Raw genomic sequence first — 121808 nt, forward strand, 5'->3', positions numbered from 1 at the left:
AGTAAGTTTCATGTGGCCTTGTAGTTAGTGGGTGAATTCAACAGGATGTTGTCTGAAGACTCAACTGTGTTAATTCACAACAACAGTGTCCTCCTTGCCATGATTGGTCAGCAGCCAGCAAACCAGGAGGCAGAAGTTAAAGATCCTACAGCTAGTTAGCATCATCAGCTGGTTGACCAGTCAGCTCAGCTTTATCCATCAGCACTAAAGCGTGAAGAGCAATACTGAAGATCTGGATGGAGGTGATGTGGAGCAGGTGTAAAATAGGCGTTGGTGTAATGGATACCAAACTTGTGACCTTAGTGATGCTGAGTGAATGAACCCTTAGATGATGGTTCTATGAATGTCATTTACAATCTCCACAGGTTGTCCGGTAAGAACATGAATATGATGACGATGTATCAATTAGTCCAGGTCACACACACACTCTCTTTGAGATACCACTCATTTATTGATTGAAGATGGTTTTTAAATCCTTTTGTGAATAGTGTGGATAGTGAGGATAGTGGTTATTTCTCATGGACGCACAGGAAAAGACCATATCAATAATAAATAGAAAAGAGTCCAGAAAGGTGCAACACTGATACTGAGCTGAGTTGGAGGAAAATGAGGCTTGCGATCTGCGCAGAAGGTGATTGGAATAACAGCACTCTCTGATCATGTGAAGACCATGCGCCAAGCCACAGGCTATTGGTCCGTGCATGTGATCAATGCATGGGCTGGTGAGGGGATGCTTTTGGTTAAACTGCTGCACCTTCTGAACAGCCGCCCCCAACTTTGTGGAGAAAAGTTGAATCAGTTGAAGGTCAGCGAGGAATGTCTTTTGGCAGTGCTGGGAGTCTGATAAGTCGAGCAACAGGTCGTGTGTATGTCTTGTCTTTGACTTGGATCTGGGCAGTCCGCACTCTGCCATCAGCACCAGGAAGGACTGCTGTAACCTTTCCGACTGGCCATAGTGCACGCGGAAGTTGCTGGTCAATGACAAGGGCGATTGTACCGACAGTTAGATCATCCTTTTCTTGTTGATTTGGAGCGAGTCTGGAGAGATGGCAGATAGTTCCGGATGAAGTGGATCCAGAATTGATCGATCAGGGCTTGACACTGCCTCCATCTACGACGGCTGAGGAGCTCTGTGTCTGGGTAAACGACCTGTGGTGTTGATGGATCAGGCCGCCCCATCAGCAGCATATTAGGAGTGATTGGATCTGGGTCTGCGACATCTGATGAGGTGTAGCCAAGGGGCTTGGAGTTGACAATACCCTCGACTTCGATGAGAATTGTTCTCAAGACCTCCTCCGTGACCGTCTGAGATCCCAGGGTGGTGTGTAGAGCGGATTTAATGGAGCGGATCTCACGCTCCCAGGAACCACCAAAATGTGGTGCATATGGGGGGTTGAACTGGAAGTGAATCTGCTGACTGGCGAGTTGTGACTGTAGAGATGGGGTAAGTGATTCGAAAGCCTCTTTGAGTTCAGAGCTACCGCCTTTGAAGTTTGTGCCTTGGTCAGATAGCAGCTCGAAGGGTTTTCCTCGTCTGGCAATGAAGCGACGGAGTGCCATCAGAAAGGAGTCCGTATCCATACTGGCTAGCAGATCAATGTGCACGGCATGGGTTGTTAGGCACTTGAATACTATGCCCCATCGTTTCTCTGTGCGCCGTCCAATCTTGATGAGGTAAGGTCCAAAACAGTCCATGCCCGTTGAATAGAATGCTGGGCAGTGGAGCCGTAAGCTGGAGGGTGGAAGGTCGGCCATTTTGGGGATGACTGGCTTACTGCGCCATTTCCGGCATTCAGGACAGTTGTACTGGTGTTTGCGGACTGCCTCTCTCCCACGAAGGATCCAGAATCGTCTGCGTAGTTCAGCAAAGACTCTCTCAGATCCTGGGTGGGCAAGCCGGTTGTCAAAGTCCTGGATGATGAGTTTGGTGATGTGATGATGAGGGTCCAGTACAACTGGATGCAGAGTATCTTGGCAGAGGTCATCACATCTACGGAGCCGCCCCCCCACGCGGATCAACAGGGTATCTTGATCATATTCAGGATCCAAGGTGAGTAGTCTGCTGCTTGATGGTACTGATTTCTGGGATGACAGGAGGGTGACTTCTTCTGGAAAAGAGTCTCTCTGTACCTGTCTGAAGAGGGCCAGTTCAGCTTTCTTGTAGTCATCGGCCGTTGGGTTTGAGGCCGTGGCCGCCCCATGACATGCTTGGACCGAAGCTTCAAGCAATTCACTGAAGCTGTTGAAGGTACTGGCGTCCACCGCACATGGATCAGGCGTCACAGAGAGATGGCCACAGAAGTTGGCTTTACGCAGTTCAACTGGATCATCAGGTGAGGAGATGTCTGGAGATGCAGGCCAGGATGATTCATTTTCCCACAAGAATGGAGGTCCGTGGCTCCAGCGGTTGTGGCCAAGGAGCTGCGACAGAGTCAGACCTCGGGTTATGTCATCAGCGGGATTGTCTCTTGTGTTAACATACTGCCAGGGACTACCCTCCGTCAGCTCCTGGATGTCCGCAACTCTGGTGCCAACAAATACCTTATAGCGGCAAGATTGTGATTGCAGCCAATTTAGGACTGTGGTGGAGTCAGTCCAATAGATGATGCTGGAGATGTTCAGGGTAAGCTCCTTTTGCAGGACAGTAGCAAGCTGGGCACCAATGTGTGCAGCGCAGAGTTCCAGCCTTGGGATGGATTGCTGACGGACTGGGGCAACTCGGGATCTTGCTGCTAGGAATGCCACTTGGATTTCACCTGTATGGTCCACTGTCCGAAGGTAGGCTACGGCCCCGTATGCTTTCTCTGATGCATCTGAAAAGATGTGTATGCTTTGGGTGCAGGCGGAGAAGTCTGTCTCTGGATGAGTGTAACATCTGGGAAGAGAGATGGTAGGGAGCTGATGAAGTTCACTCTCCCAGGCATGCCACAGCTGGAGTAGGTCATCCGGCAGCTGTGGGTCATCCCAATCTCTTCTCTTACTCCAGAGACGCTGCACCAGCATTTTAGCTCGGGTGGTGTAGGGAATGAGCAGGCCAAGGGGGTCGTACTGTCTGGCTAGGACCCGATAGATGCTGCGCATAGTCGGTTCAGGGTGCTCAGTGTGGCGAAGCTGGTAGGTGATGGTGTCTGACGTACAGTGCCACAGCAGCCCCAGAGTCCGCTCTGGTGGATCAGTCCCATCTGTTGATAGCCAGAGTTCACTACTCTCCGATAGTGATCCTGGCGGCATGTGACTGACGATGTCTGGAGCATTGGTAGCCCACTGGCGTAGTTCGAACCCACCTGAGAGTAGGAGCTGCTGTAGCTTGTTGACAAGTTGCTTGGCTTCTGGTACTGAGGGGAAGCTCTGAAGGAGGTTGTCAACGTAGAAGCAGTGCTCCATTGAGTGGCGGATATCTTCACCTGGGCTACTGTGATCCAGGACATGTCTCTGGAGAGCAAAGGTGGCACAACAGGGACTGCACGTTGTTCCAAATGGCAGCACCTGCCATTCATAGATGTCGGGTGATGTGCTTGAATCCATGTCTCTCCAGAGGAATCGGAGGAAGGGTTTGTCCTCAGGCAAGAGGTGGACCTGGTGAAACATCCCCTTTATATCGCTGCTCACTGCGATGGGATACTCCCTGAAGCGGAGCAGCACGCCGAGTAGAGTTGATCCCAAAGTGGGTCCTGGAAGGAGATGTTCATTGAGGCTGGCACCATGACGTGTGTATGAACAATTAAACACAATGCGATCTTTACCATTATGTTGGACCATAAGGTGAGGTAGGTACCAGGAGTTGGTGCTGGCTTGTGTTTCAGCAGGAGTGATTTTTCTGACGTAGCCCGCATCCAACAGCTTCTTAATCTCACGGTTGTAGATATCTGCTCTAGCAGAGTCCTTAGATAGGCGTTTTTCAGTCCCACGTAGGTGACCCAGCACTGACTCTTTTGGCGAATGGAGAGGAGGGACGTCTTCCTTCCATAGTAGGGGGGTAGCATACCTTTCAACGCCATCCACTTCCACTCTGATGGTCTTCTCTTCTAGCATCCTGACCGCTGCCGTGTCTTGTTTTGACCGTGTGATGAGCTTCTCATTCCGGTAAGGTAGAACATCCATCTGCCAGAGTTTAGTCACATGACCGAGAAGTTCGGCAGATGGACTCTGGGTGTTGGTGAGCAGGCACTGAGGAGTAGAGGACTGGTGCAGAAGGACTTTGGCAGGGCCTTGAAGTGTCCAACCAAGTCGTGTCTTGAGTGCAGCTGGTCCACCTGGAGGCCCTAAGTGCACGGGCTCGACTGGAATGACGAGATGAGGATAGTCTGAACCAATGAGCAGCAGCGGTTGTGCCTGACTGAATGAGTGGAGAGGCAGGCCTCTGAGGTGACGGTAAGTCTTCTGCAGGGCATCGATGGGATGAGAATGCTTGAAGAGACCGAGTTCTGTTGCAGTGAATGCTCTGTGGACACGGAACCGTTTCTGGGGGTTAACTGCGGAGGACACAGAGAAGGAGACTGACTTTCCTGACACAGTCCTGATGTCTTGACGGATGGTTCTGAGTGCCAGGTCCTCACGCTGTCCCTGAAGTCCCAGCTCTTGGGCAGCACTGTGGAGCAGGATTGTGCGCTCAGACCCGTCGTCAAGGATGGCATATGTCTCGATCCTCCTTTTGCCATTGTAGAGGAATACCTTAACCATCTTCAGAAGCACGCAGCTACTTCGCCAAGCGGGATCTAGGTAGTACGTCACTGGCTGAATCGTTTCTGGGGCTGGCATCTCTGGTCTTACAGATGTTGATGAGTTAACATCATGTAGTACTTCCAGGTGAGTCTGATTGCACTGCTGACATTTGGCCTTGAGGTAGCACTGAGCTGCTAGGTGATCCCTTCCACATCTCCAACACCGTTTACCGGATTTGATCCAGGCTATCTTCTGTTCCTTTGTGAGCTTCTTGACTTCTGAGCACTGGTTGAAGTAATGCTGAATGTTGTCACAGAAAGGGCAATACTTCTTGGGCTTCTCTGGTTTGTTAACCTGAGACCGTACTTGTGTAGGAGGCTCTGATTCCTTTTTAGGGGGTTCATATCCAAGCAGGACGGTCGTGGAGCGTGCTGCTGGCTTCTGCTTAGCCATAACACCTCTCTGACGATCTGGTCGTCCCTGTTGTGGAGGCCGTGATTGTTGGTTCTGTACGTCATCATCTTGAATACGGACTTCGTACTCTAGCCACTCAGCAAAGTCCAGCAAAGTTGGGATGGGTGTGCGAAGGGGATTGATGTAGCGCTTGAATTGTGCTCTCAGGTCATGTGGCAGCTTTGACAGCAAACGTGCGATGTGCGACCCGCACTCCAATTCTGATCTCCCTTCTTTTCCCAGCTGGTCAAGCATTCCAACTAAGGCCCTCACCTTCAGTGCAAACAGGCGAAATCCTCTGCTGTCACCGCTTTTGACTGCAGGCTCATCTAGGACCTCAGTGATGCGCTGCAGAGCCAATTTGTGAGGCTGGCCATACAGCTCTATCAGAGAGGCCATAGTCTTACTGTAGGGTTCCCTGCTGTTACTGTAGGAGTCGGCGATCAGAAGGGCGTCTTCCAGCTTAAGATGGTCGACGAGGATCTGGAATTTGAAGCGTTCCGTAGCATCGTCAGGCAGAATATTGTCAAGTGCTATCTTCAAGCGGGCGAACTGACGAGGATCATCATCAGTGAAGTATGGAATGTGAGGCATTGGTCCACGATACGTTTTCTCCTGACGAGGTGGAGATTGTGGCTGATTGTAGCTTCTCCATTCCCTTGAATCAGCAGGTGGCAAGTGAGGAGAGTCACCTGACAGATAATGAGAGCGAGCAGGTGGTCCGCGAGGAAGAGTGTATGGTTCTGCATATTCTGGTGTGGGTTCTCTGAGCGAGTGTGACCCTGCGGCGTAGTCCGGCTTAATAGTCATATTCCGGAGATGATCGTTCAGCTCAGTAACAAACTGAGGTCGAGGATGCAGTTGAGGGTGCATCCTCAGGAGTGAATCCTGAGCTGTTTCGCTGACTGGGGGTAGGTATAACGCTGGCGGTGGTGGCGGAGGGAATGACTCCCCAACTTGATGTACATACAGTGGCAGAGGTGACTCAGGCCACGGCAGATCTCGCAGGTCATCCTCTGGTTGGTTGAAAGGCTGTCTAGTAGGCTGCAGCGGGGTAGATGCATAGCCTGGAGCAGGGGTCTGTGTGACAGAGATGCCGATGTCCTCGAACTTGGGGAGATGCCTTTGACTGGGAACCTCATAGAATGAAGTGGGAGGTTGAGGGGGAGCTAATGGTCGCGGCGTGAGAACGCTGAGGAGGGATTGCATCTCTCGCCTGAGCTGGTTGTTGTCCTCCCTCATGTCTCTCAGTTCTGACAAGACCACTTCTGGAACGAGGTTCTGGGGAGTCCGTCCATCAGAAGTGACTTTAGTTGCATCGTGGTATCTGCTATCTCCCTCGGCGGAGTGGTCATAGAGTGTGTGTGACTGAGGTAGCCGTCGTCTTGGAAGACTCACCAGGAAGTCGTCGAGATATCGTGGTGGACGAACATCACGGCGAGGACGAGCGTTACCATCGGGGAATGCCATAATGCTGTGGAAACTGTAAATCCGGCTCGAAGGACCATGTAAAATAGGCGTTGGTGTAATGGATACCAAACTTGTGACCTTAGTGATGCTGAGTGAATGAACCCTTAGATGATGGTTCTATGAATGTCATTTACAATCTCCACAGGTTGTCCGGTAAGAACATGAATATGATGACGATGTATCAATTAGTCCAGGTCACACACACACTCTCTTTGAGATACCACTCATTTATTGATTGAAGATGGTTTTTAAATCCTTTTGTGAATAGTGTGGATAGTGAGGATAGTGGTTATTTCTCATGGACGCACAGGAAAAGACCATATCAATAATAAATAGAAAAGAGTCCAGAAAGGTGCAACACTGATACTGAGCTGAGTTGGAGGAAAATGAGGCTTGCGATCTGCGCAGAAGGTGATTGGAATAACAGCACTCTCTGATCATGTGAAGACCATGCGCCAAGCCACAGGCTATTGGTCCGTGCATGTGATCAATGCATGGGCTGGTGAGGGGATGCTTTTGGTTAAACTGCTGCACCTTCTGAACAGCAGGACTTCTGCTAAGAAGAACGGACAGACCAAAAAAATGGAGTTCTCTGACACGCTTGTGAAACTGCGGTAACGTGAGCCGCAGAGTGCAAAACCGTGGTACCACCAGCCGCTGTCTGACTTCTGTTGCTCCTAAAGTAGTGTTATTATGGTGTTATTATTATTATGATAGGCGTTACCATGGTTTTGCACTTGGCGGCTTGCGTTAACGCAGTCTTGCAATCTGCAACCACACCACTAGATGTTGCCAAATCCTACACACTGTACCTTTAAGTGACATTTTCAATGCAAGACTTCAGTAAGTATTTCATTGGTAGCCTTCCCCATTTGAACAAATATTCAGTAATATTGGTACAGAAAGTGTGACAGGAAATGTGCTTCACACCTTCTGATAATTTATACTTTTACATTCCAGACATCTCTCAGTCTGTCAGAAGTGGCGGTTTGGTGTCAGTTAGTCGTCTGTCTTTGTGAGCAGACAAAGCACCGCAGCAGGAGAGACGTAATGACACGTGCAAGACAGCTGAGAATGAGACTTTCAACACAGATTGGTATGTTCCACCCTGGTAGCAAAACAATGCTCTCAAGGTTAGAGCGGCACTCTAAAAATGAGGCGTGGAGCTGTGAGAGGACAAGATGGCATATAGGTCGACATACTTTCTCCAGTCACATAAGACCACGTTATTATCACCTCACGGAGAGACGGGGCACTCTCGCTGAAGCACCTGACAGCTCTCTTAACCTTTACGTGCTAATACTAAATTCAAGACCTGCAGCGCTGAACTCAGCACCTTGTTATTTACATCACGACTGCTTGTTACAATTCCGAAGCCAGCTTGAAATATCTTGTGCGATTTGAATGAATGAGTAAATTTTTTTTTGTAGCCGTGCTACTAGGGTGGCTCTAGGATGCCAGACTGAAACATCTCAACAACTATTGGATGGATTGCCGTGACATTTTGTACAGAGGGCTATGATTTTGCCGAGTATTAGGGCCACATTGAGGGGAAAAAAATCAGAAATTTCGAGAATATAGTCATAGTATTAGGAAAATAAAGTCATAACTTTACGAGAAAAAAAGTAATTTCCTACTCCACAAAATAGGCAATTTCCCCATCAGGTCTGTGTGGTTCTTTCTTCAGAATAAATGCAGTTTCTTGCACAATCTTTTCAAGGTCCTGATACTGATGATAATGTGGCGCAGATGTGCCAAAAGATGAAGTATTTTGTTATTTGTGAAACCTAAACTAAAGTATAACTTCACAAAATGCTCCACGTTTCTCAGTTTCACACAGACAGTACGCTGCTCTATTTCTCCTCTAAAATAACACGTAAAATCACTACTTTATAATATTATGACTTTATTCTCATAATATTACGACTTTTTTCACGTAAACGTCTGATTTTATTCTCATAATATTATGACTTTTTTTCTTGTAATATTAGGACTTTATTTCTCGAAATCTCAGATTTTTTTTTTTTTTCCTCAAATGTGGCCCTAATACTGTGGATAAAATCTGTAAACATCACACCAACTAAATCTCCATTGCCAGGTTCAGCTGCAAACATTACATTTCCTGACTCCTTTTAGAATAGAAATAACATTTTAAACATATTTACCCACACGGAAAACAACAAACGCCCAGCAGGACCACAGGTCAGGTCACTTCCTGTTTTACTCCAAGGCCTATGGAAAGGAGGCTGGGTCAACGCGTCATATCTTTGGGGTTACAACACATGCGCAGTAAAATCTGGCCTGCACTCGCCGAAATTGAGCCAATCGCAACGCATGACCGCAACTTCAGTTACACTGCACATGTGTTATACCCCATACCCCAAGACCCATGTCCTCCCGTGACCCAGCCTCCTTTCCATAGGCCTTGTTTTACTCTTCACATCCCGTTTACTTCCTCTGGAGCACCACTCAATTTGGGGATACTCCAAAAAGCACAGTGCCAATATGTAAATATCATATTTTCCACCAGGCTACCTTAGCATATTCACTCGCTTAACGAAGATGGTGAACATTGTATTATACCTGCTAAACACCTGTTTACCTCCAACCTTCATCCTCATCAACTCTACTGGTTTCCCCTCCCATGATGCACCTCTCTTTAATCCACTATTTTCAGGAACCCATGGGGGGACAGAGAGGAACAATAAATGCCCCTGCAGACTCCAGCTTGGAGCTCCCAGCTGTCCAACATCACCCTCTCTACTTCCAGTTTCAACCAATCAACATGTATCGCTCTTCAGGTTGTCTAATAAATCATTTAATCAATCACACAAGGTGTGTTTTTTTGTTGCTGAAAGGTTGCTAGATGAACACATCAGATGGCTGAGACAAAGTACGACAGGAGAACAAGACGATGCCAGAGGCCAATTCTTCATACAACAGCTGAGAATGTGACTGCAGACAGGAAGAGCTATAGTGTGTGAAGGCTAATTAGACTCCTCAGGGTTAAAGGGCCTGAGGTGTGTACATCAAGTGTTGAAAGAGTCTTGTCATGCTATGCAAAGGTCTTGGAGGAGTAGATGTCACCTCCAGTTATGTCTGAGACAGATTTTCACCTTGTAGACAGCTTTACACTTCGCATGGTGCAGAAATAGACGGTTTGACACTTCCGAATTCAAAAACTTTCCAAGTTGATCTTATAAACGGTGCTATAAAAGTCTTTCTGCTCCTTAATTGCTGGATAATTAAATTAACTTCAAAGATAATTGAACTTGTTCTGGGGGCACATGATGTTAGTTTAATTTGTCAAAAGAGGGCAGTAGATTAAGTTTAGATGAGTGTCTCGGTTCTTGTTTAAAATCCCAATTTAACAGCAGCTATAACTCAAGACAGCTGACGTTTGAGCTGTTGATAGAGATCAGCTTGAAAAGAAAAGAAAAACAATTTGGGAGGGACAAACTCAGTAAAAGGTCAGTAGAAGGAATCCCAAAACAATTTCACAGGGTTATCTTTGTCCTCAAGGATAATAGAAGGAAACAATGCCGGGCCAGCAAGAAGGAGTGTGGAGTTACAGTATGAAGTAACAATTAGTGCCAATATATACTGTAGGGTGGTGAACAACAGCTGTGACCGTCACGATGTTCAAAGAGGAAACAGCACTGCCCACCACTAAAGAAGTGTCCCAGTGTAGGATGTATATCTATTGAAGATGCAGTGCTGTTTTATAATACAGTATAGGGGGTGTGTGAGCGTGAGACAGAGCCAGTAAGTATGAGGGTGTCTAATAATGTGTCACTATGCCTTTGCGATCCATGTCAGTGTGCCAAAGACATTTAGCGGCGGCTTTGTGAATGTCACGTGGTTATCTCTGAGCTCAAGGACAAAAGGAAAGAAACAATGTGCCATTAATATCTTTCAGTCCACTGTGGGTTGTTTTCAAGACAATGAGTTGGAAACCTTTGGACTCTGGACTTTTAGGAGGACTTGGGGAGTCTGAAATCAAAGAAGAAAATATTCAGCAATTTAGTATTGCCCTTCCATAAAGTCTGGGGACTTGTGAGAGACAGATTTGATAAATGATGTTCGAAATCAATGTGGCAGAGGCTGAGATAGTATCACTTGTTGTCCCTAGTAACTCTTACACTTAAAAGGTTGTGTTCAACTCAATGGCTTCTTACCTTAAAAGACAAGAAAAGAAAATAATTGTTAGACTTTTGACAAATACACTTATTGTCCTTCTGCCAGAGAGTTAGATGATTGCTCCGGTGCAATGCTCTTGGTGGGATCTCTTGTTGGGTCTCTAAACTATAGAGTACGGTCTAAGACCTGCTCTATATTTAAAGCGTCTCGAGATAACTTCTGTTATGATTTGACGCCATATAAAAATAAATTGAATTTTATTGAATTGAATAATGACTGACTGATTGACATGAAGCTACAGACAGTTAGCTTAGCTTAGCATAATGACTGGAATCAGGGGGAAACAGCTAGCCTGGCTCTGTCCAAAGATGAGAAAATCACCTACCAACACCTCTGAAACTAATTAATTAATTAATTAATTAATTAATTAATCTATACAAGCTGTTTTGTAGATCCATAGTGTAGACCTACAGACCATGGATGTATAAAGAGAACTGGAGACACGATCGAGGCGGGCTCCGTTCATTCCTATGAAAGTTGCTCAGTGGCGTTTGAAGCAAAAAAAAAGTTTGACTTTCGAGTATAAAAGTACCCGGATCATCCGGTGATCCTCCGCAGCCATTGGGCCCATAGAGCAAGTGCACTAGCGTTTCCTTTAACCCCGCCTCCCAGCCCTCGGTCCAGCCTCGGTCTGGGTCTCATTCACATGAACGGAGGAAGGAAAATAACTCTGGATTCAGCTATTAGTGCATTTTACAACTTTTAGGACCTAGTGAGGTCCTAAAAAAATAAGGGCTTCTTAAGTGTTCGTACTGGGACGTTAATTTACTTGAAAAAATGATCCGCTGATTTACAGACATCTCTTTCCCAATGTAAGTCTATGGGAAAAAAGTACGTGATGGACCCGGAAATTGTAATTCCACCGTTTGGCCACTATATAAAATTTGTTTCAAAGCCTGGCGCTCTTCCTGGGGGCTTGGTACAGACATGAGAGTGGTATTGATCTTCCCGTCTATCTTAACTTGAAAGCAACTAAACGAAGTTCCCAAAATGTTGACCGTTTAAACTCATACACTCCGTTAAACACAGGGGCTTTTCAGTCCAATCTCGGAACCCATCGGCTCTCTGTCTGACGACGGTTTAGCCTCTGGGGGCGACGGCAAATATTTTTGGGGTTCCGGTGTAGCCAGTGGAAATCTGCATGGGCCAAGACTTCCTCTTCCTTCCTCCCGTTGTTTTACAGTCCAATTTGTAACTTCAGACGCAAGATAATGGAGTTGGAGTTGAGAGGCAATGTGAACGACCGGATTGTTTCACAAGTAGCCAGTTTGACAATCTAATTTTAAACCAATAAAAATGAAATCATAGTCATGTGATAGCTGATGGGTTCTGTGATTACATTTCGGCCGATGCGTTCCACCTCTTTTGCTCTCCACAAGGACCTGCATTCAACCAAAGCCCAGTCAAACGGGATTGGTCAATACTACTCGGACTACAAATGGAAACCAGAAGACTTCCGATACCAAAATCTTGTCCCGTTGCCTACTGTCACTCTCACCAAATTCTTAAGAATATTGACCCCTAATTTAATAAAGACAATTGACGTACAAAACAACACAAAAAAACCCATATAACTATGACCCAGAATATGTCTGTTAACCATCTGCCACCGGTCTAAGTAGGCCTACCAACTTGAACAGTAGACCAGGGCCTCTGGTGCTGCATATACGTAAGAAGGCTCTGGAAGCTCCATCATAAGTATTGACAGCAGAAGGACACAAAGACAGCTGGGAATGAGCCTCTGTGTTGCCCCTTGATGTGCTGAGGAATGCTACGCCGGGTGCAGACAACCAACTGTCGAGACCTACACGGTCCGAAGTTGAAAGTGTGAAGTTGTTAAAGTCAAAAGGGCTCGTGTGCTTCTTGAGGAGGTCTTCAGGTGGTCCACTAAAGTAAACGCGTGATTTAAGGATCTCCTCCCGTTAACACGAGTTATTACAAGCATTGGCCTGTTGTCGTTGATAATGACTACATGGGGAACTTGATAAGTGTTCTGTATGACCCCATGTACTTATTTACAGTATGGACGCTGAAACCTTTAAAAGCAGGCAGCTGTCATACTCAATCTTTTATTATAGATAGAGGAGAGTCAGCTGAGGTCCTCTGGGAGGAAAACAATAAGGACCAGGAGAAGGAAAAATTCACAAGTTTATCTTTGTCCTCCAGGACAATACTATAGTCTGTAGACACCCAGACAGTGCTTAATATAGTAGTGACAGATCAACGTGTGCAATGGTCTTTATTTAAAAAAAAAAATGTATATAAAAAAATGTTTAAAAAGTTTAATGAAGCTGAGACTTTTATGTAACTAATTTTACCACAAAAAACATATTTTTCCCTAGAGGAACAGACAGGAATAAGATCCACATACACATCTCTTCGCCAGAAATTAATATAATAATGGTTTAATATAATAAAAATCAACCTAATATGTTGGCTAAAATTTGTACGCCTTTTATAATTAATAGGCTTTTCAGTCACTTGAAGGACAAGACAAAAATAGATGCTGCTCATGATTTCAATTCACTGGCCAATGATGGTCACATGAGAGTTATTGTTGTCCACACCTTTATCTCCAAATACAGATCTTACTTTTTTTTTTGATTAGGGTCCTTTATTTTCTCGCTCTTCCCTTATAGGTTGGCTGAGTGTCAGAGCTCTGCCTCCTGGATGAATATAAAGAGGGGTTCAGAACAAGGAGTAAGGACAGGAACACAGCATCTGCAGGTAAGTTTATACAGACATTTTACACATGACTGATGTCGCATATTGAAAATACAATGATGCTTTTTTGTTGTTGCTTTCTAGAGACACACCACACCAAATCTATCAAGAGGAAGAGGAAAAGGAAACAGGTAAATAGCTGCCTGCAGTGTGTTTTTTTCAAAATAAAATAAATACATGAAATGAATAGACTTGAAATAACATTACTTTGTGTGCTGCTAGTTTTTGAATAGTATCCGAATTATGTGGAAATGCCTTTCATCAAGCTGACTTTAAATAAATAAATAAATAAACACAGCCGATATTCTTGATTATCATAGTTCAGGTAACTGCAATTACTGTCATTTAAGTTGTTTTTTAAATTTATTTCAAAAGCTTTTTACAAAAATACCTGTAATATTCTGTACAATTTATATATATCAGTGTATAGAAATGCATTCACTCAACAAATCACCTTATAAGTTGTACAGGTGCTACTTCAGGGACAATGTAATCGAAATGCTTTCAAACCATGTTCTCGGTTTACAGCTCTCAAGATGTCAGGCGACGCCCTGATGGCGGAGTTTGGGTCCGCCGCTTCCTTCCTGAGAAAGTCAGATAAGGAGCGTCTGGCGGCCCAGACTCGAATCTTTGATATAAAGAAGGAGTGTTTCGTGCCCGACCCCGAGGTAGAGTACGTTAAAGCCAGAGTCACCAGCAGAGACGGCAGCAAAGTCACCGTTGAAACTGAGTTTGGAAAAGTAAGTATATGTCAGATATCTACACTGACTAATGGAAGAGGGAAAGTGGTTGTGACACTGTGAACTTAATTTAAATTGAGATATTCCCTGTGGTAAATCATTCAGACTACGACCCATAAGGAGGAAGACATCCACCCTCAGAACCCGCCAAAGTTCGATAAAATTGAAGACATGGCGATGTTCACCTTCCTCCATGAACCTGCGGTGCTGTTTAACCTCAAAGAGCGTTATGCAGCATGGATGATCTACGTGAGTAATGACTACAGATATACTGATCTTTCCACTGTATGAAATCTTCAGTACAATAAAAAACAACTTGTTTTATGTGTCCTTGTCCACAGACCTACTCAGGGCTGTTCTGTGTGACTGTCAACCCCTACAAGATGCTGCCAGTGTACGACCAGGCGGTGGTCAACGCCTACAGAGGAAAGAAGAGGACTGAAGCTCCTCCTCACATCTACTCCATCTCTGACAACGCCTACCAGTACATGCTGACAGGTATGTACATCCCATCTCTGATGCAGCGCTTTGTGATCTCTGACACCATCCAAACATTTAAAGATAACTGAACATTTGTCTTAAATCTTGCAGACAGAGAAAACCAGTCTATCCTTATCACGTAAGTCATTCACAAAGGTCACATCTGATTCTGATATGAAGAGCAGAGTTTATGTTTTGTCTTCAAAACATGTTCGACTCACGTTTGTTTTCATTCGCAGTGGAGAATCCGGTGCAGGAAAGACTGTGAACACCAAGAGAGTCATCCAGTACTTTGCCAGCATTGCAGCTGTTACTGGCAAGAAGGATGCTGCTCAAGAGAAAAAGGTTGGTTCGATTTGACATGTTACGATAATAAGCATAATCAATGAAGTTTTCTGGCCTAAACTTTGCATCTATCAAATCCACAGGGCACCCTGGAGGATCAAATCATCCAGGCCAACCCTGCTCTGGAGGCCTTCGGAAACGCCAAGACCATCAGAAACGACAACTCTTCCAGATTTGTGAGTTGTCTTAATACTCGTTTTATTAAACAGGCACTCCCTGATTTAGCTAATGTGCCATACAGCGCCCCAAACCCAAATTTCCTCTCAAGCCACTGATGATGCGTCAGTCTCAGCTCAAGTTTTCGGGGCACTCAAGGGCACTAAAACAAAATCTTGGGCCTTATCTTTAAGTAACATTTTTTAATGGTTCAATATAATTGTCATTTTCTTGCTTCTCACAGGGTAAATTCATTCGAATCCACTTTGCTGCCAGTGGAAAGTTGGCTTCTGCTGACATTGAGACATGTAAGCAGAGTGTGACATGAACATCTCCATTGTGCAATACAATACCCTGGGAGAATGTGGACTACATAACAAATCATCTCATTGTCATTTTTTGTCAGATCTGCTGGAGAAATCCCGTGTCACCTATCAGCTCAAGGCTGAAAGAGACTACCACATCTTCTACCAGATTCTGTCCCAAAAGAAACCCGAGCTGCTTGGTGAGCGCTGGATGAAACATAGAATATATTTTGAACCGGGAAGAAACGCCACAGACTGAAACTTTGTTTCTTTGACAGATATGCTGCTAATCACCAACAACCCCTATGACTACGCCTTCATCTCCCAAGGAGAGACGACTGTAGCCTCCATTGATGATTCAGACGAGCTGATGGCTACTGATGTAAGCGAAACTTAGAGAGTGCTTGTTCCATGCATGAAGTTCCACAACTAACTCAAATGTAATTTCTGCTCTTTAAGGAAGCTTTTGATGTCCTGGGCTTCACCCAAGAGGAGAAGAACGGCATCTACAAGCTGACTGGTTCCGTCATGCATTACGGAAACATGAAGTTCAAACAGAAGCAGAGGGAAGAGCAAGCAGAGTCTGACGGCACAGAGGGTAAAGGATCATCAGGACATTTACTCTCTTAAAAGTAGAGTAGAACTACCACCGATTCATGCCCTTTTGACACAGAACAATGTAGTAAATGCTTCTCCTACACAAAATCTATTACAGATACAGACAAAGTTGCATATCTGATGGGTTTGAACTCCGCTGACCTCATCAAGGGCCTGTGCCACCCAAGAGTGAAAGTAGGCAACGAGTGGGTCACCAAAGGTCAAAATGTGCAGCAAGTAAGTTGAAAATGCACCGAAATCCATCAGGGGTTTGAAGAATAAAGTTTAAAATTTTACCGGCATTGATTTTATGCAATTATCTAGGTGAGCTACTCTATCGGTGCACTGGCCAAGTCGGTGTACGAGAAAATGTTCTTGTGGATGGTGGTGAGAATCAACCAATCTCTGGATACCAAGCAAGCTCGCCAGTACTTCATCGGTGTGCTGGACATTGCTGGATTTGAGATCTTTGATGTGAGTATGAAAGATTTTATGGAGACGTGAGTAAAAAATATACTTTCTCGGATTATATGGAAAACCTCCCCTCGTAACCAAATTGATTGTGTCTCTGTCTAGTCTTTCTGTATTGGGGATGTGTTTGACCACATGGTCCTTAAAGGTCACATGTGCTCATTTTCAGGATCATGCTTCCGTTTTGTGTTTCTGCTGGAACATGTTTACATGTTGTAATGCCTGAACAACCCTTTTTTTTCCTCGTTTTTGAGTACGTCTGATACTTTCACAGTATTTGTGTGGCACTCAAACCTGCTTTATAATAGAGGGACATGGAGATCTTACGTTTTACAAAATGGGACCTTTGGAGTGGCAATCCTTAAGACTTCAGTCCTGGTAAATTTCCGTTTTGATGAAGGCAACAGAGTTGCGCTAAGAATTTGGCAGTCTGAGGTCTTTTTGTTGACACAAGCTTCAAGTTTTTAGAATTGTGCGCATAGTTTTGTTTTATAAAGGAGAAAAAATGTAGTGCAGCATTCTTTTTCTGGGAATGCTGCCACAGACGCCCAGTTTGTAATGGTGCAGATGTGTGGCCTCAGTCACCATTGTGTTGCCTTATTTGGCTGTGGATAGTGACTTAACAGTCATCATTTGGATGAAAATCTTCAAGATTGGCGCTTCATATATATATATGTTTAATATTATATATCATTTCAGTTGTATGATTTTATTTTTGCTTTATTTGTTTTCAGTCCAGTCGACGGTTTAAATTGTGTAGTGTAACACAAACCAATTAGTAACTATTTATGAATTCTTCATGGGCTGGAAGAGTCAATAGCATTTCCATTCAGTGTTGTTTTTCCCATCCATCCAAAGATGCACTTTATGGTTTCCTCCATAGATCAGCATTGAATAAAATATCTTGTAACAAGCTTAGTAATAGTGTTTCAATTCAAACCTGATTTCTTTTTAGTTTTAGAGAGTATGATTTAAATTTAAATTTTAGATTTAAATCCTCCTCGTTGTCAGTGTTTTGGTTCATTTTGTAAAAAGAAATCTGTGGCGGTACTGAGTTCCCCAGACTTTAGTTGTTCAGTCAGAAGACTGAAAAACAGTTCCCATCCACATAATAATATAAAATAAAATGCCTTCTTAATAATAATAATGAACAAATGCCTCTATATTAACAAACAATTAAGGAAACTGAAATATTGGTTTGTGTTTTTCCTTTTACCCTCCTTTAAAGTTTTCCCAAATAAAATACACTAAAAGAAATGGGTATAAAGGGTTTCATTGAAAATCAACAAATGAATAGAATACAAAAATACAGCCTGCAGGCGTTAGGCTATTGTAAGGCAAGCCAGATCGTTGCACAAATAGTACCTAAACGTCCCAGTGCAGGTAACCCAATTGGTTGGCACTTAACTTGTTTCCCCAACTAGGAGAGTCAACACTCTCAACAAACAAAACACAAAGATCACAGAATCCCAAAAGGGCCCAAAACAAACCAGAGTTTCTGATAAAGCTGATAACACATGTTGCATTGAGTGAAGGAGAGATCAGAATGACCCTGGGTGTGCAGTTTCCCTCCTCTTTTAAGCCCTACAGAAAGGGCGTCGTTACACCCTGATTGGCCAAGAGGGGAATGCACCAAGCTGCTCTCAACTATCATTTAAGAGCCAGTCCCCACACCCTGCGCAACAGGTGAACTGAATAACCCTCTAATCACTCAGCAACTCAACCAAAAAAACACCAGGGAAAAGGGAAACAACAGCAAGCACCAGAGAATTGGCAGCTGCCACACTCCCTCCCCCATATAATAAACACCGCCTCCAAGGTGTGAAAAATGAAATTTTAAGTAAAGAGGTAAAAATTAAACACCAAAGTATGGTTTACATTTTGTAGTACCTTGTCATTTGCAATTGCCTTCATCATTTCAAGTGTTAATTGTAAAAAGAAATGTAATGTTTTACATATATTTATTCTCCTGAATGCTCTTCCTAGTACAACACCTTTGAGCAACTGTGCATCAACTATACTAATGAGAAGCTGCAGCAGTTCTTCAACCACCACATGTTTGTGCTGGAACAAGAAGAGTACAAGAAAGAGGGCATTGTGTGGGAGTTCATTGACTTTGGTATGGACTTAGCAGCCTGCATTGAACTCATTGAGAAGGTTGGTGAAGAGTTTAATTGGATGTCAGAATTCAAGTAACAAACGTAAGCTATTCTTTGTGACAGGTTTACATGCAATTCAATTCTAATCAATTCCTTCCTCCAGCCCATGGGCATCATGTCCATCCTTGAAGAGGAGTGCATGTTCCCCAAAGCCAGCGACGCAACATTTAAAGCCAAACTGTATGACAACCATCTGGGTAAAAGTCCCAACTTCCAGAAACCGAGGGTAATTAAGGGGAAGCCAGAGGCTCATTTCTCCCTGGTTCACTATGCTGGTACTGTTGATTACAATATCACTAACTGGCTGGTGAAAAACAAGGACCCACTGAATGAGACCGTGGTTGGACTGTTTCAGAAGTCCAACCTCAAGTTACTGGCTGTCCTGTTTGCTGGGTATGCTGGTTCAGAATCAGGTAAGAGAGCTTTGACCAAACTGAGTATTCATCCTTGAATTGTCCAGAATATCAACAAGGAAAGAAATGACAATTACACTTATACTGTATATCTGCAACTTCCATACTACCCAAGATGCGGGAAGCAAGGGAAAGGGAGCAAAGAAGAAAGGTTCTTCCTTCCAGACTGTTTCTGCACTTCACAGGGTAAAATATGTCTGAGATTTGGTATACGTATATGTCCTAAATTTGGTATATTGGACCTGATGATATTGATTGTCTTCATTTACAGGAGAACTTGAACAAACTGATGACCAATCTCAGGTCAACTCACCCCCACTTTGTACGCTGCCTCATCCCCAATGAGACCAAGACTCCCGGGGAGATGGAGAATCCTCTGGTCATGCACCAGCTGCGCTGTAACGGTGTGCTGGAAGGTATCAGGATCTGCAGGAAGGGATTCCCCAACAGGATCCAGTATGGAGACTTCAAACAAAGGCAAGAAAAGCAATGTTTATTTATTGCTCTTTCGCAAATTGTATTGCTCTTTCACAAATCTTGCAATGCACTTGGAAACAACATCGGTGATGTAACCTCGGGTGTTTTGGGTCTTTCTATTTCAGATACCGCATCCTAAACCCTAATGCCATCCCTGAGGGACAGTTCATTGACAATAAGAAAGGAGCAGAAAAACTTTTGGGCTCTTTGGATATTGACCATGAGCAGTATAGACTGGGACACACAAAGGTTGGTTCTGTTTATAAAGAGGAGGGTTCAATGTTGGGATAAATAATCATGCTGGTCGGAGGTAAAGTAAAACTTTTGGTCGATTTCAGGTGTTCTTCAAAGCTGGTCTGCTTGGTACTCTTGAGGAGATGAGAGACGATCGCCTCTCTCTCATCATCACAGGAATTCAAGCGAGATCCAGAGGAAAACTCGCCAGACTTGAGTTCGAGAAAATCGTTGAGCGCAGGTTGGTGCTTTACTTTTAACATTTGCTGTAAAAAAAAAAGACAAGGTACAGAAAAATTGATTCAAGCTTGCTAATGTTGTCTACAGGGATTCCTTACTGGTGATCCAGTGGAACGTGCGGGCCTTTATGAGCGTCAAGAATTGGCTCTGGATGAAGTTGTACTTCAAGATCAAACCTCTGCTGAAATCAGCCGAGAATGAGAAGGAGATGGCGAACATGAAGGAGGAGTTTATGAAGCTCAAAGAGGCTTATGCTAAATCTGAGGCCCGCAGGAAAGAGCTGGAGGAAAAAATGGTCACCCTTCTCCAAGAGAAGAACGACCTGCAGCTCAGTGTTCAAACTGTAAGATCAGTCACTCAGTTTACTTAAAGCTTACAGTGATGTACTTACGTAAATGTGATGACTAACAACATTTGTTAAATCTACTGTCTGCAGGAACAAGACAATCTTTCAGATGCTGAGGAGCGCTGTGAGGGTCTGATCAAGAGTAAGATCCAGCTTGAGGCCAAAGCCAAAGAGCTGAATGAGAGACTGGAAGATGAAGAGGAGATGAATGCAGAGCTTACTGCCAAGAAGAGAAAGCTGGAAGACGAGTGTTCAGAACTCAAGAAGGACATCGATGATCTGGAGCTGACTCTGGCTAAAGTGGAAAAGGAAAAGCATGCCACAGAGAACAAGGTAATGAAAGCAGCTATGATTGTAGGTTCGCATTATCAGCTGACTGCAGTTCTCCTCAGCTCTCAATAACGTTTTAGCATCTTTGAGCTCATTGTTTTGGTTTTATAGCCCACAACTGTTTTGATTCACTCTCACTGCACTCATGGCTTCACGTTCGACCACAGCAGGCAACTGTTTTCAGTAGACGGGCAGCTGATTAGAGCTAAGAAGGTCTAAAGCCCCACTATAGGCTATACCTGTCCAGCACTTAACGGCAGACAAATAAAGTTAGCTACTAGCTGGTAAAATTATTGGAGTTTAGCAGTAGCCCACTACTTCTACAGTAGCCCAGAATGAACAAACTAAACGTTGGATCGAGCAAGAGCCTTTCGTGTTCTCCGACACACTTCTGGAACTGTGGTAATGTGAGCTGCAGAGTGCAAAACTATGGTACTGCCAACCGCTGTCTGACTTCTGTTGCTCCTAAAATAGTGTTATTATGTTAAGGATGGCCCCTGAGCAAGGCAAACGGCGTTACCACGGTTTTGCACTCACGTTACCGCAGTCTTGGAAAGGGAGGAGTGTCCAGAGGAGTTCTCAGTTGGTTGCAATATGCAACTACACCGCTAAACGAATCCTGCACACTATCAATGTTGTGTTCAGATCAGTTACATGTATTAATGAAGAATTTTTCTATATTCTTGACTTGACACCAACTGTGATCTGTTTGTTAAGGTTAAAAACATGACTGAAGAGATGGCAGCTTTGGATGAAATCATTGCCAAGTTGACCAAAGAGAAGAAAGCTCTTCAGGAGGCTCACCAGCAAACGCTGGACGACCTGCAGAGTGAGGAAGACAAAGTCAACTCTCTGACCAAGGCCAAAATCAAGCTGGAGCAGCAAGTCGATGATGTGAGTACAATGGCATTAGTGATGAATCCTCAAGTTCTTGAGCCACAATTTATAGAGAAATGTTTGTCTTGTTAGCTTGAAGGATCATTGGAGCAAGAGAAGAAAGTGAGGATGGATCTGGAAAGAGCCAAGAGAAAACTGGAAGGGGACTTAAAGTTAACCCAAGAAAATCTGATGGATCTGGAGAATGACAAGCAGCAGCTGGAGGAAAAACTCAAAAAGTAAAACAAATATTTTACAATTACAAACATGATGCCCATTGTGTGACAACAGCTGATTACTAAAATGAACCATTTTGTCATTAAATGTAGGAAAGACTTTGAAATCAGCCAGCTGCTTAGTAAGATTGAGGATGAACAGGCCATGAGTGTTCAACTCCAGAAGAAACTGAAGGAGCTACAGGTAACTGCACAAGCAGGTTTCATCTGTTGCATTGTCATCTCTTCATTATCTTCATTTTGTGATATAATCATCTGATGGATCTCATCAAGGCTCGCATTGAAGAGCTGGAGGAAGAACTGGAGGCCGAGCGAGCTGCCCGAGCCAAGGTGGAGAAACAGAGGGCCGAATTGGCCAGAGAGCTGGAGGAGATCAGCGAGAGGTTGGAGGAGGCCGGAGGAGCCACCTCCGCCCAGATCGAGATGAACAAGAAGAGGGAGGCCGAGTTTCAGAAGATGCGCAGGGACCTCGAAGAGGCCACTCTGCAGCACGAAGCCACTGCTGCTTCGCTTCGAAAGAAAAACGCAGACAGCGTGGCTGACCTGGGGGAGCAGATCGACAACCTGCAAAGAGTCAAACAGAAGCTGGAGAAAGAAAAGAGCGAGTTCAGACTGGAGCTGGATGATGTGGTGTCCAACATGGAGCAGACTTTAAAAGTTAAAGTAAGACAAAAAAAAGTTGTTATTGAACACATTCTTTCACATTTTGTGAAATATGCTGCCACTCTCATGTCTGGATAGTGGTATCGATCTTCTCATCGAACTCTCACTAGGCTAGTTAGGGTATTTCCCGAAATGTCAAACTATGTCTTTAAGTCATAACATACAGAAAATAATGCTCGGGTCATCTGTTTCTATGACATATTAATATGAATCATTTAACTCAGACCAACCTGGAGAAAACGTGTCGCACTCTGGAGGATCAGATGACCGAATACAAGACGAAATCGGAGGATGGCCAGCGTACCATCAATGACCTGACGATGCAAAAAGCAAAGCTTCAAACAGAAAATGGTAATCGGTTTAACATACACTCACATTTAGGTGGTGTTTTTACTCTTACTGATACCTGCCTTTTAGCAACGCACCCCAGAAGATTAGTGCATGCAGACCCACGTGTTACAGAAAAGAAAGCTACACCAACTGCAGCTTGATATGGGGGTCGTACACACCTTTATTTTACAGGTGAGTTTGCCAGGCAGCTGGAGGAGAAGGACTCTCTGATCTCTCAGCTGACCAGAGGGAAGCAGTCTTACACTCAACAGATTGAGGACCTCAAGAGACAACTAGAGGAGGAAGTCAAGGTCTTTCAGAATTACTGCTTTTAAAATACACAGCCCGATGTCTACTTCCAAAATGACTTGACCTCATGTTTCTTTACCAAAGGCCAAGAATGCATTTGCCCATGCAGTGCAGTCAGCTCGCCACGACTGCGATTTGTTGAGGGAGCAATTTGAGGAGGAGCAGGAGGCCAAAGCTGATCTCCAACGCAGCATGTCCAAAGCAAACTCTGAGGTGGCTCAGTGGAGAACCAAGTACGAAACCGACGCCATCCAGAGAACAGAGGAGCTGGAAGAAGCAAAGTAAGGATTCAGTAGACCCGTCTTGTTTTTAGTTCCTATCCTACCACAATATTCCCATTTTATCTGTGAGGTAATGATTCGATACGTTCATTTTTGTTTTTTGCCATTAGGAAAAAGCTAACTCAACGCTTACAGGATGCAGAAGAAGCTGTTGAAGCTGCCAATGCTAAATGTTCCTCCCTGGAGAAAACCAAACACAGGCTTCAGGGTGAGATTGAGGATCTCATGGTGGATGTGGAGAGATCGAACGCTGCTGCTGCAGCTCTGGACAAGAAACAAAGAAACTTTGACAAGGTAATGACATATATGAAATGACAGTACTGGTCAATTTTGAGATTTTGGGCTATTTTGCTTCCATAATATCTTCTTTCAGACTAGTGGGAAAAAAACATATAAAATACACATTTAGGTGTTTATTTACTACACTTTGTCTATTTGCGTCTGTATATTTCTCCTAAATTCACCAAAAGTTAGCATTAGATAATGCCTCATTTGCATATTTAAACATAAAATTTAAGAAAATTTGTAATACAAAAAATTAAAGTAATTAACTGTGGACGTTTCATGATGATATGTATTAGTTACATTTTTTACCCTATTCTCCTGTCGTGTCAAAATGTATGGAATTTTACAATACATATCTTTAAAGGCCATTTTCTCCACAATTAGGTTATTCCTCAGACTCTGAGCCAGAAATCTCCACTTCAGTAGCGCTTACATACACCAATGTTCCCAGTTTTATTCCTAGTCAGAATTTTTTACTGAGGGGTTTGTTCATATATTATTCATAGCTTGATTTATATCATATTGTAAACATAAAAACATGACAAAAATTTATTTTTTTTATGGCTGTTGGCAGTATTTTCTGATATATGGAGTGATAAAATAAGATATCCAAAATTCCCTCACTAAAAACCTTTGGCTCTAATATGTCAATAAAATGCATATTTAAACCTATATTTTCAGAAAACTTGTAATACAAAAAAAACTAATTAATGTAAGTAATCAACACGGGAAGTTTCATGGTGGTTAATTTTTTTTTTTACCCCATTCACAATTAATTTACAATTGAATTAGATCCTGGCTGAGTGGAAGCAGAAGTATGAGGAGTCCCAGACTGAGCTGGAAGCTTCCCAGAAAGAGGCTCGTTCTCTCAGCACCGAGATCTTCAAACTGAAGAACTCTTATGAAGAATCTCTGGATCATCTGGAGACCATGAAAAGAGAAAACAAGAATCTCCAAGGTAGGAAGATAACATGATTTACCTTTAAACATACACTGATTACAATTGGAGAGGCTGGGACAAATAAATAAATATGCACAAAACAGAGGAAATTTCTGACCTGACTGAGCAACTCGGTGAGGGAGTAAAGAGCATCCACGAGCTGGAGAAGATCCGTAAACAGCTGGAGCAGGAGAAGGCCGAGATACAATCTGCTCTGGAGGAAGTTGAGGTGAACAAATATTACATGTTGTCTCTTATGCCATTTTATCATCGATCAATTTGCTGGAATTACCTTTGTGATGCTTTGAAAGACATACGGTGATTTGCTGTTTTTTTTTTTACAGGGTACCCTTGAGCATGAGGAGAGCAAGATCCTCCGAGTTCAGCTCGAGTTCAACCAGGTGAAGGCCGACATTGAGCGTAAGCTGGCCGAGAAGGACGAGGAGATGGAGCAGGCCAAGCGTAACCACCAGAGAGTGGCGGACACTCTGCAGAGCTCCCTGGAGGCCGAGACTCGCAGCAGAAACGAGGCCCTCAGGGTGAAGAAGAAGATGGAGGGAGATCTCAACGAGATGGAGATCCAGCTGAGCCTGGCCAACAGGCAGGCAGCAGAGGCTCAGAAGCAGCTCAAGGGACTCCATGCTCACCTGAAGGTACTATAGAGGCTACACATGTTGTCTTTCTTCTTCTAATTATTGAAATAAAGAATTTACTATTGAATTGACAACATTGATTCAGCTACTAGGTATCCCTCTCCTCCTCCCTCATTCCATTGCATTCACTTCACAACAAGTGGTTGCCAGTTCGTTGCACAACCTGCACATTTTATGGTTGAGTGGAGTGTCACTCAGACAGAAAAAGCGATTACTTCTTATTTTTCAGTCGGCCACCCACTTCTAAATCCCCTTTGATGCGCATCTTCGTTTTACATTTTTTTTTTTTTCTTTTAGCTTTTTTATGCCTTTATTGATAGAGACGGAGTACCATAGAAAGGGGGAAAGAGAGAGAGGGGGTGACACGCAGCAAAGGGCCACAGGTCGGACCCGAACTTTGGGCCGCTGCGGAAAGGACTCAGCCCCGGTACACGGGGCGCCCGCTCCACCAGGCGAGCCACAGCGGCGCTCCCGTTATACATTGTTTGAGGGAACTACAATGTTAGTTAACTGGACGCAACCGTCACTAATGCTAAGATGCTAACGTAGCTCCTAAGTGATTTAAGCTGTTACTTTTCTCATTTTGACAATGTAACCGGTGTCAACCTAGTTAAGATTGTAAGGACTATGACTGTTGGTAGTTGTTGTTGGTTTTGTTCAAATTGTTTAATTTTATGGATTATTGTTGTTCGGACGATTAAGCTAAGACAGCTCAAATGTGCTAACATCACTGTCACTTGTTGCCACGGTAAATATTTACTTCTCCTGCAGCCTGATGGAGACACCAGTGTCAAACTCAGCCATTTATCCATTTTTTCCACACTAACTGGCTACTTAATCACTGATGACACAGAGATACCATGTGATACCAACATTGTTGCACAATTGGCTCACAAGCCTTGTTAGACGTGGGAACCGAAAGTCAGACATCTTCCACAGTGATAAACAAAACATACATTTTGGACCCGCCAAAATGTTTTATAATCCAAAACAAAGTCTGAAAATAAGTCTGAAAAATGTTGAGAAAAAAAAGTCTAAAAAATATCTAAAAATTATCTGAAAAAAAGTCTGAAAAATGAACAAAAAAAAGGTGAAAAATGTCAGAAAAGAAAAGTATGAAAAATGTCTGGAAACTTCTTTTCAGCACCTTTCCAAAAACTCTGTGGATGTAAAAAAAAATTGTTTACATAAAAATGTTATCAATATAACCTTTAAAGATTTTAAAACATCTTTCTGAACAGGACGCGCAGCTGCAGCTGGACGATGCCCTCCGTGCCAACGATGACCTGAAGGAGAACATTGCCATTGTGGAGAGACGTAATAATCTGGTGCAGACTGAACTGGACGAGCTGAGGTCTGTAGTGGAGCAGACGGAGAGAAGTCGTAAACTGGCTGAGCAGGAGCTGCTGGACGTCAGCGAGAGGGTTCAGCTGCTGCACTCTCAGGTATGTCGAATCATTACGTTGTGGTATTTCAGTATATGCACAGTAATTTGAATTTATATTCTACTAAAAGTGATCATTCTGTGCAGAACACCAGCCTGCTGAACCAGAAGAAGAAGCTCGAGGCCGACACAACTCAGCTCCAGAACGAGGTGGAGGAGGCGGTGCAAGAGTGCAGGAATGCCGAGGAGAAGGCGAAGAAGGCCATCACCGATGCCGCCATGATGGCGGAGGAGCTAAAGAAGGAGCAGGACACCTGCGCTCACCTGGAGCGTATGAAGAAAAACATGGAACAAACCATCAAAGACCTGCAGCACCGTCTGGATGAAGCTGAGCAAATAGCCATGAAAGGTGGCAAGAAGCAGATCCAGAAGCTGGAGGCCAGGGTCAGTATTTCTAACGTCCACTGTGTTGTCACAGTGCCAGTGTACAAAAAAATAAAGCTCCATCCATAACTGTTGTTTTCAAGGTGAGAGAGTTGGAGAATGACGTGGATATGGAGCAAAAGAAAAGCAGCGATGCAGTGAAAGGTATCCGCAAGTACGAGAGACGCATGAAAGAGCTCACTTACCAGGTACACACTAGACTACAGACACAATGACATTCACCAAAAGATGAAAGGTTACGCTTTAACAAGCAATATCCTGTGCTAATTTAACAGACAGAGGAGGACAAAAAGAATCTGAGTCGCCTGCAGGGCCTGGTGGATAAGCTGCAACTGAAAGTCAAATCCTACAAGCGAAATGCAGAGGAGGCTGTAAGCGAAAATACTACACACATGGTCCATTTGCTTATTTGTGAGCCACCTAAATAACAGTTCTCCATACTCTCATCTTGATTTTTTTTTAGGAGGAACAGTCCAATGTAAATCTGGCCAAGTTGCGCAAGATACAGCACGAGCTGGAGGAAGCAGAGGAGAGGGCCGACATCGCAGAGTCTCAGGTCAACAAGCTGAGAGCGAAGAGCCGCGACATCGGTGCTAAGGTCAGTAATCATTAAGAATAATGCAACTTTTAATCAGTTACTACCCTGGAATCATGACTGAGTAACTGTAAAGCTGAAGCCGGTAACTTTGAGTATATTTGATCAAATAAGACTCGGTCAATACCGAGTATATGGCTGGACTGTGTATAGTCAGTCTGTGAATTTGTGGCTAAATTTTTAAACAAATAGTCAGTGGTCTTGTCTATAATGTTAAATCCAGCGGTGCATGTCCACCAGGTCTGGCGAAGACACTAGGGGACGCGCTACTTCTGGCTAGCAAGCATTGCTGTAACCTAATTGTGAATGCACCTGATTGGACTCTGGTTTTCTGTTTGCCGTTTCAAAAAGGAAACAACATGGCGTCATGTTATTACGTCTCAACAATCCACCAAAAAATCTACTTCTGAAAACTTTTTAAGTGAGAAACAGGCTATACCGCTGCTGAATCCCGCTTCATTTTAGAACTAGATTGCCTAGTTTGACAGCTCGGTCCAAGTTTTTGCGAGCCGGATGCGTCGCGCTGCACCAGCTCATTTACATAAACGACTGTTCCCGAATTTTCATTTTGAAAGAGCGACGGCCAATGAAGAAACTCCAACACTCAGCTGACCAATCGAGTAACTTCACTCAGTGACTTGCGTTTGTAGGGCTGGCCCTCTGTGGTCCAGTTATTTTTATAAAACGGTCATTATATCCTGACAGCAGTGCATGAGACAAGGAATCTGTGAAAAACAATCCTGTGCCTCTGTGTCCTCCGGTGTTCCTAATGGCATTTGGAAGATTTCAACGTGCCCGAAGGAAAACAAGTAATCAGAGCCGAGCTGTCTCTACAGCAGCCGTCAATCACTGCTGTGGTAAACTCGCAGACTCCGACCAAACGGTCAAACTAGGCAGCGCTGATCAAATATGAATCAAGATTCTGTTACTGTTATGCCTATTTCTCGCCTCAAATGTTTTCAAAAACATATTCTGGTTGTTTAGCTGTAAAATGAGAAAGTTTGCTCCGGGTCACAAACACTACAGTACAGGAGTTTTGTGAGTTTTGTGAGTTTCATGAGTGTGGTTTGGGTGCAGTAGAATCTTGCAAATGCCATTAGGATAATTATTTGGCAGGAATAAAAAAAATTCTGATTGTCCAACATGTTTTCTTTTTACAGAAAGCACATGACGAAGAGTGAAGCCTTCAACAGGATCTTCACGGATATACAACAGTTTGATTGTAGTATTTTAGTTTCTTTATTCTCCATGCAACATGAGTGGAATAAAGAATACATGAATGCACCACTTTGTTCATGTTGCATGTATTTGAAAAAATATTCAAAGAAATGACTAACGAGTGGATCAAGACACTACAAAGGGAAAAAATGAAAGTAGAAGCCTGCACTGTGAGGCAGAATCTCATGCAGCTCCTCCCAACAACAGCATCCAAACCACAAAAGAGTTGCTTTCATGTTTGGACATGAGAAGAGCGGAAGACTTTGCTTTGTTTTGGCATGAGTTTTTGCAAAGATTCTGACTGACTACAAAGAGTTGTGTACAGTATGACGAGTGTTAACATTTCATCATCAGCATGGCTACAAAAAGATGCATACAGTATTTCACTCTATAATCAAGCTATTGCCGGAATGCTAGGTCACATGACCCAAAGATTAATACTCACATGTGGTGAGTTATTTCAGTTCATATTATTTCTCATAACTACAGTAACTACACTCAGTCACCACTAGAGGGCCAAAGAGCTCCACTCACAATAATTGATTTATCCATAATAATGGAAAGGGAAAAATAATAGAAAGAAGGGATATGTATAAAAATCAAAATCAACAATATATGCAAAAAAATGACAAGAAAATCTATTTCTTTGTATTTTTTGTATCAAAATCCAACCAACTCTTCTTCCTGTAAAAGAAAATGTGACGTATGCTTCCGTACATTGGTCATAACATCCATCCATCAAACAATCTGCAACTTTTAGCGACAAGGATGGAGGCTCCATATCATGCTACATTCTTAAAATTTAAAAACGTAAATTCAGAGGTACAAAATCACTTTTGAAAATATTGTCAGATTTAATTGTTACATCTAAAATAGATTTCTTACTGTGCAACAAATTCAATACTTGAAGGATTTTGTTCAGGGATGTGACCAAGTATTACAGTGTACTTACACAGTACAACAGTGAAATATGGCTGGAGTGAAGTTAACTGTAACATATTAATTTATTACATGTTGAAATTAGAAAATAAATACACAAAAAATCTAATTAAAAAACAAAGAAGTGACCATCTTTTTGCTTTTATCTTATCAAAATAAAATCTTATTACATAATTTCATAACAATATGATAATATTATGTTATGCTAAATCACTGTTCAAAGCAATTATTTTTGTTTGGTAACCTCTTTTGTTTCCCTTTGAACACCTGCATCTGCTTTATGCTCTGCACCGCCTGAACATACACGTACAATCCGCACGCACACTCAAAACAAATACCTCCCCAGGCTGTTGAATGCCACCATGACCGTGCCCAGCGCTGCACCCCTCCATGAGAAAAAAAGGCTGTTTATTGTTAGGTGAAAGCTGATACGCGTGTCATTTGTTTGTAGATTCCCCACTGCAGAGCCGACAGCCCAACAGGTTTATGTAACAAGATGCACTGAAGGAGCCTCAAATCTTACTTTTTCTGATAAAAAAGTGCCTGTTTAAAGCATTTCAAAACAGTATCTTATTAGGCAAAACATTAATTATTGCAAGTCTGCATCATTAATATTTGGGCTGTGGATTTGGTATGCCTTAAATGAAGCTTACCTTGTAGATTTTACACAAGAAAGACATATTTCTGTGGGCTTGTATACAGTACATTCAGTGTACAAGCCAAGTACATCCGGCTACATCCCCAAAGACCAAATGAACAGCCTGTTGCAGCCCTTAAAAACTGCTGCTTATGGTCTTTATCACTGTAGAAATTACAAGAAAAGCTCTTTTTCAGCCTCTCTTATCAGCTTAGTGCCCTTAACAAGCCTTTACTCAGAGAACCCACGGCTCTGGATGAGGCTGCTGACTGGAGGAAGCGTTGCACCGTAACCACCAGTGCTGCACTTTTCCTAGGATGGAAAAACAGACTCAATAATTGCGCTGAAGACTATGACACACGACGTGAAGCAGCCATGCCTTTCCCAGTTGATGTCATAGGTAATAATATGAAGCAGATTGTATTGTGTCAGTGTGAACGTCTCTCTGGTGAAAAAAAACATGCAGCAAAGAGAAATACAAGAACACAAAGTACACCGCCAGTAAACAAACACACGCAGTAACGATTTTACAAGTCAATCCACCCAGTCTAATGAATGTTTTACCTAACATCTCCATAACAGTTTATGTGTTGCCACAGCTATGAACAAAAAGGGAACACCCACTTGAGTAATGTGAAACAGTTGAAGCCCCACCTATAGCAGACACTATTTAAAGTAGATATCATTCAACAAAGCATTGTGCTTTAATATGTTCATTGACAACCTCCCTGCAGACTGGAATGTGGCCTCAGGCTCCAAATCATGTTTGTCATGACAATACTCAGCATACCTTTTCACTTATGATGGCATGTAAACACTGCGATGGGAAACGATGCTGGTTAAGGCTGGATCATTTCACATCAAGCAGCAGCAAGAGTGTAACTTGTTGAGCAAAAACACAAATTTAAAAAGGTATATGTTCCATTTTTCACTGTTGGTGTTTGTAAACAATGCATTCAAGGGTGAATGAAGAGAGGGAGCGGTGTTAGTGAGAACATAGCGATAGAGAAATAAAACCTTATTTTCCGATTGTTTCATGGCGGTTGCATTCTAAAGCAAAACACACCCACACTTACGCACAACCCTGTGCGAAGGAGCCGTGTTGCTGGTTTTTGAATGAATGCGTGGAAGGACAGGCTGTCCTCTCTGCTCGGTGTGCGTGTCTTGGTCAAACTGACACAACGATAGCAGCACACAGCAGAGGAGAGACAGAGGAACAGGAGAAAAACTGAAGCACATAAAAACTCACAGCGATGTAACAAACACATTCTCATCAGAGCTAAAGGGGGACTTGCGCCTCGGTATCAGGAGGCAGCGGTATCTGACGACCTGAATGGGCTGCACACCCTACACGCTGTTATGCGCTGGGGGATACAACCCCACGTGGGGCCCAATGGCTCTTTGCTGACGGCCAGCAGCGTCCCGAGTAAAGCAAAATAATAAGAGAAGAGAAAATACAGGCAGATGGCAGGGTCATAAGTGATGATTGAGAGGGATTACTTTTTTATCAGTCTATACATTGTTTTTTTAGGAACATTTTGCATATTATACCTAACACATACATTAATCCAAAAACACAAGTTATTGTTGGATATATTACATTTATTTATAAAATAGATATATTAAGACTTTAGATTGCCACTGTGCAAATAAGAGCAAGCACTGTATAGAGCATATTATGTTTGACATCAAATGTTAATATACAGTATGATTATATTTCATCTCAGAATTAAAAAAAAAAATGTTTTTCAACAAAACTTTTAAATTTTTTCAATGCAACACTAACAAAATTAATCTGTTATGCTTACAACATTTATCAATTCATTTCAATCTTAAAACAGAAGAAAAACAGGTGATGAAATATCACATGATACCACATTTATCAACATTACCTTATTGTTAACTGGCAGGATGAAATGCAAACCTAAAGATAAAGCCTTATGTCAAAATGTTAACTTTACACAGTAGTTTGATCATTAAAACAACTACACAGATGTACATCCCTCACTGATGCCATGCAACTGTCCAAACTATAAATGTTAAACAACGCAGATTGCAGATATATACAGCATACTGTACATACATTCATTATAATCTTTAAATCTATGCTGATAATATCATGCTTACTCGTTTAATGTTTTTTTGACAGGACAGCAACCACCACTGTTGAAAAGGAAATCATGCAGGCAAAAAACTGTCCCTCCTGACATCACGTCTCCTCTGTGACAATGAGAGAACAGAGGAGGTCACTTTACGTAATAGATGTTAGCCCATCGTCCTTCCCGTAGATAATGAAGTTCAGAATCACATTGACTTGACAGAAGGGAGGATTTAAAGCAATTCTTCTGCTTTCACAACTCTGTCTCTTTTTCTTCGTCTTCATCTGTTTCCAAGTAATATTCATCATCTGTCGTCGTGTCTGAGCAGCTGTCTGTAGACTCCTCAAAGGTGCTAAGGCTGGATACATAACCTCTGGAGGGCAGAAGCCCTCTGGGGGACAGGCTGTCCACTTGCTGTGATGCTCCTGATGAGCTGGGAAAGGTGGGGGAGGAAGGGCTGGGAGGTTTGGACATGCGTCTGGACACTGGTGACAGGGGAGGTGTTGGAGGAGGGGTTGGAGGACCCTCTGTATCCCATGCAAAGTGACAAGTGTTCATGTTAGGGCTCCAAATGCGGGCTTGCTTTGAGGTTGTGGTAGTCACAGGTGGAGAAGCGGAGACTTCTGAGCTCCAATTTGCCAAGCGCCTTGTCAGTGACCGAGGAAGAGACCTCGATCTCATTTTACCAGGGTCACTGGGGAAATATGACATTAGACAGTCCTTACTGGGCTGGCAATCATATTCTGTGGTCCAATCAGGAGAAACAGACCACTGATCTAAGTCCTTGCCACTGCTTCCACATGTCAAGGATGATTCAAAGAGGTCACCCACACTCATGTGCCTGGATCCAATGGAGATGCGACCAGGCCCCGAAGGTCGACTGGACAGTACCGAACTCACAGAAAACGACCTCCCAGGCTCAATGCCATATTTTAAGTCTGCATAAGGGGATGTCAAGCATTCCTTGTCCTGTCCTGGACCTGCACTTGGAGGACCAGTGGATGCCCGGCTTCTTCTTGAGCACCCCAGGCTGATTCCCTCTACCGGCTCACATGGCGAGGAGCATTCTCTGCGACGGTGTAGCTTTGGGCTATAGAAGACACTGTCGTCTGTAACATCCGGTGAGGTAAATAGAGAGACGGGGGAAAGAGAGGAGAAGGGGGAGAAGGGGCTCCTGGGGCTGGATGCAGACTTCCTGAACTGAGTAGGATAATCAGCAGCGGGGTTAGGGCTCCCACCAGGACTGGTATCTCCACAAGAGAGGTACTGGTTTGTTGGTTTATAATCTGTCCTGTTGTCTTTGTAAAAGTCAAATTGTTGGGTTGTTGGGCTGCGGATTGTCAAATGAGGTTGGTTTTGAATTTCCATGTGTTCCACACAAGCATTCTGCTGTCCCCGGTCAGTTTCTGGAGTTGATTTGTCTGACCAAATGTAAAGTTCATCTCCTGCCATTGTGCTCCCAGCAGCTGAGGGTGGTATGAGAGTGTATCTGTTTTGTGTCCATCTAGTCGTATCCTCTGTTCTCTTTTCATTGTCCTTCAGCACCATCCCTTTCTCCTGCTCTTGCTTTTTGATACTCTCAACAGTGATATCACTGACATCACTTGATCCACTAACAGAAGGTGTTTGGGAGGCTCGCCTCCATTTCCATGGAAACGATGTATCATCCTCAGACCGTCTGGTGCTGAATGTTTGTCTCAGTCTGTTAAGAACCTGGTCCATTTTGTTATTAGTCTTGCCAGCCCTCTCGGAGTCTGACCTTGACAAACTGGGGTTTGGTGTGCTGACACTTTTCTTCAATGCAAACCGACTTCTCTTTGGGTTTTGTTCACTGTTGCTCTCCACTGAAAAAAATCTGCTTTTACCCAGTACACCCTCCTTCATTCTTCTGTTAGAGCTTTCACCAGTGCGCTGACTCTCTGTTGAGCTGCTACCACTGGAGCTCTGATCTGAATGACGACATGCTTCTCTTGCAGCTTCCTTACTCTGCACTCTGTGCGACTGTTGATTTAACTTGGTCTCCAGAGAAACCTGTGTGTTTGCAGTATGTTGCAAAGGTTTATGTGTGGTGTTCTTTGGGGCAGCTGTAGCTGTATCTACTTTAGGTTTAATACTGTAAACCAGTGTCTCAGTTACGCATTTTGAGGAGGAGTTCTGTGCCTCATGAAATCTGTTGTCGACAAGTAATACGTGATCATTCTGGCGATCTTGGCTGTTGTTCTTGCTGTGATTATTCTTGACTTGATCCGTTTCTGAAACCCCACACTTTGTACTTCCTTGGGTGGCAGTTTTGTTCTGGAAAGGCAAAGATAGGGGCTGGGGTAGGCTGATGGGTGACAGAGTGGGTTTGGACATGGGCAAGGTCATGGCTGCAACTTGATCAGTACATATGGAAAGATGTGGAGGATAGTTTGACTGAGACTGTTGGAAGAGGGGTGATCTAGGTATTATAGTCTTAGTTTCACCCTGCGTTGACCTGGTAGACATGAGAGTAGAATAAGGTGGGGAGCTATATCGAAGCTTATAACCACTTGAAAAGTCAGGAGGGAGGGAGAGAGGAGCAGAAGAACGGCACTGAACTGTGCCAGACTCCACTGATAGTGTCCTCTCCTGTCTGGGTGTGGTTAAGTCCCGTCTTCCCTGGTTAGAGATCATAGTGTCACTAGGTCTTTGCTTAGACCTCTCTCGCTCTCTGGATGCTAAATCAGCAGAGTCGGATGATAAAGATCGATACTTCCCTCCTTTCTCCACCTGTATGCCGGAGGTCTTAGGGCTAGGGAAGCATAGAGGAGATGTGTTTGTGGTTGGACTGCTTGATCTTAGAAAGGAAAAGATGGATGGAGCTTTGGCGCTCTGTGGGGACCTGGAGCTCGTTGGGACTTGAGATGGCTCTGGCTGCTCGACTGTGTTGGTCTCAGAATGCTTCAGATCCACTGAGTCCTCCCATGTTACTCGTCTCAATCTCTTTCCCTCCACGCGGGGGCGCAGTTTCTTTGGGTCGCTTTCTGGGCTGCTTGAGAATGATTTTCCCTCCTTAGGACTGGAAGTGTCTGAGTAGTTGGGGCTGGTAATGATAGGGGTTGCAGGGGGGGTTAAGATAGAGGAAACAGTGGTGGGAGAAGACGCAATGGCAGGAGCGATGGGAGGAGTAAGGAGGGATGGGCTTGGGGCAGTTGTAGCTGCACGATGGCTGCCAGCGGTAAAAGAATAGCTGGTGGAAGCAGTGGATACAGGACTGCAGTTTGTTTTAGAGGAAGCACTGACTGTGGGAATCAGGCTGGAAACAGTTTTAGGGTGGAAAGGCTTGTGAGCGGAAGCATAGCTTCTTTCAAAGCCAAGAGGTGTGGCATTGGCTGTGTTGGTGAATTTCGGTGTTTGGGAAGAAGAGCCAGTGTATGACGAAGCATGAATATTGGTCTGTGAAGCAACTGAATGAGAGTGGAGGGGGGAACTAATTTTAGTGTTTGGGCTTAGGGGGGACCAGAGGTAGTTTTAGAGGCAAGAGCTTGACTATTGTGAGTGTTGGTGGTAGCAAGAGAAATAGGTGGTTTGGTAAACCTTTGAGAGTCCTTGTTGTGTGAAGATGTGGGGGTGCTGTTGGTTTTGGATGTACAATGATTATTATTGTACTTGCTGCTGCTCTCAGTGGGTGTACTTGAGCTCTTGGGATTTAGCAATGTAGGTGGAAATTCAGTTACATTTGCTGTAAATGAACTATTATTTACATCATACCTGCTGAGATATTTAGGATGAGTCAGTGCTGTTTGCTCTGTAGCTCTGCTAATTTTAGAACTAGTCAAAACATCGGGCAAACTGTGAGGCTTTTGTGGTTCTCTGTTTAAATTGGAGGCATATTGCTGTTTGACAAGCCTGTCTGATTCATGGGCAGGTGAATCCTCAGCTTTTCTTTGTTTGAGGTTGTGAGTTCCTCCCTGTGTCTTCATAATAAGGTTCATATTACCTTTGCGAACTGACTCTGTGTTATTGTTGTCTCTGTTATTGGGGATTTGACTGATAAATCTTCTGTTGTCAGTTGGACTTGGAGAGGGAGAGGCCAAGTCTCTATTATCATTGCAGGGTGGAACTAAGGGTGTGTTTGATTTTTCTTTGATGTTCATTATATCATTGAGCGTTGGAGGGGAACTGCCTTCCTGGGTAACTTGTTTCCACCAGGAAGTGGATGTCAGGCTGGTCCTTCTAGGGAGGGAATCGTTTTTTTAGGAGAGGAAGCCGGTCATATGGGGAAAGTCTTGGAGAAGAGGCAGTGCTCTCTGTACTTTTGTCTGAGCCCCTGGAGTTCTCTTGCCTCTCTAGTGGTCCTCTAATTGGACATGCCTGTGTGGAACATGAAAGACTGGACTGGGTCCTATTCATTGTTTGAGGTTGTTGGGAAAATGGTCCATCTTCCACATCTTTGTTCATGGGTGAAGTTGAAAAGAAGCGTGTTTCAAATGTGTTCCTTTCTCTTAGATTGGAGGGCGATGGGGAAAGGATAGGCCCAGTGTCAGTTGTCCCATAAGAAATGGACGATGGAGAGAGGGGCTTTGACCTGTCTGGCCCATTATTATTGAGAAAGGTTTGAGAAAGGTGTGTTGCGAATAATTTTCCATCTCGATCATTTGGCGAACTGCTCAGGGGCGGAGGATTCATCTCAGAGAGGGTGGAGGCTGCATTAGAGTTCCTGCCATTTGAGTGAAATCTTCTTAAAGACAGAAGCAGACTGCTGGTTGTTGGTTTTGAGCTTAAAGATGACAGTCCTCCTTGATGACCAGTTTCCGGGTTCCTCCTTTGTTCATTTGGGTCAAGGGAGAGGGGAGACACGGGAGATGTGGGTACAGGGCTTACAGCACCTGCATCCATTTTTCTATTGTCCAACCTTCCAGAGTTTACATCCAAAGAGACAGTCTGAATCATTTTCCTTTTAGAGTCATAGTCCAAGCTTACAGGAACACTTTTAGTTGACCAGCCCACTGTATTACTCCTGGTACCCAGAAATGGCACCCTTAATTGGCCTTGCAATCCATCTGTCAATGACCTGTCCACTCTCTCCTGAAAGCGTTCATGCGAACGGTTTGGCGCAGTGTTTGTCACATCTTGTAAATTCCCCTGGGCTTCCGAATTGCCAGTTCCCTCAGGTCTTTTGGTCCGTCTTAGTCGGCCATTCCAGTGTGGGGCAAGAACTGTTACCACAGTGGAAGACAACATGGTTCTAGTAGGGTTGGATCTTTCCACAGGGTCAGTGTGTTTCTCAAGCTTTGTATGGTCTTTTATGTCTTCTTCTAACTCAACTGATCTAGTGCCAGTCCTTGGTTGTGGCCCACATGGAGGTATGTGCAAGCCATTACACACTTTTGATCTGTGAGTTATACTCAAGTCCCTGGTTGTGTCCAGTCTATTGCAAACTGTGATTACCTCTTCTTTCTTCTTGGCTGGAAATGGTATCCTTTCAGATAATGGATAGTCACTGGCTACCTTTATTGAGGTATCTGGTGGTGACGTTTGTCCATTAACCTGTTAAGAGAAAAATAATTACTGCAAGTGACCAGATATTGTACACTAATTTTTCTATTTTTGCCAAACATTTGAAATCTGCTATATAAATGTATGTTTTAAAAATAAATTTTCACATCTAACATTTCATATGCCCACATAATATCCCACACTAGATTGTTGTATTGTAACCACAGATCAGCTATGTCTAGGGGTATCATTAAAGCCTAACTCGTTTCATAAGCCAACTTCATATCATATCAATGCAAATAACTTACATGCTGAAGTAAAATGCATCCTGGCATTTTCAGTAAGTATGCAACAGTGTCCTGTTATGTGAATTGCAAATTGTAGGCTGGCAGAGGCCAGAGCTTTGCCAGGGCTTCTGTTCCCATGGTGTAGCTATTTAAGAGATTCAGGCCTTGACAAACGGGTTATTTTGAAAGACGTGCGATTTCCAAGGACATATGAAAGCAGACACACCCTGTCCCTTCTAACGCCTAAAATAATAATTAATCTGATGTTTTCAATAGCACGCAATGTCACTTGTTATGTTGTGATGTTTTCCCAAACAATAACTTCATGTGGATTTCAAAGGATTTCAGTGACTTTTAACTTGTTGTGTTAGAACTATTGATTGATTGGGAATATTTTGGATTAACAGGGACTGAAAGGTGCAATTTAACATTTGTTTTTAGATGTTATTCTACGATGCAATGATCCCAGCATGAGCCCTAAAACAATTATGAAGATTGTGGCAAGTTCTTACCTGACAGCAGCTGTTCTCAGTCTCAGCTGTCTGCGTTTCCGTTAAACTAGCAGAACAGGAGAGAGAAAAGACATGAAAACCATTACTCATACTAGGATTACATCTGACACTTAACTGTAGACTGGACATAATGTACAGTATGCAAAACATTTTACGGCTACCCTACACATGAACACTGAGTGGCTGTTGGATTCCCTTAAAAACAAATCTTGTGTGGAGATTTTCTGATTACATACTGTATTTGATGCACAAAAAAAGGTTACATGTTTTATTATTATAATCGCTTGACGTGTTATAAACATAAAAAATTAAGGCAGTAAGGAATAAATATGACAAAGCAGTTTATCATGTAGATGACAGGTGCTTTCATTCATCCTGTAAGGTACACGGTTGTATTTGTTTACAGGAAATACTTTCAGTGGTATGTAGTGGATATTTTACGTGTTTGAGACTCATAAATAAGCCTGAGGAAAGAATGCCTGTGTAAAACCTTGGCCTTCCTGTGTTGTAAATTGTGCAATGTTTGATATTCTGATTGGTGAAGTGATCTTGATTTGTTAGGTTAGGTTTCACACGGAAAGACTTCATTGGCATTGGGACCAACCAGCTAAGAACATTATGAACAAGATAATCAAAGTGTGAAAATAAACTGTTTCATAATTTTATTGCTGCTCTAATGAACTGTAAAAGCTAGCTAATAACATGTCTCAGCAATAAAACTTGAATAAATGGTAGGAGTATAATTTCTGCTTTAAAAAGATCACGTCATACGGGCACAGCCAGTCTTCCTGTGCTCTACAGTAATGTTTTTGTGTGAAACGTTTGAGGGATGAGACGTCTCACATTTCTCACAGCAATGCTGATCAACAGGATGGTTGGCATTCCTATCCTCTTTCCCTCTCACTTTACTAAGCAGTTTTCTCACCGTCACACCATGTGCAATAATGTCACGCCTCATAAGCATTTATAAAAGCACTTGCAAGGTATTTTCATGTTTGACATGATAGCACATGGATCATCCATGGGCGTGTTGTGTACAAGCGCAAGATCACACTCAGTGCAAGATGGCTATATAAGGTCATGTTGGATGGTATGAAAAGACTGTAGGTGGCTAGCAGACACTCAAAGGGGTGTGTTCTCTCTTGAACCAATGAAGCCAGTTGGATCAATGACCTCTATGATAAGACTATTGTAATCTCCGGCACACATTGCAGCGCACATAAGCATGCAAATATGCTCAAGGGAAAATGTGCAGCACATCCTTATACAAACCACAATGTCAAAAGCAATTATCAAGTCATATCAGATTATATCTTAAGAAAAAGTTAAATATTTCCCACAGAAACGGATTCAAACCTAAAGTGACCTCCAAATGTCTTGCATTGCCGACTTGAGGAAGTACTGTCTGTCACGCAAGCCACACGTAAATGATTTGCCATGAGGTAGGTCAGGAAGGTAAAGTAGGGCTTCCTGAAAGGGCGGTAAGAGCGACTTATCTTCCCATACCAAATACCAGGGCATGTAGTGTGAAGTTACAATGCAAACACATACGTACATACTGATAACTCAAACTCAGACAACCACACATTAATGCAATCATGTCCGACCTACTTCTGGGGGGTCACATAATATAGTGCACTTCCTTGTATATACAAGGTGCTGGCCCCTCCAGATAGCGTGTCACAATCTCAAGTATGCAGACACGGTTCAGTGACTGTTTGACTAAGTGTTAGAGAGGACTTGTGATTTCAGTGACTGTGAGCACAGACCTCAGAAACAGCTACTGGGACCAGTGGGCAACTCTGGGGTGTGAAAAGTGAAGCTTACTTCTCACTTGATTTATTACCTCTGTAAATATTGTAAACATGAGTTTATGGTCTCAATCGCTAGTTTCAAGTCTTCTTCAAAACAACATGATCATTTAGTAAATTATGGTCCCATTTAGTGTCAAATAGACCGTAAATCAGGGTATGCTTTAGGGCGTGGCTACCTTGTGATTGACAGGTCACTACCACAGCGTTGTCCAGTCCGGGAGTTGCCTGTGTTTTCCTCTTACAACTTTAACCCTGTCACAGTGTGTTTTCAGTTCATGAAAGTTAATTATAAGTAGGGTTGTCAATCAATTAAAATATTTAATCGCGATTAATTGCAAATGAATCACACATTTTGTTATCTGCTCAAAATGTACATTAAAAGGGAGATTTGTCAAGTATTTAATACTCTTATCAACATGGTAGTGGGCAAATATGCTGCTTTATGAAAAAGTAGGTATATATTTATTATTGGAAATCAATTAACAACACAAAACAATGACAACTACCCTCACAGGTACTGCATTTAGCATAAAAAATATGCTCAAATCATAACATGGCAAACTCAAACCAAACAGGCAAGAACAGCTGTCAGTCTGCTGACTTGACTATGACTTGCCCCAGAAAGTGGGCATGTCTGTAAAGGGGAGACTCGTGGGTACCCATAGAACCCATTTTCATTCACATATCTTGAGGTCAGAGGTCAAGGGACCCCTTTGAAAATGGCCATGCCAGTTTTTCCTCTCCAAAATTTAGTGCAAGTTTGGAGCATTATTTAGCCTCCTTCCTTAGGTTTTACTAGTTTCATATGATGTCAGTATCTTCACTCTAGCTTTAAAACTGAGCTCGCTACGACCTAAAAATCGCAAGTTGCGTTAATGCGTTAACTTTGACAGCCCTAATTATAACCTTTTTGGTCGCCTAAAAATGTCTTATTCAGCATTCGGTTGTATTTAGCTCCACCCTCTCTTGTCACTTCTGGTTGCAATGACCAAGATGGCAATGACCAAAACATTGCTCCGCACAGCTTAATATAAACACTCTGTGGTTGGGAAGGTTTAGGGAATGGCAAGACTCATTTAAGATAATAAGCAGCTGAATTTCATTAATACTTATCTCTGGGTAAATCTATTCCTTTACTTGCTTACCTGTGCTGACAGGAGTTTAAATTCTTCTTGAGCTGTGGCTTTTCAAAGCCTGGATTTCTGGAGAGTCTGAATAGGAGAGAGGAGGAGAATCTGGGTCCAATGGGCTTCTGGGTCTGGACCTTTGAATCACCACAATGAGCAGCCTCTTCTTCTCTTAGTCTGTCCGACCTTAATATTAGTGCTGTAAGAGATACAGGATAGGGGATTAGGTTCTGGTCACTGCTGTAAATTCAAAGGCTAAATGGATTACCAAAGTGTACAGACATCTCACTTCTTCCTGTAAGTTAAATGTTACGCATTTGTCACCTTTGTGTGTTTCTTCCTGTCTGACGGCTGATGGGTGACGCTGCTGCTCAGTTGGGGTTTCATCACGATGATGATTCTCCTGCTTGAACCTTTCACCGAATGATTCATCCTGTTCTCTAAAAAAAACAAAAAACACCCACATCAAATTAGTGTCCTTCTAGTCCCAAACAGGGTTGAAATTATCATTTCTATTATGCTGAATATTTTAATCATTAATCATTTTGTATATAACATGTCAGAAAATGGTGAAAAATATATTGCTATAGCCCAAGGTTTCAGAAAATTGAAAGTAATGCTAAAGGTTCATCGAAGGGAAAATCAAATAGCTGAGCTTCCCTCATCTTATCGGCTTTACAGTGCTGGACTGATAAGCAGTAGTTATATAACAATTCCACTCCGCTCACTCCACACTTTCTCTTACAACCAGAGCTAACACTCCCACTCACACAGTCACTAAAACATGCGCATGCACATTTTACTGCTGCAACCCAACGCTGAACCCACGCTACTGTGCCAACTGCTGAGCACGACGATGACACTAGAACAAAGATGAGGCGGAAACCTAAATTAATGTTCATGTCACTGCAACCTTTGTACTTCAAACGCAACAAATTAAATGACAGTAATCTGTCTGTCACAGTACATTCCAGGATCCCTTTCGCTCTCTTTTAAATCAGGGTGGGAAATTAACGCCGGCCACCAGCCAAATGCTGGTAAAATATGCAAGTGCTGTGTAACAGCAAGTGGATTTGCTTCACTTACCAGCCACAGAGGCAGGTTGTCACAAAGGTTAATTTCCAACACTGAATCTTATTCGGCAGTTTACTGCATAAGAGTCTTTATGTAACCTGTGGTGCTTCGCGTGATCACAAAGTGAAGCATTTTGATTCGTCTTTCTTTATGACAAGAACCATCTCCACCTTGCCTTCAGGGGCGACTCATTGGCCTCATTAGAGATTAATCTCTCTGGCTATTGTAAAAGCCTGACATGACATGACATGACATGAAAGAGGAGCAGGGAGAGATGTGAGGAGGGAGGGAGGAGGATCCTCAGTGCCAAAGCCAACATGCCTTCCATGTGGATGGTACAGTGTGTTTTGAATCCTACCTTTCCCTGAGGCAACAGAAGAAATCACATCACGCTAATACTAGTGCTTATAAACCTAAAGGTAACCATGTTTGGATAGTTGAAGTAGCAAGTGATGATGGAGGCATACGAGGAGCTGTTGTTTAGACAGCATTCCCACACACTGAAGCAGCATAGTTTATGCTATAGTGATCGCTATCAGGGCTTTTTAAATAGCTTTCATATTATCCAAATCATTTGCACCAACAGCTCCATTGTCACGTGTTCCTAGGGCCTTCTATCATGATATAGGGCATTTCATATCTCTATAATGATATATATATCTATATCTATATCTATATAGATATAGATATCATGATTTGGCATTGTTTTCTGTTAATTCATTAAATAAATCAATTCAACTTGACAAATGAAAAGTACTGAGTATTTTCTCCTTTTAAGAACAGTTTTAAGTGAAATTATAGAGAAAAAAAGAAATAAATAAAGACCTAGCATATATCACAAAAGAAACAATATAGATACATATAAACAATATATCTTTTATATATCGTTTTGATGATATATATATCGTCATATTGCCCAGCCCTATGTGTTCCCTTCTTGTTTTGTCCACCTGAGCTCAATGGTACAGAGTGTCTGTAATAGATGTGAAGGCATTCATGGAGCTGTTAGACAGTAAGGCTGCAACTTAACGATTATTTTCATTATCGTTGAATCTGTGGATTAATCTGTTAATAGTTAAGATTAATGGCTCAGTCTATAAAAAAGTGAGAAAAAAGTGAAAAATGCCCATCACAATTCTCTAGAGCAGTGGTTCCCAACCTTTTTTCTCAAGGGACCCTTTTCTATCATTGAGTAAACTAACGACCCCTCACTAAGTGACATATTTTATGGATATTTCATATTATATTCAATGCATAACAATAACAGTACAAAACAACTGTTAAACGGTACAATAACCCAATTAGTGAATGCAATAACTGCAGGAAGTTTGTGTAAAACTAGCGATTTGGATGAATCTTGAGCAGATTATTATTATGAATATTGCATCAGAGATGAGTTTTCCTGTTATCCTTAGAAACGTTTAATACAATTCTTTGTCAGTATTATGTATTTTTTAAATTGTTAACATCCATAACTACTTAATAGGCTTCTTTCTTGACAAATTCAATGTCTTCTTCTCCCTCACACTTGGCCATTTTCCATTAGCTTTTTGGTTGTTTTAACTGTGTAGATTTGTAATTTTTAAGTTTAAAAATATCAATTTAATTTAGTTTTCTTCACAGAAATGAATGAAATGCTGAGATATAGGCCAACTGCATATTTAAAAAAAAAAGTTTTCTTACACCCCTTAAAATCAAGAAGGCCTATCTATATCAGTGCACATATCTGTGCTAGATCTGTGGTTGCAGGTGTGAATACATACAAGACATATTGATCCAAAACAACGGTTTAGAGTAAATGTATACTTAGGCACTGGGAATTTTCATTATTTCTTGAGAGTGTATACACTCAAAAATAAATCCATGGATTGAGAAAATAATCAGCAGGCTAATTGATATTGAAAAAATCTGTTAGTTGCAGCCTTACTTTTAGATATCCTTTTAGGAGTTTTCTGTTAGTTTGCGTAACATTTTTTCCATAAGTTGGCGTTACAAATGACTCTACTGGTCAGTGTGACCAATATACTAGAAGTCAGCATAACACCAATTTGTAATTCTATTTGAGTGGTGATTTTCATCCTAAACATAAATATGTGAATATGTTTTTAGATATTTTTTAAGGCTGCATCTGAGGACTATTCTCAGCATCGATCATTCTGCTGATTATTTTTCTAGATTAATCCATTAATCGTTTGGCCTATAAAATACCAGAAAATTAAAAAGACGAAGCAACACAGCAAATATTTTTACTTTAGAGAAACTGGAACCAGTGACATTTGGCTTTTCTTTGCTTAAATAATCATTTCAACTCTATTTGTTTTGTTTGTTTTTTTTGTTTTTTTTATTTAGCTGAGCTACTCATCAAGTTTTGCAGGTACCTCTAGTAACTGCCAAAGAAACTTCTGCAGCAACAGTATTACCATCTGGCAACAACAGTATTACCATCTGGCAATCACCAAAAGAGTTGATCAGTATCAGTATTAACGATTTAAGTCATTCTCTAGCTCCAGCTACACAAGTGTGATGATTTTCTGCTTTTCTATATCATTGTAAATTTGTCTTTGAGTTTCAGATCGTGAGTCAGTCAAGCAAAAAAATTCCAGATGCCAGCTTGGGCTCTGGGAAATTTCAGTTGTCATTTTCCTCTATTTTTTTTAGCATTTTATACACACAACGATTACTGGAAAAACACAATTTCCAGATGAATTGATAAAGAAAATAATTGTTGGTTGCAGCCCTACTTTAGAGGACTAGTTTTTCCAAATGTGTTTTGGTGAAAGGACAATATGATTTAGTATGGATTTAATTTTTTAAAAGTCATTTCAAAAAGCTTTTGACCTCTAATCCTGTGTTGAGGAAACACAAACAAACTGTAACCTCCAGTCAATGTTGCAGCCGTGTGGCGTGCCGTGCGTGTTATCTGGACTGTGGGAATTGAAGTTTGTTTTGATGGTTAGCGAGCTGATGAATAATTGCTATCTTTGTAATGCCTGGCTCTTTGGGCTGCACCATTAGGCCCGGTGTGTCTCATACACAAGTATGTTGGTGTATTCTTCACTCGAGGTCAGCCTCGCTGTGGGTGGGTGTGCCCATTTCTGCCAACTAACACTTACATAACCGCATGGATCCAGCCTGAGCTGAAGTGTGGGTGTGTGCTCAACGCTGGCAAATGCATGTTAGGTTTCCAACAACCACAAATGATTTACACCCGAAACTTCTTTCTAAGACTCATCCGAAGACAACTTAATGACTTCTCAGTGACTTCAAGAGTGGTAACAAAAGGTGGCCAGGACAACGTGAGACTTGTTCTGTTTGCGGCCACACCTGTCTTGTCAGACGTCCAAGGGAGATGTTTATTTATCGAGCCTATAGATGGGTATGTACAGTAGATAGGTTTAGAGGGTATTAGCAGGAGGATGTGCAGAGAATCAACAGAGGTAGGGCTCTGGACATGCACAGGCAGCAGCATTGGGTATCCATAGTAACCACATTAATCTGCAGGCCTGGATGTGCATGTATGAGCTCGCCTACTAAACCACTGAAACAAAACTAAAATACATCAACCTGATGATACTGGTTTACAGTACTGTATCTGGATTACAGTGTTAGTTTAGTGTGTGTAAACACCCATACCCAGCCAACGTGGTTATGTGGGCCCCACATGGGTTATGCTGGGGGTACCTGGGTACAAAGTGGGTATGGGCCCAAAATGGGCATCTTATCTGGGGCCCACTTGGATCAACTAAGTTGGTCCCAAATTGGTTCCCCATGTGGGCTACCCGTGTGGGTCCTAGTTCGGTCACTAATGGGAAATTAGTGCATGGGGCCAACATGGAAACTGTGGACAAACCCACTTACAACCCATATTTCAGCCGATGGAGTCCCCATGTAGTACCCACATAGAACTTAAACCTGGGACCAGGGTGGGTCTTGGGTATGTTGCCCAGTTGGGGCCCACATAACACCCATTGTTATCCTGCATGGAATCCATGTGGGCAATTGACATTGGGCAATTATGGAACCCACGAACAATCCCATATAGGGTCCATTTTTCAGCCCATTTACTACCCACATGGGCCCCACATACAGATGTTGGCTGGGTACAAAGGCAGGCTCAGGTAGGCATGATAGGTATAAAACATAACAAATTAATATACAAAATAGCAACAATATGCTACTTAGTCCAAAAACCTACGTTCAGAATCTGCTTGGCTATTTCCTATATTCAATATCTGGAAGTTAACTGGAGCCCAGATGCGTCACTTTAAAAAAAAAAAAGAATGTCAAACCAAACCTCTTTTAAAAATCAGTCAATTTGTGTAAACCAACACCAAGGAGAATACAAGTTCAACACGAATCGTTAGCAGCTACTTTTCATCTTACAGGAGCCCTATATTATCCAAAATATAAAACATATACATACATATACAAATAAAACTTATTTCTGTCCAAATTCTACTTTCTCCACACGTCATTCCCGCCTCCTCCTCCTGCTGTCAAACACAGCGAGGTGGGCAAACATGTATAAAAACGTTAAATTAATGGAAAGGATTAAAGCCGAATTAACTCAAAATAGCTCATGAATCGTGAGACGTTTTCGTTTTTACTGTGAGAGACGTATATATTTCCCGACACGCGTTTAACATTAAACATACAGATTTATACACGGAGTCTGGCGTGGGGGTTTCTCTCTCTTCAAGGAGGAACAACTCGCGGTTAAAAAGTCTCAAACAAGCAAACGGAGACACAAAAAAGTGCGTAGAAACATTTGACAGGTCAACAAGAAGCAGAATAAATACAAGATAGTTATAAACTCGTTGTTAAAATGCGATTTAAAGACATTTTGTCCACGTACCGTGCAGCAGTAGTAGTCCGTGTAGCTGGTGCTGTGCTGTGCAGAGGCGTCTCTGTCTCTCCTCCTACAACTCTGAGCTCCAACTCTCCTGCGTCACTTGTTGACATCCTATTTTAACCGGTTCAGTTAGCCAGTAAGATATTCAGGCTGACAGTGACAGCACAACAATGCATCTTCAAAAATGTGGTGTGGAATTTACTGCGACTGACCTGCGAACACGCAGCTTATGTCAATGTCACTGTGTGGAGGTGAAAGTTCAACACCTGCTGGCAGCCAGGTGAGCTGAACAATGTGCCACCTGGTCATTAAACTGCAGGCTGCTGGCTGCGTCCCCTTCCAAATATGTTACCCACCTCGGTCAGTTCCTTCTCAGGACACTTTAGCTGTTTGGTACTGAGTGCCATTCTGCATTGGCCAGTACAAATAGTGGTGATAAAGAAAAACTCCCAAAGCTTTTATCAAATAGCTAATTTCCCCAAATTATAATCAGACATATTCCTGTTTTGGCAGATTTTTTTTGTGCAAAACCTTAAACCCAAAACCTTTTTGTGCAAAAACCTTTGTAACTTCTTACACGTATAAATCAACGAAAAAATGTGTGGTATTTATTGCGACTGACCTGCGAACACGCAGTTTATGTCAAAGTTCAACACCTCCTGGCAGGCAGGTGAGAGGAACAGCGTGCCACCATGTAATTATACTGCTGGCTGCGTCCCCTTCAAGATATGTTCCCCCTAGGTCATTTCCTTCTCAGGACACTTCAGCTCAGGGGTCAGCAACCTGCAGCTCCGGAGCCACATGCGGCTCTTTAGCTCCTCTCCAGTGGTTCCCTGTGGATTTATAAAAATGGAAATGAATAACTGTTTTTTGTTTACATTTTCATTTTTATTTATCATTGTTGTAGGTCTATGGTATGACAGAGTATTAGGGCCTCATTGAGGAAAACAAATAAATCTGAGATTTCGAGAATAAAGTCATAATATTACGAGAATAAAGTCATAGGTTTACGAGAAAAAAGTCGTAATATTATGAGAATAAAGTCACAAGTTTATGAGAAAAAAGTCATAGTATTATGAAAATAAAGTCATAGGTTTACGAGAAGAAAAAGTCATAATATTACGAGAATAAAGTCGTAATATTACGAGAATAAAGTCATAGGTTTACGAGAAAAAAGTCATAATATTCTGAGAATAAAGTCATAATATAACGAGAATAAAGTCGTAATATTACGAGAATAAAGTCATAGGTTTACGAGAAAAAAGTCATAATATTCTGAGAAAAAAGTCATAATATTCTGAGAATAAAGTCATAATATAACGAGAATAAAGTCATAGGTTTATGAGAAAAAAAGTCGTAATATTATGATAATAAAGTCACAAGTTTCCGAGAAAAAAGTCGTAGTATTATGAGAATAAAGTCATAATATTATAAAGTAGTAATTTTAAGTGCTATTTTCTTTTTTTCTCGTAAAGTTATGACTTTATTCTCATAGTATTATGACTTTTTTCTCGTAATAATAATACCTTTTTTTCTCATAAAGTTATGACTTTATTCTGGAAATCTCAGATTGTTTTTCCCTCAATGTGGCTCTAATACTCCGTAGTACATTTTCTCTTTGGCCCTCACTGCATTAGACTTATATACTATATACTTAGACTATAAACTGTGTTACCTTCATCACAATGCTCAAATGTTTTGCGGCTCCAGACAGATTTCTTTTATTTTTTTTTTCTGCCTAAAATGTCTCTTTTGATAGTAAAGGTTGCTGACCCCTGCTTTAGCTGCTTGGTACTGAGTGCCATTCTGCATTGGCCAATACAAATACACTGTGGTGATTAGAAAAAAACTCCCAAAGCTTTTATCAAAGACCTAATTTCCCCAAATTATACTCAGACATGTTCCTGTTTTTGCAGATTTCTTTTGAGTGCAAAACCTTAATTATAAACTCTTCCATAAATCACACAATGCACATGTGCTAATTCAGAAGATTCAAGTCATAATGACATACATATATCAGCTAGGCATCACACACCTATCCTAACCTCAAAACAAATTAAATGAAATGTGGCCTCAAGCGCATTCATGGTATTTGGAACAATAGATTCCAACAATTCCTCAGACATCAACCCCGTAATCAGTAGTTCGCGAATGCATGAGATTTATTGGATTGGCTTTTGTTCTGGGTGCCATCTAAAGGCAATGTGGGGTTGTGGGAACATGTTTAACCTACTTTTACAGACCCATATTTGTTAGTGCTTATATCTTTGATAAGTGGTGCATAATTCCAGGGAAGTCAGTTGGAGTTTTGGTTCATCAGAATTGAGACTACACCATAATAGTTTTATCTTTTGCTTTATAAAACATGATGACATGAAGATGATTTGTCATCCGTCAGACCTCCACCACCTGCCAGAAACTCTCTCTATACAGCTTTGGTTTTTAAGCAGGAGGAACAGCGCCCTCTTCCTGTTCTGACTGTTGCTTTCATTTCTGCTGGCATAAAGAAGGAATTTAACCTACCTGCAAGCATCTGGAAGTGTTGTTCGTGCTAAAATCAAGGTGAAAATACTACATAATCATATATAGGTCTCAAGGTCATATAGGTTTTGGACATCAAATAACTGAACAGGGCAGTCAGGGGGAATCAGAGCTGAAGGAGGAACGTTTACTGTACATGCCCTCTAGTGTTAACAGGTGTCTTAATAAACTGGATGGAAATGTAGGCTACTGTATATAGTAGTTTACTGTACAAAAACAACAACATGGCTACAGGGCAAATAAACAATAAAATAAACTGTGAATTTATAACCTTAATAATCCAAATTTACCAAATTAGCTGCCATATATTGATCCACTTAGATGATACAAAGGTTGGAAGTTTCGGTAACAAATAACATCAGATGCAGGGATTTTTCTAAACAGTTTAAAGATCAGGTTCACATTTTTTTCTGCCTTATGGTACGTGTCCACAGGATCTGTCCTTTCCACGCTTCCCATTTATTGTCTATGTAAGCAGCAGTGCAATGCATTCTGGTAGCGTGGCGACGCGATTCTGAGCGTCACGACGGCCGTTCCTCATTTGCATAAAGTTGAGGTCCAGTCTACTTAATGCAAATCACAGGCGTCTGACGCGACTCACTGCCTCTCGAAACTCCTAAGAATCTCTCAAAATAAACGTTGTCGATCCAAAATAAAGACACATTTCGGTGAACAATTTTTGTGAAATAAGAGAAAAATGTTTCCAAATGAGCCGCCATGTTGTTTCCGGGTTGAAAGCTGGGAGCAGCAGCCCACGGAGGGAAAGCGTTCTTCCAATCAGGTGCCGAGTGTGTTGTGTCTAGTGGCAACCAACGAAGCGTCCAATGCTGGGAAGCGGACACGTACCATGACACACTCATGGGGCTTTGGCAGTCTTGAGTATTTTCCAAAGTCTTTTTCAGTAAACAGTCCCCTCTTTGTGTTTCCTTGTTGAGCTGCAGTGGAAGGATATTAACACAAAGAGGGAATTCTGCACTGAAGAGACTGTAACTGTGGAAGATATCTACTTGATATGTCAAACCCTGGGTTCACTATAGGCCACGAAGCACCGCGCTATGTTAATTACACTAGAAGCAGATTTCTCCACGCCAGTCAACAAGTGATTCTGCTCCTCTGCTGTTTAGAGCTCATTCTCTCTCTCTGTCTCTGTGTGTCTACTCCTCTCTCTCTCGCTCTCTGTTTAGACACAACTGACAAATATGTGGATTAAGTACATAATTTAAAACCCACCATCACAAACAGCAGTGTCACAAGGCTATTTCTAAGAAATATAGTGGATGGATTTTGAAACGTGACTGGGAATGGGATCAGAGGAATTAAAACGGCAGGGAGAACAGCAGGGAGAGAGGGGAGGGAGGTCAAAGGTGTTCGTGGGATGCATATTTAATCATCTTATCAGAATCAGATCATTTATCATTTAGCCTATAGTTTATAGTAGATTATCAGTGTGTTATCCTGCCAGATTCGCTAACGGCACGTGGAGTAAATAGTCACATCCTGCTGTACTGAATCCAGGCAGACTGAGCTGGTCTGTTGTTTTATCGAGCTGCAATTTAAAAGGGAAACCAGAGGAGGTCAGTGTTGTTTTACAGAAGAAAAGAACTGCAACCAACAGCGGTTCAGTGATTCAGCCTGACAGATTAATTTTAATCCAGATGATCATAGATCATAATTACATCATAATTATATCACAATTATTACGTTTTTATGTTTAATATAGTATAATTTACAATTTAATGTAGTATAATTTACAATTTAATGTAGTATAATTTACAATAGGCAAAAATAAAATAAATAGTGGTGAATAAAATAAATAAAATGTAGTTGTGTAAGCATGTGTTCAGATGTCTGTTATAATAATAATAATGGTAATAATAATAATGATAATAATAATAGTAATAATAATAATGATAATAATAATAATAATAATAATAATATAAAAGACAGAATAATTTACAATGAAATGGTTATAGGTAAAATAATAATAATACAAAATAAAATAAAAAAATTAGTTGTTAATGCATGTGTTCAGATGTCTGTTATAATAATAATAATAATAAAAATAATAATAATAATAATAATAATAAAACATAAAATATAAAAAATAGTTGTGTATGCATGTGTTCAGATAATAACAATAATAATATAAAAGACAGAATAATTTACAATGAAATGGTTATAGGTAAAATAATAATAATAAAAAATAATAATAAAAAATAAAATAAAAAAATTAGTTGTTAATGCATGTGTTCAGATGTCTGTTATAATAATAATAATAATAAAAATAATAATAATAATAAAAATAATAATAATAATAATAATAATAATAATAATAATAATAATAATAATAATAATAATATTAGCTTGAGTCTCGTTGGATCTTCTGCATTTATCCACTATAGTCTCACATTTAAATTTCTCCAATCCACTCTGAGGATGAGAGGGAGTCAATGTGCGCAGTTACTCAGTAAACATAATCCAGTGTCAGTGTTTCGGAGGAACCCTCTCATCCTCCTCCTCTCCTCTCCTCCTCCTCCTCCTCTCCTCCCACAGAGGATGCAGGACAGCGTGGAGTGGTCCTGAGCTCTGACTCCTGACTGACTGACTGACTGACTGCACAGTACAAGTGATCATCACGAGGAGGACAGTCAGAAATCACTCTCTGTGATCAGATTGATTTTTCCCCTCCACCTCCATCCAAATCCTTCCCTTCGTTAATTTCCACCCTTGACTCGCGCGACAGCATGCCGGAGCTCGGACTTGCACATTTGGGATGATTTCTTCCACAATGGTTCGCTTCAAAGGTGCATTTGCACGGAGCTGCAGTTGAGGTTTTCATCCAAAGTCTGGACTGGATTCTCACAGCGTGATGGATACAAATGCTTTAGCAGTACTGAAACTTTTTGTTGTTGGGATTTTGGGTGAGTAGGATTGATTTTTCTTTCATTTTTGCAAAATCACATGTATATACCTGGATTGTGTGCAGGTAGAAATGTCATGAGCAGTTATTCCCACTATAGCAGTAAATCAATGCTCCTTTATAAGTGCTCTACTGTACATTGCTTCTATAGATCACATTATGTGTCCCTCAGCACTGCCTCAGTGTGTCAGGTTGCAAAGTGCACACACCAAGGATTGCTATGAAGTATCAGGAACATGAATCACATCTCACATCTCACATGCACTGAATGGGGAATATATAGTATACTGCAACTTGTCATCATGCCCCAGTGGACAGACCTGACCTATATCGTGGCCAATGGGAATTTCTGGATCTGGCTCATTAGCTGGTGCTGCAAGGATGAAATCATGTATGAAATTAGATTTCATGTGTGTGTGACTGGTGAATCCACTCACTCACTCACTCATGATTAAGATGTTTGTGTTGATGCCCTGGGGATGTATTGTGTCCTGCTTCCATATTGACGCCACAGAGTGATGCTGGGCGTTGATTAAGATGAGTCAAAGCGTGAATCTAGATAATCTGCTGTTGTTATCCTAAACCATGTTATGTGCTGTAGTAGTAGTAGCAGAGTATATAGAGGCAGTACTAGGCCCATATGACTCAGTGGTGGTGAAGAGGAGTTTCAGATATTGAGCTGATGTGCAGCTCAGTCAGTGACTCGCTCCAGGAGCTGGTTAAATAGGGCTGAGTGCTCTTAGTGAGCAGTCGTTGAGTTGATATTTGGTCTCGGCGCCACCTGGTCTGACGCTGATAGAAGTTACCTGACTTCTTCCCGCGAAGTGGACACATGAGCCAGGCGATGTAATTTCAAGGTCTGTGGTTCAGAAGGACTTCAAACTCTAGAGGAGTGTTGCTGTTTTCCTCCGGAGCGGTAAACCTAAACGTGGATAAATAAGGAAAGCATGGATGCAACACACTTTAGGATGTATTTTTGCAATTTAAACCTTTTCCAATCCACCCCTCTTTACCATATATACGTTTTTGTCTTGTTTAGGAGGATCCAGGGAATATTTAGGGGGAGATAGCAGGTCAACTCTAGAGGTCACTCAGCACTGTGTGTCAAGTTGTTCTAGTCAAAAATCAGAAATAAGAATTAATAAATTGAACAAAATAAATTCTGAAAGTGTATAAAGGTTTAGAACGTTATGATGGAGGTATATGATGGTGATCTCCATGCTCTATTATGTCTCATAAGTTGTTGCAGCAATTTTTGGGGTTGATACCATTCGTTACACAGTTTTGGTGCTGAATTCAACCATTTTTTACCACTTGAGAATTGATAAAAATGATCAATTATCCCTACAAAATACCACATTAAGACACCAAGACATTGAGGAACACCATAGAAAAATCCATGCTGTGATTTGGGATCAAAAACTCTTGACATTTGGAGATTTTTGCCAAGAATTGCATTTTTCGGCGACTGGATGGCAAGCACTTTGGTTCCAGAAACTACTCAGAAACCCCCTTATTGTCAGTATACCTAGGAAAGCCATCCATCCCCTGAATGCTCTAGGTCTGTAGTTTGTGGCTGTAAAGTTTCATGAGGCTGTGATTATCCTAGAGGTCACCACAGGTCATTTTATACAATGAGGTCAAGTTTAAAAAAAGATTGGTCTCAATTTATGAAATGGCATTATCACATGACTACAATTTGGCTCATTGGATCTCATTGAGTCTCAGCTTTAGAGTGATACACAATTTATGTAATTCCAAGACTGTTTAGACACCCCAGTATGCAGAAATATTCAAACACACCATTTTAGAATAGGCGAATATAACACATTTATACTGCATTCAAAAAACGTTGTGGTTTCTGTGTGTGCTGACTTGACTATGACTTGTCCCAAACTGCATGTGATTATCATAAAGTGGCCATGTCTGTAAAGGGGAGACTCGTGGGTACCCATAGAACTCATTTTCACTCACATATCTTGAGGTCAGAGGTCAAGGGACCCCTTTGGAAATCGCCATGCCATTTTTTCCGCGCCAAAATTTAGCCTATAACCACATTATTTATCCTCCTTCCCGACAGGTTAGCATGACATGGTTGGTACCTAATGAATTCCTTTGGGTTTATAGTTTCATTTGATACCAGTATCTCCACTCTCACTCAGCTCTAACACTGAGCCTCTGAAAGTCAGTAAAGTTGGCCGAGGGCGCCGGCGCCCTCAAGGAGTAGGATGTGGTCCATGTCAAGCCAAGACCTTCAGCCTGGACTCCCCTGGAAATCTGCCATGTAACAGCTGTGGCCCTGCAGCACTGTACAGCCGAGCAGAAAACTAGTTTAGATTGTGACTTAAAGCGTGCTTTATGCTCGGTGTAATGGAAAGCAGGAGAGAGAAAAAAAAGTTTATGTATGTGTGATCAAACTGACTCATCTATGTTTTGAGAGTACAAAAATGACCAGTTTCACTGCAGCTGCTGCTGTTATCAAAGCAGTGAGAGGTTAATATTTCCAAGCTGTAAAGACATGCAGCGGTGGATTCCTAACAGCTCTCGTGTAGACTAATGAGTTTCCCATCAGCATCCCCATTGGAGAGAAGAAAGGTGGAGACCAGATGCAGTGCGTTCAATGAGAATCAGATCATTCTGATTGCTTTCGGTTTAAGGCCAGTGTCCTCGATGCAGCAGTGTAAGGTCCCCATCTGCAACACAGGAAAAAAAAGAGCGATTCCCACTGACTGCAGAGCATCTGCTTAGCCCCATAAACAGCTATTCATACGTTCTCACAGCAAGAGGAAAAGGCCTTGGGGTTCTTCTGTTCCATTGACATCTGCAAAAGAAAAAACATTGTTGTGAATTCTTTTAGTATAATGTCTATTCATAGACCCTTGGTGAGTTGTCATGTGCATTGAGCTCAATTCAACGCATGTGGCCGTCTGATGCCCATATGCTGGTCTTTTTCTTTTACACATGGATGTCGTTATACACGGCGATGTTTATCACCTGCACATTCCAGGAATGAAATGCTTTCAAGTTTAGTAATTAAGGTAAATAATTTGTTAAAGGACCAGTGTGGAACAATAAGGGGATCTATCGGCAGAAATGCAATATAATATACACCGATCAGCCGTAACATTATGACCACCTGCCTATTATTGAGTAGATCCCCCTTTTTGCCGCCAAAACAGCCCTGACCCGTCGAGGCTTGGACTCCACTAGACCTCTGAAGGTATGCTGTGGTATCTTTAAGTCTTGTAAGTTGCGAGGTGGGGCCTCCTTGGATCGGACTTGTTTGTCCAGCACATCCCACAGATGCTCGATTGGATTGAGATCTGGAGAATTTGGAGGCCGAGTCAACACCCCAAACTTGTTGCCATCCACATGATGTAAAAGAAAACGTGATTCATCAGACCGGGCCGCCTTCTTCCATTGCACCGTGGTCCAGTTCTGATGCTCAAGTGCCCATTGTAGGCGTTTTTGGCGGTGGACACAGTTCAGCACGGGCACCCTGACCGGTCTGCGGCTACGCAGCCCCATACGCAACAAACTGCGATGCACTGTGTGTTCTGACACCTTTCTATCAGAACCAGCATTAACTTTTTCAGCAATTTGAGCTACAGTAGCTCTTCTATTGGATCGGACAACACGGTCGAGCCTTCGCTCCCCACTTGCATCAGTGAGCATCGGGTCTGACCCTGTTGCCAGTTCACCGGTTTTCCTTCCTTGGACCACTTTTGGTAGGTCCTGACCACTGCAGACTGGGAACATCCCACAAGAGCTGCAGTTTTGGAGATGCTCTGACCCAGTCACAAGATGCTCTGACCCAATCACAATTTGGCCCTTGTCAAAGTCGCTCACATCCTTACGCTTGCCCATTTTTTCTGCTTCCAACACATCAACTTCAAGGACGAAATGTTCACTTGCTGTCTATTATATCCCACCCACTGCCAGGTGCCATTGTAACGAGATAATCAATGTTATTCACTTCACCTGTCAGTGGTCTTAATGTTATGGCTGATCGGTGTATGTTTTCTTTAGTGTATAATCACCTGAAAATAAGAGTCGTATATATGAGCCGTTTATATCTACATAGGGAACGGTTCCTCTCTTCACGGATCCGGGCCCATGTTTCTACAGTAACCCAGAACGGACTAACCAAACACTGCGTTAACGTTTCCTGCTTGGGCCGGACTCAATAACTTTACTCGCTCCGGAGTTAACCCCCGTCCTCACTCCACTCATCTGCTGGGAAGCAAGACACAGGAAAGCTCTGTATGTCTTGAGGCGCTGCAGCATTTATTTCCGCACAAACTGCAACTTCCACGTTACGTTCACTTGATATACTCAGAGCTGAACTAACTCTGTCTTCTGCTCCACTAGCTCACTTATTCGCTCGGACACATTCGCCGCCGCTCTCTCTCTCTTGCTTCATCACTCACTTCCCACGTACACACACTCCTACTTGAGTAACACATTACTTTCTTTATATATGTATTATGTATACAGTATATGCAGTCTATCTATGATTTATTCATCCTAATTGTCCATACTGTAATTCTGCCGCGTTGATCTATTCTGTGCGCACCACATCTTTTGCATGTCTGTCCATACTGGGAGAGAGATCCCTCCTCTGATGCTCTGCCTGAGGTTTCTTCTATTTTTTCCCCTGTGAAAGGATTTTTTAGGGGGAGTTATTCCTTATCTCAATCAAAGGCCTAAGGATAGAGGGGGGTCATATGCTGTACAGATTGTGATGTGTGATATTGGGCTATAAATAAGGTTTACTTGACAGTGACACCACTGACCAGTTAAATCCATGTATTCCCAAATTTGGAAAATTAGAATGTTCCTTTATGGGTTGAGAAAATTCTCCTACTTCTTAAGATAAATAAAGTATTTAAAAACCCATTGGAATATCTGAAAAATGCATTGTCACAAAGCTGAAAATGTTTGTTTTTTTCATAGAAAATGTGATGTTTTGGACAGTGACAATTTGCTATTTGTCCAGCTGTCTTAGAAAATGATTCAGTCATTTTTAAATGAAAGTAGGAATATGAGACTTACATGTTTTGTACGAACAAATGAACTTGGGGCTGAGAACAACACGGGGGACGTATTGCGAGACAGGCTAACATATTGCTGGTTTTGTTCTTTTGATAGAATTTGTTGACTATAACAAAAAAAATTAAATATATTACAAGCCTTATTTTTAAAGTACACAGTTAAAACAACACACAGATGTGGGTGTCAAAAGCTACATGGACTCAGAGGAGGGATGTCCAGTCAGAATTTAGAAAACCTGCCATCTCACTGCGTTAGAAATTTAGATTTAAAGTACCTTGTAAGGTCTCTGGTGTTCACTACACTCACCACCACATGAAGAAGCAGCTAAATATCATAAGAATATCTAGGAATTAGTACCCAAAAGAGTCAACGCTAAAGTTAAAACCATTGCAAACGTGCTTGGTGTAACAAAGCCTATAGTTCTACAGGTAAAACATGTTCACAGACATTGGTACCGTTGAGCTTCCTCCATACACCTCAACTGCGGTGGAAGCATGTTAAAAGCATTATTAATTTTTCAGTTGCCTGTTAAAGATTCATGCACCAGAAAGGTCTTGAACTTTGTCTCTTCACTCATCCTGCTCATATCAAAGTCTAACGCTGACGTCTCGCTGACTCCCAAGTCACAGAGCGTGCATGTGCCTGACTAAGCACCATATGGTCAGCAGATTGCAGATGTGTTTTATACTTTATAGATGCGCCCATCAACTCATTGCTTATTATCTGTTACGACTTCCATTCCACCATTCCATCTGACCACTCCTTATTTAAAAGTTTCAGTAAAAAAGGTGCCAGAAGATATATTATTACCTCCGCCAAGGCCGAAGGCCTAGGAAGGATGTTTACTCCAAAAGTCCACAATGGATTTGAATAAAGTTTTTTTGGAGTGGTGGGATGTGGCACAATGAACAATCCATTCGATTTTGGTGGCAATCCAGATCATGATCCAGCTTCGTGAATTTTTTTAAGAACTCCACAGGCTTTAAGACATGCGCGGTGTAACTGATGATGCGTTCATGACGCGTCACCCTGTCTCTTTCGTTCTGCCTGCAGAGAGAGGGACGGAGAGCGAGCGGGGGGGGGAAGGGCACCTGTAGATTCAGCGTTTTTTTTCACATTAAACTCGGTGAAATTACAGTTGAGTTCGACCAGAGTAAAAGAGTAACAATGACGGTTTAGGTGAGTTTTACTTTGTTTCTGTCCAGTTTGAATGAAGTGTTTTAGAACGCTTCGCTGCATACAGCTGATCTCAACATAAACAAAAATACACATGGATGATGGCACAAGGTGCACGGAGAGGGGGGCGGGGGGCGGAGGTCTGCGCTCTCAATCTTTATTACACAGCTTTGTTGAATACTCGATTCTGATTGGTCAATCACGGCGTTCTACGGTCTGTTATTTCTTTATAGCAGACTGCTGCTATGTATAACAGACCGTTGCTATGGGCGCAGTTCTGATCTCGGCGTTTTCGTGTCAAATCATTGATTTCTTAAGTAAGTAGCCGTGTAATAAGCGGGATAATGTACAGCGAGCGGGTGCATTATCCCTTACATGAAGCAGCTGGCTTCAATAATCACTCTCATGACGTCATACGTGCTTAAAAATGATGCAAATAAAACACAGTAATCTGTATGACAGCTCAAATAATCTGAGGAAGAAGTGCTCATTATCTGATCTCATTTGCAGTTTCAACGTCATATTCTGATATACTGGCTCCTCGAAGGAGCAGCAAGAGGGCAGAGTTGGAGGAAGATGGTCGTTAGTTGTCCCTTTATATCAGAGTACTGATCTGACAGAGAGGTGGTTTTCTGCCAAAGGCCAGTCAGATTTCCTATTACAGAAAAGAATAGGTGGTAATGAGTACTATTAAAAGGAACTGGAAGCGTAACCGATGAATGAAATGAATGACAGTCTGAAATTAGCTAATGATGACAGGAAAGGGCCACGTTTAATGATCAGAAGTCATTTTATTCACATTCACTCATTTGGCTGTGCGGCCAAAAAGTAATTTTCTGCTGAAATGAGTCAAAATGACTGCAGCAGACCCAATATAATGACTTTATGTTGTCAGACAAATTGAATGTGGAAAATATTCACATCTGTCTCGGTTTCCCAGGCAGTAATCCACCGTGCCCCATGTGAATCAATTGTTGGTCGATACTTTTCAAAGCATGCTGAGATTAACCTTTAATTAACACTCAAGCAGCCTTTCCCATTGTGAAACGAGATCCGGACTCATGTTGAGGTGTTAAGGGAGTGTGCTTTGGCAACTGAGGAGAGCCCTTTGTTAACATTTTCTCACCACAGACACATAGTGGTGTGCAGTAGTCTGCAACAGCTGTAAGAAGTTGTAAAAACATTACAAGGATTATTGATGAAGCTCACTGGCAGGGTTCATGCTGCTACTAGTGCTCAGGATTTTTTGGAACATGAACGATTTTTAGTGTTTAACGCATTACTTAGGGACTGTATGAAAATTATTAGGGGAGAGTGGGGTTTAGAAAACGGGGAGGGTTAGGTACTGTATTTTTTTGCTGAGTGATGTCACTCGTCAGACGGTGTTTGTTAGGGATGGAATACTAGTGCTATATTAGCATAGCATTAGTATAAAACACCTGAGTCTCTGACCGAACTGTCGTGGCAGTGTTGCATTATGGGTAATGTACACGCCAGGTTTTGACAGGGAGAAACAATGTGTGGAACAAAAAAGATGACTGTCTGGTACATGCTAGCTTGGCGGTATGTTGTGAGCTCTTGCTAACGTTATCTACTCACCGATAACATTACGAAGCCAAAATATTCCTTTTAATAACTAATTAAAACCAAACTTATCCGAAAAATTAACACTTGAACATAAATCAGCATAAGAGCGACCTAAAATGACAGAAATCATCTTTGGGAAAAATGTATTTGACTTGAAGGGGGCGGGCTTTATGACCTAAACTGCAACCAGCCACCAGGGGGCGATTGAGATGTTTTGGCTTCACTTTTGGTTAGCTGTCATGTCGTCCATCTTTATATACAGTCTATGGTGTGGAGGCTTTAGAGTTGTTCAAAGGCACCTTTGACGGAGCTGTGCTGAGTAATAAAAGTAACATTAAAAGTGACTAATTACTTTTGCTGTTGAATAATTTGTAGTGTACCGGTAGGTAATGAGCAGTAATTGATTGCAATTTTCAACTCAGTCAGTTTTATGGTTTGTGTGTTTTAGCACCAATTTGCTCGATAAGAAATACACCTACAGCAGTCAGACAGTGTATTTATTCATGAATAGACCTTGTTATAGTTATTACAAGGTGAGCGACCAGACAAATTAGCACGCAGGTCAGGGTTTTAATTAATATACTTGAAAGAGCAAAGAGAGCACAGACACTTCCACAAAAGGGCTGCTCCAGTTCTCTCTGGTATTGAACCCTAACAAAGATGTCAACGACAGTCTAGATTAATTAATGCCCTTTTAACACTCCCGTCTGTCCTCACAGTCTCCGACCCGGTGTTGCAATTTCAATTTATGACTCTGTCACAGTGTCTCTGTCTCTGCATACCAAACTTTCTCTCTGTCAGCCACTTCGCCTCCTCTGCTGTCTTTTCTCTTTCGCCCTTTTGTCTGTCAGACAGGCAAATGAACAGCTTGTTGGCACTGAGACTGCCTCCAATGGCAGAGGTCTTTGGCACTGTCTGCCGGTCAAACAACTGACAGAAAGAAAACCTTTTTTCTTTTGCTCATCACTATAGCATCCCTATATTTGTTAGGTGCCACTAAATAAAATGTATTATTATATCACTCTCAATGTCTATCTGTCTATTCGTATATCCATTAACTCCCTGATGAGAGTTTGTTCACAGTCGGAGTGATAATGCATTCCTCTGCTGTCCTCTGGCTTTTATCACTCAGATTGTGTTGAGGGACTGTAATTAATGGCCAGAACAAGTTGACATATTTATAACCGATCGGCTGTGTGGAGGACGGCATCACTCACAGGGGTTTAAGTGTTTACTGCCGCTGTGTTTCAACAAGTTTGGACATTTAAGGAAGAGTGCATCAATTTCATGTGTCATTTTGGCCGAAGGAGGCAGAAAAGCAATCAGGTGTCTTTTGCATTTGTCATTGAGCCAAGTCCGAATTTAAACAGCTTCTTTATCTGAGAAGAAACCCATTTCAAATTGGACCTCCAAATTTGCATCTCTTTCTTTGTGTAGCCATGCAACTGTGACTACTGTCAGGAGCATTTGGTGTTTTTCAAAAAAAAAGCCTACATAAAGTGGATAATTAATGCCCGCCATGATGTTATTCCAAATGTTTGCTTTTTGTTGGAGGCAAGCGTTCCAGTGGAAATAAGAGTTGCTTTTGGCCATTTTTGGCTTTTATGTTTTTGAATTATACACTTGTCCAGAGTTGAAGAGAAGTGCACGGGGAATACTGATGGAAGCTTGAATTGCGTTGCCTCTCTAATGCTTTTTTTCCAGTTAATTATCCTCGCTAACTAAGAACAATTGGGAATTTGTGTGTGCCGATTCCGCCAATTCACAGTGTTATAATCGCCTCCTTATCTGTCACCAGCAGCCTGTGCATGTGTGTGAGCACACAGCTGTTTATGCTCCTATGAGCACTTTTCCACTAAAACAATTGCTGAAAAGATATTTTTAATGACACTATTTCGTTTAGATGTTCCACCTTAGACAAAAATCTTCATGAGACACTCAAGTGCAGCCCGCAAACAAGCCGTGATAGCTCGTAGACAGATGGATTCTCTCCACAGGGACCTATTCCGCTGAAGCTTGGCTGCAATTTTCCTCTCCACATGGTAAATGGGCTGCATTTATATAGAGCCGTTATCCCAAAAGCCCTTCACGGAGCCTCATATTCACCCACGACATGCTGTCGAAACACCAACCCCGCAATCACAAGCCGACCTGCTCCACCACCTGCCCTACATACATACAAACAGTGTAATAGGTTAAAAAAAATTGCATTTGTCTCCGGAAAATTCCCCCCTCCCATCATGGATTCTCTCCTCTCCGCCACTGGCATTTTATTTCTGTCTGCCTCCGTCATGGTCATCCAGCACTCCACCTCTTCTCCTCCCCCTCTTCCTGCTTTTGTCTGCCAAGTACCCCACATCTGTGTCATTCTCCAGTCTCCTCTTCCTCTCCCTCCTCCTTGACCCCTACACTCTGACAGAAACAGCCCGGAGAAGGGAATGTCCTCCTGGGTTTATCTTTTACTGCAAGTAAAGAAGCGATAGTCTTCACCGTGGTTTCATTTTATCCTTGAGAGGACAGTTGTGGATTGAAAGGGAATCAGTGGCAATGTGCACTAAACCATAAAATGAAAGATTTTGCCGTTAGTGCAATATGAACCCTCCAGATTTACCTGTTTCTCCCAACGGCTCTCTCTCGTTCAGTCACCTTCACAGAGTTTCTGAATTTATGTTTGCCTCACCTGGCACACCTGCTGCTAGTTGCTGAATAATAATAATCCCCATCATCAGTCAATCACCGTGGCCTTTGCTCACTGTGAATCCCACCGGCTTGTTTTCATGAGCTCTGTGTGAGAATAGAAACTCGTCACATAGTTTCAACTCAGTTTTCTCATCTACAGAGGGAGATGATTGCTTTTGTCTGTGAGTAAAATAACTTCCAAACTAAAAGTCGTGGACATTTAAATGAATCCGACTGGGTGTCTGGCAGCTCTGTGTCTCTTGTGGCTGTGGGCATTTTCAGAAATGCTATTCATCAAGGCTGAGGCTTTCGGAGCAGCAGGCAGCTGGTAGCCATGGCTGACTGAGTAGAAATTAAGATTTAAATGTCAAGTATAGGCTGGATATGAGCTGGCAAACTTGTTGAAATATTTGTCAAAGCAGAGCTAACCAGACAGCTTGATTTAACTAGTTGCTAAAAATAAAGCTACTTGGGCTCCGTTCCAAGTTAGGAAAATAAAGAGAAAATCCAGAAAAATATATGGAGCCGTTTTGTAAATAGTGTATAATATTATAATGGATCATAAGATTCATTACGATAACTTAAAGCTGCAGTAATCAATATTTTATATCAACAATGGATCAAATGACTATGTATAATGCAATATGTGTCACTTGTAATGATGAACCCACAAAGAATTATCACCCGACTTTGCCCCTTTACTCTCAGCCTTTAAGGACATTTTAGCGTCTTTCAGCTAATTGTTTTGGTTTTCCGGCCCGCAACTTTACTGTTTTGGTTCACTCCCACAGCTCTCATCTGCATTATTTCCAGCAGCAGGCAGCTGCATTCCGCAAAAATAGCTCAGATAAACCCACTGTACGCTACTTGTCCACCACCAAACGGCAGAGAGACATAGTTAGCAACTAGCAACATAGTGGAGCATTTAGCTTCTAAAAGCAAGGAACTTTTCTTCAGGAGTTTGGGGAGACCAAAAACAAAGCTAAAGGAGAGCAAATATTGGACTTTAAGCCATAGACTGTGTATAAGAAGTGGACATACTCACCGTGACGTCACCCATTGGTTTGTGTGCACGGTTTTGAAGCCTCGAGTTTGGCATTTTGGCCGTCGCCATCTTGATTTTTGGCCTTGGTTTTTTGCAACCAAGATGACAAGACAAGAGAGGGTGGAGCTAAGTACAACCGAACGCTGAATAAGACATTTTTAGGCGACTAAAATGTTACAATTAACTTTCATGAAGTGAAAACACACTGTGAAAGGGTTAAATTTGTAAGAGGAAAACACGGACAACTCCCAGACCAGACGACGCCGCGGTAAGGACCTGTCAATCAGAAGGTATCCACCCTGTTACGACTGGGAAAAACCCACAGGGAACTCAAATGCATGACTCAACACAAGGCAGGTGCAATCAAACAGTCTTTACTTGCCAAAACAGGTTTGGTACACAGGTGAGAAGTCAGATAATGGCAACCAGAGCCGACATGGGTAAGGCAAAAACGTGGTCAGGGAAAAAAACAGGCAGAGTTCAGAGAAAAACCAAGATAACTAACACTAGGAAATTGCTGGAACGCTTGACTCGGCGGACAAAGACGAACTGGCCCAGACACAGGGAAACACACAGACTAAAAACACTGGGGAGGTGAGTCCAATGAGGGCGGGGCAGGTAATCACACACAAGAGCAGGAAGTGAGGTTTCTGAAACAAGAGGAGAGGTGAGTAACACAAATTAAAACAGGAAATAATTACTGAATATAATAAACAATAAAACACATAACCTAAGGAACAGGACGAGACATGACAATGCCCTAAAGCATACCCTGCCTTATCGTCTAATTTACTCTAAATGGGACCATAATTTACTAAATGATCATGCTGTATTGAAGAAGACTTGAAACTAGTGATTGAGACTATAAACTCATGTTTACAATGTTTACTGAGGTAATAAATCAAGTGAGAAGTAGGCTCATTTTCTCATAGACTTCTATACAATCAGACTTATTTTTGCAATCAGAGGAGTCACCCCCTGCTGGCTGTTAGAAAGAATGCAAGTTTAAGGCACTTCAGCATCGGCTTCACTTTTCAAACCCTGGAGGTTGCCGCCTGCTTAAAGCTTGTTGCGCTGCTCCCAAGTGGCCCAAAACATACAGCTTTAAGTCTTAATAAGATATTTTTGTTTCTGATGCTTATCTCCTTCCAAAAACAATGTCTTAGTTACTCAGGAAAACCCACACTGTCAACTGTTTCTTTTGGTACTGCATGTAGAAAATGGTAAAAACTGTCACTTTAATATCTGATATCAGCCCGTTATGATAGACCCCCCTATGTATGGAGAGGGGTCCTTCATGAGCACAGCTACAGAAAAACAGTTTTAAAAAAAGATTTCACTCTCATAAGCTTTTATTAGTCAGTGCCGCTGAAGAGCAATAGCCTGAATGCTGCCTCAGAGGCTTTTCAACCCTGAGAAGAAAATGTATTTTGGGAGGGAAAACAATGGAACATAGCAATTTTTGGATAATAGTGGAAAGAAATATAAGCTATTTAACAGTGACAATGAACTTCAACAACTTTTATTAGCCTGGTATAAATGAGTTATGTCTACTGTAATAACTTATTATTAGTTGAAGCACAGTCCAATTTCTCAGACTGAGCAAAACTTTGTACTCAAGTCAATACAAGATTTAGTTTTATTTGCTGTAGCACAGAGAAGTTTATTACAATATACTCAGACACTGACATTTCATAAGAATATTGCCAATATTGTTACTCAACAGTTTCTCATCTCTTTTCTAACCTTGGACCAGCAGAGAATCCGCTCTCATAAACTAACAAGAAGTTGCAGTGATGCTCTGAGACCTAACGTGACCCAGACAGGTCGGTGTTTCCATCACAACAACATCCACTCCTTAATGTTTTGTCAGATGAGGACACCACGGTGGCCTCTTTTGGCAGCCATTTTCTACAAGGTCATTCGTTTTCCTGTCAGAGAGCACGACAGATAACAGGCATGACCGCCAGTCTATCACTGTCTATCTGTCAAAGACTTATTACTGCCGCAGGGTCGACGTCTGAGAAGTTTGTGGAATCAATGCTGTAGCTTCTGCCTTGAGCTTGTTTAATCCCCGTCCATCTTTAATGTTAAAGCTGCTACACGTGTTATTTCAACACTGATACATCCGTATGATAAATGAATAAGATAAGAGTAGAGAGAACTGGCAATCTATATTGCTTCAGAGCACAAAACTGATGGAAAATCCCTGCCTACATGTTGGCATCCTTTTAAGCCAAAGAGAAAACAAACTACCTCAATGACGAGGAGGAGGAGGAGATAAGCAGCGACATCCTCTGTGAAAAGAGGCCACCAATCATCTGTTTTTGTTTGTTCATCATGCTTAATTTGATCACCATTGTTAAATTAGTTTTGTGATGGAGGTCTCACAGTTAATTTAACAACGGTGACGAGGAGGACGTGTGTTACTTGAAGCATTTTTCAGATGTAAAATGGTGTTATATCTGCTCGCTCCTCGCGTGTGCCCACTTCAGCACCTGACATTCACTTTAACTCTGCTCCTGCATGCTGTAGTTAAAAGGCTTTCTATTCATCTGTACGGATTGAGAATATTTCTTAAAAGCCAGCTGTCTGCCTCGGTGACCTCAGTCGGACGACCTCGGTCATTGTTTGAGGAGCTGTGAATAACCCTGGATATGAGAGGAGAAACAATGTAAAAGCAGACAAGGTTTTGATCTTTCTAAAGAGTATTTTGGTGATATTGAATGTTTTTCTGCGTGACATAAAAGGAATAGTATTGTGATTTTTTTGTCCAGATTTATTAGAATTTCTGCAAAAAATCTGCTTGTGAATGCCTCACAAAGTTCTCTATTTCTTTGCTCCCTTTCGGCCTGCTTAGATGTCATCTGCAAACAAAATAAACATTTCCTTCAGAGGGTTGCGCTTTCATTGATCTAGCTTGTTTCAGTTGTTTCTCTGCAGATGGTGAACACAGGGGTGGGGGGGCGGCATGGCTTGAAAAGCCAAGAACTCAGTGATCTTCAAAGTAGAGCGGGAGGTCAGAGTGTTATTCATGAATGCTGAGTGCTGTTTGCAGATGTAAATAAGCCTCAATTTTATTCAGAAATGCAGAGTTTTTGCTCGATTCATGTCAAAAGTTTGTTCAGAAACACTAAAGTGGTCTTCATTGCTGGTGCATGTACATGAAAACAGCACTATCACTGCTGCTTTTAAACTGGTGAGTGGCATCATTGAGGCACAGGATTGGCTCTTGTTATTCATTTGTATAAGGCTCTTGACACATCTGACTCATCTATGCAAGCTCCCAGTCTTCCTTACTCCTTATATTAAAGGGGTGTACCCTAGGGTTCTATACTAGGACCACTACAATTATCCATGTTAGTACATAATTTTTGAGATACATGAAATGCATTGTAACATCTGTTATGCTGACGATTATGTCATCTATTTCTATTAGGGCTGTCAAAGTTATAATAACGCAAATTTGTTTTAACGCCACTAATTTCTTTAACACATTAACACAATCGATACTTCAGAGGTTCTAGTGGGCTCAGAGTGAAGATACTGGCATCATATGAAACGACAAAACCTAAAGAATCCATCGGTACCAACCATGTCATACTAGCTTGTCAGTAAGGAGGGTAAATAACGCTCCAAAGTTGCGCTAAATTCTGGCGAGGAAAAACTGGCATGGCCATTTTAAATGGGGTCCTCTGACCTCAAGATATGTAAATGAAAATGGGTTCTATGGGTACCCATGAGTCTCCCTTTTACAGACACGCCCCATTTATGATAATCACATGCAGTTTGGGGCAAGTCATAGTCAAGTCAGCAAACTGACACACTGAAAGCTGTTGTTGCCTGTTGGGCTGCAGTTTGCCATGTTATGATTTTAGCATATTTTTCATGCTAAATGCAGTACCTGTGAGGGTTTCTGGACAATATTTGTCATCGTTTTGTGTTCTTAATTGATTTCCAGTAATAAATATATACATACATTTGCATAAAGCAGCATATTTGTCCACTCCCATGTTGATAAGACTATTAAATACTTGACAAATCTCCCTTTAAGGTACATTTTGCACAGATAAAAAAATGTGCAATTAATTTGCAATTAAATATTTGTATCGATTGACAGCCCTAACTTCTATCTATCACTATCCAGTCTTGTTTAACCAAACTGAAGTTAGTGTTAAATGTTCAATGTTACCATTTTCCAATGGTAATGAATTAACCAGCCAACCTTCCCAAACTCTCAACTGCCCAAGGTGTCGAAATTGAATTGATTTCAAATTGTAAGTACTCATCTTTTATGATTTATCATTAAATTACATTTAAATCACAGATGAAAATAAAATGATTTCCAATATTAAATTAAAATTAAGTTTCTTCTTTGCAATTATTGATAGACTATCCATGTTTTCTGTTGTTTTGGAAGCCAATGTGCATTTCTCTCCCCCTTCCCTCAACTCTTCATCACCCTCTAAATGTCCACAAATGTCTAAATGTCATTCCCTCTCTTTTATTCTCTCCGTGTGCCTGTAGAAACCTCAGTGGATTTTCAGTGACTTTGGTCTGTCTATCTGCGTAGAAATAGAAAGTAGAAGACAGGTGGTGCAGCACGAGGAAAAAGAGACAAAAAGACACCTGATTTATTTCCCTTTTTAGTTCATCAGATTACATTTTATGCGCAGGACACATTATTGCTGTAGGCATAGATACGGAGTCAGATAAGAGCTTCTTCATATCCTGTTTGGGATTCGTTATTCCATCTTCCTATGTGTTTAATAAATGAACAAAAGATTTTGTCGTGTTGGGAAATCAGAAGTTCAATTTGCAGCAAAAGTGCAGCCAAATGCCAAAACGTTTCCTCTCTAATCAAATTTGACCGTTATCACGAACCTTCCTCTGCACTCTCCTGTCCTGATGGCAATGTCGAGGCAGACCTGATATAAGGCAGAGGTTGTTAAACAAGCCCATGTCGCTCGCGCTTTAAATCTATTTGGACAGTGCTGGCAATTCATCTACTTTCGTTCATCTTCTATTTCCTCTCATCTATATTTATCTTGCCGACCTACCAGACAGTGGATGACAGGGTGACAGCGTGCCAACTGAGCCGATACCCGACTGGCACGCTGTCAACCAGCGTGTAAACGCCTTCAAACACCTTGATTTAGTTTAAAATAGCTCTGCTCGGCCTGCATAATTCACAAGTTTAATGCAGTTTCAATGTAGCGCTAAGGCTACGTTTCATTTGATTTCCACAGTTCTTGTTGAGTGCAAAAGATTGGTTGGTTGAAAGCTTGTCGTTATCGAGAAGTATTTGACGATTCTTGCTTATAAGCATCCTGCTCAAGTGGAAGTTTTTTTTTTGTGGATTTGATATGGAGGCCTGAAGGAAGCTAATAATTGCAGTCTGTTAGCGTCTTGTTAATTTTCATCCCCCACATGCAGAGAATCTAATGAACATCCTGCATTAATTCCTTCCTTTTTACAATACATTAAGGAACAAAATAAGACTAAATTATGCCAGTTTTATTACGTCTGCATCTTTTTAAGAGTCGGCTTTTGCTATATAAAAAGCTATTTTTTGTGTACTTTCAAATTAAACCATTCCTTTGATAAGACGAGCTCAATTTTAGTCAAATCCAGATAAGAGGTTGTTGAATAAGCTATTAAAATGTTAATTTGCCCATGATGTTTAAAAAAAAACTTTGATGTTGACATGCAAGCAGTTTCCCCTTTCCATAATCATAATTGATGTGGTTACATCATGAAGAGCTGGGCCTGATCCATGGCCAGCGGCATCCACATTGACCAGGAAAGGCCTCATTAGCATAACTGTGAACCTCAGTGAAGAGGAACCTGATAAATGGTATGAAAATAAGTCAGAGCGGCTGGATGAATGAATGTAAAGACCATCTATGTGACTAATGAGAGATTTAACAATTCAGTTGTCTATAGTAGCTCTAGATTAAATTGCCATTCTTAATGAGAGGCTGTAAATGAATTCATTATGTCAGATTGATTACTTCTTTAAATGTTAAGAAGTGAAAAAGCCATATGAAGAACACAGACATCAGTCGCCTGTCTCTCACAGCTCGGCTCTTGCAATTCACAAATCGCTTTCACATAAGAGTTGCTGCAAATGGACACTTGTGGTGGCAGTAAATTGAAAAGACATTGCTACAATCTACAACTCGCAGCCAACTCAGAGTTTGTGATAGAAGAGGCTGCTACAGATAAATTGCAATGCTGCTATTCATCCTCTCTGCGGAGGCAGAGATGCTGCCGGAGGGCTGTTACTGGCAGTTTGACGGTGATGGTCCCTGCTGATGAGCTCTGTGCTTTATTTTAGACCGTATATAAACAGATACTATACAGTTATGCATGCTGTATGTACATTTTAAAGGACTAATATGTAATATATTTACTGTAATATATAATAGAATGACCACAATATGTCATCAGAGATTAAGGAAACATGCTAAATTTAAATACTGGCTTCTCCGACAACAATATGCAACAGCCAGTATGTTCTCCTTTGAAATTTCCACGGCCAAATAGGCGTTATCAGTCGCAATAAACCCCATAGATGTGGGTCAATAGGGGCCTACTACACCCACTAGTAGGTTTTATCATTTATTCACATGGTAGATCACCGAAAGAAGGTATAAAAGAACAGCGACGTCTAGCGAACGTAGTGATTATGACAGGAGCAGAAGTGGAAGTCAGGTGCTGTAGTATAGACAGTGTGAAAGGGGGTGGAGGTCGGGGACGATGGATGGGACACAAAACACAGGGCTGTCACCCAGGAGACTGGAGTTTGCATCCTGTGAAACCAACAACGTGTAGTCGTCTTTGTGTTTGTAGATATTTTAATGTTTTTCCATAACCATAACTTCCTTAAACTCAGGTGTTTTTTTTGCCTAAACCTAAAGAAACCTTTTTGTTTGTGTTCAAAAGGTGACGTTTCATTCAGTTTTACAACATGTTAGAACATGTTGCTTTTAAGTTTCACTTTCACTGACAACGCCTTAATTAACGGCCTGATAACAGTCAAATCGGGTGCAGCATGAAACAAATTGGCACGCAAATTTAGCCTTCTGCAGCCATGGAGGCAAGCTAACAAACTGGATCCACAGAGATAATGTTAATGTTAGACTCTCCAAAGATAATGAATTGGAAAGATGTTAGGCCATGGAAATATCATATTGGTATTTTTTTAATTTAGGTGGTGTTCCCTTTTAAAGCGATAGATTGCTATTTTGGGAAGTACACTTTGATTTTTACACTTAAATGGGAAGACTCTCACATCTGTTAGTTAAATATGAAGCTACAGGCGGGCGACTGTGGCTCAGATGGTAGAGCAGGTTGTCCACCAATCGGTAGGTCGGGGGTTCGCTCCCCGGCTGCGCCAGGTCACATGTTGATGTGTCCTTGAGCAAGACACTTATCCCCAAATTGCTCCCGAAGGCATAGCCATCGGTGTGTGAATGAGTATTTAGATTAGAACCTGATGGGCAAAGTTGGCACCTTAGCAGCCTCTGCCATCAGTGTGTGAATGGGTGAATGCTGACATGTAGTGTAAAGCGCTTTGAGTGGTCAGAAGACTAGAAAAGCGCTATATAAGTCCAAATCCATTTACCATTTACAGCCACCAGCAGGTTAGCTTAGCTTAGTGCAAAATCTGGAAACAGTTAGCCTGGATCCCTCCAAAACAGAAAACACCTATTAGCACCTCTAAATGTTCCCCTCCACGTTATATCTTGTTTGTTCAATATGAACAAAAACCAAAGTGTTAGAGCAACATGTTGTTGCGGATTCTATCACCTTCACACTTTATCACCCAGCAGTTTCCCCCTGTTTCCATTATTTATGCTAAATTAAACTAACTAGATGCTGGCTGAAGTATCAATCTTTTCATCTCACTCTTGGCAAGAGACAATAGATAAAAAGATAATTGACCTATTTCCCAAACTATCAAATTATTCCTCCGTATCTGTTGGGTGTGTTAATGGACAATTGTTTGCTAACACATTCGCTGCAGTAACTTTGCAAGGTGATAATGTCATTATCATGTCATTACAGCTTTAGCGGCCCAAAGAAATAATCAGTTAATACTGCTTTACCCCCCTCTGTATCTGCCATCTAAATCCAGAGTGCTTTTGATTTGTCACACGCCAGGATGAGAGATGCACCAAGCTGCTATAATTCATACTCTGGCATGAATTACTGCTTAACTCCACCAAACCTCTCACATGCACACTCACTGCTGATGCCAATTCTGCCTGCATTTACTCAGTTTATAAAGCTGATAGAGTAGCTTTAGTTTCAAACTTCCCCCCACTGCTGTGCATAGAAAAAACTGCACTTGCATTGATTATTTACTGGGAACAGGCAATATTATCTGATTTTAACATTTACATAACAATTTGCATACAACATAAAGAAGATATAAGCCAAAATAGCATGTTATGTCACATACTCAAAATACAAAATAGTCCATATAGCAAACACAGACATGCAAACCATGAAAATAAAAGCATTTGGTGGCACTATGGAAGCAGATATACAGCATTTTGTTTTGTTAATCTAGCAAGTGTTTGGTAATCTGGTCACATACTACACTGCACTGGTTATCTTAATCTGCACAGTAGTGTCAAACGTGAGATTTTGATCACATTTTATCATCACTGTGATTATTATTATGGTGATTTGAATAGAGAAGCTTATTCCGAAGCTTTTCCACTCTATCAAGTATAAAAATCTGGAAGAAATATTGGAACTGCGATGACCTTTTGAGGGTTTTTGATGTGCAAATGTTCAAATTTGAATATTAAACATAATAAGATACTGGCAGCTTGCTCAGTTCTTAAATAAACCAGCGTTGCACCCATATGTAATAATAATATATCCTGTGAAACGTCTAGACCTAATCTTTTTTTATAATGTTGTTGCAGAGCTTGTGGTATCATAAGTGGTTTGTTATCAAAGAGTGCATGTGGGATATTTGGTTTTGCTGATTCCTGCCGCACAGGAGCTTATGTACTCAAGACGTATTTATGTTGGATGTTATATACTGTATATATATGAGATGTTATTTTTGGACAGGCCTTCATGGGGCTTATTGTCTGAAGAAATTAAATGCAAGAGGAGACCTGTGGGAACCAGAGGGCTGAAAGCCAAGTTCTGAAGTTGGAAAACTTTGTAAAGAGTGCATTTTTTAGAGTGCTCTGTAATTTGAAATAATATTAGTTTTGATGTATTGATTAGTAGACACAAAGGACATAGTTTCTTGTGATCTCGAGAAATGATTTTCTGTCTGTGTGTGCCTTGAAGAGAAGACAGAAAGTGGATTTAATGTCTGGTGGGTAACAATAGACTACAGAGAAAGATGAGCGTATGGATTTGACTTTTGTGACCTCTGACTAGCTCGGGGACGGCAGCGCCCTCAGCTGTCTCTTGATCTGTCTAATAAAGTTCAGGGTGACTCGCATGTCACCTTCAGAGCCCCTTTTGTTCTAAAACAGCTCATCTCTGAAGTCCCTGTCATCTTTCAAAGTTTAAAACTTTTAAAGACTTACTGGCTTTTTCCTTTTTTAAAACCCAACACTGCCAGGAATCACGTGATTTTACATTCTTGCTCTCATTATGCTTTTAGTAAATCTTTGCATACAGCAAGCTCAATTCAGTTTTTCAAAGGTTTTCCAAGGCTTTTTGGAAGTAGCCAACTGGAGTAGAAGTAAATGAAGTGGGTTGAGGGAAAGTAGAGACATTAAAAAGTAAAATACAGCACTTGGGCTTTGCCATAAAACATTGTATTTGTTCTGTGTTCTTTGTCTTAAAAAACAAGTTCATACAGTTTTAGGAGCTTAATCACAGAAATATTTAATTAGGATTTCTAACCTTTTGTACAAAATCTGGTAGTTCTTACTTGGAGAAAACTAGCCAAAATGTTGTGCTAATATTAAAACAATAGTTTGATATTTTGGGAAAATATGCTTATTTGCTTTATTGCAGAGAATTAGATGCACACATCTAACTCTTAGCAAAAAAGCAAAATTCACAAAATGTCATACTATTCCTTTGAAGGATCTGTAAACCTAACCATTTCCTGCATTATTAAAAAAAGAAAGTATTGTCATGGTGAAACAACATAAAAACCAAATCAAAGTACAGCTGCAATAAAAGGCCAGAATCTACAAAAAAGGGCGGGTCCATCCTGGTTCTTTTCCGTTTTTCAAATGGAAACGCCCCCTCAGCTGTTACAAAAAGCAGTGACGTAGGTCACACTAAACTAATCAATAATGTTATGAATAATGTGAACGCTAGCACTAGCAAATTTGGAAATAAATGAAGGGGTCAGTTCGGATTTTTTGAAGTGGGGTTGTGTTTTACTCCCACGTTCTGCGTGGTAAAATTACTGTTTTTGTGAATGTAGTCTGGTGGCTTTGAAGAGAGTGATATAACAGCTTCAGTTCGGAAAGCTTTGCATAGGCGAATCACGAGGGAACTTTTATTGGGAAGCAACTGCAGCTGTTGCATTGAGCTCTCTCTGACGGTGGAACAGAAGTTGTTATATCGCTCTCTTCAAAGCCACCAGACTACGCTCAGAAAAACAGTCATTTTACCGCGCAGAACACGGGAGTTGCAGGTCTACCGCCGCATCGATCGGTTGGTTTGTGTTATTGTCCTTAGCAGTACATTGGGAGCGTGCCGACTGCCATCTAAGGTACTGTATGTAACAATAATACACTGACTATAAGGCTGTATATATACTCTATATGTAGCAGTGTCGTCATACAGAAACCTACGTCAGGTCACGTGGGAAAAAAGTTTTTAGAAGGTCTTGGAGAAAAAAGCATTTTGACGCTAAAACATACTTCGACCAAAATTTGAATGTTTGGATTTGAATACATAAGGAACACCACTGGGAAGCTACAGAATGATATAAGAACCTCAAAAATGGAGCCGCCCTTTAAGACAAACACACAAGATAAAACAATCTCACCCCACAAACACTCCACCTCAAAACATCCTCACATGCTCAAACAGGGAAGTCTCTATATTTAGCACGCCAACTTGGTAGCAGTCTTTGTCCTGAGGGGCGTCTTTCAAACTTTTTCTCCGCTTTGTAAGCGTGGCACTTCAAAGGGAGATCCACCTTCCTGTGCAGCAGCAGCAGCAGCACGTTTAGCTTTGGTCATCCGTAACTCTGCTCTGCTGCGGTAAAAAGGAGCTGCCGTGTGCAGAGTTTGGATCAGAGAACGGGGAGGGGAGAGAAAGGGAACTCAAAGTTTGTATGATGGATGCAGTTTTTGTACTGAGGGGTATCACTGGGATACCTCGCTTCAACTGTAATCCTTCATTCTCGCTCTGTCTCTGTTTTTCTCTTTCTGCTGGGTGTCCACCGAAAGACTGAAAATGTGCACAAATATATCATGTCACAAATAATGGACTTTTATTGATTTTTTCATGTTCACACAAATGGATTATATACACGTAGAGATGATGTGGTTCTTATGTGTCACACATAATCTGCTCCAATCAATCAGAATACCATACAGTTGTGTTGTCTCGGCTGTTGGCTGTCTGTAGTCCATACACACCATCACTTTTCATTTGCAAGAACAAGCTAAAAGATGCTCTTTTTACATTTTACATTTGACTATGAACATGTAGTTTGGGGGAACCTGAGGCACAGCATAAAGAAAGAGCCCCTATTAACCTCCCAGAACCAGCCAAGAGGAAACTTGCCTCATACCCTGCATTGTTTACAACTGAGAATCAAGTGCTGACAAAAGCGCTTGTTGATTACATGAAATTATAGCGAACAATAGCTGTCGGTATTACCTTCAGTTAAAAAAGCAATGCAACAGCTGCAGTTGCTTCACAATAAAAGTTCCCTTGTGATTCTCCTTTGCAAAGCTTTTAATTTTAAACAAGAGCAAAGGGAAGTTTGAATTAGCAGTAAACACTCCAGGAGAGGATTCTAATTCAATACATTTTGAACCTTACAAAGACTGACAAGTTGGTCGCGATCAGTCGATCATCTCATCGAATGGTAAACTGAGAGGGCCAAAGGTCACAGAGAGAAGCAGGAATTATATTTATGTATCAGAAAATGTATAGTAAGAAATAACTGTTTTCTTATTGAATATATTTAACATGTGGGAACTATCAGTTCACTTTAAATGACTTCTTATTTTGTGTCTTTACAGTCAATGCCTGGATGGCGAGAGGGTTGTCAGGTAAGCATATCCGTCCATCCATTCCTCCATCCATCCATCCATTACTCTCATAATCCATCCATCCATCCATGCATCCATCCATCCATCTATTTATTACTCTCATAATCCATCCATCCATCCATGCATCCATCCATCCATCTATTACTCTCATAATCCATCCATCCATCCATTCATCTATTTCTCTCATAATCCATCCATCCAGTACTCTCATAATCCATCCATGCATCCATCCATCCATCTATTACTCTCATAATCCATCCATCCATCCATTCATCCATCCATTACTCTCATAATCCATCCATCCATCATCCATCCATTACTCTCATAATCCATCCATCCATCATCCATCCATTACTCTCATAATCCATCCATCCATCATCCATCCATTACTCTCATAATCCATCCATCCATCCATTACTCTCATAATCCATCCATCCATCATCCATCCATTACTCTCATAATCCATCCATCCATCCATCCATCTATTACTCTCATAATCCATCCATCCATCCATCCATCCATTACTCTCATAATCCATCCATCCATCATCCATCCATCCCTCCATCCATCCATCCATCTCATAACATAAAATGAAACTGTGCCAGTCTCTGGGGAAATCTGAGTTGAATTGCTGCATAAAAATAGCAACAACAGGATACAGCAAACAAAAATTTGATTGTGGGAGTTATTGAAACTGACATTTCCGCTGTTCCAAGAATGTAGTGGTTGAAAATTAAACTCATGATGGACAGATTGAAAAATATAAATTGCAGCTTTTTGACAGAACGTAATGAGAAAAAGAAAAAAGTCAAAAAAGCAATATACAGCTCATAAATAATACAAGAAGACAGGTCAAACGACCACGAACATCCATCTTTGTCGTGTTTCATTTCAGTTGCTTTACTGACATGACTGTTTATCAGAGGTAACACACGCAAAGCAGGTTGTGACCTATAAATACTTCTTTCTGTCCTCTCAGCCACCGACAGCTTCAACGTAGAGCCCACGCCCTCCCGGCCGAGGAAACCCTGCAATGAGTCCCGTCTGCATTGGGAGGTGGAGGTCTGTGGAGAGGAATTCAAGCGGAACATGGGTCACATAGATGGACAGTACTGGTGTAACCTCACACACATCATCAGGTACGACAATATGTATATGTATATATAGTTTAGCTGCCAACAACATAGTATTTGAACCCTAAATTAATCAAAGCATTCATTTCTATTTCAACCCCACCTTAAAATAGAGAGTAAATGTTAATGATCCAGGTGGAAATGAATAGGGCATAGTGGAAATAGAACAAGAAGTTTTAACAGTGAGAGAAATACAAGACTAGAGTTTGTGTATATAATTGGATTTGGTCTGACAAAAGATGGGCCATGATAGCTCGTTGGGCCATATTGGATATAGTAAAAAAAAGAGAGAAAGAGAGAAGGTCCAGATGAAAATAAAAGTGTCAATTTAAAAAGAAATTGGCAAAAATGCTGCGTTAAGGGCTATAAGTCATTTTCAATAGAAGCCGGTGATATGAAGCTACAAGCTGACAGCGTGATGGACTAGAAATCAAAGTTGAGCTGGTCCCAACTTGTTTCAGCGCTCCAATGCCTCGGTGAAACGCAACCAACGATAGGTTTTTGTTTCACCCAGTGGGAAACTCCTGGGTCTGAAAAGTGAAGCCAATGCCGAAGTGCCTTGAACCTGCATTCTTTCTAATAGCCAGCAGGGGGCGACTCCTCTGGTTGCAAAAAGAAGTCTGATTGTATAGAAGTCTATGAGAAAATGAGCCTACTTCTCACTTGATTTATTACCTCAGTAAACATTGTAAACATGAGTTTATGGTCTCAATCGCTAGTTTCAAGTCTTCTTCAATACAGAATGATGTTCATTTAGTAAATCATGGTCCCATTTAGAGTCGAATAGACCATAAAGCAGGGGATGCTTTAAGGCGTGGTTACCTTGTGATTGACAGGTCGCTACCACGGCATTGTCCGGTCTGGGAGTTGTAGACTTGTAGACTAGACTTGATTATAAACCAAGATTTCTAATTTCTAAAAAACATTATGAACATTTATCCTCAGATAGCTTCCCTCCACTGTAAAGAGTTAGCAGTGTGTGTATAAGGTCTGTGTCTTATGACTGAGAGGAAATGGTGTGACGCTTGTGGCAAATTGTGCATCCAAATAATGTGTTGATATCCGTTTACATCCCACTGCATCTTTCACCCCTGGCTATGCATTTATCTGCATCACATGTAGCAGAGAAATTCATTTAGACACACACCTACACACACAATCAGCTCAGCTATAATTGCATTTTGAGGTATTTCTCACTGCCTAAAGCTGATTTTATTATATTCCTAAAATGGATTATCAGCAGCAACATACACCCCAACACCTTCTTTATGTTCTTTCATTTCAGTTCAACAGCGTGGGAATGACTGTACTTGTTTGGTTAATTCTTAAAATAAACTCCCGTGTTCTTCGCCGTGAGATGGTTTCCTAATTATTCAGGTGTTCAACAGAGAAAAGCATCGCTTCCCTGTAAGAGAGAGAGCCCATACATTCTCCCAAAATGAAGAGCTGGTGTTATAGAGAATCTCCTCTACACACAGGATGTGACAAAGCTTTAGAATCAAATTAAACTGTCTCCTTACATTAGTCGCCCAGTCCGTCTTTTTACGAGTTGCTACAGATCAGATTTGTCATTTTGTATAACAACCAGTAGAAAGCTGTGAAAGATAAAAGACATCTGGACACTGAGAAGTCACCCTCTTATCTTTATCACTCCTCTTTTCTCAAGTACTGCTGTCTTCCTGTCTGAGTGCTCTATATTTGTAGTTTTAGTTCAGGGGTTGTCAGTCCAACACGGTGGCACTTTCAAAAAAACACTTGATTGATGGAAAGACTGTAATCCGTCTCAGCCTCATTCAGCTGGAGGTCTGTTTCCCAAAACCAGAGCTGTTTTTTAAGAATCATCTGAGCCCTCTGACCACCCATCTGTATCTATCTTTATCCAGCTTTTTACCTCATTCCTTACACTCCCCTTTGACCTCTCGCATTCAACTTTTTTTTTTACCCCCCTTTAACTGCAGAGCCAGAAGGGGAGGGAGAGAGCCATGAGACTTGAGGTTTCTCGCATACACAGGGGAGCTTAAAATCAAAATAATCATCTGAGTCACAGAATTGCAAGAAAAATTCAAAAGATTCTGGGAAGAGCTTCATCCACCAGTCTCTCGTCGGCTCTCTCTGTATGTAAGCCGTGTTTCATTCCAGGAAAATCAGTAAGAGCGTCATAGTGATGTCCAGCAACACCGTTTTTTATGTGATCACAGTTTCACACATTCACACACTGATTTATTTCAATGATTCTAAATAAAAATGACAAGTGAAATATGAGATAAAAGTAAGCTCTGAGATCAAATTAACCACATCAAGAGTTACTGTGTCAACCAAACATGAAGCACATGAAGCCTAATGGTTGACTTTAGGCATTATGGTCAGGGTAAACATCTGGGAGGCCAGCTAGCAACTGACACTTATATTTAGACAATGATCGACTGCCTATTGGCCGACTTTTGGCTGTCCAGCCCAGTTGCACAGCAGTTCGTGAAATAGTCACGAAATTATATGTATTGATTTGTGTACATAGACACGATTTCACATTGTGTAATCGTGTGATGGTCAGCACAAAATCATATAATTGTATATAATCCACGTAATTGTGAACCAGGAAGTATAGAGAGATGCGAATGCCGCATAAGGAGGATGTCAGGCTGAATGGGTGGGTCAAAAAACATAGGACTTTTGCCCAGGAGACTGGTGTTCGTACCCCGTGTGAAACCACAAGTCAAAGTTGATTTATTTGTCACATAATTTCCATACATAAGTTAGGCCACTTCCGGTGTTATTTCATCCCAAATCGCGATCTTTTCCTAAACCTAACTAAGTAGTTTTGTTGCCTGAGCCTAACTGTCTATGTTTGCTCAAAAGATTTGTGCTTTGTCTCATAGTGGCTCTTCGCATTGCTGCTTTTAATAATCAACACAATCTCTGAACAGGACACATACTGGTTTTGTGGGAAGAATGAACATATAAGAGCTGTCCATTCTTGATTAAAAGCTCTGTTTTTGCTATTACTGACCTCTGTTATAAAGGGTATCATTGCTGTTCTCATCCAAATTGAAGCCATTCCTCTCTTTTAACTTCAGCTCTCCTCTCTCTTAATACATTATAGAGACAGATAAAAGAAACTGTTCATTCAAAAGTACATCAAAACAAATGCTACTGACCTTCAAGTAGATCTACACTTTAAACACTGATATGAAGCTGGTCCAGCCACAAATCTTCCACTGTGGGATTATAGGAGAGAATCAAGTGTGTTACATTAAAGAGCTCAAGTCCAAATGGTGTCTCAAGGGGTGTTAAAGTCACAGTACAAGCAGGTTGACGTTTGTGAAGTGAATGCATGGATGACAGGATCCTAACAGGTGTCCAAGTCATGAGACTCAAGTTGACAGTTCGGCTGGCTGCGCTACGTGATACAACCCTGTAGGGATCTGTTGAATTTCACAATAAAAACCTGGCAAAATAAGGTTCAAGTTGAGAATGTCCTATAGGGGGATCCTTTACAGGAAGATACACTGATGATAAGTGAAACAGCCTGAGGCGGTTAAAGGCATTTTGATTTGATTTTGAAAAGGGGTGCTTTTGTTGCAGAAATACAGATAGTCGTGTCTTCTTTTTCTCTTCCCTGCTGGTTTCAAAAGAAACACCATAACACAGGACCGACCATCACGCCTATAAACAGTTAAGTGTTTTTTTGGGATCCTTTCAAGTGCTGTTCTGGTCTATACCTGAAGTACAGGGTGGTTGGTGTAATGTCCGGGCTCTGTTCTTCACATTTTCTTCATCCTCAGCTGTAGTGTTAATGCTTAGGGAGATGGATTTCAAAGAGTCAGAAGCACCTTTCATCAAAATCGGATCTGCTGGGGATGTCTGACGTATCAAATGCGATTGACAGATGAAAGAACATATAAACAATGACTGTTTCATGGCCAAAATGTAGCGGGAAACACAGAATGACTTGGCTTTCCGGGAACTCTGCCTGCGTGAGTCCACATTTTTTTATGAGAGGAATGATTCATCTGGGTGTATTTGTGCACGATTCTTCATTTACATGACTGGGGGATATACGCCGAGTTTCTCAGAAGCAGTTTACTTTAGAGCCTGGAAGGAGGTGATAAGAAGGCTAGAGAGAGAAAGAGGGAGATGAACCAGAGAGTGGTGAGAAGGATCGGGCTTGGGAGAGCGAGGGGCCTCGTGTTTAAACAAGAAGCGACCCCTGCAAAGCTTCCTCTCTTTGACAAATGAGCAGTGCCTCTCCGCAGTGACAGCTGCTGGCCAAACATGACTGTTATTGTTAGAAATGAGCCGGTACCACACAGTAAAGGGTATTAAACAGACCGCTAAGAGGCTGTGCGTGTGCGTGTGCGTGTGTACGTGCATTTACGCACCTCAATCATTTACCTCTAATAACATATTGATTTTCTGCCCAGAGCAGTTTAAAGCTCTGGGAGTAGCCAGCCTTAATGTTGAGCACACAAGGAAAGGGCAACAGTGGTGTCGGTCTATCTGGACCTTTAAATAATATACTGTATATTCACTATTGGGAAATACGGTCAGTTCCCGTGCGGACCAGATGCTGCTCTAAAGTCATCAGAGCTTTTTCCTACTGCCAGTAATGGTAACTATAATTGAACATTTAGATGAGCAAGCCTCATTTTAAGCGGGTTATGTAGTCCACACGACTGGCAGGAGACTGTTACCAACGTCTGTATCAGCCAACCAGCCGTGGAGGGAGAGGACGGTTAATGATTAGAATCACTTGAGAACTATGAAACTGTTGAAATATTATAGAATGATGTGCTGCTTTGCACAAAGATACAAGTAACAAAATGCCAGTCCAAGTCAAGTGTTTCAAGGTGTGTTCAGACTGTATATAAAGGGTTGCGTCTAGAAGGTAACCTGTCAATTGCAAAAATTCTTGCAAGACTTGCTGGTCGACGACCTATCCTAACCTCTCACGAGAGTTTCCCAAATTGTGGGTTACCTTCTAGACACTACACAGACAGCATGACGGCTCCCCAAAGGTGAAGCCAAAACATCTGGATCGCCCCCTGGTGGCTGACTGCAGTATAGGTCTCCTCCATGTTAGCTTGGACATGGGCCAAATGAAAAAGTTGAAGTACACGTCAAATAAGTGTTTCCCAAAGATGGTTTCTATCATTTTAGATAGTTCTTATCACACTGATGTAGGGCTGGGCGATATGAAGAAAATCAAATATCACAATATTTTTTACCAAATACCTCGATATCAATATTGCAACGATATTGTAGGTTTGACCATTAGTGCTTTCACAAAATATTTACACAATGATATTTTGGATAAATAATCGTCATTAATGTTGATATAATGACTAAGTGTAAAAGAAAAATAATAGAATAGCTAGAACAGTCAGAAAATTACATCACTTTATTGTAATGTAGCCTTTAAAACCAGAAAAAGACAACACTTATCACGATATTACAATATCCAAAATCTAAGGCAATATCTAGCCTCATATTACGATATCGATATAATATTGATATATTGCCTAGCCCTAAACTGATGTATGTTCAAGTGTTAATTTTTCTGATAAGTTTGATGCTATAAAAAGGGGGTGGGACGCCATGATTGACAGCTGCTCTGAGTGAAGTAGTCGCGCAGCCCGAGGCTCGGGAATTGTACCAGAGAGATGTAACTTTAACTTTCCATAACCTTCACCAGTTTGTGTAATAGAACATGAGTCAATTTGATAATAAATGTAGTTATAGAGATGTTATAGTTAGTTGTTGTGTCTTTCTAGCCACACAGCTACCGTGGCACTAACGTAGCAGCTAGGTGGCTCATTCTAGCAAGCTGCGGCCGTGCTCGGTTCGTGATTGGCTCAGGCAAGTGTGTGGGCGGGACCTTGATACCGCAACTCCAACCCCCCATCTATATGGTTCAGGTTTATGGTTCAGCAAAGCAAATTATAACTTCGCCTCATTTCACTACCAGACAGTTTATGTGTATTAGTTTAATCTGATTTTCCAGTTAGCGGAGCCATCAGTCTCAGAGGATTAACAAACAATTAAAAAACACTGGAATTGCCAATAAATAAAAGCAGCATTGCACCTTTATACTATTGTGTGTTGTCTGAATATGCATGGATTAGATGGAGGCATATATGAAGTGGATGTCAGCGGGACTCAAATATCAACCAGTCATGAGAGCCATCTTCATTAAAAAATTATATTTGGAAGTGCAGGAAATGACCGTTTATAGCACCATTAACAAATATGAATGTGCAGAGTTTATCAACCATTGAAGAGATGTGCTGGGTTATCTTGCCCCCGAGCAGTTTTATTAGTGAGGGCTGCACTGAGAGCTTTAATGTCTGAGGGGGAGTTAGGGAATGACATTCTGAGGGAAGCATTACTTTTTGGCATTAAAATGCAACAGTGGCACGAAAGATAGGCTCTTAGTCGCTTTAGTATAAACTCTCAGTATCTGTAACTGTGTGTGTGTGTGTGTGTATGCAGAAGTATACAGTATCTTTTGTGGTCATGTTTACAGTTATATAATACATTGAACAGGAAGTTCTTCCTTCAGTAAATCAACTGTGAACGTGGTCAAGCTATTTTTTACCCGGATTATTGTGCGTGGACGACAGTTAGAAAACCTATTAGATGCTGTGTATTACATCTGGGAAATAACTTCAAAAGTCTAGTTATTCCCTACAGTCCTGAACGCTGCATGGCTATCACTTCTGCCTGAAAGCTCTGATGCTTATATCATTTATTTCTCTATCCGTCCTTTTATTTTCTCCACTCCTCAAACTCTCCCTGGGCTGCCAACTTTCTCAAGTCCTCCACAGTTGCATAAACCACACTTTCAGAAAAGATTTGATCCTTTGATGTACATTGAAAAATCCTTATAATCAACTTATAATTAGTTTGATTGGGAACATATAATTAACTTCTGCAGCATAAAAAATCGGCAGTTGATAGCCTATATTAAAATGGCTTTGTCCGATTCCCTGCATTGTACAACATTAATCTAAATAGTGCTTATTTTTCAGTTTCCACATGAACATATGAGCTTCCGCTGGTTCAATAATATACTATTGCTGAGCTCAGATTTGACAGGAAGCTTTTCTCAGCAAAACGCTTTTCTTATCGCTGGCATGTGGTGCCCCATATGCACTGCACTATATGTCCCCAGATGACAGGGTTTATTTGATTTGCAGCACTCAAGCACAGGTCTCTCAGGACAATGGCTACAGCTTGACGTCAGAGCCTAACATATATGTGCTGTAAGGAAGGCGGCGGCCTCAAACTGTCAATACATGCAATATATTAGGTGTCTTAATGGCTATTAGTAGAGTGGTGGATAAATATAGAATTTAACATCATGTTCTAGATGTTATCTTGTCAAAGATTGATTCTAAACAGTAATGTTTATGTGTGTATGTTTTTTTCAGTTATAACACCAGGCCGTACTTTGTGTGCTTTTTGACCTTTGTTTCGCCTCTCAGGCTACACACAGGCTCCCTTAACCATCCGATTGGTGGAGCTTGTTGTGCAAAGCCTGTCACTGCAGTTAGGTTTTTGTTTTATAGGTCCTGCAAAGTTGTTTTTTTTAATTTACAAATTTAATGGTAGAATAATTCTTATTAATAAAACAAATGTCAAAACTCAGATTCTGGTCTTAACACAATTTTGGTTTGTATAATATCTTACGAATCCTATTTTCTTAGTTTTCCTACGAATGTCCAGCAACACGTGTCAATTTCCGCTCGTTATCTACATACAGTCTTTTCAAAATAAACTTCCCTCTTCACAGGAAACAACTTGGTAAGGTTTAGGAAACAAAACTACTTAGTTAGGTTTAGGAAAAGACCGACTTGGTTGAATTTAGGCAACAAAACATCTTGGTTAGGTTTAAGCAACAAAACTATTTACTTCAGATCCTGGTTTGGCTTAAAATAACTCCGGAAGTGACATAACTTACATGACAAATAAATCAACATCGACTTCTGGTTTCACACAGGACACAAACGCCTGCATGAAAGTCTGGTATTTTTTGACCTGCCCATCCACTCCAACCTCTTCCGTATGTGGCGTTCGCAGCTCTTTATACTTCCTAATTCATGATTGTGTAAATGACACACAAATTGATTTTGTGGGATATACACAAATTATAGTGCACTACTTTTTGTAGAAAGATACGAACGGTGTATGAGACAAGCCTAAGAGTAATTACTACGTTTTTAGGCTTTATAGGGCAGAACAGTGATAAAATGCATTTTACCAGCGTTGCCTTCTTTATAGTTTTAGTAAAGTCACAGTCTAGAGCTTTAGAGACCTAGTGTAGGCGTGCATGGAGACAATATAACTGTTGCTCAAATCACTGTTCTACTGGCGAGAATACCAATGGCTCCTGGATGTCTTGAGAACCAAATCTGGATCTGGAGTATTGAGAATTCAGGATGGAGAAAGAGGGATTATGGCTGGCTGAATGGATTCATCAAAGCAGAGCTCTAAGCCTGGAACGCTCCATGAAGGCTCTGAACGGCCCTGAACGCCTGTTGAAGTAGAGGAGAGCAGTGGGCCAAAAATAGAAAAGGCAGAATATCCCCAGTCACAAAGATGGATTACTTACCAAACCTCCAATGCTTTGATTAATACAATCTAAACCATAGTAGGGTTTTAAATGATTGTGTGCCCTTCAGAGAACCTATAGTATAATAAGTTAGATCATTATGAGTCTTAATAGACAGGTAACTGTCCACCTCCTCTATGAGATCCATTTCAGTAATTTCATCCCTTGAACTGTGTCGATTTAGGTCCCCTAAAAATAAAAAGCAAATATGATCAAAAGTCAGAAATCACACATCTGACCCTCCAGGAACACCGCTACTAAAACAGAAGTCAGTGGAGATTTTCTTCTAATACCTCTCCTCTCTTCTACCCATTGTTTTTCTCCCCAGTGAGTACCACCTCTTCACCGATTGCACGGAGAAAAAGTCCACCCTCGTCAGCTGCTACTGGCCCAATCCGCTGGTGGAGGGCTACATCATCCGCATACACAAGCACTTTTTCTCCAACTGCACCAACAACGAGCCGGTATGGGTGGACCCGCCGGACGACACGCTAACCATCCTCATCCTCATCCCTGTTTTCCTCACGTTGGCCATGATCGCCCTGGTGGTCTGGTGCAGCAAGAGGAGTGACATCCTGGCTTAGGAGGAGAGGAAGATTGAAGAGGATGGAGTTCAAGGTCCCAACCTCTTCACTAAAACAATACTGTAAAAAGGAGTGCACAGGGTTTTGGGTGGTTGCCTCAGTTGATCAAATTACCCCATAAGTGGCGCCATGAACCACCTAAACTTCCTATGGTAATGAGGAAAGCAGTGTCTGGTAGTACAAAGTAGTATTTTCTTTAATATTTAATATGTTAACTGTGATTTTTCCCAGTTCTGACTCTGACATACTATCGCTCAACATGTTCAACTGTTCCACACATGTGTTAATGCTTAACAGTGGAATATATGGTAAATACTTATTTGTTTTCTCGCGCTGTTAATATGTAGCTGGAGCCAGCAACTGGTTATCTTAGCTTAGCATAAAGACTGGAAACAGGGGGAACATAACCCCCTGTATTATCACAACGTGTTGCATTTACACTTTGGTTTTTGTACAGATTAAACAAACAAGATAGAACATGTTATTTACAGAGCTTTAGAGGTGCTGGTAGGTGGATTTTGTCACATTTGGATAGAGCCATATTTCCTCTTGTTTCCAGCCTTAAGCTAAGCTACGCTAACTGACTGTAGCTCTTTATTTAGCGTACACACATGAGAGTGGTTTCAATCTTCTCATTTAACTCTTTAAAAGAAAGCAAATTAGTCTATTTCCCGCATTGTTGAACTATTCCTTCCAGAGGAGTTAGGTCGTTTGACATTGACATCACTTATTGGGTAAATTGACCAGTGGGACAATCGACCAAAACTTGGTGCATTCTTTAAAGCTCATGGATCCGGATCGTTGACCACGGGGATTATTGTCAGAGCACTGAACCGTTGCTGAAGGCCAAAGTATCCACCAAGCATCAGAGGCAGTGACTGGAGTCTAAACTGGTGGGAAATGAGACTCCCAGAGGACACCACCATGTGTTAAATATTTTAACAGGATACTGTGTGATGGCTTGGATTTAAAAAAAAAAAAAAGAAGCCAAATCTGGACTTAATATCGATTCTGCAATACAGTACCGTTGAGTTACTGAATGGACTGTCACCACTGGAAAGGATACACTGGTGTGCAATCCAAAGAAAAGGCAACACTATGATTCATATATTTTGGGACTTTAATGTGTTGTGAGACTACCTGAGCCTGAAGGGACTGTTTTATAATAGTGTAACTTATCAGATACTCTTGAATACTGTTAATACTCACAAAGAGGGGGTTTTCAATGGAAACAAAGAACAATGAACTGACATTGAGACCTCTACTGTACAGTCATGCTCTCTGTCCGTGCTGTCTACTGTATCTGCATTGCCTCTCCAGTGTTACTCAGACACACTGACGCTTTGAAGTGAATTCCTTTGGGGAAAGGCTTGATTTAATGTACGCACTTCATTGGTTCTTTGAACCGCGGTCCTCAGCAGCCACGAGGCAAACTAAACCAAGCACTGCTTTTTTATTTTCTTCCAAAGCATCAAACTCTGTTTGTCAGCCCTCACCTGCACACTTTTGTCTATGGAAACTGATTAAATCTCTCTTAAAAGAAGTGGTTGCTCTCTTTCATTACATGAACAAAGCAAGTAGAAAACCAACCTTCTAACTACATTTTTGTGATGCAATGTATCTTAGCTTATGTCTGTGAATTGATGATTATGAAAAAAACAGAGGCATCTGCTGTCTGTTGCCTTCTGTTTCTTTGATTCAGCTAAAAAGTTTTTACATCCATGTCTGTCCAAAATGTCATCACTTCATCATTTTATCCTGTTACACATTTGTGTGAATTTGTCATAATAAGCATATGAATTCTTGAGGTCTGGCCAATAATGTGTTTTGTGAGGTCACAGTGACCTTTGACCACGAAACAATCTAATCAGTTCATCCATGAGCCAAAGTGGATGTTTGTGCCAAATTTGAAGAAATTAGCTCAAGGTGTTCCTGAGATATCACGAAAATGGGATGGGCGCAAGGTCCCAGTGACCTTGACCTTCGAACCACCAAAATCTAATCAGTTTATCCTTGAGTCCAAGTGGATGTTTGGCCAAATTTGAAGAAATTCAATCCAGTCGTTCCTGAGATATCACGTTAACAAGAATGGCCCGGACGTACGGACGTACGGACAACCCTTAAACTTGCACTTATAAACCACTTAGATGCCAAAAAGCAGTTAAAATATATGTCAGATTGCTAGAAACCTCTCAAAAATATTTCTTTGGGTGCTCTCTGCATCATTTTAAAATTACACAACGTTTAAGAATTAAATAATTATGCCATTAAACTTAATATTATTTTATATTTATATAACTTGATATTTCTATAATCTATGTAAACAAACAATGGCACCTGGCTCTCCTGGCCTCCTTACATTGTGTTTTACCAGGTTTGATTTGAGAAATATTTTTCATGGCACAAAGATTCAAACGGGGACACTGCACTAAAGAGGAAGTAGCATGTCTCTCATCTCATCTGCTGTCCATTAAAGAATCAGGTATTAACGATAAAGTTAACAATTTTTAAGATTTTCATAAAATCAAACCCCATTTTTCACACTATTTATGGTTGCAAGTATTTAACTCAAAACATTTACATTCTGTAACTACCATTATACAGTAGTTTTCATTGTTAGTGGCAGAGTCCGCCATTCCCATGCTGGATTCAGACTGCCTTCCTTTAGTTTTCCACAAAACACTTTAGTAGCATTGTTTTCATGTAACCTACCATTGAAAGAGGTTCAGCCTAGCATAGGGGTCATGAGGTGCATAAAGCACGATTCAAAAGTTTTCTACAGTAAAACAAACACTCACATGCTCCACATTCAGTAAGTGTCATGATTCATCACAAGGTCCGCAGGTGTTTCCTTCATGAAACAAACCCGCCTAGAATTTGTCCGGTCTGAAGTCGTCCAGAAGCTGCCCCACCCCCCTGAGCGGTCCCTGCTTACAAATAAAACCTGCCTGGTTATCAGAGGTATTTAAATGTGTGTGTCTGTGTAGAACTAAACACCCATCACTGTCAAAAAGGGAAATGCGATCATTACCGGCTTGCATCGCCATGTTTGGTTTATCGTTTGAAGATATGCTCGCTGAAATATTTACTGTGGATAATATTTACGGTCACAATTAGACTCAAATCAAAGCTAGAGCTATGCTTGCTGTTCCAGTTTGCTTTTTGATCTGGAGAACAGACCATAAAACAGAAAAACTGGCACAAATACCCCAAGCTGCTGACACATTCAATCTGTGATCTAATCCAATCTGCAATGTGCCGTAGGAGCATGAAATTAAGCTTTTCTCAACTTTAATAAGCTTTGTTCAACGACAATAACCTGAAGAAAAGTTTACAGCCTCAAAATATCTATGACAAACGCACATTTGAAATGACAGTAAGGTTACAGTATGACAAGGAAGTGTCATATTAACAAGTTTTAAAGTCCCTGGAGGAACCCGTGCACCCATTTTCAATGTTATCAGCCGATTGAATGGGCGTTGTCAGCAGTTATCACTACAATTCTAATGCTTCAGATGGGCCAAACTGCACCTACTGTACCAGGTTGTGAAAGTGAAAGTTAACACAGTGAACTGAAACAAAACAACTTTAGGTTTAGGTAACAAAAACTACTTGGTAGGAAAAGATCGTGGTTTGGGTTAAAATAAATATGATTGTTAGGTAACCTACGTATCTTGGCGTTAGTGAAGTACGTACATTACGTAACAAAAGTACGGCAAAATAAGTCAACGCCGAATTTCGGCTTCACACAGGACACCAACAGTGCTTTCCTGGGTGAAAGTCCTGTGTTTGTTCATCGCCCCCGACCACCACCCCAAGCAGACTTTGTCGCCCTTACTACGTCACTTGACTTCCTCCTTTGTTCCCGTCATAATAACTACAGCCACTAGAAGTTGGCGTGGTCTTGTTGTATTCGTATGGGTGATCAACCATGTGAATAGATGATAACAGTCTTATCCAACCTTCTAGTAGGTGTAGCAGGCCCCTTCTAACCCTGAATGGATTTTGCTTTGCCGCTTTCTGGTGTAATCAGCCCATGGTGATACAAAGCCAACGAGTTGCTGCATATTGGAGTTATCATATTTGCGAATTTCCAACTTGTAAATAGCGTTCACGTCAACATCTAAGTTTTAAGTACGACAGGGAAAGTCAGATATTTCTGAAAGCTCCCATATCCGACATGACGCTTAATAATACGGAAAGTCCCTAATAGCGGGGCGGTTAAGCATAACAATTGTGCATTTTGCGATAAAAGCAACAAATTTGGCACAGATGTAGGTTTATATGTTATGAAAAGATATAGATATCGGGGCACCGCCAATTTGGCCCCTGGGGGCCGTGGCAGCCATTTTTCAAAATGGCCGCCAAATAGGCGCTAAATATTCCAAAATGTTGCAGAAAACTGATTTAATGACTCTTGATGGTTTCCAAGCTTGGTTCAAGCTGATCAGATCAGATGTCAGAAGATCACAGACATGTTTTCTTTTACCTCTTTATTTTTAAGGGTATTTTTTTAAAAGCTTTTAACCTGAGAAAAACGCAAAAACTGAATAAAAGGAGCAAACAAAAAAACATTTACTTATGTCAGCTAAATCTGTCGTTTAAAGTTTTAACTCTCACACGGCCAACCTTTTGACATAACTTGAGTTGTCTTCACACCCACACAGTCCAGACAAGAGGCCTGATCAGGCACAAGAAAACACCTGTGTAGGTGTAGGCCTACCAAAGGTGTGTAAGGCCTTTATACAACAAATATGGTGTGTGTAACCTCAGTAGAATTCATCACTTTAAACTTGATTAAAGTCTTGCTGCCTAATATTTCATTCTAAATGCTGTCTTTTACTTTTTTCCTGTTCTTAGATGAGGTGAAAAACAGAGAAAGTACAACTTCTTTCACACTCCAGAGAAAATGTGCTTTAGGAAACTGATTCGACTTTGTTCTGTCACAACAACTCAGAAGACGGAAGCCCTGAGAGAGTTTACTCTGTCAAGCATATGAGTGCGTGCTTTCAGACTCAGACATTATTCTTATTGTTAAGACAACATTATCTCGACTTATACAAACAGCCAGACAGCTGAATCCATGACTGATTTGCTATGTGTCTGTGTAAACCTTCGAAACAATACAATGAAAACCCAGCCACGCAGTTTCAACTCTTATCATTGCATCATGTAAATAAACTCAGAGTCAAACAATGCAGTCATCACTGTCAGTGGGTGATGGTCAATGATGTTGACATTGCTGTCGAGTCTGGACCGCGAGGCACAAAGCCGGAAAAGACAAACTCATTGACCACAAAACAATCACAGTATCATTACGAACTCCACCTAAACAAACAAACGGCAAGATATCGGGCAATATTTATTCCATCTGAAGCTGTCCAGGAAGAGAAACAAGAGCTTTTTGTTTCTTCTGAGAGGCAAAACAACAGGGTTTAGAGACACAAACAGAGGAGACAATAGTTCACTCTGCGGTGAGGGGACACATCGCAGTGCGGTTGCCCTCGAGGATGGCTTTTCTCAACGCCTCCACGGCCAGCGTCTTGGAGGCAGGAAGGATACAAAGGCTTTTTCCCAGAGTTGACAGAAGAATACAGGGAAGTGGGTTGACCCAGCGGTTTTGACCAAAAGCGGTGCAGGAAGTGAGAGAGTGCCATGCTTCCACGCAGGGCTGCACTGTTGTGACGGGTGAGCTGCTAGCAAGGCACAAAGCGCTGTGGCTCAACTGTGGCTTTTCAAGGTTGAAGTCTATATCTGGCATTTTATTACACTTATTTTTTGCTAACATTGCCAACCTCAGCAGGTGATTCCACTGATGAGTTCATCTCTTCCACCTGAAAAGAAATCAGTGAAACCAGCTGGTGGAGTGTTTGGTTGGAATAAAAAAACTGTTGAAAGGCTGTTGGCCTTCTATGGCACATGGTTACCTGTTCCTGTTATATGAAATCTGATTAAAATGCTGCATAAGAATGAAAGAACTGGCAAGGAGGAGCCTTCATCATTCAGATATGGTTAATACTGAGAATCATTTATCTCACATATCTTATATAGCCTATACATATATACATATATATATTTCCCCAACATTTATTAAACATGAAATATGCAGCCCAGTTGCACAGTGAGTGATTTATTTGTCACATTGCTTCCGTACTTAGGTTACGCCACTTCTGGTGTTATTTTAACCCAAACTGCGATCTTCTCCTAAACCTAACTAAGTAGTTTTGTTGCCTAAGCCTAACCAAGTCGATCTTTTCCTAAGCCTTACTAACTAGTTTTATTTTGAAAAAACTGCATCGGAAATTGACACGTGCGTCACGTGTTGTTGGACATTCATAGAAAAAAGCATGAAAAATACATTGTTGAAAGTCGTGCTGAGCGTCACGAAAAAAAGGGAAATTCGTGTTTATGTACAAAAATCAAATAGATTACATTTCGTGACTATTTCACAAACTGCCGTGAGACTGTGTTGTTATATCTGCTCAATGTATCACCAAATCATTATGTCAGTCTAACACTAGACTGCACACAGACACACACCAGCACACAGATATGTCAGAATTTCAGGTTTTGCATGTCTCATTATAAAAACATCTAAAGACATGTCACAGAAAGAAAAACAGGTGTAAATAATAAAATGAAAAGTGGCTGAATTCCATTTAGCTGCTTCAGTTTCAGGGTCCTGATATTGCAACACAAACATTGTCACATATTTTCAGTCGCAGTAAACACATACTTTACGTTGTGAATGAAACGAAACCACTCAGTCATGTTATGACTTAGTCATGCATTACAGTAGCTCTTCTATTGGATCGGACAACACGGGCCAGCCTTCGCTCCCACGTGCATCAATGAGCCTTGGGTCTAACCCTGTCGCCGGTTCACCGGTTTTCCTTCCACTGCAGACCGGGAACATCCAACAAGAGCTGCAGTTTTGGAGATTGTCTGACCCGGTCGTCTAGCCGTCATAATTTGGCCCTTGTCAAAGTCGCTCACATCCTTACGCCTGCCAATTTTTGCTGCTTCCAACACAAAGTTCAAAATGTTCACTTGCTGTCTAATATATCCCCCCCCCACTGCCAGATGCCATTGTAACGAGATAATCCATGTTATTCACTTCACCTGTTAGTGGTCTTAATGTTATGGCTGATCGGTGTATGATTTGATTTTGTGCCGACCATCACGAAAAAAAAATTAAATTTGTGTTCATGTACACAAATCAATACATCAAATTTGATAAATACTGCTGTGCGACTGGGCTGAATTATATCATACCTGAACCCTGTCACTTATCATTTGTCATTACAGTGAAACATTATGTACGTACGGTAGACACAATGTCTGGAGAAAACACACATTCTTATATATGTTTTAATGGCTGTTTCCTCCATGAATGTCCTCCTCTGTCCTGTTGTCTTGATCCCAGCATACACACACACACACACACACATGTTTTCCAATGCTTCTATTTTAGATGTAATGTACACAGTGTGACTGATGACTACAGGGGTCAAGTGGTATGTTTTGGTTTTATAATTAATGGTGTCTTGTACTTTTGTGTGTTTGTCTGTGCAGAGGCCAAACAGTGGGGGGAGGAACTGTCTTCACATACATACATTCACAAATGGTGGTCTTCTACATTTGCGAGGACATTGTATTGACTTACATTAATTTGATGGTGATTAAACACTGCATGCCCAACTCCACTTAAAGCCTATGACTATGACTAAATATCATCATGACAACCATCCAAAATGTCTTTGTGGGCCCTCAAAAAAGTCAGTTCTCACAAGTAGCTAGACCACACACACACACACATGCACACTTTCCCACAGTTAAAAGCTCTGAAGCACATGACCCAAACAGGACATCCTCCCAATCTTTCACCCTCTTTAGTTCCCACTCTGCCCCTCCACCCCCATAAACCACTCGTTCCCAGTTTTACATTTTTTTTTCATTACACTTAATGTTGAACATGCTTTCTTAACATCACCAGAGGCAGTAGTTGCTCAATTATCCTGCACAGATTAGCAAATAAAGAAATTTCCCCTTCCCCACTGACGTCCTTTTCCCCTGCCCTTTCTGTCCTTCAGAGCTACGGGGGCCTGCAAGGTCAGATTTTTGACGACATCACTTTATCACTCGGAAGTCGATTCATTTTGGCTTCTCTCAGAGGAATGAACGGGAGCCCGCCTCCAACACTGTATCCACCTCTCTTTATACATCCATGACTAAAATGCTCGGTTATGACTGCATTAGCTGATTTTTGACAACGCTTTGAACACAGCTTACATTCACTAAAAGTTTCCTTTTTTATGTTGATGAAAAAGGTGATCCAGGCGACATTATGTTGCCTACAAGAAAAACTTGCCATCGCAAATCAGCCCATTTGTGCTCGCAACTGAATTTTTAAATTTCCTTTGGTGGAAATGTTCTCCGGGCTTTTTCAAGATCAGTCAAACCATATGGCTGAAATTGAGTTATGTGGCCAAATACTAGATACAGTATGAAAAAGGCTGTATCTCAGAAACTATAAGGAGCAGAATCAAGTATTTGTGAACAAGTCACAACTCCTAACAATTTGAATATCAAAGATATGCACATATAGGCAGTGTAAAAAAATATAACTCATATGGAAAACATTTAATAAACACAATGTTAGCATTTTCCCTCTTCTTTTAAAAACAAAAAACCTGACTTTGACTATCAATAAAAGTGTGATTTTTCATGTGAAGTATACATTTCCAAAGCTGTACTTTTGGACACTACCCTAAAGTATGTACATACTCAATTTCAACAATTTTGACCAATTAGAAAAAATGTTATGGCATTTTTCCTTATCATATTAAATATAGTCTTTGGGCACAAATGGGTTAGTTGCACAGTATAAGAACAACGTTTTGCTCCTGCCGCCTCCTTACTTGATCCTCCATCTTTATTTCACCATTTCCCCAGTGCTCGTTCCTCATCACCCGATGTTGACATTTCGTCTTTAGCTCTCTAATCCCCTTTCCTGCTTTCACCTTTCTCATATTTTTCTTCTCCTCCTCCTCTCTCCTTTTCCCCAGTGATCCCTTTGCCCTCCTCTGACAGACTCCCCCTGTTGCTGGCCAGATCACAACACAGCTGGACTCTGTCACACACACTCACACACACACACACACGCACACACACCATCTCTCACACACACACACACACACACACCATCTCTCTCACACACGCTTGGCTGCAACAGAGCAGCTCAATCCAAGAGGGCATTACTGAATTCATTTGTGCCATGTTATAAGCACAGACATCTTTGGCTGGAGTCACTTTTGGAACTTATTCCAACTTTTGCAACATCTTGCATCAGTTTTCCGATAACCACGGTCTCTGGCTCTGTTTCAGATATTATTGATGTCTCCTTTGAGTATATGTTGCGTTAACATTTTCTACTGTGCAATAAGTCAAGTCAAGTCAATTTTATTTGTATAGCCCAAAATCACAAATCACAAATTTGCAAAAGCAACACGACCTCCTCTCCATCTCCATTTTTGTTTTTAAATAATAACTGATAATACTGACTAATAAAAAATAACTGTGTGTGTGAGACAGGTTTTAGAATTCTCACTGACAAGACACTAGTGGAGAAATCTGTTTGACAAGGTAACTCATACTGACCGTCTCTGCTTTGCAATAACCCATAAAAATATTTATGCATGATTCGTTCTTTTGATTGCAGAAGTTTTTTTTGTTTTTTTTTATAATCCAGTACAACTGGAGGCTAAACCTGGATGCATGTAGTTGTAGAAGCGATTTTCCTCAATCTAAATCTGTAAAACTCTACAAGATGAAATGAGATGAAAGACGAGATGAAATTTTAATGATTTGAAAACTGGGTCATTGCTACAGTGAGAACGGGATGTGTATACTGTGTAGAGAGAACACGCCGACAATGAAGACACGGGCTTATGCTGACTTCCTGTCAGTTTGAGAGGAATCGTATTAAATTCTCTTCCTGACAGATTTACAGGCTGCCAGATGTTTTGCAGTTTCCACTTCTTGTTACTTCTTCGCCGAGTTGATGCGACTCAGTAATCACTCTGCTGGCAATGTGTCCTGTTAGTGGAAGCTTGTATCGATGCCGCTCTGCATGTCTTTAGTATAGGAAAAAGCCTCTGGTGCATGGCAATGGGAGGAAACTAGTCCAAATATGCTTCAGAGGCTCGTCACATGACTTTACACAGCAGATGCGCCAGTGTGCATCGTTACCATTCGCTATTAAATTTACTGCCAGAATTTCTGTGAAATCTTCATGCAAGGAGGCCCCCCTACTGAAATGTAAGATAAGGATTTTTACTCAGAATCACTTAGCAGTAAAGCTTAGTTTTCTCAGTAATAGTTTACTATATTACCTAGTATGTATGAGGAAACACGCTTTTAGGAAAATACATTTGTTTGCTGGATGAGAAGATTGTCTGTCATGTTTTCCAGATAGCTGGTGGCAGGGGGTTGTTAAGGCCAATTGGGAACACCTGGCTCCCAGTGTTACTTTAAAGCCTCTGTACACCCACACAGATGTTTTCAGTTAATCTGGCTGATTAAAGCTTCTCAGGACTGTGTGGGCGTGTACAGACTAATTGAGTGACATCTTCCAGAGTCTCCTGTTAGCTTTGTTGAACCTGTTATACGCGGGAGAAATTACACTTTGATCATTCTTATTGGTAGATGAAGATTTGTGACCTGATGAATTCCCATCAAAGCTCCACCTACCTTCACTTGAGCACAGGTCTAATCAGCTAGAATAACTGAAAACACCTGTGTTGGTGTACAAAGGCTTTGAATGGATTCTTACTGTATGTCTTGTTTTGCAGCTTACAACACACACGCACACTACACCCCACATTTTAGTAATCCTTAGTTGGCAAGTTAATTTACTTAATTTGTTCAATTTGGTTTAATAAAATATCTTTTGTTTGAGCTGGGTCATAACAAGATCGATAACACTCTCATTTCTGTACGCTGAATATGTAAAGCTAGTAGCTGCTTAGAAGTAGGGGGAGAAAAGCTGGCCTGGCTCTGTCTGAACGTGAGAAAATCATCCTGCCAGCACCTCTAAAGCTCACTCATTAACATGTCTCGTTTGTTTAATCCGTACAAAAACTCAGTGATGACAACACTCCAGAGGTCCGTACTACAAATCAAGTTCAACATACCCAGGGTACGTTCTTGTTGTCTGGCTTAACTAACCCTAACAACCGAGATCCCGCAAAGCGGACGGTGGTTATCAACTCGGTAAATCAACACAGGGTTTCTCTATCTGGATGTAAGCACGTTCGCATGAACGGGGTGGTGTTTGCAGCATCTGACCAATCACAGACATGGACAAGTCCACAGACTTGCACACAGACAGGTAGAGCGGCACATTTTACAAAGGAAGAGTAAACTATATTAGACAAATACGAAGAAGTTAAACACATAATCCAGCTAAAATTAACACAGTTGAAGCTACCAAATGCAGGAAGGACGGCTGGCAAAAGAAAAAAACTCCCAATATGTGAATGTGTAAATTAACAGACTTATTAAGTTAACGGAACACTAAAAAGTCAGATATAAATAGCTTTAAGATATGTAATGGACGGATGGATTACACCTCATTATGAACATTAATAAAACTAAGGCGTGTGTGACTATTTTGACCTTCTTTCAGCTGCGTCCCTGTCTCCGGCGGTGTGAAACGGACTCAAGAGCAAGTAAAAAAAATAAATAGAAAAACAAAATTCAAAGCGGTAAACACCGACAGCATAAATCCAGCTGTCCTTCCTGCATTTGTCAGTTTAAACTGTGTTGATTTCAGCCTGGATTATGACTGTAACTTCTTCATATTTGTGTAATATTATCATACGACTGAGGTTTTTGGTACAGACTAAACAAAAAGATGTGTTCATTAATGAGCTTTAAAGATGCTTCTCATCAGTGCAATGCCAAAATGCAGGAATGCGGAAAATCCACATTTGAATTTTCCTCATTGACAATTTACCTTCGGACGGAGTCCGGCCCTTTCCCTGTTTCCAGACGTTATGCTAGGCTAAGCTAAAGAGTGGAATCAATCTTCTCATCTATTTCAGCAAGACAGCGAATAAATGTATTTCCCGAAATGTTGACCTATTCCCTTAAATCTTTTTAGACCATGCAAGTAAATTTCTCTTTAAAGTATTCTCTTTATTCTCAGCTATAAAGCCAAAAATAGATTCACATATGAATAAGATATTTTTTATAGAGAGGCATAAGTGTATCTCGGAGGTATTTGCAACCTCAGAAGTAAGTTTCACTTTTCCGGTGACGTGTTTGTGCCTTGTTGTATTCTGGGTGTTGCATCCTGCTGCTGCGAGGACAAAAATGGATTCAAAGAAGCCTTTTTTCTAAAAGGAGAGTTCCCTCCAGATCTGTCTTCCTGTTTACACCCATTCTCACACTTATACACGCACACATACACATGTATGTATTATTCAGTTTGAAACCTATACGTGCTGACTTGCATTCATATAATATGCGAGTCCCTTGCATGCAAACACTCACAGCTGCATGCTAAATGCAAACACGCACACACACCTGGGAAGAGTTCTGTACTCATGTGAATATTTCATGTTATTATTATTATGGTGTTCCTCATGTTTTTGCCCACTGTGTGACCTCCCACAATGCACCAGTAAACTAGCTGAACTGTCTATAAACAGGATTTCCTGTGACATCATCAGTCCCCGAATCTCCTGTTGCATGAAACTTTTTTTATTTACATCCAGGCTAAGAATGAAACTTACTGTGATATGCAGGAGCGGTTTGATTTATTGAGCCATTCATTCCCATCACACGTTCACCTTTCTGTAGACACAGAGGCCCGTCTGGCCCCGGAGCGACTGGATCACAAGCAGGAGACAGAAATAGTGTCTGAGGGGAGGACAAGCATTCAGATGAGTCACCCTGGACCCAAGAAAACAATCCCATCACATAAGGATTTATAGCTCGAAGCGTTTTTCTTTTGTTTTTTGATGAGAAAACTCAGCTTCAAGATTTCTTCGTTCGGCGTTGTCACTCTATGTAATGTCATGGTGAAGGACGGGGTTGAAAAGGTAAAAAATAAAAGTAGAGACAAGCTGAGAATAAAAAACCCCGGACAATTCTTCTTTAACATTTGGGTCAATGCTCTCTTTCTTTTTACAAGACAAAGGTGTGTTTCTTCAGATTGTATTGCCAGGAGAGGTAAGACAGAGAAGGACGGGCATTGCAAGACAAAAAGAAAATAATTCTTTTTAGGGGGAGAAATTCTGTTCTGTACTACTTTTACCTGATACCAACCTGTATACCTGTATATATGTAAACTATGAAACATAGTTATTTTAAATCGAAAATCAATGTTTTTCCCTAAACCCAACTACATTTTTTTTGGTACCTAAGCCCAGTGGGGTCTGAAAAGTGAAGCCAATGCTGAAGTGCCTTAAACTTGCATTCTTTTTAACAGCCAGCAGGGGGCGACTCCTCTGGTTGCAAAAAGAAGTCAGATTGTATAGAAGTCCATGAGAAAATGAGCCTACATCTCACTTGATTTATTACCTCAGTAAACATTGTAAACATGACTTTATGGTCTCAATCACTAGTTTCAAGTCTTCTTCAATACAGCATGATGTTCATTCAGTAAATTATGGTCCCATTTGGAGAAAAATACACGAAAGCAGGGTATGCTTTTATGTTTTTTCGTCTAAGAACTTTGTCCCTTTCACAGTGTGTTTTCAGTTCATGAAAGGGAATTATAACTTTTGTAGTTGCCTAAAAATATTTGTTCGGTTGTACTTAGCTCCACCCATTTGTATAACTTCTGGTTGCAAATAACCAAGATGGTGATAGCCAAAACCAAGATGGCGAAGGACAAAATACTGAACTCGAGGCTACAAAATGGCAGTCCACAAACTATTGGGTGACGTCATGGTGACTATGTCCACTTCTTATATACAGTTCATATTTAACTTAACAGAAAACCGTGGTCTTGAACTTCAATGAAACAGACTATCACAATAACAAAAAGCTGTGGGATTTGACTCCACAAACCACTGGGTGATGTCACGGTGACTACGTCCACAGTCTATGCCTAAACCCCCAAAAACTTTGTAGTTTTGTTGCCTAAACCTAAAGAAGCCTTTTCTTTTTTGTGTTCAAATAATAATAACGTTTCATTCCGTTTTACAACGTGTTAAAACGTGTTACTTTTAAGTTTCGCTTTCACTTTTACAAATTAGTAGGCGTAGTAGGCCCCTAATGACCCACATCTATAGTGCTTATAGCGACCGATAACGCCTATTTAATAGCCTGATAACTGTTGAATCAAGTGGTCTACAGCCACGTTATGAAGTTGTATTTAGGTCGAGTGATGCTTTGAGCTAAATGCAAACTTCAGCATGCTAACATGTTCACAATGACAATGTTAACATGCTAATGCTAAGCAGACATAATCTTTACCATGCTCACCATCTTTGTTTAGGGGAATGTCATTCGTTTTGCAGGTAGACTTGGTCAAAACCAAAGTATTGGACCAAATGAAATGTAGACGTGATGATGGTGCTAGAGGAAACAGGGGAACACCAAAGTCAGTAGGCCTAATTCCTCTGGGGAGCATGAATGTGAGTACGAAAATTCATGACCAATCCATCCAATATTTGTTGAGATATTTCCGTCTGGACTAAAATGGTGTATTGCTGGAGCCACTCTGTTATATGGCTTTTAAAGTAAAGAAAATGTCTTTCTTTCTTTGACTGTGGCTTTTCTTTTTGCTTGAGTTTCACTTGCTATACTGTACTGTAGGTGTTGTCTGTTTAGTAATGGTGACACTGTCTATGCTTCTGAAATCATCCAGGTATTGTATTCATTCCAACATACTGCTTCTGCTGCTAGAAATGTAAAATAAATCACTTTTTCCCTGCAACATCTCAACCCGACATCGTGCTCTTTAGAGCATCAAATATAAGAGCTTTTATGAAGCGGCTACAAATTGAGTTCTTCTTTTATGAATTCATTAAACAAAAGCTATTACTTGAAGACTGGAATAGCAAGGAATAAATGGTCAGAGTTGTATGATTGAATGTTTTTGTACTTGCATTTAATAACTCCAAGTTCTGCTATTCTCTTTGGGATCCACATGAACCACAAAAGATCAGTCAGTGAATGAGGGTAAACATCATCATTGTATCTCAGCGGAGTTAAAGTGAAGATTTAGAGAAATTACATCACTAGGTGCTGCCTGTCATTACCCTCCAATAAAAGCCTCATTATAGGCCTGTTACCAAGCAACCAGAGCTGCGAGATGGTCACTATAAGATGTGTATATGAATGTGCCCTTAAAACTCTTTGAGCACACAGTAGCTGGGTTTGCTTCGAGAGCAATTGTACAGTAGAAGTGCCTGTAAAACTACTGCAGCTTCACTATCTATCATTTACTATGGACTCAACATTTTTTGCATCTATTCAAAACATGATGTTTTGGAGAATTAATCTGCATAAATTGTAAAGTTAAATTCACCCCGTTTGGTGTGAAGGAAGGTTTCCATCGACAGTAACAGCATGCTTTGTTTTTATTCAAAATGACAAACTCCCTATGGGTTAGCTTGTTCACAGTGGGCTACCTCCAGGTCTGAAAAGTGAAGCAATGCGGAAGTGCCTTAAACTTTCATTCTTTCTACCAGCCAGCAGGGGGCGACTCCTCTGGTTGCAAAAAAGAAGTCTGATTGTATAGAAGTCTATGAGAAAATGAGCCTACTTCTCACTTGATTTATTACCTCAGTAAACATTGTAAACATGAGTTTATGGTCTCAATCGTTAGTTTCAAGTTTTCATCAATACAGCATGATGTTCATTTAGTAAATTATGGTCCCATTTAGAGTCAAATAGACCATAAAGCAGGGGATGCTTTAGGGCGTGGCTACCTTGTGATTGACAGGTCGCTACCATTTGTTTGTTCGTTCGTTGTCTGGTCTGGGAGTTGTCTGTGTTTTCGTCTTACAACTTTAACCCTTTCACAGTATGTTTTCAGTTCATGAAAGTTAATTGTAACATTTTGGTCGCCTAAAAATGTCTTAATCAGCATCCAGTTGTACTTAGCTCCACCCTCTCTACCCGTCACTTCTGGTTCCAAAAAGATGGCGACGGCCAAAATGCCAAACTCAAGGCTTCAAAACCGTAGACCACAAACCAATGGGTGACACCATTGTGACTTCTTACAGTTCATATTTAAATCAACGGAAAACAGTGGTCTTGAACTTCAATGAAACAGACTAACTCTTACTAATATAAAGCTGTGGGTTTTAACTGCTTTCAAGCATAAAACAGTACATCTAATTTTAGTTTTTTTGATGGTATACGTAGGTCTCACATTACGCCTCGGCAACACAACAGTGCTCACATACCCATTTTAAAGGCCTCGTGCAAGTGTGTGTGTTTGTGTGTCCTCATGAGTTATGGTCAACATGTCAGCAGCAGCCTGTGGGTTTTTCATTTAGTACCATTATAAAGGCTGTAAGGGCTGCTCTGACAGCCAGTACGCTATGCATACAGAATAGGTTGTACTGACCTACTAGATCACACTGGCACGCACACACATAAACACAAACACAAAGAGCGAATGCGATATAAGCAATGTGGTGTGAATCACACACACAAGCTATAGGACATCAGCTGGAGATATGGGTCCTGTAGCCCCGCTCATCCCTCAGGGAATCTGCCCGTATAGCTGCCAAGTCTTTGTATCAAGCCGTCAACACAGAGGAAAGGAGAAACTGTCGAGTGTCACAGAGGGTGAAGCAGTTGAAGGTGAATCTGGCCCTCCAGGATATCTCGGATGCTGGTGCAAACATTGAAATTAAAGTCATTCCTGCAGCATGTTTTTGCATGTAAAAACACTGGGATGTTGGGCATTTGTTTATGTTTATATTGGTAATTTGTATATGTTTTTTGGTTGTTTTTTTTTACAGTAGATGAAGGACCATTAAATATGCCAGTTTTATATTTGCATGCACAAGCCTCTAAATCTATGAGAGGCCTAATTAGGTGTTTAAATATTTTAGTAAAACAGGATTTTTGCAAGATGATTAAGGGGGATCTGTTACACTCGGTATATAAGTAATGGAGTAATTGGGATTGCATTTATTTTTTTAATTTAATATATATATATATATATATATATATACTGTACCACCGAACACGACCTGAAAGCTAAATGGCTTTAAAGTGTTCATGACAAAGGAATAACTACTTTCCCCTCTGACACGCGGTGAAAGCAGGCCAGCAGCTTGAATTATTGAGCAAACAGTGTTACAGCGTAGGACGACACGCAGGAAAAATAAAGGTTTAAAGGATGGGATCTCTAAATGTACTACCTGTGGTATTTATAACTACTACCACTGTTAATTTGCTAAACTTTCGAATTGTTACCACACCTACCCATCACCAGGATTTGTTTTAATCAGAAACAAGATTTTCACTGCATGCCAACATTTCTGTTCCTCCATTTGCCCCGAAAAGAACAGGCTGGTGATGGTTCATGCTGTAAACTGACTGTGCGTTCCAATACCCATACTACCATACTATTTAGTATGACAGAAAAATATTTAGTATGTCTCAATACATAGAATGGCAAATGCAGTATGCCAAAAATACCAGGATGTCCTACTACATCCGGTCATATTTTGCAGTATGCAAGCCAGCATGCTTTTCTGGCTATACTGACCCACAATCCTCTACACAGCGGATATATGAGCAAGAGGGTCAAAGTTCAGGGCGCAATGTTATGAAGAAGTAGTATGTCCCAAGTGTATGCATACTGCATGCAACAGTACGTACTTTGTAAGGGCAGCTGTATCATGGTCCTGGATTTTGGTTGTAGTTTGTTTCCTGTTTTATTTTGAAAGGCACTCTCCTCTTGTGTCATGTTTGGAATTACTTCCTGTCTTTGTGTGTATTCCCGTCTTTTTGATTGGCTGCCCCGCCATGATCAGTTTCACCTGTCCCTAATTAGCTCTGCCCTCACCTCACCAACCACCTGTTCTCCCCAGTTAGTCATTATTTATACCATCTCAGTTCTTCTTTTGTCATTCGTTTGTTTTGCCTGTTACCTGCCTGCTTTGTGGACTCTGATTGTCAGCCTTTTGTTTATTAAATCACTGAACAGCAAAAAAAACTGGAATAGTATTAAAATGATATATATGATATATATGTGAAAATAATACTGTAGACATAGGAACAATTTGAATAAAAGGTATCCTGGCAAACTACAGTAAATCCTTTTTTTCTTTTTCTTGTATGTCAAGGCTTCTGTAAACATCTGCTACAGCAACAGCTGATGTAGTTAAATTGAATCAGTCTCAGCATGTAATGTGTGTCTTCTTGTGGCTATGAGAACTGTCATTTACGTTCGGACATGAATACATCCCAGAGTCCTGATTTAACGCAGTCCTTTCGCTCTAGAATGAGTCACATTTTAGCCGCAGCGTCTGAGAGGTGGTTTTGATTTTGTGAACACGGTGTTGTCTCATCATTATTCCAGTGCTTCTAAACGGTCTCAGCTGTGATTTTTTTTGTCGGTCCTGAGCTTCCGGACGTGTCACGTAAAGCACTTTGTGATGCCAAGAGAACAATTTATCATTTATCAAGCCGTCAGAAGCTCCTTTAATCTCATTTAGTTCCCCGCTGCGCAGGACATTTGAGCCTCTTCGAAAATTAAAATTTGAAGATGTACATAAACAACGAGCTGTGACACGTCTGTCTGTGGCAGCCTGAGGATCTTCACATGGATTCACCAGTCTGCACACTCAACCCCACACAACAGCTCTCATTATAACAGTATAGTCAACTGCTCTTTACACAGATTATAGTTTATCTGAAAAAAGCCAGCTTTCACTGTGCTGAAATGTTTACTTCTGAGAAACTTCAGCACCATAATTTGTGCTCACGGCCCTGGCAGAACACGACGACGTCAGCCCTGAAGTGTTTTCAACAGTGACACAAGATGGGAAGATATTTCTTGCACTCGCTTTGCCTTTCACATCATAAAAGACCTCAGTCACTGCAGACTGTTTTTATGGACACGGTTTAGCATGAAATCCTCTTTATCTTGTCTTTGGGAACAGGAAATAAGAGCGGAAAAATACAGCTGAGGGCCAACAATAAACAGGATAAACAAAGCTTCTGTTTACCAGCACGTTGATTGGCTTTTTCCATCCCAGTGAGTAATGATGTCTGAAGGCATGACGCAGATTCTCCGGTCTGAGGGTCAAAACCGCTGCTGACCTCGTGTTGGTGGCACTGTCATATTTATCTTTTATCCTTGTTTTAATGTCCATTTATCATTTTAAAACTCAACAAGCTCGGAGAGAATGGTAAACACTCTGGGTTCACACTGCTGGAGTTGACTTTTCACTACTTCAGTACAGATTCATAGAAATGTGATTCAACGGAAATTTCGCTGTAGCACATGGGGAGAGGACACCAAATGATTGATTGACATTTGGTATGATGACTTTATAAAGAGTCAGTTGGAGAAAACTAAAATTATTTTCCTAGAGGATTCTAGGATTTTTTCACTGCCTGCCACTGTGGCAGATAAGCATTTGTTTTTGTCTGCCACTCAGAAATTGTATCTGCCACTTTTGAAATCTCTGCGCTAAATGAAGGATATACAATTTTAGATCTGGTGTCATTCAATGTGCAATATATTTTACATAAAAAACATTATATACATGGTAAATTACAGTGTTCAAATTACACCGTAGCTTCTGGGGGAGCCCTGTTTTTTGAGCATGGGAGGGTACTGTACACATTACTGTACTGTACTTTGTGATTGTCATCTACAGTGGTTATTTGCATAAAAACACACAATTCAAATGATTGTGATTATTTAAATATTTGCTTTGATAAAAGAAAATCTTGGTAAGTTGTTATAAAGTTAAACAGGTCATAATCACCTCTTTAATATCTATTTTATATTGGTGTGAAAACATCTCCTTCAAACAACTGGATTTATTCAAGTTTCTCGCCAAAAACTTAATTTTACGAGATCACATTTGAACGCATCATGATAACGTTGTAATTTACCTTCACCCAATGGTCATTTTGTTGAGCAGACCGTGAATGCCTCATAATAATAACTGAATGGCACTTCCATTAACGTTAGTAGCTCCGCTATTTAACCACACATTCCACATTCCCATAACTGGCGAATTCTCGTCTTCATCTCCGGACAGCATGAAACATGGACAATACTCGCTGACATGAAATAACAATTTGCTTAATTTCAACAAATTCCTGAAAACCCCTCTCCATTTTTCTCTCGTAGATGGCTATATGGCCTGTTTCCAGTTCACAACCTCTACTTCTTCTACTCTAATTACTGGTGGATTACAGCCATGTGTAGCCTTCAGCGCCAACTTCTGACCAAACTACACTATAGCCAAATTTATTCGCTCCAAACCAATTGATGAAAATGCGCTTAATTCAAATTTCTTTTTTTTTTTGCGACATTTCAAAAGCTTGCTTAAAATTCGCTTCACAATTGAACAGAAACACGGCTAGCGTCAAGTATAGGGAGACGCAGCTCCCGTAGGTGATGACAACAGAACGAAGGTATGTCATGTAGAGTTAAAGGGATCAAAATGTATACAATGTAATAAAAATGCAATCCTTAGTTCGGACTTTCAGATGTGAAAAGGCCCTTAGATAACATGTACAGGACTTACACTGTCCTAAATTGGATCATTGAATAAATCCTTATTTAACTGCACATATCTATGACGCCCCAACCCCCTCCTCTCTTTACTGTATTGCAGTTCTGGGAAGGATGTTTGGCTTTATCTTGTGTTTAGGCTAAAGGTCCTGTGGAGATTTGTTGTGTATACACACAGATAATGCAGTTTGGTTTGACCACTGGCCTGCTTCCTGCCTGTCGCTGACTGAACTAGAGGAAGACAATGGACCCCCATGGGTCGTCCTCAGGGGGCGCAAACTGTCTGTCTGGTCCTTCCCTAACATGGATTTCTCATGCTTCTGGGCTCATTTGAAATGGCCACAGTGTAATGCATTTGTTTCAAGAAAAATGTTCTGTAAATTGGTGTTGGTTATAAATCAAACGAAGTTTGCTAACACGCTAGATTAAGACGGCGAACATGGTATTATACCTGCTAAACATCATCATGTAAACATGCTGATGTTCAACGTGATCTCATGGGAAGGCCTACGAATAGGAAGACATTATAACGACATTCCGCTTGGCATGAGGACGCATTTTCTTTTTGTATGTTATTTGTACGCCACTTTTCATGTGTCATTTGTACGCAACGCAACAAAACTACGGTAACATCCGCAGTTAGGTTTAGGCAACAAAACCACTCAGTTAGGTTTAGAAAATCGTCATGGTTTTGGGTTAAAAAAAGGTACATAAACTAAGTAAAATATGTACGGAAACAACGTAACATAAATACGGAAAACACGTCACAAACATCACTACAAAACATGTGACAAACGTCACCAACGTAACTTACAAAGCACCTTTCCTGGTTGAAAGTCCTGTGTTTGTTGGACCAATCCCCTCATGCCCACCATAAGTGGTCTTTCTCACTTTTTATTCTACATCACTATCTCTGACAGTCGCATATTTACAAGGATGTTTTTTCATTGCAGTCAGTACAGACTACATTACGTACAAATGACACGCAAAAATAAATAAAGGCATTATTATTGCTTGCTATTCTTCTTATTGTGTCACCGAGCTGTGATGTTAGTATTTAGCTAGCATGAGTATAAGCAGGTTAAGTGAACAGTTGGATCCTTGTGGTGGGAAGAGCTTTCATTTGTCATTTCAGCCGACTTACAGCAAACTACAGCAAAGAGAGTTATTATGTATTTCAACCAGGTCTTGCCTGTCTCCTAATCGTCTTCTCGAGTAGCTGAGTTCTGTGGCCTGACCACGAATTCCAAACTGAGTGAACGTGTTTTAGATGTGGCAACAAAACCCCAACATCACTTAGTGCAATGTGGTTTTCAGCCTGAGCTGTTCCATGTTTCTGTGTTTCATTTATTTAACATGCCTCATCTACCACGTCTTACCATGACATAGTGAGCTCTGCATAATAAACACACTGCTCAGTTGTATCATCATCACCTTGTAGCGGTTTTCACACTTTTTCTTCTTTTTCTCCCTTCCATTTTTTCTCTCCAGTATTGTTTCCTGTGGTTTGCTGCATGCTTTCTATTTACTCTCCAGCATTTAAGAGTCAATGATCAATGAGACCTTTAACTCTGTTGGAATACGGTTCGAACGAAAGCTCAACGGTGTATGTTTGTGATTAATGGGACCTGTGTGTGCAGGCGAGTTCTGCACGTATATATACCTCAGAGGTGATTACTAGGTGGAGATTGGTTTAATGGAAACTTTACAGGGCAATAAGCCACAATGAAAGTCACTTCAATGTAAGAGACCATATCGAGAGCTACTACTGAATGTTGATTTGGGAATGAGTGGTTTGATAGCCTCCTTATTCTCCTGGCATGGGATTGTATTGCCTCGTGAGTAGAAGGTGAAGTCCCTACTTAAGTGTGATTTGAGTACTTGTGGTGGAATAAGACCTTGGTGATGATTTGTGCTCTATGGAGAAATAGTTTTTCAATCGATATCCGCAATCACTCGGAGTCAGAGTGTGTTATTGTGATGGTTTCATAGATCTTGGTATATAGGCTTTGCAGGGTGAAGAGGCACTTTTAAATCTGAAGTTCAGACAGACAGAGAAATGTTTTGAGGCTCTGAGAGATGTGGATCTTGGAGCTGCTGACTCTTCACACTTTAATTCCATTGATGTGGATTGAGATGTGTTTGCAGCGTGCAGTGCTCCCCAGAGCGACACATGTAAGCGTTTTCTGATGTGGTGCCACAATGAACACGACGACATCGCTGTTTCAAACAAATAAAGCTGTTTTATGATATGTCGATGCTATGGTTATGGTTTAGGCACAAAAACAACTCATGTACAGTATAGTAAAGATCAGGGCTTGGGTGAAAAAATCCCTACTTTCCCTTATGAAATTGTCACATATGAAATTTGCCTTTTCACATGTGACTTGATTATTTTCACGTGATTGGCTACTTTCACATGTTCAACTAAAATGTTAACATGTGAAAAGAAAAGAAAATCACATGTGAACTGGACCTTTTCACAGATTATTGGCTTTTTCCACTTATAAAAGAAAATTTCCACATGTGAAATTTTACATTTTCACATTTGAATTACATACATCAATATCTTTTTATCACACGTGGATTCGAATTTCCACATGTGGAAACAAAACATGGCACATGAAATCACGTGAAAGTTGCTTCTTCACATGTGAAATCCGCATGTTCACACATTTTCATAATGGCTGTTTATGTTAGGGGACATTTGTAGTCATAGTTACCATGATAACCACGAGTGAAACATTTGGTTCAGTTTGGAAGGCACTAATAAACAACTTGTTTTGTGTTTAGTATGGAGGACTTATTGTTGGACTGTCCACTCTCAGTCAGTGAGCTGCTGGTTTTAACTCATTACCTTCACCAACCCCTCCTCCACCACTCACCATATTGCTCTTCACTGCATGCACGTGTGTCAAAACTAATATTCTTTAATGGACGCTCAAAATCTCTGTTACACAACCACAGTAATCTCACGATGCTGCAAATATACACATTTCAATTACATTATACTGTATAATGCAATACAAGGAGCAAGAGACTCAGTTTTAATAACTAATAACCTCCATCTAGAAAAAAAAGAGGGGAAATATCAAACGTTTTTTCTGTTATGATGTAGGCGAGAAATATCACTGACTTATTTACAATCCCCATGGCTTCTCATTGTATTTAAATATATAACACAATAGGCACTATGTAAATAAAAAGACAAGAACATAAATAACATTCTCGTGTCTGTGGGTGATTTTTGGGATCATGTACTGTATACATTCTTGTCTATCCACCATTAAACTTTGTTTGTGCGTCTTCACGGTTCCCAAAGCTTTTGCAGAAGCTTTCTTGGAAATGTTGCCAGGGAGACGAGGCACTTGTGTGGCGGGAGATGGAGGACTGAAGACACCCGTGAGACTCGACAACAACCGAGGCTCATGAAATGTGCAGAGACGAGATCAAACGTATGCAATAAGATCTTCACTTCAGTCGGCGGTGGAGATAAACAAACAGAACACTTTTTTTTTTTTGTTTGCAGGATTGAACTATAGCAGATGTTATTCTCCACAGTATGCTACCCAGTCAAATACACAAAGAGCAAAGCCCAAAATCCTGGATAGTCTCAGTTTTTTTATGTAAGGCCAAGCACCACTTAACCTGATTCCATTTTCAGTCCAGAAATGCCTCAGGCCATCTTTCTTGTTTGATGGAGCAGTGTGTGAGTGTATGCTTCCATGTGTGTGTGTGTACTGTATATGACAGCGGGTGCTGCTGTGTTTATGTTCTCTTCATCTCACCATCCATTTTCTATATCCGCTTATCCCGCTCAGGGTCACGGGAAGTCGAGTCAATCCCGGCATGCAACTGGTGAGAGGGATTTACAGCCCGGACAGGTCACCGGTCGATCACACTATCACTCTTGACCCCTTGAGCTCTTTTCAGGCTATCAATGCCTGCGGTCTCTCAGGCTGTCATTGTTCACAGTGTCGGGTCGGGAGTTTTCTCTTATATCGTTAAAAGTGAAACATACTGTTTGAAAATATGAGCAATAATTAATAAATATGATCTATATTGCTTGTATTGAATTGAAATACTTATAGCTCTACATTGCGATACAAGAACAATGCTGTTTCTTTATGTTCATGTCTTCAACATGGATCATCAGCTAGTGAGGATGCTAGACTTTTTGCTTGGTACAGTACATTAAGCTTTAGCCTAAATTTTTTAGCACAATATCATATACGTATGTAGCCATCAAGTGTCATATTCAGTAGTCATATTTACAGGGTTCTAGTTTTTATGAGTCAGCTGGAACAACACAGTCTCACAGCAGTTTGTGAAAAAGTCATGAAATTTAATTAATTTGATTCGTGTAAACGTATTTTTCGTGCTTTTTCCTATGAATGTCCAGCAACACGTGATGCACGTGTCAATTTCCGCTCCAGCCTTTTCAAAATAAAACTACTTAGTTAGATTTAGGAATAAATCGACTTGGTTAGGCTTAGGCAACAAACTACTTAGTTGGGCTTAGGAAAAGATCGTGGTTTGGGTTTAAATAACTCCGGAAGTGAAGTAATTTAAGTACGGAAGTTATGTGAAAAATAAATTAATTTTGACTTGTGGTTTCGAACGGGACACGAACACCTGTCTCCTGGGTAAAAGTCCTGCTGTGTTTTTTTACTGATCTCCTCCCTATGGGGTGTTTGCCGCTCTTTATACTTCCCGGTTCACAATGACGTGGATTACATAAGAATTGATTTCATGCTGACCATCATGAAAAGAATGTGACATTTGTGTTTACGTACACGAATCAATACATTGCATTTCAACCAACTTTGAGGCTAACAATAGCTTAATTGGTTAGCTACAGCTGATTTTTGTAAGCAGACATTTGCAATACAGGACCCATTGTTTAACTAATTACAATGAATTTAGAGTTGTAATCAGGTTATTGTTATCATTTTTAAACTGCATAGTGCTGTGCTAGAACAGGTATAACAACAGTTACTAAGGGGGATCGGGCTTAATGGTCAACGGTCGATGTGAATTATGAGCCTCTGTGTTCTTAACGGCGTCTGTTCAGCTTATATGTGTTATGAGAGTCACTGAGAACGTGACAAACTAGGGGAAAGGTCCACGTTCGGGTTAGTGCAAGTGACTCCAGCCGTATTTGGTGCAGAGAGCAGTTGTTCTTTGGTTCGACAAGATATCGCTGTCAAGTGTTCTTGACGTGTCAAGTATCAGTGATGGGAGGAGACCGCTCGATAACCCCCGAAACGCACTCAGCCATGTGGCATTTAGATTAGATGGCTGGGGAGCCGTGCTTTCTGTCTAACGCTGCTCCAGATCTATGACAGCGTCTGTCGCCTGAGCGCCGCTCATGAATTTTGTTGACAGTATTGGGATTCTGTGAGAATGCTCATACTGGATTACAACAACTGTGTTTTAGTAGATACAGTAAAATTGTAGAAATCTCTTTTTGTAGTAGGGTAAAGGCTCATTGTTTTTGTTTTTTTACTGATTTTCACTGAAAAATACCTAGTTTTTTTTTAAGGACCAGTGCAGTTTAACTTGTGCTTTTGTTTTTCATGTCCTCATGCCTCCACGCCTTGTGTTCTGCCTAATCGCAGTTTGACTGTAGGCATGCAGTTTCACAGATTCTTAATTTTTCGTAGCATGGCTTGTTTGCATTACGCAGTATTTGGTCCCAAGTGGGAACAAAAAAAGGGTTATCTTTTTCTCTCCCAGTACAGATTCTGATACCTAAACTCAGGGTATGTGCTGATACTGAGTACTGATCCGATACCATTGCTTTCTTTTTATCACATTTAAAATTTGTATAACGGCTGTCTCACTGAGCAGACCTCATTGGGACGAAGGGAAATAACTCTGGATTCGGCTATTAGTGCATTTTTCTAACTTTTAGGACCTAAAGATTTAAATAAGGGCTATTCAAGTGTTCATAATGGGAAGTTGATTTTACCTAAAAAAGAAAATTATCCCCTGATTTACAGATGTCTCTTTCCCAATGTTTCCACTGTTTGGCCACAAGGAAAAATTGCTTCAAAGCCCTGCGTTCTTCCTGGGGGCTTAATCAATCAGAGTTTCCTTTTGTCCTATACAGCAGGGATTGTAATGGCAGCGTCCTTGGTTTGAGTCCAGTTGGGACTCGTTTTCTCATTTCTAGTCCTTTGAAATAAAGAGAAAAGTAGCCCACCACGACTGAATGTATAGCTTGTGGCTATAATTTTGCCTTCACTGGAGTGCAACCATGTTTTTTTGTTGACAGACGCCATTATTTTTTTCCTTGAGCTCGCTCTCTTTGACCTCCATTTGCTGACACATCAACGACGGGAGTCTTTGTGGGGTAATGGGGTTCACAATGTGAAAACGCACACACATAGAAGCCACAAGGTGAGCTACTGGAGTTACTCAAGCTTTAATGCTGCTGCAGTGAGGGACTGTTTACTCACTGACCTGCCCATCACAGCTACTGGATGCTGTGTGGAGGAAATAATTACCAGACAGCACAGATTCCCACGTGTTTGGTCATTATTAATAAACAACCATATAGTGTATGTTAGTGCGTGTGAGTCAGCCCAGGTCGATTTAATTGGGCCAGATGACTGGAGAGCTAATTATACGAGCCTCCTTCTACTAGCTTTCACAAAGTTCTCTTGTTTTCTCTTGTTGCCACATAAAAGAAAACAATAAGCAAACAAAACACCAGTTGTATTCTAATGGGAAACTTACTCAGTTGCTTTATTGTTCCCTCAGGTTATATTAATTCTTTGTTGTCTGATTAGCACATTGTGCTACAGTCTGGCCTGCAGAGCTTTAGGAAAACAAAAGAATTACTCTCACATTTCTCAGGATGTCGCAGTTGCACTTTGGTTGATTTCCACCTCGAGATATAATAATAATGCATCGACTTTTAATAGTAGCGTCTGGTTTCCTAATGTTGGGATGTGAGCCAGATGCATTGTTGAATGGACCTGGTGTCCCACTGGGTTTGAGTCATTGTAGGGTTTTTCCTTGCACTCAGAAGGAAATCACTGGGAGGGATTGATAGCCGCTGAAATGAGATGATAAGGTTTAATTCCAGGTTGAATTAAGGAGAACAAAAGCAAACCTTTTTTATCTTTTAACTCATAAGCAAAGCAGGACCCAAATAGTCTCCCTTCTCTCCAGTTGCGTCTGAGAAATGGCGCTGTATAGACATACTTTGGTTGAAAAGTTGGCATTATAGTTAAAGTATAATCAGTGATATATAGCACAAATTGCTCTACTTTCCTTGTCCTTAAAGGGTAAAAGGAAGATCTGGCCTTTAAAGGGCTCAGCATCTGCATCAATCTAAGAGAAAGAATTTGAACATGTTTAACATTTGAACCTTTAAAAAGAACACTTCCTCCTGATTATTGTCTAGATAGAGCAACAGATGTGTTCCTGCTCCAAATAACACAGCTGGGTCTCCGGCCCATGTGCAAAAACAGAAAACAAAACACATTACAGTGTGTGTGTGTGTGTGTGTGTGTGTGTGTGTGTGTGTGTTTGTGTGCATGTACTTGTGAATGTGAGTATGGGGGTTCCACTCTGACCTAAATACCTCTTTAGTCATTTCCAGAGCTGTTTATTGATTTAGATATCTCATGCACATAAACGTGAGTAATTGTTTGTAGATGGAGTCAACATGAAGCCCGCACACTAACAGTAAAGTGGATGCAGGTGGATGTACAGTCAGCTTTTGATACAGTAAGCTTATAGCCTGTCCTTATCCTTTCCAGCTAACAGCTAACACCTAGCCAGCAGTGAACATGCTTCTTATTTTATTTTCTCTGTAAATCCCCTGTTTTGCTCTGAGGATTGTACACAATTGTTTTCAATAAAGAGTTATTAAAGAAGTGGGAGGATGCTATCTAAGCAAGCAAGCATACTAACTGTCAGTTAGCAAGCATCATGGGACAATAAGTTCACACAGTTTCTGCAAACTATAACTGTTGTTGTGGAGCAGTTTAAGGTGTCAGTACGCTTGGTGGAACATTTTAGGAAACCTCCACCTCCCACACCTTTCTCCAAGAACAGTCAGGCTCGTATAGTTTCAGAAATGTTTAAATGCACAAAAACTGCGGAGACCAGACATCCTGGTTTGTCTGGGCTTTACTCCCGGTTTCAAGTTGTGTCCCGAGTCCCGACAAATACCTGTAAAACACTCAAATGTCCCAGTTTACAACCGTCACTAACAAATTGTCAATTAAAATAATAATGTTATACCTGTTTTCAGCGCATTACATAGACGTTTATCATGTTCTGTCCCACTCGTTATTACCCAACCCATTATAAAAACAAAAACAATGCACCAGGTGTCTGAATTCAATCAATCAATGTGTCAATCAATCAATGTGTCGTTGTCAAGGCTGTTGCGATTACACTTGCTATGGCTCTTTCTGACAGATCCTGTCAGTACGCTAACGGTCAGTCTTTTCTAAAGAGCTCCAGGAGGCTTACTCCTTCCTTCGTAAAGTACCCGACAACGAAAATGCTGCGTTCTGCACACACTGCAAGAGAAACATTTTCGGTGAAAATACAGATATAAAAGATCACATATTAGACAGCCAAATAGCAAAATACAATAGCTGGCAGAGAATATGTCACAGTCGGCCATTAAGCTGGCAGCTGCGTTTGTGCACACTGACAAATAGTCAATAGTGTTTAGTCTTAAAAGGCATCTGACAATCAATAATTATTTTACACCTTGTGTTTTGTGTTTACAAGTGTTATTATACAGTTTTCAAATAAAATATGTTTTGGTGGATTTTGGGAGATAAAACATAATTTTGCTGAGGCGATGTCCATGGTGCTGAAAGGTGCACTCGGTAGGTGTGCTAAACGCTGAAATAATTCTCCCCCATCCTGATGAAAACGGTCATGTGGCATGCATAAGTACATCTATGCGCGCTTGCATGAATGTGCAGTATAGGGTCCTGGTTTGGGGGGTTTGAAAATATGGTCACCTTAGCAAAAAAAAAACTTAAAATACCTGATCATAACCAAGGTACCACTGTGCGTGAGAGAGCTGGAAAGCATCTCCCTCACTCAAGGTGGAAAGAACACACACATGCACAGTGAAAGTGTAAAGTTGGACAAAACAATCTAATACAGGAAGTGATTATGCTTATATTGTGCTTTTACTTTGGTAAACTAGTAACCACTCTCTCTATCTATGAGGTCTCCAGCTGCCATCAATCACATAGTTAGACCAAACCAAGTGGCAGGGAAGAGAGAGGTGTGTGGGTAGTGGGGTTTCTTTGTTAAGTTGGAATTGTTTGATGTTTCTTAAGTTTATAATGCTTCCTAGTTAACTTGTGTTCAACTGTATAGTCATGTGTATTTTGTATATATTAGTATGGTGATGAATTCATTCATTTGGTGTGTTCAGGTGCACTTTATTGTTGGGAGGGTCCATTTGCTAATTAGGCCAGCTGGAAAAGGAGCTTGTGAGTTGAAAGCTAATTTGTGAGAGTAAGCAGGTTGAATGTCTTTTCAATCACTGAAGTCTGTGTTACCTTAAAGAAACCTGTTTGATTGTCCAGCTACCTTTTTGCCATGGGTGGGATCGTGATAGTCTTGTTGTCACTTGCTAAAGATCCCCAGTAAAAAGAGCTGAGCTCTGTGAAACACTGTTAGATGCATCGGCAAATCTTTCAACAAAGTCATCATTGCACCTCACCTGTACAATGATCTTTCAACAAAGTCATCATTGCACCTCACCTGTACAATGATCTTTCAACAAAGTCATCATTGCACCTCACCTGTACAATGATCTTTCAACAAAGTCATCATTGCACCTCACCTGTACAATGATCTTTCAACAAAGTCATACACCTCCATCCCGCCTGGTTTTTCATCCTGGTTGTAAAGACTTACCACACTCAAAACCTTACACTGTGTCTGTAAACTTACTATTTTTTCTACTATAAAAAAATATATATCATCAAAAGTGGGCAACTGACTGGTTGATACTGTATCTGACCTGTAATGCAGTTACTGCCAGTGTGATGCTGGTCCATTCTGCTCATCTAACTCTATTGTGTAAAGTACCAAACAGTGCTAGCAGGCATGTTGAACCGCGCTTGGGGAGCTCTCCACTGTAGCAACTTACAATAAAGCTGCAAAGCTATTAACTCTACTGATCGCGGTGTAACACCGCGGAGACAAAAGGAGCGAGGATCAGCTCTCACGACCCCTCAAACCAACATGCGTAATTATAGCGTCCCACACAAAAAACGCCTTTGTTCCAGCTAGCGGGAGACTACACTGAAGCACTGTGGGATGCGAGCAGCATAGACCGATGGTTTCACCACACCAGTTTGTTGTTGTGTGCTGACCCTCGGTCGTGTGGCCATCAATGAGTGAGTATCTGAAAACATTTGCAGTCATTGTGGATGTAATTACCCAAAAGGGTCAAATACAGGCTACGTACTCTCAGGAAATATTACATGATGTTATCATACTCCGGGGTCCTCAAGGACCTATACACATTTATGAGTTGTTGTTTTTTTTATTCATTTCTCGCTACAGCTCTTCAGTGCGAGTCACTGAGAATGTAATCATAATTATGTTAATTGAAGTTTGACGTTTAAAAGATGCAATATTTGCACTGGGAATGGCTTAGCTAGTCGTGCTGGTGAAGTGAATTGGAGACTTAACACTTTACTGCAATTTAATATTACGCAGAGGGAGATAAGAGATATTGCATTAACTCATTAGTCCATCCATCAATTTTCTCTATATTCTGTTAAGGGACACATGGAGCTGGAGTCTATATGAACTCATTAGTATCCCATCTTAATGAGCTCACTATAATTACATGTGATAAAACAAGAGCGACAGGGATAGTTGAATTTGCTTGAGAAGATAGTAGCTGCCACATCTAACACGTGCACTTCAACCTCATCTCTCATTTGTTCATGTGAAGCCTCTCTTTCTGAAATGCAGAAGTTTGTCGAATTCATCTTAAATGAATCTGTGGAAGAACATTTAACAAGCTGGTTCAACGGCAAAGCTGATTTACGAGCAAATCCGGACCATTCATCAAGTTTCACTATTAGCTTGTGACATTTATAATCCACTTAGTGTCAGCTTGCTGCTTGTTGACTTATGGCTTGATTGGGAAGCAAAGATGCATAAAAGGTCGACAACAACATATTGACATGTAAACCGCGAATGAAAGATATTTTTGTCACTTGTAAAATTAGGTCTAAACTGAAGCATGGCTAAACCGACGGTTTATCCTGCATTGATATACATCAGAGGAATTCAATGTTATTGTAGCACCAATGTACTCCATTATTTTGTGGTGTCTAGCAGTGTTGCTGCGTCCATACGTAGATCTTCAATGCAATGAAGATGGTGAATAAAATCTTTCCAGCATAAATATGAACGATTGCCTAACAGACTGAGGCTAATAATCCATTCAGGTAACTGTATTGTTCTTGTGTTTCAGTGTTAGCTAGTCTTTGTAAGTATGATAAGGAACAATGTAAGATGATGCTGAAACACTAGCCTCTATGAGCATTTGTGATGCATTGACCCACTTCAACTTAGCACCATTTGTGCCGACTTTTTCACTGCACAAAATGGCCAATTTGGTACAAAACATTTGTTGATATAAAATGACTTGCACTTTGCAACACACCTATACAGCATCTCAAAGTGAGGCAGTGGAAGAGAGCGTCACATCTTTGACCCTCACTGGCAAAAGTAATTTCTTTTGTTGTGTAAGGTTACTGGAAGAAGTGAAGAATAAAACCTGTGAGGTTGCGATGTTTGCTCTATTTTATAAAAGCTGGTACCTTACGAAGTTTTTGGATACTGAGGTCTTCAAAAGTCAGACAATAAATGTTCTTCTCACTGCCCCATACAGATTTTCCTTTGTTTTGTGACAGTTCGAAGATCAGTTTTATTTTATCCACTATTTTTTTGTTCATGTTATTCATTTATTAAAGAAGCCCTATTAGGCTTTTGTGCTTTTTTCTTCCTTCAGTCAGTGTGTTACTGTAGTTTTTTTGTGCATGTAAAAGGTTCCTCTCCCCCACAGAAACACTGAACCTGAACTGCCTGAAACGTCTAGCTTGAAGTCCCGCCTTTTCTTCCGTAACATGATGATGTCACCAAGTAACACATTTGCTTATTACACGGCGTTGTTGAATACTCGATTCTGATTGGATTATCACGGCGTTCTACGGTCTGTTATTTCTTTATAGCAGACCGTTGCTACGTATAACAGACCGTTGCTATGGGCGCTGTTCTGATGTCGGACTCTGGCGGACCGTTTTTTGTGTGAAAATATTGATTATTTAAGTAAGTAGCCGTGTAATAAGCGGGATAATGTACAGCTAGCAGGTCATTGTTGTGAAAGAAACCCCGACAGGGCGATGCTGATGTTCACCGTCGGGGTGCAGCATCGCCCTGTCGGGCATGAGGAGTGCTCGCTGTATATTATCCCTTACATAATACCTGCCTAGCAGCTAGTTTTGCATGCCCTCAAACAAAGCAAGTTAGAGCGGAGCTGAAGCGGGGTCCAAAGAGTTTGGTTCGATTGACCAATCACAACAGAGTGGGCCAGCTGACCAATCAGAGCAGACTGGGCTTTTCAGAAGGGCGGGTTCAAGAGCTCAAACAGAGCATTTCAGACAGAGAATGAAAGAGGTTGGAAAAATGTTTTGAGCATTAAAGCATGTATTGCATTCTAGTAGAAACCCAAAATACAAGTATGCACCTGAAAATGAGCATAATAGGTCGTCTTTAATTAGCGTGAGTCATGCTGTAGGGCAAGCATTGTTATTGCATGAATAAACTACAAACTTAGTTGTTATCTGGTGTAAGAAGTTCAATCAGTCATCCAAATTTAAAGTGGCAGCAGGTTTCAAGCTTTTGTTTCATATTTTGGGTAATGTTTTTATTTACATTTGGATTATGGACCGTACCTTTAATATATTGGATGGTTCAGTTTGAATTACAAAAAAAGTGAGGAGATGGCAAAAGTTAGAAATAACAAATTGCAAAGCCAATAGACTTCTGCACGTTTGATATTTAGGAGTTCAACTGCAAAATACAGATTTGCACACCGCTGTTTGAATCTTGAGTGTGGTGGTTGGAGTTCGGCTGAGTCAAATCGATCATCTATTAGACTGAGAACAATGCACTTTCTCCCAGTGAGTCATGCTTATGTGTCACACATACAGAACTTTGACAAAGCTTGCTGTGGTGGGTTCTAGATAATAGCTGCTGCTGTTGCTACAGTGAGATGAACTGAAGGTCTGTGGTTGTTAATGTTTGGGCTTCATGCCACTAATGAAGTAACTTACTAGCAATTAGCTGGTGAGAGTAAAAAGACACACACATACAGACGCTGCACATTCTTGCATGTCATCACGCTGAAGGGAGTGAAACCTCAGAGGTCAAGGACTGTGTGAATTTACAATAGCCTGCCACACACACACAGTCAATCATTGAATTCCTCCAGATCACTGAACTCTATCTGACCTAATGTACTCAGTGCTGCTCCTCTAGATTAATAGACTCCTGTTCGAGGGACTCGTGCGTGTTATGATTAAAATGAATGTCAAGAGTTTGGTATTAATCATTTCTCCTGCTCAGATCATTCAAGACCTTCTTATTTAGTGAGGCACCA

General features: G+C 41.1%; 3 protein-coding genes and 1 long non-coding RNA gene across 6 annotated transcripts; 3 read left to right on the forward strand and 1 right to left on the reverse strand.

The window, feature by feature from the left end:
- The first annotated feature begins 7377 nt into the window (after nucleotides 1-7377).
- LOC119480710 lies at nucleotides 7378-9371 on the forward strand. Its single transcript, XR_005204988.1, has 3 exons — nucleotides 7378-7428; nucleotides 7546-7681; nucleotides 9263-9371. It is a non-coding gene; the product is annotated as an uncharacterized LOC119480710 (long non-coding RNA).
- Nucleotides 9372-13481: 4110 nt separating this feature from the next.
- On the forward strand, nucleotides 13482-29082 carry LOC119480649 (myosin-6-like). Its single transcript, XM_037757132.1, has 39 exons — nucleotides 13482-13512; nucleotides 13594-13640; nucleotides 14038-14249; nucleotides 14355-14498; nucleotides 14591-14747; nucleotides 14841-14868; nucleotides 14969-15074; nucleotides 15158-15250; nucleotides 15475-15538; nucleotides 15637-15735; nucleotides 15814-15917; nucleotides 15995-16133; nucleotides 16251-16369; nucleotides 16457-16606; nucleotides 18590-18760; nucleotides 18866-19175; nucleotides 19291-19361; nucleotides 19447-19652; nucleotides 19778-19901; nucleotides 19991-20127; nucleotides 20214-20469; nucleotides 20563-20805; nucleotides 21520-21696; nucleotides 21772-21917; nucleotides 22008-22098; nucleotides 22188-22577; nucleotides 22802-22928; nucleotides 23100-23218; nucleotides 23301-23497; nucleotides 23608-23791; nucleotides 24575-24740; nucleotides 24827-24951; nucleotides 25067-25375; nucleotides 26617-26820; nucleotides 26907-27203; nucleotides 27287-27391; nucleotides 27479-27574; nucleotides 27667-27801; nucleotides 28959-29082. Exons 3-39 carry the CDS (start codon nucleotides 14046-14048, stop codon nucleotides 28977-28979), a joined length of 5814 nt encoding a protein of 1937 aa, XP_037613060.1. The 5' UTR covers nucleotides 13482-13512; nucleotides 13594-13640; nucleotides 14038-14045; the 3' UTR covers nucleotides 28980-29082.
- Nucleotides 29083-32072: 2990 nt separating this feature from the next.
- zmp:0000000991 (flocculation protein FLO11) lies at nucleotides 32073-55210 on the reverse strand. 3 transcript variants are annotated; one of them, XM_037756601.1, is made up of 5 exons: nucleotides 47821-48069; nucleotides 42216-42331; nucleotides 41910-42090; nucleotides 38951-38996; nucleotides 32073-38202 (listed from the first exon to the last, which is right to left on the reverse strand). In XM_037756601.1, exons 1-5 carry the CDS (start codon nucleotides 47925-47927, stop codon nucleotides 36889-36891), a joined length of 1764 nt encoding a protein of 587 aa, XP_037612529.1. In that variant the 5' UTR covers nucleotides 47928-48069; the 3' UTR covers nucleotides 32073-36888. The 3 variants fall into 3 exon arrangements, with proteins under 3 accessions (XP_037612529.1, XP_037612528.1, XP_037612530.1); XM_037756600.1 differs by having other exon boundaries at nucleotides 32174-38202; nucleotides 47821-48010; XM_037756602.1 differs by lacking the exons at nucleotides 38951-38996; nucleotides 41910-42090; nucleotides 42216-42331; nucleotides 47821-48069 and adding exons at nucleotides 41271-41360; nucleotides 55141-55210 and having other exon boundaries at nucleotides 32174-38202.
- On the forward strand, nucleotides 52880-88927 carry LOC119480418 (receptor activity-modifying protein 3-like). The gene is made up of 4 exons (XM_037756603.1): nucleotides 52880-53279; nucleotides 77027-77056; nucleotides 78036-78195; nucleotides 87129-88927. The coding sequence occupies exons 1-4, from the start codon at nucleotides 53228-53230 to the stop codon at nucleotides 87382-87384; spliced, it is 498 nt and encodes a 165-aa protein (XP_037612531.1). The 5' UTR covers nucleotides 52880-53227; the 3' UTR covers nucleotides 87385-88927.
- The last annotated feature ends 32881 nt before the right edge of the window (nucleotides 88928-121808 follow it).

This window comes from Sebastes umbrosus, chromosome 21 (assembly GCF_015220745.1).
Source record: "Sebastes umbrosus isolate fSebUmb1 chromosome 21, fSebUmb1.pri, whole genome shotgun sequence".
Lineage (NCBI taxonomy): Eukaryota > Metazoa > Chordata > Actinopteri > Perciformes > Sebastidae > Sebastes > Sebastes umbrosus.

Excerpts from the sequence above, each read along its gene's own strand:
- LOC119480649 (XM_037757132.1), top strand. The coding sequence starts at position 14,046 with ATGTCAGGCGACGCCCTGATGGCGGAGTTTGGGTCCGCCGCTTCCTTC. Across the intron at positions 19,902-19,990 it reads ATAGACTGGGACACACAAAG|GTGTTCTTCAAAGCTGGTCT; the intron begins GTTGGTTCTGTT and ends GGTCGATTTCAG. Across the intron at positions 20,470-20,562 it reads TGCAGCTCAGTGTTCAAACT|GAACAAGACAATCTTTCAGA; the intron begins GTAAGATCAGTC and ends TACTGTCTGCAG.
- zmp:0000000991 (XM_037756600.1), bottom strand. The coding sequence starts at position 35,346 with ATGATCTCTAACCAGGGAAGACGGGACTTAACCACACCCAGACAGGAG.
- LOC119480418 (XM_037756603.1), top strand. The coding sequence starts at position 53,228 with ATGGATACAAATGCTTTAGCAGTACTGAAACTTTTTGTTGTTGGGATT. Across the intron at positions 53,280-77,026 it reads TTTTGTTGTTGGGATTTTGG|TCAATGCCTGGATGGCGAGA; the intron begins GTGAGTAGGATT and ends GTGTCTTTACAG. Across the intron at positions 77,057-78,035 it reads GATGGCGAGAGGGTTGTCAG|CCACCGACAGCTTCAACGTA; the intron begins GTAAGCATATCC and ends CTGTCCTCTCAG.